Below are 144,179 nucleotides of genomic sequence, written 5' to 3'. Positions count from 1 at the left end.
AACCCTGTGGCACCCCACTAGTCACTACTCCCCAGGGCAAATCTGGGCAAATCTGGTTGGCTCCTGGGTGTTCTGCTGTTACATCATCAGACTGAGGTTACATGATCGCAACTTGGCTGGATCACATAACCAGCAAGAAGAGTTCTCTTTATTTTTCAAAAATTGGCAAAGCAGCTACTGAAAGAGGAAGTGAATAGCGGTGAAATAATGCAAAATAAATAAATAAACTACTTTAGAACGTTTCAGGCAGCCTGGAAATCTTCTTTTGCAATAAAAATGTTCACCCACACCATGATTCAGTTGAGCCATTGTGTCAAAATATACATTTAATTAATTTGTACACTGGATGAAAAGAATATGGTCTGCTCTGTTATAGTATTTGGTTTTCGCAACTAAACAGTCCTATTCAGGTCTGTTCTGGTACTAATCAAATTGAGTCAATAGCAGAAGGAGTAGTCACAATGTGTTATTTTGTTGTTGTTTTTAAATGTCTGATACACACTAATTTATCTGCCCAATATTTTGCCAGCTATCCTTAAATATTGCTTGTTATCGGTTGTGCTGTAAGCATAATGATGCTATTGGCAAGACGCTATTGGCAACACACACCTATATGTGTGCTTAGATTCATGGAACACTCTTGAGCTAAAGGGCTTTTCAAGGTGTAGTAACTTATCAACACAAGATGGTGCTCTATTCTTAGAAAACAGCCCTCTGTCTGGCTCATCTGATAAAAGCAAAGGTCAAATGTTTGTAGAACTCTGACCACTAAAAGAAAAATAAAACACTGCTTTAGGAGACCCCAAACTTCCAAAGTGATAGCTTAAGAAACAAACATCGATGACGTGTTTTTTTCTGGAGAACTTTTTCATCTCTTATTGTATTTGTCAGCTCTTGTTTTGACAGCAGCTGGCTCTGGGTTCCTTATTGATGGCTCCTACCTACTCTCTCAGTATGAGTTGCCTTTTGATATGTTTGTCTCCTCCCTACCAGCTGGATGTCAGCAGGACCCTGGTGTCCAGCTGGAAGAGAACAACAAATGTCTCTCTCTGAGGCTGCCAAAAAATCTATTTTGTGGATGGGTATCAAGGGGTAACTGAAAAACACAGTCAAGAATCCTCCTCCTCCTGCTGCTGCTGCTGCTCCTCCTCCTCCCAGAAGGGATGTGCATTGTATCTTTACAGTGCACCTGGATCCAACCAGCGGAATGCAACAGTGTTCTTCATAAAGTGCAAATCACAGCCTTTTCAAAAAGCGCAGTGCATCTTTTGTGGAACTGCAGCAGCTATGATATTTAAATTCCATAGGTAATCACAATTTCTCCCGGCACGAAAACAGAGGACAATTCAAAAACGTGTCCCTGGAGGGCATGCGTGGTTTTGTACATATTGCATTTGGACATTTTCATCCTTCAGAAACTCATTTGCGCAGGCAGAAAGGGGAATGAGAGGACAGGGAAACCCCTTCTCATGTCCAGGCACTGAATAAATAAATAAATGAGTGAGATAGTAGTATCAAACACAACAACCTTGTTGCTTCAGACCCAAAGTCCATCTAGACCAGGGATAAGGAAGGTGGAGTCCTCCAGATGTTGTTGGACTTCAACATCAGGCTAGCCAGTGTGGCCAAAAGCCTGGGGTGATGGAAGCTGGGGAGCTCTACCTGTATATGTTAGGCGATGCCTTTTTTCAGAATGGACCCCTCTTGATTGGGAGGTCCATTTGTAAGTATTCAAAAATTTGATCTTTTCAGTGGTGGCACCAAAGTTTGGTATGACAAACATACAACTGAGGAGAAAATGTCAGGAAAAGTAGGTGAAAGACTTAACACCCAGACACACCCATTGTCACATCTGCCTAGCAAATACTCCCTCTACATTCAACATTGCCTTTCAGAGAAGAAATGACAGCTGGTGCTTCCAAGCACAAGATGAATCTGGAACTTATCATTTTGGTCGTAAGTCACTGAAAAACTATTGTCTGTCCACCACTTCAAACCTCAAGGAGGCATAAAGGTAAAGGGACCCCTGACCATTAGGTCCAGTCATGACCGACTCTGGGGTTGTGGTGCTCATCTCGCGTTATTGGCTGAGGGAGCCGGCGTACAGCTTCCAGGTCATGTGGCCAGCATGACTAAGTCGCTTCTGGCAAACCAGAGCAGCACACGGAAATGCCGTTTACCTTCCCATTGTAGCAGTACCTATTTATCTATTTGCACTTTGATGTGCTTTTGAACTGCTAGGTTGGCAGGAGCAGGGACCGAGCAACGGGAGCTCACCCTGTCACAGGGATTCGAACCGCCGACCTTCTGATCGGCAAGCTCTAGGCACAGTGGTTTAACCCACAGCGCCACCTGCGTCCACCAAGGAGGCATATCTGTTGTCAAAGGGACTTTAGTATTCAGTTCTTTCAATGGCTTTGCATCATTAAGACTCAGTAATTCAGTATGTGTAATTGAGTCTTCAGGTTGTGGATCCTTGATGGGGTGAATTCTTCAGATAGAAAATCTAGTTACCTTTGTAAAATTCATCTCTGTCTTAACAGAGTAACTGTCCACTGGACAAAACTGTAAATTTAAGCTTTTCATCAATAAATATTATCTGCATGGTTTACAGACAGAATAATGTTGAAAAGACAATATTTGACAATTTAATAATAATTAAAAAGCAATTCAAACATAGCAAAGAAATGCAGATTCCACTAACTTGTCTTAGGGAGCAATTCAAACTATGGAAAATCAGCATAAATTATCTCACTTTATGTTACGCTGGTATAAAGTACTCCAGATCCAATTCAGGACAGAAAGTACGGCTGTATGCCTGGCAGAGAAAATACAAGCTCTCAAAATAGCGTTTGAGTTACATCACTCCTTTTGCTGGCTTCACTTAGGCTTGGTTGACAGATCAAGTGACCAAGTTGCATGGGTTTAGGATCCAGTCAACGTTCCCCTCCCTCTGCCCTGCCCTGCCTCTGCCCCATACCTGGAACACCCATTTAAATAAATAAATAAATATTATTATTATTATTATTATTATTATTATTATTATTATTATTATTATTTCTACCATGCCTATCTGGCTGGGTTTCCCCAGCCACTCTGGGCGGCTCCCAACCAAAGATTAGAAATACAGTAAAACATCAGTCATTAAAAACTTCCCCTAAACAGGGCTGCCTTCAGAAGTCTTCTAAATGTCATATAGTTGTTTATTTATTTAACATCTGATGGGAGGGCATTCCACAGGGCGGGTGCCACTACCGAGAAGGCCCTCTGTCTGGTTCCCTGTAACTTCGCTTCTCGCAGTGAGGGGACCGCCGGAAGGCCCTCAGTATCCGGGTTGAACGATGGGGGTGGAGATGCTCCTTAGTTTAAGATCCACTGGGCTCAGCTGAGCTGGGATGAGGGGAAATACACCAATGTTTCTCCAGCTGAGCCAGGATGAGGGAGTTACACCAATGTAGCCTGGCTCAACCAGGACCCTTCCCAGCTCAGCCAGAGATCTGCTAGATTCTAAAAGCTGCTCATCCCAGAAGATCTAGCTTTAGGATTACAACCGTAGTCATTACACCCCTAATCCTCAGCTAGACTTAGAGTCATGAATGCAATATTTTATCCAGGAACAGTCCTGGAAACTTCCTAATAAAGACAGCATGGATGTGCACAGGTATTCACTAGAAAATCCGGTATGTATGGGAGTAAAAAAATAGGCTTTATTTCCCCCCCATTTCCTTATTTCTCATCTAAATGTATACAAATCAGAGGATTCATTATAATATGTATCATTTATTTATTTATTTATATCATTTCTCAGGACCATATCAATGGTCATGAATTTCCTCCCACAAATTCACATTTTCGTATACTGTATACTCCAGTCAGAAATGGAAAACAAGCCTACATGAAACTAGCTAAAGTTTCTCACACGTATTATAATGCAAAATTTGTTCTTTAGCAAGGTGCCTGATATCAGGCAATTGAGCGTTGCCACGTGTTTCATCTCCTCAAAGGATACGTTGTCCGGTTACTATAGCACTTCTCTCTGGATTAATTAGAAACGGAAATACGGATAAAATTAAATTTGAAAGAGAATGTGCTCAATAGCAGACTGATAATCACTACATTACGATTGCCTGGCTGCTCTGACTGGCAAAAAATATTAAACTACCTTTGTAATTAGATGGAATAGTACTGTGCGTTCTTGAGGCTTGGTAAACACAGGCACCATAATACAACCACTTCTCTGCATCCCAGCCTATTACTTGACCTTTCTTAGATTATTCTAATTAGTCTGACTGCACAACTGTGATGCTGAGTACAGTACTTGTGTTTTTGAGTGAGTTTTGGTCCATTCTATCCATTCGGTTGAATCAGATTGCTTACCAAGTTCAAGTTGGTGACATAAAACGTTGACCTGAAAAATCCTGACTTCAAGTTGTGGGGGCAGGCAGGGCTACTGAGCTGTGTGATGTAGAAAAGAAATTATCTTTGTTTCCATGTATATATGCTCTAGAAAACTCTCCTGTTCTGCATAGAAAAGTTTCACAGAAATTGTAGAGTTGGAAGGGGCCACGATGGTCATCGAGTCCAACCTCCTGCAATGGAGGAATCCTTTTGCCCAATGTGGGGCACAAGCACACGATCCTGAGATTATGAGTCTCATGCTCTACCAATTTAGCTATCCACCGGAAAGTCAGTTAAACAGCATCAAGCCCACAGTTGTTGATTTGGACTTAATCAACTAATTCTTTAATGGACTAACTGGGTTGGTGCCAATTTTAATTCGTAAGGGCAAAATTTCATCACAATGTGATTTTTGTTTATGTTGCTGACCCTTTTTTATCCTGAAATTTTATTAATTTTTTATATTTTATATTTGTATATTTCATTACACTTAATGGACGATTCTTTATTCTTTAAATACAGAGAGAGAGAGAGAGAGAGAGAGAGAGAGAGAGAGAGAGAGAGAGAGAGAGAGAGAGAGAGAGAGAGAGAGGAGTTTGCAGTAGACATTAAATGATATGTGATTATATCAACACACTATTGAAACAACAATGTATGTTAAACTCAAATAATACAATACAATAATCATAATATAGGAGCAAATACAAGACCAATGGCCCTTCACCCTGGTTCCTAAGGCAGGGGTGAATAATTTTCCTTAAAAAAACCCACGGTGGCTTATTTTCAGGGGATGTCTTATTTTTTTATTAAGTATGGTACAGTTTAACCTACAAGGTTAAACTGCCTATCACTATGGCTTATTTTCAGAGTATGGCTTATTTTCGGAGAAACACGGCAAGTCTTAAAGTGATGGTGATGAAAGCTCAAGACTGAACGTGCCTTATGTGCCTCCACAAACAAGGAGTTATACAAAAAGGACAGCACAATGGGAAATGTTCCCTTTCAGATTCCCTACCCCATCAGTGTCTCTTTGTGGGATGATGAGAAGGGACCTTCAACAGGTCTCAGAAGGTTATTGGCAGTGTGATGGCAGGGCTGCAGTCTGCATAATGAGATTGAAGAGAGCCAAGCCAAACCCTCTGTCCTCTTAACTTCACTGTTTCTACCAAGTGGGTCACTTTAATTTTTCCTCTGGCTGCCTCCACTAAAAAGTCCTGGGCCACAACAGGCCTAATTTACTCCCTATCTGGTATGACACTAAGGGATGAAGTCCATAGCAAAAGCTCAGCTATGATAAAACTGCAGGAGCAAACGGAATTTCTGGACATTCATTTTCGGTTATAAGATGGTCCTTACCTTTCAAGGAACCAACTGTGAATGAAAGCATACCTAGCATAAGTGCGATGCAATGGCTGGAGTAGTATATTTAGATCAGGACACCTGGGTTCAAATGGAGAGCTTTGTATCATGCTGCCCTGAGCTTCCATGAAGGAAGAAGGAGACAACAATGAATAAAAATAAACATACTGGCCAGGATTCAAAGTTTAATGTGCCCAAAGGGAGCAGCTCACTGTGAGAACTGGCCCATGTGCCACACAGCAAAGCACTTTAAAAATGGAATGCTTTGAAAAACAGCTTGCCATCTAGAATGAGGAACTGCTGCTCAAAGAAAATAAATCTGAAACTCTCGCTGGATTTGCTGAAGGCCCTGGGCACCTTAAAATGCCTCAATGGATCCTAGCCACTGAGAATTCAAATAGCAATGGAAAATTCAGCATAGCAAACATTCAAGATGTTCCTCTTGCCAAGGTCTAGGTATTAAGATGGTGTGTTTTCTAATTAAAGATTGTGGAAATTTTTGTATTAGATTGTATTTCTCCACTAAAGTTTTGTTTTTAAGAGAAAGCTTTCCAGCATCAAGCAATTAGAAGTGCCTTAATCCACTTACACGCAACCTAGAAGGCTTAGGGTACAGTAAACCTATTTTGGAAACCTTGTTTTTCCCACCTCATTGCCTTTGCCACTATGTTTTTATTCTTAGATACTGATCGCCAGTTTGAGGATTATTACTTTATATACAGTATATAAAAACTTTAAAGGTTGGTTTCATGAGGTTACTGCACTCCAACGGTGACTCATCACAGTTTAATGCAATATATTGTATTTCCATAAGAACCCTGAAATATCCCCTACAATGCACATTAGACATACAAAATCAAGATGGTGTGGGAGAGACTGACTTGCAAACTGAGCCCCATCAAATTAAATTGGACAAGTTCCCAGATAAATTGCATGAGACTGCAACTTTAAGCTCTCTGAGATACTGAAGAATACTTTGCAGAGAATACGCCAGCTAAGAGTTCCACCTTTGAACAAGGACAGCATCAGGCAAACATTTAGTGAGTCAGTTTGGAGATTGTTGTCTGCAAGTTACTAAGGATCCCACAGCAAAATCATGTCTGAAGTGAACATAGAAATATAAGGAGGTGACTTATACTGAGTCAGACAATTGATCTATCTACAGGATTTTAGAAAGAGGACATACTCAGCCATCTCTGGAGTCACTGAAGATTGGATCTCGGACCTTTTGCAATCAAATCTGAGGTTCTACTATTGTAGGAGTCATGGAAGGGAACAGGCTCATTACAACAGCCCAAGCAAAACAAAACAGGAGAACAAATGTGGAGGACGGAAAACTTTGCTGAAAAAGCACCCCAACGTGGACACCAGACCTTTCAGCCACACTAGTTTGGCTTCTACCGCCACCAATAAGTGGGAGGGAGTTTCAAACCTGGGCAACTTTCTACTATCTGCCAAATTCCAAAGGGTCATGCTAGTTCTGAAATGCCCTCAATTTTTAAGTACTCTTTTAAAATTGGTATGCTGGTAATTTTGAGAGTTCACTGAAAACAGGCTATGGAACATTAATCCCTGATTGGCTAGCATGTCCCTTGTTCCAAAAGGCTTCATTTGCACATAGTGAAACCTGATTAACGATATAGCATTGTGGTGTCAGCATATCCATTGCATTATCCCTGATGGACTAGAATGACTCAGGTGGAATGAAACAGGAAAAAAATGGCTTTTGAGATAACCATAAAAGTAGGGAGAATAGTGGGGAAACTGTTGTGAGTCACAGTGACAAAAAAGTAGGATTGAGGGACACTATTAACCAGGAGAACATTCAGTTTAGCACTGATTTTGTATTGTTTTGGGCATGATTCATCTTTCTGTTGTTTCCCTCTGTGTTTCTTTGCTGGTGCAAGCATACACTGCAATCCAGATGCAGCTGAACAGTGGCAGATTGGTGATATGAAAGTTAAACCTCACCTTCAATAGTTAGGAAAATAGGAAGGCTATGTGTTTTCTTCATTATGAGTCTTTGCATCGTTATTGTGTGTGACATTTTTAGTTTAAAAGTTATATCTATAGTGCATAAAATGATACACTCCTATTTTCTAGCTTCCATATACCCTTTAATCGCACTCCCTAATTCCATGGCTTTAGTTAAGCAATTAGTGTAAGTAGATGTAATTACATATTTGAGACATGTGATTATGTAATAATTAAGATGTGCAAAGCAATTCAATAATTAGGGAATGTAAATACACAGGGCCATATTGTGCAAATGATTTTAAACAGAGTTTCAGGCTCACTCATATATGAAGTTATGTTTGAAACTTTGTGGTGCTAGATATATGTAACACACCAGGGGATCTTGTGGGGCAATTTATATTTAACTGGCAATTGTGATTAATTCTGAAGTTCTCCATCTATTCTATCTGTGTTGGACAGTAGGTTAAGTGGGCAGCAGGGATGACCTGTGAAATGGATCTAAATAACCCTGAAACTATATAGTTCTGTGAACACAATTGCTGTACGCCACCCTGATATTTTATGAGAGGGAGGTATATACCTTTACAGTATAAACAAGCAGATAAGCAAATTTTGGTTTGCTTGTTGGGCAGTCTTCTGCCTATACCACATGGCAATCTGAGGACAAGTTAGCTGTTCAAAGAGAAAGATTCAGAACTTCCACTAAGCTAGGGGAAAGCAGTGAAGAGCTATCAAGAGCTTGGCTGTGTGTCATGGCTTCAAACCAAGATCCTGATGACACATGCGATAGAGAAGGTTGGTAGTCCTCACTGGCAAACTGGACAGGGTTGGTACAATGCCTCCCTGCTCTTTTGCCTTATACTAAAGTCTATCTGTCTATCTAGTGCTGGGATAGCCGATGTGATGCCCTCCAGATGTGTTTGGACTTGCACTCCAATTAGCCCAGCCAGCAGGCCAATGGGCAGGGATGATGAGAGCCATAGCTCAGCGACATCTGAAAGATACTGTCAGGGGGACGCCATACAGAGAGCCGCCCCCTGTCATCCTGACAAGCTCCTCACCCAGCGTCAGCACGAGCAGCGAGTCAGGATAAAGGAATGAGGAAGTGAGCGGGGTGGAGAGAGGGGTCTGTCAGGCATTGGAGCCCCAGCCCCACTATGAGAGAGGGTCAGGGGAGGAGGAGTCTGGAGACATGTCGGACACGGGGCCGTCAGAAAGGACACCATTTCCTCTGACGCCTGAATTGAGGCACACTCCCACCCGTAGGGCCAGGAGGCAGTGCTTTGGGGTGCCCAGGCTTTTATGCTGGGCGAGAACCCGGAAGAAGCCATTGTGGGGTTCTGACTCGGACTAGGCAGTTATGTTTGCTGAGATCTTTGCACTGTAAATAATATGCACAATAAAACTCTGAAAGACAAGGCGGAGTGGAGCGTCTTTACTCAAGAGTAGCCGCAGACACCTATGATAGATACCATGCTGGCTATTCCTTCTAGCACATCATTGTCTGCTGTGACTGAGAGTGAGTACCCTCAGAGTTTCTGGCAGATGCATTTCACATCACCTTCCTGGTCCTTTTAAACTGAATATGCCAGAATACACCTGATCAGTCAGCCCCCATCTTTCCGGTAGCTTACCACTGTGCTCAAAGTATCTACAGCTTTTTAATAGAGAGAGGCCAAAGGAATGGGGCTTGGGGTGGAGGATTCCTATTGATTCCTGGGAAATGTCCAATCTGAAAGTTATTAAGTGCTAGGATGATTGACTGAATGACCTCTGTGTTGTGGGAAAGTCCAACTTTGGACAGAAATGAGACAATCTTCAACTTGACTACATTCTTGAAGGAGGATAAGAAAGTCCTACATGTGCTCCTAAAGAGGATATTTGTAAGACTAAAACTGAGAATATGGGTTACCCAAAAACTGGCTTGAAGTAACTAAATGTTAAGTTAGTATGATAGACAGTGGTTTGCGTTTATGGGAGGACAGATGAATACGTCTAATATCCCTAGTCATAGCTAATGCTTAAGCACGATGATCTGCCTTACCACAGATTGTTTAGGCAGACTAGCATGCCATGAAAAATAAATTACAGTGGTGCCTCAACTTACGAATTTAATCTGTTCCGAAGGTCGAAAAATTTGTAAGTCGAAAAGTGCCATTGGAAACGTGATTTCCCATAGGAATGCATTGGAAACGGAAAAAATCGTAAGTCAAAGCAACCCCATCTAAAAATTCATAAGTCGAAAAAAAAACCCTATCTAAAACAGCTGCGGTTTCCGTTCGGATGCCAAGAAATTTGTAAGCGCGCAGCCATTTGCCCCATTCGTAAGTCGAAAAATTCGGGTGTTGAGTCGTTCGTAAGTCGAGGTACCACTGTAATGAGAAATGCAGTTCTTCTGTGGGCCCAAATTACCCACCAGCAAAGGAGGGAACTTGTTGTATCCCTGCATGATTAAATACTCAGATTTTCTCTCCGTTCAAGAACTGGCTCCAAGACTGATGGGCTGCCAGCATAACATCCTCTATGAGTCCTCCAGTTAGAGGCCCAATTTAAAATTTGTCACAATGCTTCAGAGTGATACTACATTGGGGGCACTGGGGGAGATTTTACGTGACAACGTGTGGCTGTCCTGTGAGGGGTCCCAGGGCCTCTGCCAGTCAGCCTTGTCAGAATGTTGGGGCTTTGGCAAATGTCACACTGAAAACAGGTACACGTTGTCTCTACACATGTACAGGCAATTGTGTGAGTGTACAATTGTGGGTTCTTCGTGGTGTCAGAGGGTTTGTTTTGACCTTAGGTAAGAACCCGGAGGCTGAGAGGGAAGGTGTGTCAGAAGGAGTGTGTGTGTGTGTGTGTGTGTGTGTGTGTGTGTGTGTAACTTTGTATTAATGTAACATTTTTATATGAAACTGTGTATTTTTGTAATATTTTGTTAAGCTGTCTGTCATTGCTTCAGCTTTTCGTATACCACTAAGAGATATTTTAAATATATGAAGTGGTATAGAAATTAAATGATCATCATAATCACATCTTCTTGGAAAGAAATATAATTGAAGTGACCTGGAACGAAAGAAGGATTTTGGCCACCTTGCCACAAAAGCTATATTTTCTTTTGTTGTTTTCCGTATAACAGCTGAAATTAGCTCTCTTGCTACAGATATTTTATATCTAAGTCTCTGGGCTGGCCTCAGATACTTTTAGAACGGCTCACCAGAACTCACTGGGAGAAAGGAGGGAAGTACTTTTGTATGTTTTAAATTTGACACTGCCATCAAGATCTGTTCAATTAAGGTGTCATGCCTCATCTCGAGTGGAAAAACAAAGGTAAAAAGCCAACTGGTTCAATAGCATTTAACAGCTGATAATAGTGTTTCTGCCTGATTTAGTCTAATTACACAGATTGCCATGCTCTGAGTTACAGGCAACCATGAATTATCTGTTCCCTAACCCAAGTATATATTTTTCTCAGATTTTTTTGGTGTGTGGTTAAGGTCCAAATGAAATTGCTGCACACAAAAAAAGTTAACCTCCTTGAAAGTGAAGAACTAATTGTTGCTTTATTCCTTTGGATTCTACGCAGGCGTACCTCAGGTTTAAGGTATGCCTGAAACCCCCATAATACATTAAATAAAATCAAATTAAAGAATGAGAGGCAATAACAAAGTTCCCTCCTGAAATATTTCATTTGCTCTGATTATCATAAAATTAAAGGAGTCACTTGAAACCAGAAAGCATATGGACGAAAGTAAGTAGCATTCTTCTTGCAACGTCTGAATATTGCCAAAACATAATTCATATAAATTGATTATTGCATTGATAGATACAAGATAACATCTCATCCAATATATGTTATTTTATTGCATTGATATCAGCAGCAGGAATACACCACCATTAATGTTTGCAAGAGTACAAAAGGGAATGGCCCTACCCTGGTGAATTTACAGTCCCGCATTTGACACTGGGGTGGGGGATGACAGAGGGAGGGGAGGGGAGGGGGTAAACAAAGAGGCAATCTTCATCTGTAGCATTTGCTTAAGCCTAGGTACTTATCCAGTAAGGACATGGGTGGCACTGTGGCTTAAACCACAGAGCCTAGGGCTTGCCGATCAGAAGGTCGGCGGTTCGAATCCCTGCGACGGGGTGAGCTCCTGTTGCTCGGTCCCAGCTCCTGCCAACCTAGCAGTTCAAAGCATGTCAAAGTGCAAGTAGATAAATAGGTACCGCTACAGCAGGAAGGTAAATGGCGTTTCCGTGCGCTGTTCTGATTTGCCAGAAGTGGCTTGGTCATGCTGGCCACATGACCTGGAAGCTGCCTGCGGACAAACGCTGGCTCCCTTGGTCAATAAAGCGAGATGAGTGCCACAACCCCAGAGTCGTCTGCAACTGGACTTAACAGTCAGGGGTCCCATTACCTTTACCTTTAGGTACTTATCTGGCATATCTTCTTGATTTATGTAAGTTCTTTGACACCCAAATTAGTGGCCTGGTTTTCATTATACAGATACCCAATAAAATGGACAACCCCCCACCCCCACCCCCCAAAAAAGTGAAGATGAAAATGAAAATGAAAACAGCAACAGCAATACCTCTTCCATTAATGCTTTGGCACTGTCTATACTGAGTCAAATTAGACGTATTGTTATTTATTAAATGTGTATTCCACCCTTCATCTGAGGATCACAGGGCAGTTTGCAACATAAAAATACGAAGTGAAAACAGACTTATTGTCAGCTCCATATCTTTGCCCTTAAATGTGTCAGGAGGGTTACACAAACTGTCAGTCCTGATTGATTTGGGGGTTGTAACCCACCCTAGGACTATTAGTAGAAGGATGGATTGTAACTGCAGATAATGAATTGATAAATTAATTGCCCAGGTGTGAAGGGGTGTGGGAGCTTTCACTGAAGCAAATCAGGATCCCCCCCCCCTATGCAAATTGCCTGTGCGGATTGCTTGAGCTGGTTGAGGACTGTAGCAGAGGCAAAGCGTTAAAATCATATTTCTCTGGCCCATTCATGGAGGAGAGGGTTATCAATGCCCACTGGCCAAAATGGCTATGCTCTGCCACCACAACCGACGGACATAGAATTATGTAACAGAGGTGGCGTCACTCTGACAACATTGAATACAGTTATTGTTCTGTGTTTATTGTATTTATTGTATTTTATGCCTTGTTGGACACTGTTCTGGGATCACTTTGAGGTGATGAAGTAATTTAAATAAATATTTATGTAGCCCAACAACATCTGGAAGGTACCACGTTGCCCCCCCCTTTGCTGCTTACCTCAAAGTTATCTGACTGCTCCTTTGACTCATCGTGGCCTGAGAGAAATATGTATGGATCACTACTCTGCCAAACCCACACAGTCCAAAAAGAAAGAGAGAGAAATCCATAACCAGATCTAAAACGAATAAGCAAAGAAATCAATTCTCTTCTTCCCAAAAGTTAATATTATGCACTGGTTAATCTTGGCAATGTATCTAATAGCACTATTCTTTTATTGTTGGTTCCTATCTCACCCCATCATAATGTTCTGGGTTCTTTTCTTTTCCCCAAGCAAAAAACCTGTTATTCTTATTTTAATTGTTGTTCTGCGTGTGCCTCTTACGACCACATTTGTTCATCATAAACACTCCAGGTGAATAATAACTCTAGTGCGTAGTCAAGGGAATTTCTGGGCCGCTCTGTGGATACAGATCTTTCTCTTCTGCTGCCTATTCTGTTTCAGCACAGCACAGCAATAAATTCCTATCAATATTCCTAGTCAGGGTATCCTCCAGAGACTGCTTGTGTGAATTTGCTCCAGTTGATTGTATTCCCATATAGATTTAACATGTGAGCTAGGAAGATTTCAAAGTTTCACTTGCAGCAATATTTAAATAGTCCTTTGGGGAGAGCAGTATTGCTGATCTGTTTATTGCTTTGTAATGATCCTCTGCAGGGGAAAAAAGAGTCCTTGGGGAAACATAGCTTCCTGCATAACCCCCCCCCCCCCATCTCACATTCTGAAGATTTCTACCTCCTTCTCTGGAGAATGGCAGTCACTGCCATTCTAGCTACTACCTTTGCATTTATCACATATTCTCTCTGTCTGTCTCTCTCTCTCCCCCCCCCCACATACACACATTCCAAAAAAGTAGGCTAGTCCACACAAATTCACCATAGATTACAATTGAGATGATGTTTGTGGTGATCATCATCACCATAATTTTATTATGCATATGCCGCCCATGTGACTATGTTGCCCCAGCCACTGTGGGCTGCTCCCAACAAAATATTAAAAACACAGTAAAACACCAACCATTAAAAACTACCCTGAACAGGGCTGCCTTCAGTTGTCTTCTAAAAGTCAAATAGTCGTTTGTATGTTTGTTTATCTGTTTGGCATCTGACAGGAGGGCATTCCGCAGGGTGAAAAACACTACCAAGAAGGCCCTCTGCCTGTAGTTTCATGTCTCTCAGTGAGGGAATCATCAAAAGTACCCTCTCGTGTCCAGGCAGGACAATGGAGTTGGAGATACTCCTTCATGTATTTATTATTATTATTATTATTACCCGCCCATCGGCTGGGCTTCCCCAGCCACTCTGGGCGGCTTCCAGCAATTGGAAGGTTGGCAGTTTGAATCCCTGTGACAGAGTGAGCTCCCGTTGCTCTGTCCCAGCTCCTGCCAACCCAGCAGTTCAAAAGCATGCTAGTGCAAGTAGATAAATAGGTACTGCTGCGGTGGGAAGGTAAATGGCATTTCCATGTGCTCTGGCTTCTGTCACGGTGTTCCATTGCACCAGAGGTGGTTTAGCCATGCTGGCCACATGACCTGGAAAGCTGCCTGTGGACAAACGCCGGCTCCTTCAGCCTGAAAGCAAGATGAGTGCCGCAACCCCACAGTCGCCTTTGACTGGACTTAACCATCCAGGGGTCCTTTTACCTTTTATCTTTGTCTTATCCACCACACCTGAATGGAACGGGCTAGTTATGGAGAAGCAGGACAGGAAGCATAGCAAACGCAGAGGGGTAAAGCAAAAAACAAAACAAAATAGCAGAAGGGTACAGCCAGGGAGCTCAAGAGGAATAGGTCTCCTCCAGCACCATAACTGATGCTTTTGAATTATGGTGCTGGAAGAGACTCTTGAGAGTCCCATGGACTGCAAGAAGATCAAACCTGTCCATTCTTAAGGAAATCAGCCCTGAGTGCTCATTGGAAGGACAGATCGTGAAGCTGAGGCTCCAATACTTTGGCCACCTCATGAGAAGAGAAGAATCCTTGGAAAATACCCTGATGTTGGGAAAGATTGAGGGCACTAGGAGAAGGGGACGACAGAGGACGAGATGGTTGGACAGTGTTCTCGAAGCTACGAACATGAGTTTGACCAAACTGCGGGAGGCAGTGCAAGACAGGAGTGCCTGGCGTGCTATGGTCCATGGGGTCACGAAGAGTCGGACACGACTAAACGACTAAACAACAACAAGCATTTACCACCTGAGGCAGTTGCCAAATGGTAGGGCCATTCCTGGAAGAGGGCTTAAGGCAGCTTCAATTCATTTCAATTGATCTTGAAGAGCAGAACTTCAAGCTTCTCTTTAAAATCCCAAAGGGATTACTTCTCAGGACAAAATGCTTGCACCAATCATGCCTCCCACTAAATGCTTTTGAGGAAGTCATTTAAGAATACAGCTGGTCAATAATGATTGTGTTACAGAGGTTTGTAAATTAAAAATAGGTGTTTTCTCACCAGGTATCTGATGGTACATATTTGGGGGGGGGGTGCAGGAGGAATCAGTAATTGGTTATATAAGATGTGGTTGAGCTTTTAAAACCTTAAGCATTATGCATCAAAAAAAGGTTACTTTGTGTAAAACTTTTAATGATTTAGTTGGCTATGTGCGACAACCAGCTCACAGTCTGACTTTATTATATTATCTCATTTTCTCATTGCTTTTCACATAAAATGCCTCACAGTGACTTATGAGATAGTTCCAGAAAATACACAAAGCTTACAAACATTTTTTTAAAAATCAAGAAAATATGAAAAAAGATGGAGAGGTTCTTTCTAAAAAGCGCTCATCCAGAAAGTTTGTATAAAGGATAAATAATGCCCCACCTATATAAAAGGAATACCATTTTATTAAAAAGCATATGGAACTTACCTTTTTAAAGAACAAAATGAAAAACAGGCCTACAAAATGTATGACGTGGCAGCCAGCATAACCTACCAGCCTATTCCACCTGCTTACCTTGTTTTCTTTTCCTTGGATTGCCAAAGATAGAAAAACCGAACTGAGGAGGGTCAGTGGGTTTCTGGTAGGTTCCCATACAACTGGTGTGCTGCATTCTGGGTCTACGTTTACAGTGGAACCTCGGTTTATGAACACCTCACTTTACGAATTTTCGGTTTACGAACACCACAGGCCCATCTGAAATGGATTAATTCACTTTCCATTACTTTCAATGGGAAAGTTCGCTTCAGTTTATGAACACTTCAGTTTATGAACAGACTTCCGGAACCAATTATACCCATGCTTTGGGTTAAGTACGCTTCAGGTTGAGTTCTCCAGGACCCGTCTGAAACGGATTAATCCACTTTCCATTACTTTCAATGGGAAAGTTTGCTTCAGTTTATGAGCACTTCAGTTTAAGTACTCCACAGACCATCTTGAACAGATTAATCCACTTTCCATTACTTTCAATGGGAAAGTTCGCTTCAGTTTATGAAAGCTTCAGTTTATGAACAGACTTCCGGAACCAATTGTGTTCATAAACCGAGGCACCACTGTATATGGGCCTGTCTTAAATTAAACAAAACTAACGACATTGTCTTGATTTTTAATAATAAAAAATAAGAAATAGGACTTTTATTTTGCTAATCCTTCTGATTACCCAGTACGGTGGTACCTCAGGTTAATAACTTAATTCATCCTGGAGGTCCGTTTTTAACCTGAAACTGTTCTTAACCTGAGGTACCACTTTAGCTAATGGGGCCTCCCGTTGCCGCCACGCGATTGTTGTTCTCACCCTGAAGCAAAGTTCTTAACCCGAGGTACTATTTCTGGGCTAGCGGAGTCTGTAACCTGAAGTGTCTGTAACCTGAAGCGTCTGTAACCCGAGGTACCACTGTAATGGAATATGCAGGAGGGGAAGTGTATCAGGTTCCTAGTAACCAATTAGAACCATTACAGAATCTTCTTGCTGTGGAGAAAAGCATCAGAAACCCAGCAAATCACTTACTGGGTGCCAAAGTAAAGCAGGCTTCTTCAAATGCATGATAAACTTCATATGAAATGACAAGCAATATGTCACTGTGTTCAAAATACAAGTTGTGACCAGAAAGTTCGGTGAATGGTCACAGAAATCGGACACTGAGAATTAATCAAACATACATACCTTAGAGGCCTCTGATACAATGCACCATTGACAACATTCGTAGAACTGTTGGAAACTTCTGGAAAAGTCTTCTTTTCGTACTGCTTTCAGTTCCCTTGTCACAGCAGCTTGGACGTGTGAAATGTTGGGAAATCTGTGCCCTTTCAGTGCAGATTTCAGTTTTTTTGGGGGAAAGAAATCTGGTGGGGCCAGATCAGGAGAAAATGAAGGATGGGACAACTGAGTAACCTCAGTAACAATTTCATGTGGAATATGCAATTCTTCCGCCATCGTTCAGACGGACAAACGCAGATCCCGCACCAATAACTCATGAACTCCATTGACATTTGCCGTTGTTCTGTTCGTCGATGGTCTGCCAGACTGAGGGTCATATTCGATGGTTTGCCGCCCTTCACAGAAATGCTTAAACCACTCATACACAGTCTTTCAAGTTACAGCTTCATCTCCATACACAATTGTGAGCATTTTGTGGGTTTTCGATGTGTCACTGTGGGTTCACAACTGGTTCCTTTCCCTGGGGGTCCAGCAAATAAAAAATAAAAAAATGAAGCCAGCCAGCACTGCTTCACAACAATGCTATATTTTTAAAAATATGCAATCCTTCATGATGCCTTGATGCATAATAGGCAGCTGTTTGCATTTTTCTTGGATAAATGACTGCACAAATCCCCATCTAGACTTGCCTCAACCTGTTTTCTTACATCATCATTATTGCCACTTTGGGTGCCAATTCAGTTCTTTTATTCAACATAATCCTTCTAAACTTTCCCTCTCCCCTGGCCTATGCAGAGAATGTTTAAAGCAGCTTTTACTGAAGTTTTGCTACTTGCATTCTAACATGCAATACCTCTTATAGTTTGTATTTATGGCAAAATAATTCAGGACCAGCTCCACTGACCAAGACTGAACCCTTGAGACTAAAATGATGGTACCCTGAACTTTGCTTTCTCAGAAGCCTGCCAAGTGTTTTGCCCCCATGCATCCGTGTAGCTTCTGCAATTTCTCTGGGGTGAACAGAGATAATTGTCAGCCGTGGGGGGGGGAGAGATGCAGGGAACCACAAAATGGGGAGATCACTCCCAGTCCTTCCTTTGCAGCCATAGCCTGACATCCATGACAAAAGGTGGTTTGGTTTGCCCACTTTTACCCTTGACTAGCCCACCCACTATTGAAATGTGGCCTGTCACAGCCAGAAGTGCTTCGACACAACCCTGACTTGGAGGTTTACAACAAAATTCAAAAATTAAGGCTGTCTTCTCTTTAAAAAGAGAGAGATTTGACTGAGCACATGGGTTTCAGTTGAAAGCACCCAGTGCCATTTTTATAGAAAAAGAGGTATTGGAACTCACCATGAACACCTTCCTCGCTCTATACATGTCTACTTAGAAGCAAATCCCACAAGTTCAATGGGAATTATTCTAGGAAAGTGAATATAGGATTGCACTCTTAAAGTTTTAGTCAATTATATAAACTAGTTCTTGTACTCTTATCAAAAAGTATACACAATTTTTATTTAGAATTTTAATGACATGTAGACAAGTAAATTATTTGGATGTAAATATGCCAAGGATTGTGGTGAAATACAGAAAAGTTTCTGATTTAGAAGATTTGATATACAAGAGAGCTCATCAGTTTAAAATCAGCTTTCCTCCCTTCATTACTCTCCCCATAAGTTTTTATTTTTCCTGGTGCCAGGACTGAAATACTGCAAATTGTACTCTGTGCGCTTAAATGATAAGACATAAGAAACCCAGAGGATTGATGTGCTCATTTGTTTAGTTTTCTCAGCTCCAAAACTGTTTTGCTGTTTCTGAATTGATGGACATTTTAATTATTCTGAAACTAGAAGTGTTAATTATGCTAAAGAACAAGGTGATAATTTGCAGGTACTAAAAAGTCCCCACACTGGTTTTACCAAGGTAAACTTGAACACCATTAACTCATTTATAAACACATATACACTTTACAGATGCTTCTGGAAGCAAAGTTATCAATCACAATGTGGATCTAATATGGGCTGTGTTTATATGGCGTGGGCACATTTGATACTTCAGTAGGCATGTCTTCAGAAGAAAATCCTTACCGCTGCACTTCCATCTTTTATGTGAGGCAGTTATCTCTTTAAACATCCCCCCCCCCCCAATGGATGGAATATCACATCCAGTAAATTCATGTGAAGAAATTTCCCAGAATTCTCTCCTGCTTTCTGAAGATGGAATGATTTATTTCTAGCGTGCAACTTCACTCGGGGAAGTTGCCGGGTTACCTCAGAGTGTGCGCCGCTCTCTCATTCTTTCTCCCCCGAGGGGACACCAACAGGTTAAGGCAGGAGCCTGGGAAGGTGGGGCGGGGAGGAATTGGTGGCGATCCACTTGGGGAGCGATTTTGTCACCCTCCCTTAGGCATGCCACCCGGGTCGGACCACCCCTCCGCCCTCCTATCCCTACACCTGTGCTGTCAAGTGATGTTCAAGGCAGTCACCACCAACAGCAGAAATGCAACCATCTGCATGTTCTTGGGCTTATTCAGCTGTTGCCCCACCTGGGCCTCTGCTGCTGTTGCCAATACTGTGTCAAACATGTGGGACATGTTCAAAAGGCATATGTGTAGTTCCCTTGGTTGGCACAAATAATATACAGTATTTAAGAGTACTGCTAGCATTTTATGCTAGCTCTGGGAACTAACTTAAGGCTGCCCTAGGAGGCTTCTTCTATTTTTAGCTGAAGAGTGAGATTTCCCCCCCCCAAAAAAATCAATCAACCTGAATGTGATTCCTATAGATTCCTATACCTTCCAAAATTTCTCTGATGAAAATAGGGGCATCCTATTCCATCATCATCATCATCATCATCATCATCATCATCATCATCATCATTTTCCTATTTATATCCCACTCATTTGACTGGGTTGCCCCAGCCACTCTGGGCAGCTTCCAACATATATAAAAACATAACATAACATTAAACATTTAAAAAGATTCCCTATACAGGGCTGCTTTCATATAGCTCAGGGGTCAGAAAACTCCAATATTTCTCCGGTGAAAATAAGGGAAAGCGGGACATTTCAGGATCAAATCAGAAACTGGGACAGCTTCTGTAAATCCAGGACTGGAAAATAGGGACACTTGGAGGGTCTTGAGCAGCTTGAGGCTTCATTTTCACTTTTAGCTGATTCTTCCAAATATCTCCCCAGTAGAACTTGAAGCCCCACTCCCAAGCATAGCTGCCAAGTTATCCCTTTTTAAAAGGGATTTTCCCTTATGCTGAATAGGCTTCCTCGCGAGAAAAGGGAAAACTTGGCAGCTATGCTCCCAAGGGCCTAGAGGGCAAGATTAGAACTGTTGAGTTGTAGCCAATGTTGGTTCCACTCAGGGAGTGAGACCCACTGAAATGAATAGATATTACTAGCTTGTGTCCTTTAATGTCATTGGGTCTAAACTGAGTCGAACTTAGTTTAATACAACCCACCGGATAGAAATAGCAGGGGAGTAGGTTTTGAATGCATATTAGGAGAAACCTTCTAGTGTCGAACAGTGGAAGAGATTGGAGGTGGAAGATTCCTTTGCTGCAGGTATTTAAGCAGAAGCTGGGGAGCTATCTTTTAGGGATGCTGTAGTTACATCCTATATTGTAATCCTGCACTCAGCAAGGAGTTGGCGTTCATAGAATTGTAGCACTGGAAGGGAACTCAAAGGGTCATCTAATTTTAGCCCTGAGATCTTGTGATGAAGGGCCGTATATACATAAAGTTTTTCCGGTTCATGTGGCCAGCATGTCTAAGCCGCTTCTGGCAAAACCAGAGCAGCACACAGAAACGATGTTTACATTCCCACTGGAGCGGATACATAAAATTAATAATAGTCTAAAACCTTGCAATGAATGAATGAATGACTTCCAAGATTTCTTCTAACTCTAATTCTATAATGCCTTCTTATTCCAAGGCAACCTCGGAATGTTGTTAGCTCCTAGCAATCTTACTGGAATGCATAAATCTGTGAAGGAAAGTGTCTTCGTCTTCTTCCTTTGGCGATCCCTCATAGCCGAGTAAGATTGTCGTCCATAAACACGGTTTTAACAATGGGTCCGTAAGTGACTGTGGAGGCCAATTCTGCATCCACACGTCCTTCCACAGTGGAGACATTGGTTTCCAGGTGGGAATTGATTTGCCAAGCATGCCTTCCTCTTAGCACGTTTCTCCCTTGCATCCTGCAAGATAAAAGCCTATCCATAAAACTTCCATCGTTTAAATAATCTAAATCCTATTAAACCTGCCAGTGGTTTATAGGTGGAACAGCCATCAACACATATGCTTTTCCAGCAGAATAACCCTGATGCACAAGAGGAAGAGTGTAAGAAACTGACCAACAAGAATCACAATTAAAGTTAATATCCCCAAGAGAGTTACTACACTTCACTACATTGATTTCCCTTTTTCTTTTTAGTAATCAGTCTTACCACCCTGATCTGCTCAGTATTGATTGATTCCATCCAACAGATTTAATACAGTTCTTACAGCTTTAAAAATTGTAGACAAAGAGGGGCAAATATCCTATTAAAGTGATGAGGATCCGGCACAATTCAGTTACAAGAAAATCAGGGTTTAAAATAAGTGGTCAGAATCAAAAGAAAAGGGATCATTGTGGAGTATTTCGCAAACACATGAGTGATGATTTCTGATCAATAGCTTTTAACAGCAAGGGGCCAATCTGGAAATTGATTTGGAATTTCATAACGTAATAACATCTGAGGAGTAAATAGAACTTGGATCCACACTCTAGGAACTGGTAGGCTTGAGAATATGATTCACCAGTTACTCTCAAACATGTGGTGTGAAGGAAGCTGGCCGTTATGCCTTCCTTCAGTCTTGCCCCAGCAAATTTTGGAGACATCAGAGGCAAATCTTCAGACCAGTAATAAATTAATTAGACGCCGTCCACAAAAGAACGGGTTGAAAAAGACAATAAATGTCTAGAGGAGTAGAAAAGAGTTTTTCAAGCAGCAGAAATCAAAAAAGGCAAAATGTACAAAAGGAGAAGAAGAAAAGCATTATACAAAGAAAACATGCAGGGCACCATGGAGGGAGGCAGAGCAATAGATTCTTTAAAATAATAACACAAAGGAGACCAGAGAAAGAATTTGGAACTTTAAAGGTTCAGGGGAAAAAAAGAATTAAAACAAAGAGAAAGCTACAGAAGTTTCAGTGGGTAGGAAAGGGAACTTGAAAAGGCACCAAGTTTGACTGTTAGCCAATTACACCAGTAAGCCCCCATCTTTAACTTGCGAAGACTTTGAAGACATAAAGCTCACCAACAGTAATCATCAGTCAACATAGTTACGGTTGCAGAATAACAAGGTATGAGACCAAAGTATGGAATAAATAAATGATGCCTCTGCAATATAGGTCAGAAAGGATGCATCTGAAAAGGATCAATAATTTTAAATGGAGGCAATTAATTCGATTTGTGTACACAGGGTGTGATTTGATGGCATCTGTTCTTTGTGTTGCTACTTTCAAAGCAGTAGGCAGAGCACACAGTATGCGCCACTTCTCACATTAAGCCTTGTGTCCCATGCTAGGTATGTTTACTCTGAAGTAGACACACACACACACACAAAATGACCTGCAAAAAATCAGAGGGAAGTTATCCCCTTCCTGTCATTCTTCTGATTATACCCCCCACCCCCATTTACAAACACAAAAATTGAAAAACACTCCCATTATATATATATATATATATATATATATATATATATATATATATACTTGCTTTTGGAGTGAGTGAAATCTTCTTAAGGCAGTCTACAGCATTGTTAAATCATAACTAGAGAGACACAACACTAAAATCCAAAAGGCACTGCTGTCTTCATGAGAAGAGAAAAAGAATAAAAGGGTAAATAGCTCATACACATAGCTGTCAAGTTCTCCCTTTTTTAAAGGGAAATTCCCTTCTGCTGAATAGGCTTCCTTGTGAGAAAAGGGAAAACTTAACAGCTATGCATACACCACATTTTGCAGAAGCCCAACAAGTCTGGGGAAGTGACACTCCCTCTACTACTAACTCCCCCCACCTCCATAGGATTACTCTGCAAAGTGTAAATAAAATGATACATTTTATATTACTTGAGCAGTAAATAAGTTTATGTTTAATAAGAAAGTAAGCATAGTGTACATTTCTATTTCACACACACCCAAAACAGAGAGTGGGACCAATCCCCAGCCACTGGCGGAGGAACAGGGGTGTGGGGGGAGTGCAGCGCCCCCAGCGGCACAATCTCAGTGGGGTGCCATTGCAGCTGCCCCCCCCCTGCACTGGTCGTCACGCCCCTGCAGGCAGTCCGCCACACTCAGGATGCGACGCCCCCGGGACACACGCCAGCCATGCCCCCGCCTGCTCTCTGCCCCCCACCACCACTGGAGCTTGAAGCTCTGCCACTGTCCCCAGCCTTCTTCAGACACTTTACATCTCTGCTCAGAAGTGAGTCCCACTGAGTTCAATAGGCCTAACACTCAAGTAATTGTACATAGGACAGCAGCATAAGTATTCTAACTGAAACAAGTGATCTACCATAACTGATCCCCAGCCCCCCCAAAAAAATTGCCAAAGGAATTCTATATACATTGTTTTAAAGTTAAAGCAATGTATGAATGTTGCCCCCAAATGTTCAGCTTTATATATAGATATGTTTGTGTGTGTGTGTGTGTGTGTTTTTTTTATTCTTAAAAAAGCATCCACATAACAAGGGGTAGAATAAAAAATAGTGGTTTTGCTACATGGTACTGGAAATGCTGTCACATGGAAGACATAGGGTGGAATCCAGTGTAGCCCTAAGTATCTCATTCCATCAGTACAACAATTTCTCATTGTGCAGCAGAAGATAAGCTATTTTTAGCCATCTCACCCCATGCTTTTTCCTGCAAGACCATTTGCAGTCGTTAACAGTCGTCAACAGGTTTACCACTCCTATCAGCCAATCACCCATTCCCACCACCCTTCTGAGTAATACCACTCCCCATCCTCTCACTATAGATAAGGGTCTGGTGACCTCTGTTTCAGTGTATCTGAAGAAGTGTGCATGCACACGAAAGCTCACACCAATGACAAACTTAGTTGGTCTCTAAAGTGCTACTGGAAGGATTTTTTATTTTATTTTGTGCAGCAGAAGGTTCTCCTTCCTTCTCTTCCCCCTTTTTTGCCTCCTAAAATCTGTTCTAGGGTTCCCAAAAAACCCTGGAGCAGATTGGGGGAGGGGCACATGATGCACACAGGGGAATGAGAGGAGGGAACTCCCATTGCACAAGAGGAAATCCTTGCATTGATTAGATTTGGTAATTTAATACTAGCCATACAAATGTGCATGATTCAGTTACACAACCCATCTCTGTTGCAGTCCCATCAGTGTCAGGGGAACTACCCTATTGTGGGAAAGGCTTCACCATGAAACCCACCAGTCCCAAAACCCTGCAGATATCTGGAAAGGCTTTCAAGGTTTTCGAGTTCCACCATTGTGGAGCTTTTATGATTGGACTTTGCAGGGCTGCTTCTGTTTATCTTGTTTCTGCTTTTCGTCTGATTGTTTTACCTATGTGAATTCTATACTGTATAAGCTTATATATATATCTCACATTAACCTGTTGTGTAGAGTTGCTAATATAGAGCTTACTTTCAGGTTTTATTTAGATGGAGACTTTATATTTTAACCCAAAACAGCAACTCACCAGCATCCCTTATTCTGCCAAACGAAGCAGTAGATGTTCTCATCATCTATGTAACTGCCTAATCCCTTTACAATCCTCTTAAGCTTCAATGATATTGCTTGTTCTGAGAGCCACGGCTTAATTATTTGCTGCACAGTGTCACATTTCATTCAACACATTTTACATTAGATGCATCTTAGCTACATCAAATGGCTGTTGGTCCTTGTAATACACCTTGTGGTGTAAAGATAAGTTCCTCATCACTTGATACACTCCCATTCAAAGAAGGTGTGTATGTGGGGGGGGGGGTATTGCTTCCACCAATCACTCTCCATCAAGACTGTATTTAGCAAACCCTGGGAATCTGTACAGTTTCAAAGGGGCGGGAGAGGGAAGTATAGAGCTTTTTTCTTCTTTAATAGCCTCTCCATTAGGACCAAATGTGTGTTCCATTTGAGAAGTGATATAGGCAAAAATCTGCCTTTATTCCCTTATTGGGTTCTCCATCGGTTGGAGAATATAACAGAGGCCAACCAGAGAAGTTTGAGAAGCAAAGCCTTTATTTTCGCTGTTGCAACAGGGTCCTTCCTCTCACGCAGGAGAACAAGGAAGGAACCCCAAACAAAGGTGTCTTGCCCTTAAAAAGAAATTTGAAATTGGTTTCAGCCCACCCCCCAGAAGCATCATCCATATGTCACAGAAGGGGTGTAGCCCAAGACCCCCCCTCCCTAGATTCATCATAGGTACATCATGAAAGGGGAGGTCTGGTGGCAGTAATCTGAGCATCCTGGACCCTGCCCCCTGCCCCCAAAACCTAATCAACAAAAAAGAGAGATATTTACATTTCCCTGTTTCCCAGCCAAGTTAATCACACCCTTTTGTCTGGCACTCAGGTATCAGGATGCCAGGGTTATCACTTTAATTCCTGAGACAATGAGAAGGTTCCCCCCACCCCCCTTCTTCCTTGCAGAGGAACACCTGGTCAGAGAGAGAGTCAAAATGGTGTCAGAAAGGCCTGTCTTCCTGTGCTGCTTCAGACATGTGCCTGTACTGTACATTCATGTACATGTTTTATGAACAATTATTATATATATATAGATATGACCTCAAAATTCTTATAACAGAAGCTTCAAAGGAAACAGCTGGAGATCAGCCACACCTCCAGGTCAGTGGTGGCACTGGACAGACAGGAGAAGCATCTCACAGTGTCTGCCATGTTTGTTTTTATTTAATACGCTCCTCAAGCTGAAGGTGCCATTGGCAGTCTATAACATTGGAGTAGCCCATGGACATGCAGTGCCAAAGAATCTGGAAGCTGGCACAATAAAGTCATGGCCTGCTTAACCCTGTCAAGTGTTGGCTTTGTCCTTTCTCTTCCCTCCTTTCTCTACCCTCTATTTGCTCTGTTCCCACACTGCCAGCACACTATTAAATGCAGGCCAGGCACTCTGTAGGTCATTGACTGTCCTCATAATTATCTCATCTTTCCATGGCTCTCCACATTCCAAATGATAACAACAGCCAAACTGTCTACTGAAAAGCATTTTCCCCCACTTGTATCTATGATGGATAATAAACAAAACTTTTTTTTTGTCACAAGGGGCAATAGGATAGATCAGATTTGTCCCTCTGACACTGGAAACAGAGCTCGGATTCTGAAGAATGAGATCTGATGTCAGAATCTCTCTCCCCACACCAGGCTTCTTGGTCACCCTGGGCCAACTAATGCCAGAGCTATGGTGTTGGTAGGGCCAAATAGGAGACGTGTCAGGAAGCTGTTGGTGCCTGACCTGTCTTGTTCCCTCATCATACCCACAAAGTGTGGAGATATTGAGTCACATTCTAGAGGCATCCCTGTCAAGAGTGTGCATAAATCACTCTCCTCCTCTAAAACAGTTTTTCCTCTCCCCCCACCCCGCCCCGCCAGCGTGGAAGCATATGGAGGAAACCAGAATGTTTCTCCACTCTTGTTTCTGCTCCACTGATACAGCCCAGTATGGTGTAAGACAATTCAGTTCAACTGCCTTCAGTTCTAACCGACACTGGAAAGCTGGAATATTATGGGACATTGTGTATGGGCCACAGAAAGGTGGTGAATATTGTGGAGAATGTTAAATTCTGCAAAGCAGGCTTCTTTTTCTAGGGGTAATCAGAAATGAAAAATCTCAGAAAGAATGTTTCTGAGAATTTTTTTGCTCAGCCCCCCTCTTAAGCAATGCAAGCCAGAAGAAAACATTCTGCTATACATATTTTGTGAATGGCAGTTATAGCGTGAGCTTGTATAGGAAGAAAACTTGTTTTTCTCCTTGAAGGGAAGAATAAATGCTATCAAAGAGAAGAAATGGACAGCACTGACAATAAATGCCACAACGTTTGCCATCTATCTGTTTTTCCTAGAAAAACTGTGCATATGGTTTTGATTTTCTGTCACCTTCTAAACATTAGTCTCTGGAGATTCTTCTGCCTCTCAAGATATAGCAGTTACTAACTGATCAATCTTTTGGACATATTTATTTTTGAACTTCAGAACTAAGGAAGCTCAAATATTTGATGTAAGTCAAATTGGGCGTCACTTTGTAAAACCCACTGGTCACTTCAAAAGTGAATTGAAGAAGAAGAAGAAGAAGAAGAAGAAGAAGAAGAAGAAGAAGAAGAAGAAGAGTAGTAGTTTGGATTTGATATCCTGCTTTATCACTACCAGAAGGAGCCTCAAAGTGGCTAACATTCTCCTTTCCCTTCCTCCCCCACAACAAACACTCTGTGAGGTGAGTGAGGCTGAGAGACTTCAGAGAAGTGTGACTAAGCCCAAGGTCACCCATCAGCTGCATGTGGAGGAGCGGAGACGCGAACCCGGTTCCCCAGATTACGAGTCTACCGCTCTCAACCACTACACCACACTGGCTCTTAAGGCAATTTATGGCATGAACCACACCTCCTACTGTGCTCAAACCCATGTTGCGGCTGAACTTTGACTACTGAACTCACCGTTCCTATCAATTGAGTTCATATCTCTCTCTCTCTCTCTCTCTCTCTCTCTCCCATTATTATTATTATTATTATTATTATTATTATTATTATTATTATTCCTTTCATTCCTCTCCTTTTTCCAGATAGGAGACACTGCTTCTTTCTACATCTTTCCAATTCCCCCTGCACTGGCTTCAAAATGGACACCCTCGGAGTGAGAGCAAAATTAGGAACCAATGCTTCCAGTCTGATTGGATCTTCAGCAACAACAGGTTATTGCTTATGAATGGGAAACCTCACAACTAATGACATTCCCCTTCCCCGGAATGCCCCACCCACCTTTGTAGCTTGTGAATGGGATGCCACTATGAAGATCCTTCCACCCAGTGTTTCTGTGTCTACCACCAATGCTTGCCCTTAACCAAAGGAGGAACTAGGTTTGGAGTGGGGTGAAGGATACCTTGTCCAGGGCTCCCTCATACCTGTAACCAGTCCTTCTAATTGGTAGTATTTCTCCAGACTCTCATATGGGAATCTTTCCTAGGCCTGCATGGAGATGTCATGACTTGAGCCTGGGATGTATTGTGTGCAACTACCTCTGAGCTAGGGATGCGGGTGGCGCTGTGGGTTAAACCACTGAGCCTAGGGCTTGCCGATCAGAAGGTCGGCGGTTCAAATCCCCATGACGGGGTGAGCTCCCGTTGCTCGGTCCCTGCTCCTGCCAACCTAGCAGTTTGAAAGCACGTCAAAGTGCAAGTAAGTAAATAGGTACCGATACTGCGGGAAGGTAAACGGCATTTCCGTGTGCTGCTCTGGTTCGCCAGAAGAGGCTTTGTCATGCTGGCCACATGACCTGGAAGCTGTACACCGGCTCCCTCGGCCAATAAAGTGAGATGAGAACCGCAACCCCAGAGTCAGTCACAACTGGACCTAATGGTCAGGGGTCCCTTTACCTTTGCCTTTACCTCTGAGCTATAGTCCTTCCCTACCAGTTCCTCTGCAAAAGGTACCAGTGATCCAAACTGAACCATGGGAGGTATGAAGCATCATAAGGGGTTGTGGTTCCCACTAGTAAGTCTTTCCACCAGTCTCAGGAATGGATGAATGCTATAACACAGAAATTGATCAAAGGTATATCAAGAGTTTGCTATCATTTATCAGCCTGTACAAGCATGTCATTACACTGGTGTGTGTGTAGAATGATCCCTTTGCCTGAGAGTGTGCAAGAAGATCCTTTCAGTGGCCTAGCAATCTGCTGAAGGAACACACTAAGAAAGAAAGAAAGAAAGAAAGAAAGAAAGAAAGAAAGAAAGAAAGAAAGAAAGAAAGATTCAGTTGCAAGGTGTTTAGAAGTTCAAGTTCAAAAGAAAATCTGCCAAGCTGAGACATGCAAAGCTGAGCATGTAAGTTTGTAAGTTTTAAAAAATATGCAAATTTATTCAAATTCAACACATACAGCAATCAAATAAAATATGCCTGGATATGATGGTACATACACATGGGATTGACAGTTGCTGTCTCTGCATCAATACTAGACAACGCTAGGCATTTTAAACAAAAAGTAGCATCCAATGTCTGGAAACATAATCATTCATATTTAGCACCCAAAATCTGTGGAATGAGATGTTTCCTATGCCTTCTGACGGCATGTGACAATTTTCTTTTTCTCTCTCTCTGCAATATTTATAAACCGTTTGCTAAGAAAAGACAGCAAATTAGACTCCGTGTTTGGATTCAGCAGCTCAAAATCCATCAAATGAGTTGGACCATACTTATTCACACTCCAGATGATATCTAAGAATTTTTCCTGACTAATCAGCCAAATAACCTTCTGCTTAGAATCCAACATGACAGAAAATTCACATTACAGCTGCAGCCAATGATGATTCACTACATGAATATTTGTGGAAGTAAACAGCTATATGAATGCCATTCTTAACTGGAACTAAAAATGTTATACATTATGGGGAAAATCTGGCATTTTGTAGGCCAATTTAACTGAATTTTACCATCTTCATTTTATGAATTGATTGTATTAGTGCTTCAGAAAATCATGGTGAATGTAAACAATGAAAAACATAGATAATAGATAGCTCAGACAGTATAGCATGAGGCTCTTAATCTCAGAGTTGTGGGTTTGAGCCCCATGATGGGTGAAATATTCTTGCATTGCAGGGGGTTGGACTATATAATCCTTGTGGTCACTTCCAACTCGACAATTCTATTAGACATCATCCAAAATAGAATCTATCTGGTTTGTTGGTTAAGTTAAGTTTAGGCATTGCAGGGGAAAATTACTACTGGTATTTGCACTCTAATACCAAAAAAGATTTGCAAAAATGTCTATGTTAGGAGAAACCAACATATTAGGAAAAAATTGTACTGATGAATTTTCATGCAGACTTTTTAAAAATCAGAAACTGGGAAAATGTGGCAATGACTTTGAGATTTTAAAAATAAGAATCTAAAATTGATGGATTTACCCATCCATTGGCCCTGGAACATCTGAGCTGAGAAAACTATTCTCTCTGACAGGTAGAGGGAAAGCGATCTCCCTTCATTTGCTCCTTCTCAGGTCAATGGCCGAGGTGTGTATATATTGGATTTTGTTTTGGCTATATGTCGTAAACCACCTGGAGGATCTTTAGATTGAAAGGCAGGATATATCCTCAAATATCATCTGTTTATAACGTTCAGATGCAAAGCAGCACAAGACTGCAATCTTAGGCTCATTTACTTGGGAGTGATTCCCACCATAGCTGCCAAGTTTTCACTTTTCTCGCGAGGAAGCCTATTCAGCATAAGGGAAAATCCCTGTAAAAAAGGGATAACTTGGCAGCTATGATTCCCACTGGATGACGTTGTTCTTACTTTTGAGTAAAAATGCATATGACTTTGCTGCATGCAGCCTCAAGCTGTGACTGCATTTTGTTGTGACTATGCAATAGGAAAGCATTGCAAACACACATGGTAAAGCTTAGTCCTGATGACAGAGCATATGAAATCTGGGTTTACAGCAATGCCAAGATGAAGAAATGCAGAAGTGTATCAAGGGTTGTTTGTATGACAAGAAAACGGTAACAAAGTTGAGAAATCAACTGTTCCACTTTAGCCTTTAATAAATTATTGCAGAATGTGGTCTGGGAATACTTTTGTGACACTCAAAATGTGTTTTTAATCTTCTGCAAGAGTGAGATTTGGATGTATGACACTAGTTCTTCTGTAATGCAGATTTTACGCTGATTTAGTCCACGTATACCATAGTAGTAAGGCTACTTCTAGCTTACACCAATGGGTGTTCTAGGATTCGGATAATGTGTTTACTATTAGCATTACCAGTATGGGACAGATTTTTGCTTGTTAACAGATGAGTCCTATCTCCAGCACAGGAAACTAATCTTGGCAGAACCCACGTTCTGTTGTTCTTTCTCCAGATGTTTACAAAAGCTTGCAATGCAGCTAAGAAGATATATTTCTTTAATAACATGGGAGGTGGCTTCCCCATTTTCCACGTCAAAATGTATTGACTGAATGAACATGGTCTATGCAAACAGTTATTGTGAAAACTTGTGTGCTTCTGAGACACAACTCAGGTTCATGTTCAGTTCTGAGGGGCCATCAGCAATGTATCTCAGTAGTACAGCATCTGCTTTCCATACAGAAGGTCCCAGGTTCAGCTTCTGACAGTTCCTCACAGGGCTAGGATGGAAGAACTCTTGCCTCAAATCCTGGAGAGTCACTGCCAGTCAGTGTAGACCAGGCATCCCCAAACTGTGGCCCTCCAGATGTTTTGGACTACAATTCCCATCTTCCCCGACCACTGGTCCTGTTAGCGAGGGATCATGGGAGTTGTAGGCCAAAACATCTGAAGGGCCGCAGTTTTGGGATGCCTGGTACAGACAATAATGAGCTAGATGGACCAATGGTCTGACGCAGTATAAGACTGTTTCCCACAATCCTATGTAGGTGAGTAATGTCAGGATTGCCCAGTGGCAACTAAGAATAGATAAACCTGTTAATTTGGGTTCTCTTGGTTTCTCATATTTTTCTAGTGTTGTTGTTGTTTAGTCATTTAGTCGTGTCCGACTCTTCGTGATCCCATGGACCAGAGCACGCCAGGCACTCCTGTCTTCCATTGCCTCCCGCAGTTTGGTCAAACTCATGTTCATAGCTTCGAGAACACTGTCCAACCATCTCGTCCTCTGTCGTCCCCTTCTCCTAGTGCCCTCAATCTTTCTCAACATCAGGGTCTTTTCCAGGGAGTCTTCTCTTCTCATGAGGTGGCCAAAGTATTGGAGCCTCAGCTTCAGGATCTGTCCTTCCAGTGAGCACTCAGGGCTGATTTCCTTCAGAATGGATAGGTGGATTTTTCTAGTATTCAATTAAATTTTCTACTTTTCTACAACAATCTTCAGTTTTAAAAACTCCTCATGAAAATCCACCTGCATTTTAGTGTTATTTTCTCCTAATAAACACATCTGTGTATGCAATTTTCCCTAATATGCATGTTAGCAAATAGTTTATGGGTTAGAAATGGGCAGGTAGACTGACAAAGATACAGGACATGCTTTATACATTCAGGATGGGTTGATTCCAGGTGAGCATGGGTGTTCATGCATCCCATCAAGGGGCAGGAAAGTGAAAAAGGACAGGTGTTCTACTTGAGCATGGTGTCAAGCCTCACATCTGAAAGTGGTGTCTAGGGATCCAAATCAGAGATCTCTGGCATATCTAGTTTGGCCTGGAATATAAACATAAATGGTGTCTGTGTAAATGTCCCGCTCTGCCTCTCATTACACGGTTCCTCCAGTGGCGAGAGCTTAGTAGGCTGAAGAGTTGAAACTAAAAATTATCCATTTTGGTTTTTCCTCTCTTAGATTTTACAGTCAGATCACTTTTGGAACCCAACTAAACAGCCCCGTTACACTTCTGCCTGAAAAAATAAACATATCCCAAAAGTTACTAAATAAAACCTTACAAGGACATTTGTAATACAATGTTCAGTTGTATGTCCCCTTCCTGCTTAAATGTAATGTGCCACATTTTTAATGTAACTTGCTAGGGGGGTGAGGCAAAATATAACTCTTCCCCATAAAGGATAAATAAATCTTTCTGTGAGAAATTCATCTTGTGACCTTTGTTGTGCTCCAATGTCCCACAATATATCCTCTTACCAGGATGAATCAGGTTTGTGCCAAAGCAAAAAATAAAGTTTTCAGTCCTTTATTTCCCTGAGCAGAATGCTTGTGTGTGCCAGCTTGTTTTTATATATCATTATAGCCAAGGAACACAAGGTTCTCGGGAGGGAGGGAGAATGAGAGACAAGGCGATCTGGATGAGTTCTCGAAGTGGAGGGAAAAACAACCCTCCAGAGAGAACAAACCTAATAAGAGAACATTCAGATACAGCATGCACCTGTAACCATCCTATTACTCACATTTTCATGTTACGTCAGAAGAAATTCACTCAAGCTGGTGGCAAAGTTTATGGCTGCCACTTCTTAGAGTTTGGGCAACTTTAACCATCCTGTTGAAACTCACAAAGGATGCATGGGAGCAAAGAGATTTGGAGATCCAAGTGGTATAAATCCATTGCCCTCAAACAATAGCTATTTAGTTAAGTATCCATGACCACTGGCGGAGGAAGGGGGTGCGGTGGGTGCGGCCCATCCCAGGTGTCATCCCCGAGGGGGGTGACACCACCGCCCCCCATGGACACTCATCCCGCCCCCATGCGCGGCTAGCCCCACCCCTGGGTGCACAGCATGTGCGCTGCTCTGGGTGCTGGAGCAGCTAGCTCCACCTCTGAACATGGCAACTGCTTTAATCAAAATCTCAAAGCAAAGAGATTCTGTGGGTCTTATGAGCTTATTCCAATGTTGACCATGATCCCCCCCTTTTGTTATCTCTTAGTCTTCTCACCTGTATGCAGTATGGCAAAAAGAATACTTAGAATACCTTACAAAATTATTACAATGATTCTAAGCAGATAATATTCACGAAGCACGCTGAATACAAATATTATTATTACTGCCCCTTTACCTCCTGATAAGCAGCAGTGTCATATCCGAGCAGAGGTCAGGTGAGTGGCTTCTTCTTCTTCTTCTTCTTCTTCTTCTTCTTCTTCTTCTTCTTCTTCTTCGATCACTCGTAGCCAAGTAAGATTGTCTTCCACGAACACGGTCTTAACAGTGAGTCCGTAAGTGACTGTGAAGACCAATTCTGGATCCACACGTCCTTCCACATTGGGGACATGGGTTTCTGTGTGGGAGTTGATCACAGTGAGGGTTTGCCAAACGTGCCTTCCTCTTAGCACGTTTCTCCCTTTTGCCCTGAGTTCGAGCGTCTTCAAAGTCCATGACACCTTTGGTAAAAGCTGTTCTCCAATTGGGGTGTTCACAGGACAGTGTTTCCCAGTTGTCGGTGTTTATACTACACATTTTTAGTATAAAAAGGTGGCATCGCACCACCCATTACTGGTAATATGTTACATGGGAAGGGGACCATAGCTCAGTGGTTTTGCATGCAGTTGGTTCCAGTTTCAGTCCCTGGCATCTACAGTGATAAGGATCAGGGGTTGGGAAAGATCTGCATCAGATATACTGGAGAACCACTGTTAGACACAGCAGACAGTACTGGGCTAGATTGCAAAATACTTTGATCTAGGGTTGCCAGACTCAATAGAGGACAGGACTTCTGTGCCTTTAATTGCCCTGCTCTCTTTTGAGTCTGGAAACCTTAAAGAGAAACCAGCAGATTCTTTGTTTAATTTCTCGTTAAGGTTTCCAGACTCAAAAGAGAGCAGGGCAATTAAAGGCACAGAAGTCCTGTCCTCTATTGAGTCTGGCAACCCTACTTTGATCTGGTATAAGGCAGCTGCCTATGCTTCCATGGTATCATGCCTTGAACACCAATTCACAGGTGCTACTTTTAACCATTTCAAACAGCTGGGATTCAATTATATTTCAGAAATACAAGTAGAAGCATATTGTCTGCTAGGCCTTCTGGCAGATGGTACAACCCCACAATTTGAACCGAGTATTAGATGTTCAGATTAGGTCTAGATGTAACAACAGAATATAATTCCACTATGTTGTATTTCCAATATATGCTCCTATAGTACTAAACTAGGACTTTTACCTTCTGCTGCTCTTTTCTTTGTTAATAACAAGTGCCTGCCGATTTCATAACCCATTTTCCAAATAATTAATAGCATGGAAGTCCAGATGACACTTCTCAGTTGCAAACACTCTATTTTAGCCTTTAAAATGAAATCACAGATGAGTCATGCCTAAATTTCTATTTCCCCCACTTAGAGAATTATTCAGGTGTACAGCATTTGGAGGTGATGATTAACACTAGTGCCCAATTAACATCCCTGAAAGTCGACTGAACACCACCTACAGAGACTCCTTTAGTCATCAAGTTAACTCTCATGTCTGCAGAGCATTTATTTACAGGTTTGTGTTGCAATAGCAGTATATCAAAAAGCTGTTAATGGACGAGTTTATTGATGGGCTGCTTTTTCAAAAAAGAGAGAATTATTGAGTCTCTTTTGTAAAGCTGAATGTATGTTCAGATTTTTATTTTAAAAGCATGATTATTATGTTGCCTGCTGGGCTCTCTGGAAAATCTGTAGCTTATAGATATATTCACACATTCAGACTTTTCACACACACACCCTTGTTGGGTTTGAGTGAACCACAAATACCTAGCCACAATATTTCCTTTTGCTAACTGCTCTTCTGGAATTTATCTCATCAAATGGAGAAGCCAATGGGTTGACCAAATATGCTCTTTTATGGTCAATTTACTGAGTTAAGTTTATGAGGGGACTAAACATATTTTCAGTGAACTGAACATATTCCGTTTTGTGGTAGCAGAATATAGCTGGAAATCCAGACATCGTGCAATGGATTCCCTTGGTCCCAAGAGAAATAAGAGTTTGGATATATATATATATATATATATATATATATATATATATATATATATATATAACACACACACACACACACACACACACACACACACACACACACACACTGTTTTCAAATGCTGGAAAATTAGTGAGCTAAAACTCTAATAATAATAATGTGAAATCTGACACTTTTGACCATTTTGCCCACAGGATTTTCTGAAGTTTGGTTATTCCTGAATCACTTGGATACATTTTAAGTTCCCATCTACAGGCGAGAAAGGACATAAAGCTTGCTGTGATAAATACGGGGGTGAAGTAGCAGCTACAGTGCTTTCACCAGCATGGCGAGAGAGATTATTGAGGTTGTAGTGACGTCAGAAGAACTTTGGAGCATTGGTACTAGAGGAGGCATCTCCAACTTTTGGCCTTCCAGATGTTTTGGACTACTATTTCCATCATCCCTGACCACTGGTCCTGTTAGCTAGGGCTCATGGGAGTTGTAGGTCAAAACATCTGGAGGGCCGCAGGTTGGGGATGCCTGCACTAGAGATTCTTGCTGCTACCGTGCCCATCACTCTTCTGGTAAATGCAGAACTGTGCCCCCTCCACTCCACCACATGCCACTGCTGCATATAGATTTGGGGGGCTATAATTGCCCAATAAGTATTCTGGACCAAATGTGTATGAAAACATGGGTGAGGGAGTACTTTTCCAGGCAGTGCTGTTTTTCTTACTCTCATTTTGTCTCAAGAAAATCACCGGGTAAGGAAATGAAGCCACCATCGGAGGTGGTAACAACGAAACTGACCAATCACCATGCTAGATTCCTACTCCTGCTTCACACATTAAACACTTGCTTCCATCCATAGCTGCCAAGTACCCCGTTTTCCCCAGGAAACCCCCGTTTTAACTTACCTTTTCCCGGTGGTCCCCCGTATCACTTCGTCTCCTGTTTTTCTCCGTTATTTTCTCCTGCCGGCGGCCATTTTTTCTGATTTGCCCTTCTATGGGCACGAAAAATGGCCACCGCCGGCTTCAAAAGTCACATCTACGCATGACCGGAAGTGCGTAGACACGACTTCCGGTGTCAGTGTCGGCCATTTTTGGTGCCCATAGAAGGGCAAAGCGACGCCGGAAGTTACGTTGACGCGACCTCCGGTGTCACACGGCTGCTGGTCCCGGATTCTGCAGTCCGGGACTTGGAAGGTAAGCTTCCATCTGAGATTCAGGAAACACTGTGACAGGAAATGAGGCCGCTATTGGGGGTAGCAATAGAACCGATGGTTCACCATGCTAGAGAAGAATTAGATTCACAAAATATTTCGGGGTGTGCTTACGCCTGTGTACCCCCAGAAGAAAGCACCGTTTCCAGGTATCATTGGGCTGCAGCTCCCATCAGCAATTATATCACAGGGTATAACACAATCTTTAAAAGAAAAGAGCCCCTTAGAAATAGCCATTTCCCCATGCAAGGGTAGCATTTGCGTCAAATTGTCAACAACCTAGTCCAAAGAATACTCCTGCCCTTCATTCACTTTGTTCCAGTTCAAAAGCAAAATATAATAATAGTAAATCATTGCCCAGATGAATTTTTATAATCCCTCACATTTTAATCTATCACATATGTGCTTAAACTAATAAAAAATAGTTCCACTTGAAGATGAAAATTTGTTCCTACTTTTTTCAGCTGAGAGATAAAATTCAATCCATTTCCCTCTATGAAGCGGGTCAATGCTAGTAAACCCACAACATAAAATTCTGCTACTGGAATTATGCTGCCCTCTCCCTCCAATAACCACTGGCATGTACCTCCCTTAACCAAATATATCGAGCTTACAAAATATTGCTCCTGCTTATAAACATAAATGCAACATCCACTCCTATGTATCTGCTGCTTTTTCTTCCTCTCTCGTGATCCTAGAACCCAGGGTTCAGTATAGCAGAATGATGGGAGATTCAGAATGGACAAAGGAAGTACCAGTTAAGAATTTGTTGCCTGAATATGACTGCCATTTTAGATGGCTTTTAAATAAAGGTAAAGGGACCCCTGACCATTAGGTCCAGTCGTGACCGACTCTGGGGTTGCGCGCTCATCTCGCATTATTGGCCGAGGGAGCCGGCGTATAGCTTCCAGGTCATGTGGCCAGCATGACAAAGCCGCTTCTGGCAAACCAGAGCAGCACATGGAAACGCTGTTTACCTTCCCGCTGTAGCGGTTCCTATTTATCTACTTGCATTTTGACGTGCTTTCGAACTGCTAGGTTGGCAGGAGCTGGGACCAAGCAACGGGAGCTCACCCCGTCACAGGGATTCGAACCGCCGACCTTCTGATCAGCAAGCCCTAGGCTCAGTGGTTTAACCACAGCGCCACCTGGGTCCCTATGGCTTTTAAATAGGATTTGATAAATTCATGGAGGGTAATGTTATACACTACAGGACTACTAGTCAAGCAATGCCTCTGGATGCCAGTTCCTGGGAATCATGAACAAGCGTATACTGTTGAGCTCATGCCCTGTTTGTGGGCTTCCCATTGGTGAGCCACACTGGGAATCAGATGCTGGGCTAGATGGTTCAAGCAGGGCTTTTCACTTCCCAAATTTGACCCCCCCCCAAAAAAAATATTTTTAACTGCTTTGTTGAGGCAAGATGTGTGTGTCCAATTTCTTAAAAAGCTGTTGTTGTTTAGTTGTGTCCGACTCTTTGTGACCCCATGGACCAGAGCACGCCAGGCACTCCTGTCTTCCACTGCCTCCCACAGTTTAAAATGCTACTTGTCACAGGGCGGTTGTCATGACTACTCTAGAGTAACGACTCTCCACATTCTTGCCTTTTAAGGTTTTATTGAGTGTAGTCTATATACAGTGATCCAGCTATACAGGGTACATCCTTCTAGTCCGAACCAGAACCCGAGAATGGCGCGCCCCGTGTTCCCTTCCAGCATAAGAGTCTGGGCACGCCAAATCGTCTTCCCTGCCTTCTCCTGCGTAATTCTGGAACCGGAGGGAAGAAGGGCCTCCTTTCCCTGTTTTCCTTCTCCCCCCTTTCCTCCTCTCTCTCTTCCTCCCCTATGTGTAACAGGGGCTCTCCTATGCTGCCAGAGCCCTGTCTCCTCCTTTCTCTTTCCTCACTCGACTCTTCCCCCTGCCCGCTGGCTTTGCTGCTGGTGGAGGAGCTGCTCCTCAGGATGGGAGGGGGCTGTCTGTACTCCCTGCTCCTTACACTACTGAATTATAAAATTCATCAGGAACATTGAGTGGATGGCAACACAGAATTAGATAAGCTTGGCCGTTTTCTGGTTTTAATTAGCATTTCTGTCCCACTGAAGTGTGTGAGAGGAGAGGTACATGCATGTTTTATTGCTTTGTAAACAAGGAGATAAAATAAAACCACAAACCCACATTGTAATCCAAACCAAGTTCAGCTAATGGGTTTTTCACATCAAATGAAAAACAAAGCTAAAATTATTATTTCATCTCAAAATGCAAGTGCTTTTAGTTTTGTTTACTCATTGTAAGGCACTATATTTTTTTTAAGTAGTAACGCCACTTCAAAGAATCCTGGGAACAGTAGTTTATTAAGAGTGATCAGAGTTGTTAGGCACCCCTCATTCTCCTCACAAAGCTACAATTCTCAGTAGCGGTGCCAGATGCCCGGGATTCCCAGACATAGCCAGGATTGGTCCATCGAAAATGGCTCAACAACATTTGTGTCCGGATTTCCACTTTTTGAAATATGGCAACCCTAGTTTAACAGTCAATCCCACTTCCCAGAGAACTCTGGGAATTGTAGCTCTGTGAGGGGAATAGGGGTGTCCTGAAAACTCTCAGATCCCTTAATTCCCAAGATGTTTTGTAGGACGTTATACCTTTTTAAAGAGCTATGCTGCTGCTTTAAAAGTAGATGGGGCGTAAGTCAAACACATTAAAAGATCTTGTGGTATTGAGGGCATTTCAAAATGCCCTATTTACCGGAAGACCCACATCCCTTAATATGTTAAATCTACTGCTGTTGACCATAATAACTGTACTGTAAAATGCCTTCATGGAAACTGAGTAAAATACAGGGTCTGGTTTGGTAGTGCTAGAAAAAAAATGAGACATTAACAAGAGGCATTAGTTAATATCTTAGGGCCAAATTAAATGTGGAAGCTGCCAAGAAGCACTATCAGGGTAAGTACATCTTATGGCAAGCATAACATTTAAAAGGCTTTTTCCCCATGTGCCAACTGATAGGAATGCAGTGTTTGAAGCCAGAGCGCTATGGACCAGGCAGGCAGAAGTTGTTCTAGAATTCCTATTGATGTGAAAATATGAAACTCTGCCTAGGAGTTAAAATTCAGGAGATTAATCTTGACACCTTGGACCCGAAACTTAGAAGCACATCTCACCGTATTAGGACATTTCCCAGCATTTACATACCTCCCGGCTTTTCAAAAGGGCATGTCTCTGTTTAATAAAAAAGGCTTCCTCACCTTTCCTCATCCAAAACCCATTTCCCTCACACGTTCCAATGAATCTCAGGCAGACGGATTAACCGCAGGCAAAAAGAATTGCTGCGTGGGGTGTATGGTTTTATTTACTCGTCACTTTAGTGAAACAAAAGCAACAGGTTACATAGTTAAACAGAAACAATAGTTATGGGGGGATGCTACTCCAGAAGCTAAGCTGTCTGGAAGATCTGTCAGGGAGCTTCAATTTCTCCTAGGAAAAAGAGCAGAGATGGAATCATAATAGAATGCTAACATTTCATGATGACAAAAAAGGATTATACAGGAGGTTGAATCATCCAGAAGAACTGCCCAAGACCATCCAGATGTTCCCCACCTTTAGGCTGTCAGGAAACTCAAGTGTATTTCGATTCCTTTTGTAAATATAGAATAGCAAAATAGATTATGTTGACAACATACAGAACACCAACATTCCATAAAGGCAGGAAGGATTCTACTTAACTGACAGGGGATTGAATCAAACAGCCAGGAAGGCCACTCAACCATTGTATTTCCCAACCTTTAAAAATTCTGTGAAATTCAAATGCTTCTCAAACCTTCCTTTGTAAATGAAAGTATCTTCAAGTACTGTCTTTTCTAGACTGGATGATCAGATACGGGTTTTTTTAATAAATCCCAGAAATGTTCTTAAGAGTGTTCCTTTGTAAATAGAGGCAATTACCGTATATTTCCGTGTATAAGACTATATTTTTTCCTAAATTTTTGATGTTTAAAATAAGGGGTCGTCTTATACATGGATAGTGAATAGTGCATTTTCTTAATTTTGGATTAAAAAAAATAGGTGTCATCTTATACATGGGGCCTACGTCTTATACACGGGAAAATACGGTAATTGTTTCAAGATGTTTACATGCATTAAGAGGCAGGGGTGACTCCCTGTCTGTAAAAAGTATTTAAAAGTGTGTGCCTGTCACATGGAGCTGCCTTTCTTTTCCTGTAAGACTGGTCCTACTAGCAGTCAATAAAAGATCTCAATTAAGCGGCTTTTGCTTTTAGCCTGGGAAAGAGCCACAGGCAGTTAATTTTCCCAGGACACTATGGATCCATGCATTGGTGAAGAGTAAGGATAGGGGAGCAATTAAATTCAGTTCCTGTTTAAACCTACCTAATTCACACTTTCCAAAATAATGCACAAATCAAAACACAGCCATCTTTCAAAATTCACATTTCTCCAAGTTTTGTAGCACAGTTCTCTGGCCAAGCAAGGCAAGTAATGCATATAATATGGTAAAGGAAGTGTTAAAATTTCATTCAAATGCATTAGTAAAAATAAGAAAAATGCTTGAAAATATATGGATACTGCATTCGGAATGTGTATATTAGGAAAAATCCACACCAATGAATTTTCATGAGAACTTAAAAAATAATAATCAGAAAGCTGGTATTGAAATGTGGAGAACTGAATTTAAGATTAGATAAATGAGGAACTGAGGAAAACAGAAATGGACAGAGTTGTGCCTCCCCAGTTAAGTGCCAACCATAGGGATTGCTTATAGTAGAGGTGGGCAGCTTGTGCTGTGGCCCTCCAGATGTTGTAGGACATCAAAGTCCTTTAGCTCCAGTCGCTGTGACCAATGGTCAGGCGTAATGAGGGGACGACAGAGGATGAGATGGTTGGACAGTGTTCTCGAAGCTACGAACGTGAGTCTGATCAAACTGCGGGAGGCAGTGGAAGACAGGAGTGCCTGGCGTGCTCTGGTCCATGGGGTCACGAAGAGTTGGACACGACTAAACAACACCAATGAGAGCTATGACCAATGGTCAGGAGTAATGAGAGGTCCAGCAACGTCCGAAGATGTATCCCACCCATGGCTTATATGAATAAGTACTTCTCAATATCTTCCACATGGTGGCTGTCATATTTAAACTCCTTGGCTGACAATGTTGATTGATGGATTTCCTGCAATGAGCTCAAAGTAGCATATATGGTTCTCCTTCTCTCAATTTTTCTCCTCAGCTTATGGCCTGAATTCCATTCTGCTGTACATTGCATGGAATGTGCTTCTAATTCTACAGAACAGCCTTTTGACTCTTGAGACATCGTTGAGGAATTTTTATAAGTTAAATCTGAGTTCCTTCTCTCCAGTTTCAGTCTCATAATGCTGGGACAGATGGTTTTAATTAAGCTATTCAAAGAAATATTAAGAAACAGGGCAATCTAACAACAGAAAATGCACACACAGAGAGAGATTTGCTTTGCCACACTTTTTTATCTTTAACAAACTTCATTATCCCAGTGTCAAAACAGTACCAGCCACACAAAAGTCGGAAGTATCAGCAGACTTGGGGAAACCCCACAGTTGGAAAGAAATGCAATACATCTTTAGGACATAGCTGCCAAGTTTTCCCTTTTCTCGCGAGGAAGCCTATTCAGCATAAGGGAAAATCCCTTTAAAAAAGGGATAATTGGCAGCTATGCTTTAGGAGGAAAAATGGCAGGGCAATGAGAACACTAACTTTCTGCTGGACGGAAGGGAGTGGATAATGGGAGTTGCAGTCCAAAATTTATGCATCCCTATCTTGCAGTCTGTTACATTATCTAAAATCAGAGAGTTTGTGAAGGATTAAAGAAAGGGGTCGTAACTAAGCAATCACTGGCAGCACATAGGCTACATGATAAAAGCAGTATCCTAATAAAAAAACTCCATCATTCTGTTAATGTAAACAGAAAGCTAAAGTATGTTTTCAAGTTTGCATTCCTAAGCCTTTGTTTCCAGTGAATGTGTATTCAAGCTATTTCTATCCCAAACAGAATGTCTGCCTGTCTTCACATTTAGCCAGCTCTACATGGAAGTATTTAATACCACCTACCTTAATCAGGGACGCGGGTGGCGCTGTGGCTTAGGGCTTGCCGATCAGGTGGTAGGTGGTTCGAATCCCTGCGGCGGAGTGAGCTCCCGTTGCTCGGTCCCAGCTCCTGCCAACCTAGTAGTTTGAAAGCACATCAAAGTGCAAGTAGATAAATAGGTACCACTCCGGCGGGAAGGTAAACGGCATTTCCGTGTGCTGCTCTGGTTCGCCAGAAGTGGCTTTGTCATGCTGGCCACATGACCCAGAAGCTGTATGCCAGCTCCCTCGGCCAATAATGCGAGATGAATGCCACAACCCGAGAGTCGGTCACAACTGGACCTAATGGTCAGGGGTCCCTTTACCTTTACATTACCTTAATCAGGCATAAGTTTGGATCTACATGAAATTTCTGCTTTGGATGTAATAGAAGGATTAATAAATGGTCTGGTCTGCGCTGTACTAAGTACTTCATGCATTTGTTTCCCCAAAATATCTTGTATTTTTAAACACTCGAAAGCAATTCCCTCTCATACATGCACACTCCACATAATAAACCTATTGTGGCTATCTGTAAATCTGCTCTTGACAGGCTTCCTTTGAAATTGTTAGCATTTCACTTATTCAGGGGAACCTGTGTGAGTGTTCCCATGGTAGATCACAAGGAAATGATTTTCCTCAGGTGTAGAGAAATTATCCCATTTCAGGGATAGACCTGGAATAAACCAATACACACACACACACACACACACCATAAGTCTGACAATTTGTTCTTGCACAGCTTGGCAAGGGGGTTATTTTTTCCTATGACATAGAATTGGGGGGAAATTCTCTTATTTTTATCAAATCAAATACTGCTCCATTTTTGAAACCGTGCAGAAAGAGGATGGGCACTTTTAAAAGGCAGGAAGCAAATAAGGAGGAAGCTCTCAGATGAGGTAGAAGAATGGGGCAGCTTCAGGAGACATAAAATGAGGTTGGGGGTCATAGATGGTTGGTTGTCTGTATTGGACCGTAGATCTGTGTTTTATGCAAATCTCTGGAGAATAAAGAAAGGGGACAGATTCTGAGTTCAGTGTTTACTAATCCCCAATCCCAAGGGTCTTTGAAGTGTAAACTAAAATTATTTAACCTGACAATTTCCATGAGGCCTAATTTAACTGACAGCTCCTTACTTGCGTGGTGAAGAAGGATGTAGCCGTGGTTGGCAGTTAAGAATTGTTGCTCAAATTAAGAAATCTCTTCATCACAATTACACTCTAACAGGAATTTCTGTCAATCTAGAACACATGTATAAGAGTTGCCAAGAGTAATCAATGTGAGGGGTGAATAGCCCAGTGTAAATGTACTATCTGGATTTTATAAACTATTGTGGAATTTACAAAATGAAGTGTCACTGGAAATTATGGAATTTCTCGGCTTTAGATAATGTGAACCAGCATTCAGTGAGTCACGTTTGTCAAAATGGCCTAGCAAAGAATGAGGCTGTCGAGAATACTGAGTTCTAATCTGTGAAGCAGAGGATTGTTCAAATCTTGTTTACATTTTCATGATTCTGTACTCTGTGGATAGGAAGTCAGCTAATACTGTACTCTGATTTTCACTCATGTAAAAGAGATTGATTCAGTACTACTTATTCATGTTTATTATTAATAATTATTATTACTACTACAACTACTACAGTAAATCTCTGCCAAGAAAATTAGCAAAAAAAGAAATATCACAGCCCAGAGGGATAGAACAAATCAAACCACTGTGAAAGGGTTTCCACAGTCAAAAAAATATTTACTTTGAGCTGTAAGACAGCTAGAGTTCAACCACCCTTGACAGCGCCTTATGAAATGCAATAGAAATTGAAATTATGCTTCCGGATCATGCAATAGATGATATTCAACGTGACCAGACCAGCATCCATTAGAGGGCACAGCTATTGCTATAATAATCATAACAATATGAAATATGATAGATATGTATCTTCATTCTTCATGACTTGGGGATATGTGGCAAAGGCCTCACTAAAGAGCAGAAGAGCATTTTACACACAGACACACACAAACACACACACAGAGAGAGAGAGAGAGAGAGAGAGAGAGAGAGAGAGAGAGAGAGCGCAGGGAGGGGACACACACACCACACTGGAACTTTGCCTGCTCAGACAACAGAAGGGAAGATAAGTCTTACAAGTTTTAAGGCAGCAATTCAGCAAAGTTAATCACAACTAAGGTAAAAGGTAAAGGGACCCCTGACCATTAGGTCCAGTCGTGACCGACTCTGGGGTTGCACGCTCATCTCGCATTATTGGCCGATGGAGCCAGCGTATAGCTTCCAGGTCATGTGGCCAGCATGACAAAGCCGCTTCTGGCAAACCAGAGCAGCACACGAAAACGCCATTTACCTTGCCACTGTAGCAGTTCCTATTTATCTACTTGCATTTTTTGACATGCTTTTGAACTGCTAGGTTGGCAGGAGCTGGGACCGAGCAATGGGAGCTCACCCCATCACAGGGATTCGAACCACTGATCTTCTGATCAGCAAGCCCTAGGCTCAGTGGTTTAACCCACAGCGCCACCAAAAGCAATGGAATAAAACTTTGTCATGACTAACAACAGGCACGATCACCACTTGTTTCTAGTGCCATATATGCCAACTTTGATTGCACTCAGCAGTGCCCCTACAATATTTTATTCAAGTTGTCACCCCTGACAGGCACTGCTAGCCCACATAATCAATCACATGACCTATTGACCTAGTGCACACACTCCATTTGAATGGGAATGCCCACTAACTTTGCGGGGGCCTGGCCACCTCAAATATTTTATTGTGGGGGCCAAAACCCTCACAGCCCCTAGGAGTTGGCTCCTATGGTGCCTGTCATTCTCAGGACTTAGCCTTAGACAGCAATACTATGATAAACTCCTGCCTTCTCTATTTAACTTAAATATTTATGTTGCATTGTTATCCTATATTGAGTAATTAAATCATTTGCCTTGACAGATGGCGAGGTGCATTTGGCAATTCTCCATGGATACCTCACAGGCCAAACTGTTCCACAGTCTTGTGGTGAAGGCAATAGGTAGCAACAGAAATGGACTTGGATGAAACCAACCAGCAAGTGCCAGAGTGTGCGGTGCTATTGGGCAGGATGCTAAAGTGCTGCTTTTAAGGGTTGTAGAAATTATTGTTCACCACTTCCACTTCATAAGACAGTGTTTTGCAGCCTGGGTTACAGCTAGGGGTGCAAAAAGGGGCCAACTTCCATCCATATTCATTGCATGCAGCACTGCTCCCTTTCTGCTGGAGTTTAGCTTCTAGCAAAAACAACATTGTTCACCTCACTGTCCACAAGGCTTTATGCAAAGAATTATGTAGTTAATTAAGCCGTCATTACACTACCCCACACCTTTCATTTTAATGCAAAGGAAACACAATGCAAATTGGAGGAGGAGACCTCAATTATGTAGTATTATATATTGTTTAGGGACCCAGGTGGCGCTGTGGGTTAAGCTCCTGTTGCTCGGTCCCAGCTCCTGCCAACCTAGCAGTTCGAAAGCACATCAAAGTGCAAGTAGATAAATAGGGACCGCTCCGGCGGGAAGGTAAACGGTGTTTCCGTGTGCTGCTCTGGTTCGCCAGAAGCAGCTTTGTCATGCTGGCCACATGACCCGGAAGCTGTCTGCGGACAAACGCTGGCTCCCTCGGCCTATAGAGGGAGATGAGCGCCACAACCCCAGAGTCGGACACGACTGGAGCTGATGGTCAGGGCCCCTTTACCTTTACCTATATATTGTTTACAATCGAAACAAGAGTGAATGCAGATTCTGTTCACGGGATTGATTTCCATTCTGGACCCAGGATTAATATGCAAACTATTGCAAATTTCTGCTCTCATTTGTGTTTTCTTTGGAATTCTCTGACAGGAAGCAAATGAACAAACAGGGAGGCCATCTATATAACTGCCCATTTAAGTGAATGGGCTCGGCGTGAGTGCCACTGCCATAAGTGAATGCCACTACCATATCCCCTCCCCCCCACCCCGGGAAAAAAAAGACTCAACGACTGTGTGCGGATTTTCACTTTTGGATATATGGAAACCCTAATTCAAGTGAACGACCTTAGAGCCAAACAAGAGTATATCTTAAGTGTATGATCATATTTATTTATTTATTTTAAAACCAAGTACCTTTTGAGGTTGAGATGCTTTCTTCTTCTGAACTTCTTCCACTATCAAGCCCTCTCTATGGAGCCATCTTCAACACCTGCTGAAAACTCATTATAACCTGTAATTATCATGGTAATCACAACAAATGTTCTTGCCTTTAAATCACTTGCTTTTTACATAATTTAATACTGAATTTTCCCAAGCATGGACATCCAAACATTGATTGCTATTAAATCTTATATTTATTTTGAACCCACTCCACCTCTGACCATGTGAAATGACTTCGAGGTCTCAAATCAGATTGAGGAGCCTGAGCCAAGCCCTGCTAATTAGGTGTGCTGTCAAGGTTCAGGGAATCCTATCCCTCCCCTGGAGAGACAAAGGAATGTAGTTCTTATTTCAGTGATGGTGTTGCTCTGAGTGAAGCCCAACCCCCTCTGTCTCTCTTATCCTACATCATCCCTGTGCCAGCTGATATGGGCTTTCTGCCTCTGAGCTTTCTGTTCTACTACTCTCACTGCACGCCTGGTTCTGGGAGAGGGGGGGCTCAGAAATGCTGTCCAAAGACACTGAGTCTGTTAGCTATCGCTCCCCCGGTGTTTCTTCTTCCTGCTGTTCCTCTCCCAATATTTCCCAGCTTTTACCCTCTACAATCTCTGAACTATGTCCTTCTGAAACAACTGTTCTACATCTATACTGTCCTCCTGTTCTTGGGAAGGTTCAGGAGAAGGGGCAGTGGCCCCCACCATTCCTCCTCAGTCGAGCCCCTGACATGTGCCAGGGCTCACCCATTTTGCTTTTCTGGTTATTTTGGCCAAGCCATACCCATCTGCCCTACATGTTGTCATCTCTGGTGTCAGGTGTGGTGCAGGGAAAGACCTGACTCAGGCAATGTGGTGTTTGCAGGTATCTGCACAGCTGGCTGTCCAGGTCTTGTGAATTCCCATGCAAAACTCTCCCCAAGATGTGGGGTTGATTTAGAAAATGGCGTGGCACACCCACCGGTCCTCTAAGATTAGGAAGTGTAATACTGGCAAGCCAGTACAATGACTGGTCAGGAGGTAAAGGCATAGGTCAGTTGTACTGGGTGAGGCTTGGTGGATCTGGAAAGATTGGGATAGATCTGGCTGAAGCAGGCTTGACAGGAGAAGACCAGGATGAGTCAAACTTGGGTTAGGGAGAAACAGTGGAAGCAGGTAGAGCCTTGGAAAAGTACTGAGGGTCACAAGATAGAGAGGAGGGGGATGTTTAAAGAGCAGGCATGTGATAGGTACATGATGTGTGGGATATGCAGTTCACCACTTCCTTCATGGCGGAAATTTTGGGGTGTTGGCAGGAAGTGGCATGTATCTGAACATTACAATGCATGAGGCTGCACTCTGTAATTGGTTGGAAGCTGCATTACAAGTTAATCATTAGCTGTCAAAGTTGCTGTCATTAATAAAGGCTCCCAAACTCTGCCCGGGGTTGGCCTTTGGGGAACTCAGCCTTGTCTCCTGTCTCATTATTGGATTATCCATTGATACACCAAGACCCAACTATAGTGATAAAAAGTTAGCACAGTGGCGTATTTTAAATGTTGCACTTAAAAAAAAAAGTAAAACATTTTTCTTCTTAACAGAATGTTAACTAGATCAATCAGAATTTCTCTTCGATGTTGTTTCCCTTTGACTTCCACTTCTTATTTGTCTCCAAGGACACACCACATGGACATCAAATTATCTGCCCGCTGAGCATCTATCAAAGAGCTAAGTTGGGTCCCTCTGGTAGAAAGTAACTTTGTAAGGTTGATTCCAACAGGAAACATATTAGATTTATGTTCAGTAGTAACAAACAGGTGCATCTGCAGCAAGTGCAATTTGGGTTCTTCAGGTTTTGTCTGACACCAGCTAACAAATTTTGATGGAACTTCTGATAAATGTAGCATTTGTAGCTTTAAGAGGCTGATTATCAAAATAGTTTCATCCTGCCTAGTCAAATGTGAAACCTATAGGGAGGAAAGTGAATCAAAATGTGCAGAGCAGGGAAGTTGACAGATTCTTTAAAAAAATACTGCAAGGTTTATTGTTTAAAGAATTATCCTTCCTTTTTATGGTGGTCACCAGACAAGGTTTAGCTCAAAACTGGAAGACAGCTGTTAATATGACATTGAAGGCATGGTACAAGAAAATCTGGAACATTGAGTTCATGGAAAAACTATCCAAGCAACTTAACACTAAAAAAAAAAAACCGCCAAACAAAGACAATTTTGAGGAAACATGGTACATTTCTATTCATCACATCAGAAGCAACAGCAAGACTGCCATCAACTCTTGGCAGTATCTGGAGTATCTGCTGAGACAATGAGCATGATATTACTTAATGCCTACATCTGATCTCAATATTGACACACGATTTGTTAAGTAACTTAACCTCTATGTGAAATGCAGAGGGAGGGAGGGAGGGAGGGAGGGAGGGAACGGAGGAGGAGGAGAAAGGTGGGAATAGGGAGGTTTTTTGAGTTAGACAGTTTTCCTGCATTTAATTACTGTTTTTAATTACAGGGGGTTTGGGGATTGTTTTATTGTTTTATTGCATATTTCAGATATGGATGTTTACATTAAAATGTTTGCATGTTTGGTTGTTTTTCATTCTTATAAGCCGCTAAGAAGCCTCGGTTGGGATTAAGCGGTATATAAATTAATAACTAATAATAGCAACAGCAAGAAACAGAGCAAAGATGAGACAGACGGAAGCAACGAGAGAGGGCTAAAGACAGAGTTGGGGAAATAATTCAATTCAGTTCACATTTAAAGGCAAACCTACCCAATTCACACTTTTTGAAGCAACACAGCCATCCTTCAAAACTTTGCCTGGATTTTGCAGTGCAGTTCTCAGGCCAGGCTACATCTAGAAAAATGCATAAACTAAGACAAAGTGTGCATAGAAGTGCATTTATTAGTGAAAATAACACACACACAAATGCATAATAAAAACTGCTGTGCAATAAAATAAAATAAAATAAATCCTTCCAGCAGCACCAACTAAGTTTGTCATTGGTATGAGCTTTCGTCGGCATGCACACTTCTTCACAAATGCATTATATCAGAGCAAAATGTATTTGCAAATAAGGGTATACTCGGCAAAAATTGCATGGAAAAATGTATGCATTTGGAGGAATTCACGCTAAAATTCTGATGAGTTTTCATGGGGACTTTTTCCAAAAAGCAAACTGAAATGTGGCCAGGTGAAGCCGAGATTGGAAAAATGGGAAACCCAAACTGACAGATTCACCATCCCTAGGGGGGGGGGGGGGGGCTAGCCAGAAACATTGTGAGGATTCACAAGTCTCTGTCTTGTGATGAGGGCTGGCAGCTCTACTGCCTGCTAGGAGGGCTGTGCTCTTTGCTTTCCCCAACGCTCTGCTGGTGTACTTGGAAATAAACCCCATATTTCAAAAACAAGTCTCCAATGATCTCTCCTGCAAAAAGGAAGCAAACCCCCAGAGCTTCTCACCACCTGGGGGGATGGCAGGGAGCATGTAGCAATATTGTGTGGTGTTTTTTGTTTAGATTTTCTTCATCTTAAATGTAGTTCCTCATGTGAAAAGATGTGCTGCAGATGGCTACAGTGCCATAGGCATACAGACACCTTTTGATGCTGAACACGAATGCTTCAAAGAGCCACCATCACAGACCCACACTGTCCTTTAGTTCTAAATTTTAATCCGGTGGCCTTAAGAGAATATATTGGTCTATTTGATGCCAGTTCTGTGCATTTTCAATGCTCTCTGTGCTATATATTCTCCCCTGAGTTTGTTTGTACCCTCTTTGCAAAAACAGTCTGGCATACTTGTTTACATTATGCATTTTACTAGCACTGGCCTCATGAACTGAGACCTCTAGATTCGTCAATCCAAACCATACCACTGACCTCTAATGCTTATGGGAGATGAAGAAGGAAGTTGTCCATCAGCTGTCTGTAGTCTAGAGGCTCTGTTAACGATGAAGAAACAAAATGGACATTTTTTTTTAGTAAATAAAAATAGCATCCAGCAGTAGGAACATATTTCCTGTTCGCTGTGGGAAATGTAATTATAGGTGACGCATTAACCTTGGTTTATTTCCATTTACTTTTTTATCATTAAATGCAGTTGGGCAGTTTGATAGTTTTGTACCTTCCAATATAAAGTTTTCAGCAGAAGCTCTCTCCCTGATAAATAAAATTTAGCTTGCTCTGGGCTGTTAGCATCCCCGTGACGAGGAGGTTTTATTTTCTCCCTGCTTTTAAAGACAATCGGCAGAAGGCAATATAGTTGCTTGTTCTCAAATTTTTGTTGGGGATTTTTCTTTTTCTTCTTCTCAAGAAGAGAAATGTGCCTTGTATTTTACAGTGCATCCGAGCACAACAACCACAGCTCCATCCATTCCATTACGTACATTTTTATTGTGTTAAGTAGAGTTGTAATAATAATAATAATAATTTATTATTTATACCCCGCCCATCTGCCTGGGTTTCCACAGTAATCTATTAAACATTAAAAGCCTCCCTGAACAGGGCTGCCTTCAGATGTCTTCTAAAAGTCTGGTAGTTGTTTTCCTCTTTGACATCTGTTGGGAGGGCGTTCCACAGGGCAGGCGCCACCACTGAGAAGGCCCTCTGCCTGGTTCCCTGCAACTTGGCTTCTCGCAACGAGGGAACCGGCAGAAGGCCCTCGGTGCTGGACCTCAGTGTCCGGGCAGAATGATGGAGGTGAAGACGCTCCTTCAGGTATACTGGACCAAGGCCATTTAGGGCTTTAAAGGTCAGCACCAACACTTTGAATTGTGCTTGGAAAGGTACTGTAAATAGTGCACTCTTCATTTGAGGTCTGATATCACCTGTCTTCAGGGAAATGGACAATCACATGGATTGCTGGTGCCAGAAGCAACCCACAAAGGTATCATAACAACTTATAATAATTTATTATTTATACCCCGCTCATCTGGCTGGATTTCCCAGTTGAAGGAAGGGGCAACGGAAAGTTGAGAAGGCAGGAGATTATTATTTATAATCATTGTATACTTATCCCACCTTTCTGGCAAGGAGCTCAAGGTGGCATGTGTGGTTACTCCTCCCCGCGCCCATTATTTTAAGTCTCACAACGACCCTGTGAGGTAGATTGGACTGAGAGGCTGCAACTGGCCTGGGGGCACTCAGTGAACTTCATGGCCAAGTGGGGATTTCAACAATGATCTCCCCAAATCCTGCGCCCACATCCAAACCATTAAGAGTGTTTTGCAAGCTCTGGGTCAGGGACCAACAATGAATTTTAGTCCACTTCCAGGTGGGCTTCAGCATCTCAGCCTGCCTCTTGGTTGTGCATTAGCCCTTTGATTGGATAGAGGCTGGCACCGGGAAGCTTCCTGTCTACACAGTGCATAAGCATAGGTAGGAACGGGGATTGATTCAAGAACAAGGTGAGAGTGAGAGATTAATTGATGCTGCTCTTGAGCTGTCCAAGCCATCAGCAGGGTCAGTGGCTCCTGAAAATTTAAAAGGCGGGTGGAGAAAGGGATAAACTCTTGTGCCATTGTAACACCCTTCTTTCTGAAACTATTGAGGAACCCCTGAAACAGCACCCAAACAGCAACCAGTGACTGGCATAGCATTCTAGTCTATTCCTATGGCTGGAATGTTAGGCTAAAAGGAAGACGGGCAGCTGTGCATGACAACTCATATTTACGTTCATTGTAGGATCATCCCAAATATGAATGAAACAGTACTGTAAGTCAAACTGCAGATCTAAACTGCAAAGGGAATCAGTGGCCATGCATGAGGGACACATTTTGGGGGAAGCAGGTTCAAGTCCCATGATCAAACAACCCTTCAGTTGCAAGTTGCCCCAAAGCACTATGTACAACTCTACTTAACGCAATAAAAATGTAGGTAATGGAATGGACGGAGCTGCAGTTCTTGTGCTCGGATGCACTGTAAAATACAAGGCACATCTCTCTTCTTGAGAAGAAGAAAAAGAAAAATCCCCCCCAAAAAATTGAGAAGGCAGGCGATTGTCAAAATTGAAGGGTATTGCCAGCTGAAGTTCAAAGGGTGGGTGGCACTCATCATTATTTGTCTGCAGTGTCACATTGCTAAACTACCAATTTAAACAGAGAAGTGTTTCCACAGAGACAGAATCTGCTCTCACATTTTCTGAAGTAATTGACTAGGACATGTGTTTGAAGAAGTACATTAAAGACTTGTTGTGTCTGGAAGGGCTGACATCTAGGAATTAAGCTATTAGCTACTTCCTTCTCCTGCTACCCAAGAAACTCAGTAATGCCAAAGTGTCAGGAACAGTTTACTAGTGTTACCCTCAAGAGGGTACAGTTCAGAAAGAAAAAGGGAAAAGGGGGGGGGACAATAACCACCCAGCTGTTATATATTCGATGTTTTTATATGATTAATGTTGTAAAAATTGTAAGTCCCTTTTGCAATTTTAATGAAGCTCTGTTCGGGAGGAACAGCTTGCAGCAGTTTCGCAGCTGTTTACATACTCATTACCCTGAGGTAGCTGTAGACTTCAGAAATTAAGCTTCCTTTCACCTTCACTTATGCTTTGTAATCCCCATAAAGTCATTAGGCTGCATGCATTTCCCACGCAGCTGTAACTGGGAATTGGAGGATAGGCCCCTGTTTAGTTTCCTCCTGCAAAACTGCCCCTACCGAGTAAGGCATCAACTGAGCGTCATCTTTCATTTCATCTGAATTGTTTGCAGCCTGCCTCCATTCCAAAAAGTCAGGGCATATATAAGTTAAAGCATACATATAAAGTAGACCCGGGGGGGGGGGGGCAGAAGGTAAATTGGGATCGTTCGGGACATCTCTGGATGGTATAACTCCCAAAAGTTTAACAGCCAGTGAAATTGCAAAGGAAAAATATATATGGTATATTTGGCATGACTGGTCTTGTGCTAATCTTAAACAACTCCTCACCAACAATAATACAACCACTAGACTTAACATGGACACTGGTACCAGAGCCTGCAATAAACCCAGATGCCAACTTTGCTGCCACATACACCCGGACAACACCATTACTGGCCCCAACATCCAACATACCATCTCAGGACTATTTAATTGCTCATCGTCTAACATTGTGTATGCCATCAAATGCCAACAGTGCCCTTCAGCTCTCTATATTGGACAAACAGGCCAAACCCTACGCCAAAGGATAAATGGACATAAATCTGACATCAGGAACCAGAAGACAGAGAAACCAGTAAGAGAACACTTCAATCTCCCAGGACATTCTATACAAGATCTCAAAGCAGCTGTTTTATTACAGAAAAATTTCAGAAACAGACAAGAAAGAGAAATTGCTGAATTGGGACTCATTACCAAGCTTAAAACCACGGAGCCACCTGGGATGAACAGAGATATCGGATTCTTATCTCATTATGCATGATCTAGCTTTCTTTTGTGCCTTGCTTCCCCCCCCCCCGCAGGACCAATTGCAGTCATCAGCAGTCATTAACAGCCATCAACAGGTTCACCACTCCTATCAGCCCATCACCCATTCCCACCCCCCACCCCCTCACCCTCTGAATATAAATAAGGGTCTGGTTGATTCTGTTTCAGTGTATCTGATGAAGTGTGCATGCACACGAAAGCTCATACCAAAATAAAAACTTAGTTGGTCTTTAAGGTGCTACTGAAGGATTTTTTTTATTTTGCTTCAACTCAGACCAACACGGCTACCTACCTGTAACTAGTCTTGTGCTATTCACTTATCTCTTAACTCCCTTGTTCCTCACCTGTAAAATATGGACATTAATTAGTTGTCATGGGGGGGGAGGGCTTTTATGGCCAGGTTTAATTTCTTTTTTTAATTTATATTTTTATTAAATTTCACATAAACACTCCAAAACATAATATATTTTTCTTTAGTTTCTTTTAGATTTTGTGATAGAATTGTAGGGAAGGGCTGTAGCATAAACTAGTAGAGCATGAACTTTGCATTCTGAAGTTCCCGGGGTGGGTGCAGTGGGGTGGGGGAGAAATTAGCTGAAACCCTGGAGAGCTGCTGCCCAGATCTTTCCCAGACTCCATCTGTATTGGAATCATTGTTAATCTGTTTTTAATGTTTCATCGCTTGTTGTTTGCCATCCTGGGCTCCTTTGGGTGGAAGGGCAGGATAGAAATTTAGTAAATAAGACCTTAATGTAATAGTCATTCACAAACATCACAGAACCATTTCCTGGAAGAAAAGGTATCCCAATTAAAGGGTATCAGCTATTATAAACTGTATAATGTGTTTTGCTTCCAAATAAATGTATAAACCAGTTCTTGGGGATACAAATTGTGTGCCGAGTGTTATGTAGACAAATAACATGGGCAAAAAATGTCTTTTAGACATACAGATTATCTTTTACAATCCGAATCAGGCGAGGCGGAAAAAGTGCTGAGCCGCTCTTTGGAAGCAGTAATGGACTTGATGAGGACCAATAAATGCAATCCCGAGAAGATCGCTGGTGGTGGATGGTTCAGCTGTGCACACATTGCTCAACCAGTTAAGCAGAGGACCGCTGTCTGCCTAAAGAAGCTGGTATACAGCCTGGGGGTGCTACTTTTAGATTCACTTTGTCACACGAGGCCGAAGTAGACTTAGTGGCATGGAGTGACTTCTATCAGCCTATATTCCAGCTATTGTGCCCTCCTGGATACAGGCAGCAGAGTCGTGGCTTCCCACGATTTAGAAACTTAAAGGTGAGAGTTACAGCAGAGCACTTTACATGGTTCTGCCTTGGGAGAAAGTTCAAAAGCTGTTGCTAGTCCACAATACTGTGGCTCCCATTTCATTTCTGTGGTTTTAACCTCTCAAGCTCTACATGGACGGTCTTCTCTCATTCCGGTCTGTTCATTAACTGAGATAATCATTTGAGGCTCTCCTCCAGGTGTCTCCGCCTTCCGACATGAAAACTGAAGACAGTCTTTTCTGTGATGACCCCTCACCTTTCCAATGCCCTTTCCAGAATGGCTGCGAATATCCCATCTCCAATTTGGGGGGGGGGCGATTCAGCTCTTTGCAGCAGCCCTGAGCTGAGGTGATTTGGGGCCAATCTGACACAGATCGGGGAGTGGGGCCCCAAGTAATTCAGTGGCCTTGCACAGTGTCTAATGATGGTTTTAAACCCCAATTAAATATGTAATCAGGTGGCAGGTAGAAGAAGATGCATGCAGGCTGCCTGAGTGTCTCTCCTTCTCCCCACTCTTCTCGCTGCCAGGCTGCCCCTGTTTTGAAAGCCCAGAATCACTCTGTATGGACCTGATCCGAACTGAGGCAATCTGGCACTGCCTCAGCCTTCTCCAGCTGAATTCTGCATCAACCCATACTGGCCCCATTCGGTCCAGGATCCAGGATTTTGTCAGAGTCAGTACACGAGCATTACCATAAGACAAGTGGTGCAGGGTGACTATTTGAATTGGTAGAGCTGCACTGTTTCTTATAACAGGGTTTGTGCAACACTTAGTGAGAAGAGTGTGTGGGCTGCCATTGTCCGCCCACTAAAAATATCAGTTATTCTCTGCACATCCATAGGCAGGGAAAGAACTTCCACATAAGAGGGTTTCCATACAATATTGGCTCTTTACCTCCCGTTCGGTAATTGTGCAAATCACATGACATACATTTTGTATTCATGTATTGCCTGAAGGAAAATCTGATTTACAGATCCATTGCCAAAAGCTAAACAAGCATACCATTTATTTATTTTTTAACGTGACGGATGCTTTCTTCTAGTCACACAATTTTCTTCCCCTCCCCTCAAAAAATGGTTAAAGTTTTCATTAACCAAAATACTGCTTTCTGTAAACTGAAAGAATGATGTGTTCAAGCCAATAGGCAACAGAAGCCCTTGGACTATCCCATAATGCAGTGTATAACGTCTGCTGCCTGCCTCCCCAATTAAAAAGTCCAACAAGTGAATGGGAATGGGGCAAACATTTGATACCATCGATGGTAACAATAGCATAAACAAACAACCTTTTAAATGCTTTTTATTTCAAGCCACCCCGCTAACTTTGGGGTATTACAAAGCATGAAATATAAATGAAGTAGATAAATGAAGCAATCCAACTTGGGCCATCGCATCTTTTCTAAATTATAACAGGGAGACCTTTGTGCTTACATTGTCAGTATTTATTCATTAAGAGTTTCATCTATTCATAAAAACCAAAGGCACTGTGTTACTATAGCACAGGCTGCATTTCTACCATTAAATGCCTCATCAAAAGTTGCTTTATTCCCAATATTATTCATTCTCTTAGTTCCTTGCAAACTTCCTTTCCTTGCAATTTGCAGGTGGAAATGTGATTACGTAACCTTACTAAACAGTACTTTGGAGGTGAGAGCAAACATCACGAAGTGTAAAATAAATGTGGCAGGGGCTTCTGCATTCCTGGTTGCTTGGAAGTAAAAATGTGTGTATACAACTGTAAATATTGCATTTTATCTTCCAAGTCTCATGAAGAAACCTCTACACCTGGATGCTTGCAATTCTGCATGGATAAATCCTTCTTGCTCATCCAGGATCACATTTAAATCATGGCTAAATACTATTTATTCATGCATTGTTCATGTAAGCTACCTTCCTAAAGAACAGCAATAACAATGAGGCTGCTCCGAATATTTTCAGTCTCAAATTTTCAGTCCCCAAAAAGGAATTATAGAAGACGAGGGGGGAATATTTTCTCCCAAACTCTGATTGTTAGAATGGTCGGCTTATTCTGCACCTGTTCAGTTTCACTGTTTCACTTACCTGCTGATGCTTTAATTCCACCCCTTCCATTAAATGCTTTTTCCTCATCCTAGATTAATCATATTCACCACAGTGACATCAGCACATAACTCATCAGATTTTGCAATGCGATTAAATCACTGTCAGCTGCAAGTGATGAAAGAGAAGGCGCATCCCAGCTAATCAGGGGTTGTAAAAGAAATGAGATGATGTCATTACACTACCTAGCCAATCCTGATGTTGTTGCAGGCAAACAAAATCAAACGAAGGGAGCACATTTCAAGACTACCCAAAATACCTAAAGTAGTGGGTATTTTTTAGCTTAGCCCTAAATTACTACTACGGTAGATCTAGATTCATATTTATTAAATTTATGAATTCTGGCATCTTTCTGTAAACAGCTTTGAGGAGTTCTTCTTTTACAACCAAACGGTATATTAATTATATGGATTTTTATGAAATAAATTACAGTATATGAAGACATCTCAAGGCAATGAACAATGGAAATATCACACAATGGAAACAAAAAACACAGCAAAATAGTCACATCTGGTAAACATGTCAGAAGCATACCCCCACCTTTCACAATCATCACAAAATAATCTACGTACTGAAAATTCCCCAAATAACATCAGCATTCAAATCCCAGATAATACAGAACTGTTTTACCTAGTGCCAGAAGCTGGCACCAGGTGAGCCTACCTGGGAAGAGCATTCAATAAACTACTACCAAGATGACTACTGTTAGCATCATTAGTGGCTAGCTCAGGGGTGTCAAACTCAAATTCATCGGGGGCCGCATCAGCAGTTTGGTCACCCTCAAAGGGCCGGTTGTGTCTGTAGGACTATGTGTCCACTCTTTATTATCATAAATTATTGTCACTGCATTCAATTATTACTGTTTTTTGTAATAATGTAAGCTCATTCCCGCCCCCACGCGGATCACATTCCTGCGTCGTGGCGCGTGTGTGGGAGGGGATGTAAACGAGGGAAATTTGAACAAAAGGTGGGGATCGATGGCTTCTGGAGGGGGGGGCTCAACTAAACCTTCGGCAGGAAGGAGAAAGCCACTGCTGGGATTAAAAACCTGCAGATGGAAAGAGGGCTTCCCTCTCCCGCCCTGCGCACACCCAAACCCCGCTAGGCAGGATGCCACACGCTGCAACCCACCCCATGCTTTGGAGAGGGGCAGGAACATGGTGTGCAGCGCCAACTCCCTGATTTGCTTTTGCATCCTCCCTCCTCAGCGCCAGAGTCCCTTCCCCTCACGCTGAGGGAGGGCAGCGGATTTCCCGAGGAGGAAGGCGGCGGCAGCCCCAGCGGACGTGCATCTTCGCCTCAGAGCTGCTCTTCCCCCCACCCACGCTGTTGTCATCTTCGCCGCTGCCTCTCCCTACCGGGACTGCAGGCAGAGGAGGCTTGAAAACCTCCCCCCCCCAAAAAAAATTCCCCTCCCACCTACTCAAACCACGAGACGACTCCGTCTGGAGCCCTACATCACGAGGGGCTGAGAGGAGGAGGCGGCAGAGCGGGAAGAGCAGGAACCCGTGATGTCGCTGCCTCCTCCCTCCCGGCCGCCCCCCGGGGAGCAGCTCCGCCGGAACTGAGAAGTCAAAGGGCGGCTCGGGGGTGGGGGGCAGAGCAAAAGCCAGGCACCCTCCCGAGTGTCTATGAGGAGAAAACGGGAGAAGAGGGAAGAGAAACCCGGCTCCATCAAGAGAGCGGCTGTTGCGCTTCGCCTACTTCCCCCTCAGGCTCACTCCGCGTCCCTTTCGCCCGCTCGCTCGCCCACCTCCCGGATGCAGCCGAGGAGAGGAAGGGAAGCTGCGGGCGGCGGCTCCCCAGTGCCGCCTCACTCGCTCTCAGAGACAACAGCAAAGCCCGCCAAAAAAAAATCCAGCGCTGCTCCGTCCCGGCACCAACTTTGCCGGCGGCGCCTGTAGGGCTTTCCTACCTCCTCGGCAGGCTTCCTCCTCCTCCTCCTGCATCTCACTTCCCCGTCTGGCCGCTGTGCCACCGCCTCCCTCAGCCTCATTCGAAATTGAAATTCCCTGGCCAAGGCCGTCAGCGCGGCTCCAGCGCCCCGGCCTCTGCCTGCAGCCCCGCCCCCGGTTTTGACCCTCGGCCAATCGCAGGCTCCAGAACTACTGTCAGCGGCTACTGTCGGCGGTGGCTACGCGGGCCACATGACGAGGTCTGGCGGGCCGGATTAGGCCCCCGGGCCTTGTGTTTGACACCCGTGGGCTAGCTGGATATTTTTAGGGGTGGTTCATAGCTACACTGTAACATTGTGTTGCAGAGCCCAATTGTAACTAAAGAATTCCTATTTAGTTGCTTAAAGGAATTCATTAGTGCTATAAGAAAAAGAAACAGCAAATTATCATCTGGGTTAGAAAAAAAATAGAGCAATGCTGCAGTTGGCCAAGAATATACTTTAACCAAGGTCTTCGCAAATAAGTACTAAGACACTTTTGAAGTCCCATATGAATCAGAATAGCTGATAAGGATCACACTTTGAACATCAGGGCACCTTATTCTTTAGCCAGGAATCCTCTCCTTCAGACTGCATTACTGGTTTTTCAAACTATGAGGAAAAACTCCTGCAGCACCTATCATCCTGACTGTCTTTTAAAGAAGTAAATGGTATTAGCAGAAGAACCAGAAATTAGTGTCCTCAATATATTCATACTGGACGGTTCTTATGAATTAATTAATGAATTCAGCGAATTATGAATGTCAGACAGATCTGTTTTGCTTCGTCCTTATTTTTGCTAATGAAATATAATCCAATAACCAGTTCTACCCTTGCAAAAGTCTAATTCACTTAAGAGCCAACTGTCATATTAATTATGTTTATGTGAAATCTGTATTACTGTTTAATTTCACAAACACACACTCTTGTGACCTATGTATAAAGATTCCAGTTGCTTTAAGAGGACCCCCACCCTCACATTTTTCATCCAGTGTGTGGTCTGAGTAAACACTTTTCTCAGTGCTGATTTGCATGCAGCTCCTAGAAAAGTAATCATCATTTCATAAGGAAGTATTTGATCTACACCACAAGTTATAATGTTTCACAGTGCAGTATTTGGGAGGCTCTCAAGAAAATGCAGGTTGAATATAAAATAGTTACAGGGTCTATACTTTGCTGAGACTGTAGGGCACACATGGAAATATCTAGCAGATGCTGAAATTTAACTTTTTGAGGTTTCAGTACTAAGGATCAAGTTTCTAGTCCTCACAGCCACAAAAATAATTGAAAACAGGTTGGGCAAGACTGCTGAAGTCTCCAAAAAAAACCAGCTTTGGGGTAGACTTTTAGGGATATTCCATGCAGAAGGTGAGAGTCCCCTGCTGCATCTGACATTGTTACATTATTCATTTATAAAATGCTTTCTGTCTCACCCAGGAACCCAAGGCAGTTCAGAATCACAAACTGAAATGTATTATAATCAAGATGAGATAATGTTGGCTGATGCAGAAACTTTTGTATAAAATAATTTGGTCCTATTTCCTAACCTTTGACTTAGCTTGGAAGTTCTTGCAGCACAATCTGTTCACTTAGATGTTTGGAACACACTCAGCAGAAAATCTAAAGCAAAAATGAGAAGCTTTCATCCTACCATGATTTTTAAAAAATAATAACAGAGCAACATGGGATCTGAGAGCTCCTACAACAACTTTGTAACCCTTCTTGATTCCCACTAGCATGCCTTACCTTCAGCTTTTGGATGAATTCCTCATCCAAGTGGCCTTGGATTAGTCTTGTGTGTCCCACACCTGGCAATGTTACCTAGTCCACGAGCACATTATTGGCATGACCTAGGGCGCTTACTGATATTGGTGTGCATGATTCCATTTGCTAAAGATCACACCAACCAAAATACTCCATTAGGTCAGATGCATAGAAATGACTTCCCATAGTCTACCCATTCATCCCATGATAAACTGTAAATGTAACCTGGGGTACTGCTGTTTAGTACTGTACATGCATTGAAAAAGTCAAATGTAAACAGTGGGCAATAGTGTCAGGTATCGGTGGACGTGTTGGTAATGTGAGATTTCTAGAATACAGCATCAGTAACGACATTTAACGCACGTGTGGTGGGACTGTGCCAGTTTTTACTGAAAGTGTAGATTCTGTCATGGAAGGCTTAAAGGACACATGAGTCAAGAAGCCAGATAAGAACTTTCTTGTTTGTCTCCAGCAAGAGCGGAACACAAAATTCCTGACTCCACCTGTATCCAGTACCACATAGGTAGCTGTCTTATACTGAATCCATCTAGTTCATCTAGATTTGAGAAGTGCATATTGAGGAGGGAGGCTGCTTCAGGTAAAAGGAACCAGAGCTGTCTCCAGGTTTGTGTAGTTCATTGGGAATAGGACATCTCCCCACTATTCCCATGCCCATGCCACGGGCAACGGGTAGTCCCAGATCCTGTCTCTCATCCTCTCACTCCTGCCTGTCATAGCCTCTTTGCTGAGCCTCAACACACAGAGCTCAGTGGAGTGGGAGACCAACCAGGAGAGTCTCTGAGCTGTACTTGCCTGGAGGAAGAGTCATCTTCCAAAGTCAGGTCCAGTCCTAGGGTCAGGCAAACAGCAATCCACATGATCAGACAGTTCAGGGGTCAGGGAATCTGATGATGAAGGGTCAAGATGAGCAGGCAGCAGCAAGGTAGGGCCAGGAACTAACAAGCGTTGGTACCAGCATCTGACTGCTGCTGGAAGCTCTTCTTAAGAAGGCTGAAGCCAGCTGGTTCTCATCAGCACCTTCTCTGTGCCCCTGAATGTTAAGCAGCTGCAGGTGGAGTCACTCTGCCTTCTCCCCCTTCAGGCTACTGCTCTTCAGGCAAAGCTGACTCCTGGCCCACGACTCTGCCACCCTATAAAAGTCTGGGGCATCTTCCTACAAATAACAGGGAGAGAGAAGGAGAATTCTGCATTGCTGCCAACTGAGAAAGTAGAAGTAGAAGCAGCATAAAGGAGGAGGCTGGGCAGAGGCAAGGACGTGTTGCAGGACCATCAGCAACTCCCTGACTCTGCCACCTGGTACCACCAGGCCTTTAAGGAACCACCCGGGATACAGCCAAGAGAGAAGAAGGAAATAAGGAAGGCCAATGGGAACCAAATCAGAGTGAAGCAAGAAGGATTGTATGGGGTGATGAGAGAGATTTGTGGACTTAGAGATGCAACCCATTGCAAGTAAGGAATACAGAAAGCACAGTGAGTAAAGCACTCTTTGCCAACTTGGTGCCGTCTGAATGTTTTGGACTACAATTTCCCTTAGTTTTGGCCAGCATGGCCATGTTGACTGGGGCTGAAGGGAGCTTTAGTTCTGGATAGCACCAGGTTGGTGAAGGCTGGACTAGCTGGAGAAACCGTTTCATTAACAGTCACTGTAACATAATCATATTGGCACACTGGGAGAAAGGTGGTGTGCACTTTTTTCCCCTTCATTTTTTTGCCTGCCATGCTCCCTTGAGTAAAAAAGTTCATTTTGAAAAATACAGATAAACTGCTTTATTAATATTGCATCATGTTTTCTCTGTCTCACAGCTGTAATGTATTGAGACCCACCACTGTTTGCAAGCTATTATGTAAACATAGCAAAAACATTGCTTACAGTAATTAGGGCAGCTTTTTTGCAGCCTCTTTTTCCACTTTCCTGCTAATTAAATTTTAGAGATTACTGTAAATAATGTACTTTCCGGGAAACCCCAAATGCTTATCAGAAAAATAAAACCAATCTCAAATGAATAAAATGGATCCTTCTTTTTACCTTCATAAAAAGCTAGTATATCTGTGTCTCAGTGGTATAAAAGCAGCCAATGGAAAGATACTGTATTTTCCCTTCAGAGGTGGGTGGTTCATTACACAATGGAATACGAAGATTGGAGAAGGACATGGGGGTGTCAGGTACAGGCTAGACTAGCAGGAAAGAATTCTGGTGAAAAGGATAAAGGTCTTGTTGAGATGTAACCGTAAACCAACCACGGCCAAGTATGAATACACAAGTGTGTGTAAAAATTGTGTACTTCTAGCAGTCCAGCTGCTGCTATGCTTACCCAGAGCTAAGCCTTTACTAGTTTCATGGAGCCTGCAAATTAACTCCTGCCCCCAAGCAGGATGTATGTATCCAAAATCCAAGTGCCACAAAACTAATAAAATTGCTTGCTGGCAGGGCACATTCTGCAACAAAGCATTTTAGCTATTAAAAAAAGACCAAGGTGTACACACACACACACACACACACACACACACACGCCCTAAGAAATTTCTAAGTATTGGACAGACCTCCAGGGCAGAAAAAGCAAATTTACACCAACCATGTATGCTCTTGTTCAAACATGACTCAAGAATGCTGCCACCTAGCTATTAGAGGTGGTGGTTTTGCAGATACAGTGGTACCTCTGTTTATGAACACAATTGGTTCCGGAAGTCTGTTCATAAACTGAAGCGTTCATAAACTGAAGCGAACTTTCCCATTGAAAGTAATGGAAAGTGGATTAATCCGTTCCAGGTGGTCCGCGGAGTACTTAAACTGAAGCGTTCATAAACTGAAGCGAACTTTCCCATTGAAAGTAATGGAAAGTGGATTAATCCGTTCCGGAAGTCTGTTCATAAACTGAAGCGTTCATAAACTGAAGCGAACTTTCCCATTGAAAGTAATGGAAAGTGGATTAATCCGTTCCAGGTGGTCCGCGGAGTACTTAAACTGAAGCGTTCATAAACTGAAGCGAACTTTCCCATTGAAAGTAATGGAAAGTGGATTAATCCGTTCCAGGTGGTCCGCGGAGTACCTAAACTGAAGCGTTCATAAACTGAAGCGAACTTTCCCATTGAAAGTAATGGAAAGTGAATTAATCCGTTCCATACGGGTCCGCGGCGTTCATAAACTGAAAATTCGTAAACTGGGGTGTTCGTAAACCGAGGTTCCACTGTATATAGGGTTTGGCAAGTTAGGATTCCCTTAGGTATTTTCTGCCTCATTCAGTAAAGAAATGCAATGGCTGAAATTTTTAATAAAGCCTCACTCCTTTTTCACTATACACCTGTTGAATGATTGTGTAAAAGTGTCATTATTGTTTCACTGTACCTTTAAGAGTCAGGAAAGATTTAATGACTGGGGCTCTGCAGCTGTGCAGCAGCTCTACAGGTGTTGCTGTGAAGCTGATGATGCAGGGTATATCAGGGGTGTTGTGTGTTGCCTCTGTGCTGGGCGTTTTCCCAGTGTGCTCTTGGTGGGTGGTTTGGTTGTGTGGGTATTTTGTGTAAGCCTAATTTAATTTTTGTAATTTTTCCTTTCTCCATTAAACCAAGCATTTGTTTAAGCCTTGGTCTCTATGTGTAAGTTTCTCAACCAGTTTCTGCTGATTTTGCTTTTAACCCTAACATCTTGGTTATGGGCCCAGTGGTTGAGTGTGGAACTGCACATGTTAGTTTTTGGAGAAAGGTTTAGAAAGGTGTTTTCCTTCTTTTTGCTGCAACGGTTTTGTGGGCTGGTGGTTGAAAAGTTCCAGCATGGCAGACCGTGTTGCTGAGGCTGAAAAGGCTTTAACATTCCCGCAACTAACGGCCGAGAACTACAGTCTATGGTCCTTTCGCATGGAAGCACTTCTAACTTCCCGTGATGTGTGGAAGTACGTGACCGAGGACCCTGCTGCTCCTGTGACCGAAGCCTGGTCGAAAGGTGATGCTAAAGCAAGGGCATTAATTAACTTGTCTGTTAGTGATCAGCAAGTTGTGTATATAAGAAATAAGAAAACTGCCAAAGAAATGTGGGACAGTCTTGCGGCAGTGCACGTTAGAAAGGAGTCAGCGTCTGCCATAGCTAGCCAGATATCTGCTGTACCTCCAGCAAAATTAACTGTGGAAGGGGTAACAGCAAGATTGATGGGCGAGCTGGACAGAAGGGAGGCTTGTGGGATTAGCACTCCTATTTCTAAAAATAATGAGGAACGCCGTATGCAAGTCTGTGGTGATTCATCTGCTTTCAAAACTTCCAAGCATTGCTGGTTTTGTAAAAAGCAGGGGCACCTTGCGAGGGACTGCAAATTTAAAAAGCAAAATGCTTCAGAGTCCGTTCCAGTTCGTAAATCACAGACAGCAACCCAGCAGTCGGCAGCACATCGTAAAGATGGACGTGAGCCGCGAGCATTCCATGTTCGTGAATTAGGTCGTAAAGTAATTAAAGATGACACGTGGAAATCGTTTGTAGTAGATTCCGGGGCGTCAATTCATCTTTGTAACGACCGAAGTCTGTTTGTTTCTTTCGAAGAGGAAATTGGCACCATTCATCTGGCCAACTCCGACGTTCTACAGTCGCTTGGCAGAGGTACTGTGAAACTTGACTCCTTAAACATCACAATAGCAAATTGCACTTACTGCCCATCAGTGGACAATTTATTATCAGTAAGTTGCTTTGCACGCCAAGGAGTAACTGTGTGCTTCACAAAATCACTATGTGAGTTCTACAAAGGGGGAAAGCGTGTATTGTATGCCAGAGAGTCTGAAGGTTTATATAGACTATATTTTAAAAAGCATTCACAGCCACCTGTGAACTGTAGAGTAACCCAGCCAAGTCAAGGGTTGAGAAAAAGTCAGGGGCTGAGAAATGTAAAGCCTCACTCCGGATGTATTCATGAGGCGCATAGACTTTTGGGACATTTAAATTTCACAGATGTGATAAAGACAGAGAAGATTGTTGATGGACTAAACTTAAAGCCATGTAAATACTATATGCAATGTGTATCTTGTTGTAAGAATAAGATAAAAGTTGCAAGAAAGGGTAAATGCTCAGGCAGGAAAGTAACAGAGCCATTTGAACGTGTGCATTGTGATTTAGTAGGGCCACTCCCTCCTTCTTTAGGAAATTCAAAATATTGGCTTACTCTTATTGATCAGTACAGCAGATATTGTTTTGTTTACACCATTGCTGAAAAGTCACAAGCACTTGAGAAGTACAAGATTTTTTGCAACTGGGTAAAAACCCACTTTAACAAACCTATAAAGCATTTGTTTTCTGACAGGGGGGGAGAATTTGTTTCTGAGGAATTTTCACATTTCCTGGAAGCGCAGGGGACTGTTCACGAGTTGTCCTGCCCTAGAAGTCCTTGGCAGAATGGGATTGTAGAAGTAGTGCAACGTGATTTGCAGGCAGGTGTTAAAACTTACTTGCATGATGCTAATTTGGGGAAAGAATATTGGGCGGAATCTCTTCATGCCTATCTTTTTGTTAAAAACAGATCCTATCATTCTAGTTTAAATGTTACACCCTATGAAATGTTGTTTAAAAAACGCCCTAATTTAAAATACCTGCGAATTTGGGGTTCAGACGTTATTATTCACTACCCTGCTAGACACAAGTTGGATGAGCGTAGTGTTCAAGGAAAGTTTATGGGCTACCAGCAGGGGGCATACAGAGTTTATGTACCAGCAACTGGCAAATTTCATATTACCAGAAGCATGATTGAAACTGTAAATTGGAATAGAGTTGCTATTTTTCAAGATAGTGATGGTTTAAATAATGCTGATGAGGAGGAAGTAGAAGTAGAAGAGGAAGAAGCTGGAGCAGGGGATACTAGTGAATCTGAAGACGAAAAGCCTGTTGTGTCTGGTGATTTGTTTGAAAATTTAAAGACACAGACACCTAAAGAAAGGTTAAGTTCTTCTGAGTTTTCTGAAAGTAAGAAAAGCCCACAAGAGTCTCATCAGTCTGATGATAGCAATTTACAGTCTGAAGCTAGAAGTCCAAATAGTTCTACTGATTCTGAAGGGCCTAACTCTTCTTCAGGACTAAGACGTTCAGACAGAAAGAGACAGGAACCAAGACGGTTTTCAAAAGAGCAGTTATATACTGTGTATGCCAATAAAGCAGTTTTTGAGCCAAAATGCTACAACGATGTTCAAAAATTACCTTTGCATGAAGCTGTAAATTGGTACAAAGCTATGGATGCTGAAATAGCTTCTTTAAAAGAGCATAACACTTGGTCTCTTGTACCACAAACCCCAGACATGAGAGTTATTGATTCAAAATGGGTTTATAAAGTGAAAATGAATGATAAAAACGAAGTTGTAAGGTACAAGGCTAGGTTAGTAGCCAGAGGTTTCCAGCAAATCCCAGGTGAAGACTATGATTTGTGTTACTCACCGAGCGTAAAATATGAATCTGTTAAGCTTTTGTTAAAAGATGCATCCCAGCGTGGACATTCTGTCTATCATGTAGATATAAAAACTGCCTATTTGTTTGCAGATTTAGAAGAACAAATTTTTATGCGTGTCCCTGATGGCGTAATCGCCACTAAAGGAGTAGTGTGCAAACTAAATAAATCTCTTTATGGTTTGCATCAGAGTGGTAAAAACTGGCATCAGACTTTAGTGAAGGAATTGCTGAATTTTGGTTTTACACAAGGCAAGGCAGATAACTGTGTATTTACAAAAGAAAATGGAAATTCTGTGACCAAATTATGTGTGTTTGTAGATGATATATTAATTTCTACAAAAACTAAACATGAATATACACAGATAGTGGCACTGTTACAAGAAAAATTTGATGTGGTAGAATTAGGCAAAGCTAAAAACTATATATCCATGCAAATTGAAGAAGGCAAAAATGGTTCTTATCTGATTCATCAAACTGCAAAAATAGATGATCTTGTTGAAATGTTATGTTTAAAGAATGCAAATGGGAAAGAAACGCCTATGGTATGTGGTTTCACTTTTACAGATGGCAATAACACGTTCTCTGACAAAACTTTGTATCGCTCTGCCATAGGCAAGCTCAATTTTATTCAAAGAGTTTCAAGGCCAGATGTGACTTATGCTTTTCATTTTCTGGCAAAATTTGTAGAAAAACCCACTACCCAATGCTTCAAAGCTCTTAAGAGAGTGGTGATGTACCTCAAACACACAAAACGTTATAGGTTAGAATTTACACCATCTATTGACAAAGGTTTTGAAATATATTGTGATGCATCTCATGCTGTAGAGCAAAATAATTACAAAGGTACATCTGGTATGGTTTATTTTTATAATGGGTGTCCTTTTGAATGGAAAGCACAGAATCAAAGGATTAATTGTCTTTCTTCAACTGAAAGTGAGTTATATGCCTGTACTCAGGCCATTTGTGATATAGAGTGGTATTTACAAATATTTGAAGACTTAAAGCTGCCAGCATCACTCCCAGTAAAAGTTTATCTCGATTCCCAGAGTGGACTTGCTATCCTGTGCTCAGAAACCAACACACAGCGCACTAGAGTGTTGAGATTACGTTTACAATTTGTAAAGAATTTGATTGCTGACAAAACAATTGTTTTTGAATATGTCCCCGGTGACAGACAAGTTGCAGACATCTTTACTAAAGCACTTCCAAAAGTTGCGCATGAAAGACATGTACAAAGTTTGTCTCTGTTTCACAATAATGAACTGCAGGGGATATGTTGAATGATTGTGTAAAAGTGTCATTATTGTTTCACTGTACCTTTAAGAGTCAGGAAAGATTTAATGACTGGGGCTCTGCAGCTGTGCAGCAGCTCTACAGGTGTTGCTGTGAAGCTGATGATGCAGGGTATATCAGGGGTGTTGTGTGTTGCCTCTGTGCTGGGCGTTTTCCCAGTGTGCTCTTGGTGGGTGGTTTGGTTGTGTGGGTATTTTGTGTAAGCCTAATTTAATTTTTGTAATTTTTCCTTTCTCCATTAAACCAAGCATTTGTTTAAGCCTTGGTCTCTATGTGTAAGTTTCTCAACCAGTTTCTGCTGATTTTGCTTTTAACCCTAACAGTATGTATCCAAAATCCAAGTGCCACAAAACTAATAAAATTGCTTGCTGGCAGGGCACATTCTGCAACAAAGCATTTTAGCTATTAAAAAAAGACCAAGGTGTACACACACACACACACACACACACACACACACACACACACCCTAAGAAATTTCTAAGTATTGGACAGACCTCCAGGGCAGAAAAAGCAAATTTACACCAACCATGTATGCTCTTGTTCAAACATGACTCAAGAATGCTGCCACCTAGCTATTAGAGGTGGTGGTTTTGCAGATACAGTGGTACCTCTGTTTATGAACACAATTGGTTCCGGAAGTCTGTTCATAAACTGAAGCGTTCATAAACTGAAGCGAACTTTCCCATTGAAAGTAATGGAAAGTGGATTAATCCGTTCCAGGTGGTCCGCGGAGTACTTAAACTGAAGCGTTCATAAACTGAAGCGAACTTTCCCATTGAAAGTAATGGAAAGTGGATTAATCCGTTCCAGGTGGTCTGCGGAGTACCTAAACTGAAGCGTTCATAAACTGAAGCGAACTTTCCCATTGAAAGTAATGGAAAGTGAATTAATCCGTTCCATACGGGTCCGCGGCGTTCATAAACTGAAAATTCGTAAACTGGGGTGTTCGTAAACCGAGGTTCCACTGTATATAGGGTTTGGCAAGTTAGGATTCCCTTAGGTATTTTCTGCCTCATTCAGTAAAGAAATGCAATGGCTGAAATTTTTAATAAAGCCTCACTCCTTTTTCACTATACACCAAAGATCTGTAAAGAAAACCAGGGATGTAGACTGGGAAGAGCTGCACTTGCCATGTTTTGCAAAGGCAAAGGGCTGTGGCCTGGAGGTGGCAAATGCACTCAAATACACCTGACCTTTGCATCTGGGCAATTCATGCTGATCTCCTGCTTATGGGCGAGCAGAGGATATAGTGACATCACTGAGACCAGTGTGGACTACATGTTGGCAAAAACAGCTCAGCATTAGGTTTCCCTGTGCCGTATCACTGCTCCTGCTCCCATTTCCTACAACAACGTCCCAGCTGAAAAGACGTGGGACGGGGGAAGTGGGTCTGTGGCCAGTTGGGATCCTTACGAATAAGGTCACACACTTGGGGAGAGGGGCTGTTGCTCAGAGACAAAGCACCCACCTTGCATGCAAAGGGTTCCAGGTTCAATCCACGGCAGCTCCAGGTAGGTCTATAATTATTTTTATTTTTTTATATGCTGCCCCAGCCACTCTGGGTGGCTCCCAACAAATAAAATAGCAAAAAACACTACACAACGTCAAACACTCATCCAATCCAAATAACTTTATTGCACTAACCATTGGGCATGACAAATCTGAACCAAAAATAAACACAAGCAAAAGGGATGCCGCACCACAAATAATAGGTCTCTATTTGGCGCTGTGGTTAAACCACTGAGCCTAGGGCTTGCTGATCAGAAGGTCGGCGGTTCGAATCCCTGTGACGGGGTGAGCTCCCTTTGCTTGGTCCCAGCTCCTGCCAACCTAGCAGTTCGAAAGCATGTCAAAGTGCAAGTAGATAAATAGGGACCGCTACAGTGGGAAGGTAAACGGCGTTTCCATGTGCTGCTCTGGTTTGCCAAAAAGCGGCTTTGTCATGCTGGCCACATGACCTGGAAGCTATACGCCGGCTCCCTCGGCCAATAATGCGAGATGAGCGCGCAACCCCAGAGTCGGTCACGACTGGACCTAATGGTCAGGGGTCCCTTTACCTTTATTTAGAATCAAACACACAAAAAAACTTCCCTGGGAATGTTATCTGCCTGACATCCTGGAGAGTCAACCTAGAGAGTACAGAGCTAAATACACCAATGGTCTCACTCCATATAAAGCCAGCGTATGTTCCTGAGATGCAGAAATGCAACACCGAAAAGCATGTGTTGTACTTTGGGTCAGTAGGTTTATCAATTTTCCTTCTCGGATGTTGCCAAGAACACTTGGCATGCCCCACAAATGATTAGAGCTCTGTTAGCAGAGCACTGTCTGCACAGAACCTATCTCAAAAGTTAAAAATATCACAGACTTTTGCAAACAAAGTGCTCTGGATACATGAGTTATGTTTCTCTCTCTTTTTTTTAATCAAAAGAAGTGATGAATGAAGGAAGCACTGATGATCAGCAAGATGCTGCAACTCTTGTTAAAGTTGCCAAAATCTGAACCATCCCTTTCTGGCTGGTATTTTGATTAGGAGAGGGACAAGATTTTCTGCACATCCACAGGACGCTTAATCTCAGTTCAGAGCCTTCAATAAAGGTCAGTGTGAAATATCACATCCACACAAATAAGATATACCGTAGATTGGTGGGGGGGGGGGTGGATAATTGGAGATTTATATACTATTTTAAAGTGCAAGGAAGACCAAAATAATTGCTTTCACCCTCATGGGCTCTGCATTAAGGGATTGAACTAAAGGCATCTTTAGCTGAAAATATCTAAATCAATTATTTTCTGGTCTAGCCTGCCTCAAAGGGATCGTTTTAATTAGGGTACCAGCATTAGTAGAGATTGCAGATTGTATTTCATTTGAACTTTTTAACTTTATAAATCCCTTTTGGATATTATGCTTATTTTGTGTTCTTATTGTTTCTCTCTCCAGTTTGTGATGTTGTTGTTGTTTTTTATCAGACTGATTAAAATGTACAGTATTCAGCACTGATTACAGCGTGTATAATACTCCCACAATGTCAAACTTAATGACGAACATCTGCTTAACATCTTTAAGTACATTAATTGTGCTTGCCACTCTGGCCATACATATTCATTCACAACCATTTCTGAGCTATTCCACAGAGCTTGCAACACGAATTAGGGGTTGCTTGAATCGGAAGTTAATTGGCAAATGAATATATATAATAGTTTTAACAAAGAGCCATAAACATACATGAAGTGCACATTGGAAAACTATGTGATGGGGCGAGAGGCGTACATAGACGGCTGGGTGACCAGTGTTTCAAATTTAAATGCGTATCTAGCTAATCTGCACTCAAACCTAAACACAGCCATCCTTCAAATTTCCTGCCTTTCTGAAGTTTGCAATGCAGTTTTCCACCAAGTAATGTGTCCAAAAATGCACCTGCTGGTGAAAAAACAACACACAAAAATGCATTATGTTGGAGAAAACGGTTTTGCAAAAACGTGTCTAGTAGGCAAAATTGCAAAGCAAAAAAAACACACGTGTATAGTAGGAGAAATGGGCATGAAAATGTGGAGGATTTCTTTAAAAATCACTATTACACATATTTGGAGAACTGAACTTAAGACCGAGAAATGAGAAATGGAAAGACAGTGAAACTGACAGATTTCCCCATCTCTAGCTGTTACAGAAATATACTTAGGTCTGCATTACTACTACACAGGAGCCACTTGGTGGAAGAACATCTGCTTTGCATGCAGAAGGTCCCAGGTTAATTCCCAGCATCTCCAAGTATGCCTGGTGGGGTTAGTCAGTATAGATAATACTGCACTAGACCATGGTTACCATTTCCCGGGGACAGTCCCCGGATTTACAAATCTGTCCTTGGACAAAATCCATCCCTGGAATGTCGCCGGATATCATTTAATCTCACCGGATTTATATTTTAAGTGTTGTAGATTTATTAGTAGGGAATGAATGTTGCGTGGTTGGTTCAATGGCACAAGACACATCTTATGGGGACTTCCGACAAGGCAAAATGGCAGGCGCCACAGCAGCGAGCAGCTCCTGAAGCCAGCCAGAGCTAACTGTGCTACCAGGCTGGCTCAGGGCTGCTGAGACTGCCGCCGCTGCTGCCACTGCCAAGGGAGAACCGGGGACGCCTGGTGCGTCAACTGGGGGAACCGCTGCCCCCCCCAGCGACCCAGATTGAGCAGGGAGCGAGAGCGCCCGGCCACCTGGCCGACTGCTTAATGGTGCTCCGGGACCAGGAAAACCCCGAAGCCGACACAAGGAGAAGGAGGAGAGGAGAAGGAGAAGGAAGAGAGAGAAAGAGGAAGGAGAAAAAAGAGAGGAGCCCCAACCTTGCCCCACCACCACTGAGGGGGAGAGCACTGGGAGGGCAAGGACATGTGGCCGAGCCCAGGCCCGACCCGAGCCTACTCCACGGCGGCTAGCGCTCCAAGAGAGCAGGCCGGGGCCCAGAGGAAGGCTACGTGACAGAGGAGACCACAGAAGAGAAGATATTACTTCTTTAAAACAAAACACAAAACCTTATTTCCTCTCTTTTTTTAAAAAAAAGTTTCCCCGGATTCTTTGAAAAAAATCTGGTAACCTTGCACTAGATCAGGCACCCCCAAACTTCGGCCCTCCAGATGTTTTGGACTACAATTCCCATCTTCCCCGACCACTGGTCCTGTTAGCTAGGGATCATGGGAGTTGTAGGCCAAAACATCTGGAGGGCCGCAGTTTGGGGATGCCTGCACTAGATGGACCAGCCTAGTAGGTAAACTGGGGCTTTTGAGTGTTTATACTGAGCTCTCGGAAGCCCGAGGCTTTGCAGTTTATAAATATGAACACTCAAAGATCCCCGTTTGTCTTGGGGCAAGCAACATCCCTAGCCTGAAAGCACAAGTTGAATGCCCAGCAGTCAAATGAGTGCATTGTAATATAATTGTATGGCTTCCACGTGCTATCTGTTCAGTTCTCCTACCACTAGTCAATAATATAGATGTGGTGGCCATGCTAATCTTCTCTGTATCATTCCAACTTTAGTATATGTGCTGCCGAAGCGAGCACCGTGTCTTAGCCTTTTGGCTAAGATCAAGTGTAATAATATAGACGTGGCAGGCTGCAGAGACAGAAAAGTTCAAAGGGCAACTAGCAAGGGGAGTTAATTGCATGTGACCTGCTTCAAGCAAAGTATCTTTGTAGGTATCATTATTACCCTTCAACACTTCCAAAGCACTGGTGCTGGTTGCCTCTGAACTTCGAAAACCTTGATATCTGACTAGTGGAAAGCTGGATAAAATCTAAGGAGGGAGGCAGAGAATATATTCTCACTTCTGACCAGACAAAATCGCCATAGCATTGACATTAACAGCCTCATCTCTGCTTCACCTTCAACAATGACATAACACAGTGTTTGCTAAGCAGTTTTTTTTTCCTTTACTTGTTTTGCCTTAAGCAGACAGTATGGTTTTTATAATCAGTTAATTTTATGACAGGGCAGTTTAATCTCGTTACAGCTTTCATGATCCAGTGGCTATGTTTGTTGCCACTAGGTAATCTGGCATTTGAAAGCTGCAGTTATAATTAGACCTCAGGATCAATTAGTGGAGCAATTTGTTAACATCCAGAAACTAAAAGCACTTAACTCTTCTGTTTCCTACTTCTTTAAAAGGGTGGACATTCTTTCTCCAAATCGGGTCCTCCCTCAAAGAGGGCACGTGTTGCGGTGAGACCTAGTGACCAACCACCTGTGTTGTGGGTGGGTAAGATTGGTCAACCACAACACCCGATTGGTAGGGCCCTCGATGTTGGGGTTCAATCTGGCCAATGGGCGCAGTCCAAACGGATCGAAGGACCTATATATTCGCATGCACGTGACCCAGAGCTTCTTCTTTCGGTGGGTGCATTCAGAACACCCACCCACCTCTCCCTCCTTTTAGGGCTTGTTGCACTTCACCTTGCTATGCCGTCGTGTGTCGTCTGTCATTGGGACAGGGGCACAGCAGGAATTTTCCCCACTTGGCCGATTGGCTGGTGCCATTTGGGTTTCACCTGCCGCATAGCAAATCGTCACAACTTGTAAGGTTGCGGATAGGCACTGGTTCAGGTGATAGGGATGGCGAGAGCGTTCCCCCATCCCTATGTGAAGGGTATTCCGTTAAAGGAATCCAGGGACTCAATGGTTTGGTCAACCCTGTAAGGGGGTTGTGCCCGTGCCAGAGTCCAGGGGGACATCTGGGTGATAGACATAGCCTGCTCCCAGCTTTCTGCCTATCCAGGTGTTCACCCTTGGCTGACCTATGCTGGTGTCCTGGGTCAGCACTACCTGCACGGTGCAGGGAGCTAGTTGGACCAGAGCCTATGCAACCACTCACTTGCTGTAATCAATAAAGTTGTGGCCTAAATTCTGCCAAAAACCAAACCAAAATTTGAGTCAAGTGTGAATTTATTTAGGGAGGAGGTCTCTGGGTCTGAACACGCAACTAGGGGTGTGTGTATATAGAAGCAGGTTCATAGATAGACTAGGCTCAGGGAGTCACAGGTTCAAATCCCCATGTGGCTGCAAAGTTAATGACATCACCTTGAGCTAATTGCTACCTCTCCGCAGGGCCTACCTCCTCACAGGGTTATTGGGTGAATAAAATTTGTGGTGAAGCATGTATACAACCCCGAGCTCCTTGGAGTAATAGTAGAATAAAAATGAATTGATTAAAAATCATTTTTCTTTTTTTAAATAGAGCATTTGTTTTATTGTGGAGCCACTATGGCAAGCATATTGCTGGACTGTCTGTCGTTTGTTCTGATTCCTCAGATCTTGATTTGCTGTTCTTTTGCATATATATTTTGTATACTTACCTATAAAGGCCTATACTTTAGCTGTAATGGGTGGGAAGGAGATATTTTGACATTTTGGTGCTGTGTAATGTATTACAAGTGGAAAGGTGTATGATCATATCATAATACAAATATTTTCTTTTTTTCAAAAAAAAAAAACCAAGCAAGCAAATAGTATATGCCACGGGTGTCAAACACAAGGCCCGGGGGCCAAATCCGGCCCGCCAGACCTCGTTATGTGGCCCGCTGAGCGCCCCAGCCAGCGGGACCCAGCAGCGGGACCTTGCTGCTGAAGCGTCGCGCCGACAAAGCGCCGACAAACAGCTGGGGCCGCGGGGGGGGGGGTAGAAAGACGGCCGGAGCAGCGCTGCATGGAGAGTCCCGAGCCTCTGCGACGCAGCAGTGCTCTGTAGGACTTTGAATCCTCCTCCTCCTGCCACGGCTCGGCGCCTGGAAACGGCTGCTGCTGAAGCACAGACAAAGCACCCAGCAGCGCCGCGTGGAGGAGGAGGATTCAAAGTGCTACAGAGCACTGCTGCGTCCCAGAGGCTCGGGACTCTCCGCACGGTGCTGCCGGGCACCAACCCGGCAAGCCGCCTCCTCCTCCTCCTCCTCTTGCCTCACCTCCTCCTCCTCCTGCCGCGGCTCAGCCTCATGAACGTGAGCTCAGCAGCGGCTCAGCCTCACGAACGTGCAACTCTGAGGCTTTATGCACTTCTCCTAAAATGGACACCCGCTGCCTCACGCTGCACGGGAATTGCTTTTTGCCCCTGGGTCCCTTCGCACTCTTTTCTGGCGCTGAATCAAGGCGACGACCCCCCCTTCCCTTTCTTTCTTCCTCTCTCTCGTTCTTATTCTTTCTTTCCCTCTCCTTCCTTCCTTCTTTATCTCTGTCTTCTCTCCCTCTTTCTTTTTCTTTCCTTCTTTATTCCTTCTTTCCTACTCTTCTTTCTCTCACCTCTTTCCTTCCTCTCTCCCTCCTGCTCCCTCTTTTCTTCCTTCCTTCCTTCCTTCCTTCTGTCCTTCCCATCTTTCTTCCTCTCCCTCATTCTTATTCTTTCTTTCCCTCTACTTCCTTCCTTCTTTCTCCCTTTTCGTCTTCTCTCCCTCTTTCTTTTTCTTTCCTTCTTTATTCCCTTCCTTATTTCCTACTCTTCTTTCTCTCCCCTCTTTCTTTCCTTCCTTCCTCTCTCCCTCCCACTCCCTCTTTTCTTCCTCCTTCCCTCCCTCCCCTCCCCTCCTCTCCCCTCCCTCTCCCTCTCCTCAGAAACACAGGATGCTGCTTCATACTTCTGGCCCTTAAACCCTGGAACCAGGAGAGCAGCTCCAGTGAGTCAACCTCAGCCAGTCCCTTTGGTGAAGGGTGGTGGCTCACTGGCAGAACATCTGTCCTGCATGCAGAAGGACCCCAGCATCTCCAGGTACTAGTAGCTCTGCAAAGGTCCTGCATGAAACCCTAGCGAGCCTCCACCACCCAGTGCAGTTACCAAAAATCATTTTTCAATAAATTGTACAATAATTGTACATTTGAATATCTATTTGCCATTATTCTGACTATGTTTCTGCTTTCAGAGCTAGTTATTACTTACATTATTACAAAAAACAGTAATAATTGAATGCAGTGACAATAATTTATGATAATAAAGAGTGGACACATAGTCCTACAGATACAACCGGCCCTTTGAGGGTGACCAAACTGCTGATGCGGCCCCCAATGAATTTGAGTTTGACACCCCTGGTATATGCTATAGCTACAGTGTCAAGCCAACCACATGCTTCTTGTTGTGTTTTTAAGCAGTGATTTCTATGGGAATGATTGTTACACTAACATTATAGAAGCAGGCGACAGAAACTTACTGAATTATCATAAAGCTTACAGAGAAGCACTCTGGCCAAAGTAACCTACTGACAAACCAGCAACGTTTGTTTGCTTTGTGCTGCCTTCCTTCTGTCATCCCATTTCACATGCCCAGAATAGAAGTAGGCAGCAGGAACATTTGGCACCATGCCCCCATATGAAGGATAACTGCTGTGCAATAAAATAAAATAAAATAAATCCTTCCAGTAGCACCTTAGAGACCAACTAAGTTTGTCATTGGCATGAGCTTTCGTGTGCATGCATACTTCTTCAGATACACTGAAACAGAAGTCACCAGACCCTTATGTATAGTCAGAGGGTGGGGAGGGGTATTACTCAGAAGGGTGGTGGGAATGGGTGATTGGCTGATAGGTGTGGTAAACCTGTTGACGACTGTTAACGACTGCAATTGGTCTTACAGGAAAAAGCAAGGGGTGAGATGGCTAAAAATAGCTTTATCATGTATAATGAGATAAGAATCCAATGTCTCTATTCAGACCAGGTCTCTCCATGGTTTTAAGTTTGGTAATAAGTTGCAATTCAGCAACTTCTCTTTCCATTCTATTTCTGAAATTCTTTTGTAATAAGACAGCTACTTTGAGATTAGAATGCCCTGGGAGATTGAAGTGTTCTCCTACTGGTTTCTCTGTCTTGTTATTCCTGATGTCAGATTTATGTCCATTTATCCTTTGGGACGCAGGTGGTGCTGCGGGTTAAACCACAGAGCCTAGGGCTTGCTGATCAGAAGGTCGGCGGTTCAAATCCCTGCAATGGGGTGAGCTCCCGTTGCTCAGTCCCAGCTCCTGCCAACTAGCAGTTCGAAAGCACATCAACGTGCAAGTAGATAAATAGGGACCGCTACAGCGGGAAGGTAAACGGCGTTTCCGTGTGCTGCTCTGGTTCGCCAGAAGCGGCTTTGTCATGCTGGCCACATGACCTGGAAGCTGTACGCCGGCTCCCTCGGCCAATAATGCGAGATGAGCGCGCAACCCCAGAGTTGGTCACGACTGGACCTAATGGTCAGGGGTCCCTTTACCTTTATCCTTTGGTATAGGGTTTGGCCTGTTTGTCCAATATAGAGAGCTGAAGGGCACTGTTGGCATTTGATGGCATACGCAATGTTAGAAGATGAACAATTAAATAGTCCTGAGATGGTATGTTTGATGTTGCTGGGGCCAGTAATGGTGTTGTCCGGGTGTATGTGGCAGCAAAGTTGGCATCTGGGTTTATTGCAGGTTCTGGTACCAGTGTCCATGTTAAGTCTGGTGGTTGTATTATTGTGGGTGAGGAGTTGTTAAAGATTGGGTGGCTGTCTGTAGGCAATGAAAGGTTTTCCTCCCAGAGCTTGAGAAAGAGAACTGTCATTGTCTACCATAGGAGAGGTTGTAGATCTCTGATGATGCCTTGTACTGTTTTAACTTGGGAGCTGTTTGTGATTACTAGTGGTGTTCTGTTATTTTCTTTTTTGGGTCTGTCTTGCAGCAAGCTCTCTCTGGGTATCAGTCTGGCTCTGTTGATCTGTTGTTTAACTTCATCAGGTGGATATTTTAGTTCAAAAAAGGTTTGCTGTAGATCTCTTAGGTGAGATTCTCTGTCTGTAGAGTTGGAACAGATGCGGTTGTAACGTAGGGCCTGGCTGTATATGATGGATTGTTTGGTATGTTTGGGATGGTAGCTAGAAGCATGTAGATATGTTTGTCGGTCAGTTGGTTTACGGTATAGGTGGTGCCTATACGCCCATCCTGTATTTTTATAGTAGTGTCCAAAAAAATGCATTTCTTGCATAGATTGGTTCATTGTTAGGTTGATGGTGGGGTGAAAGTCATTGAATGTCTGGTGGAAGGTGTCCAGGGTCTGTTGACCATGTGTCCAGATAATAAAAACATTGTCAATGTATCGCAGGTACAAGAGAGGTTTGAGTGGGTAGAAGTTTAGGAAACGTTCTAAATCTGCCATGAAGATGTTGGCATACTGTGGGGCCATGCAGGTGCCCATTGCTGTGCCGCTGATCTGGAGGAACAGGTCATCACCAAATTTGAAGTGGTTGTGGGTAAGGACAATAATAAGATAGCTGTGCCTCTGTCCACATTGACTGGGCAAGGAATTACCATGGCATCAAAGTGAGCTTGAAGAGCAAACTGAGATGTGCCAACCAAACCGCCTGGGAGCAAGCAACCTCCAGTTCGTTTCAGACTCCCCACTTCTGTTTTGTTGCTGTTGTTTCAGTTTATGGCAAATAAGAGCAGCTGTAGCTGAGCATCCCAAGGACTGGACCCTTCCAGCAGATCCAAAGGCAACAGCAGCCCACTCCAGCTGCACCCTAAAGTGCCCCACTTTGGGTCTTTGTCACAGGCAATTGCCATTGGGGGAACTGCCGCCATTAGCAGTTGTGCCACGGTCATTTTCTCACAGGTTCACATTCTTAAATTCAGTTCTCCACATTTCCACATCAGGTTGGTTATTTATTTATTTATTTATTTATTTTTACAAGAAATTCCTCGTGAAAATTTATCAGCATTTTTAATGCACATTTTCCCTAATATACACATTTTTGTATGCAGCTTTGACTAATGCAAACTTTTTTTTGAAAAGCATTTCCTCTAATATAACACATTTTTTAAAAAATGTCATTTTCACTAATATATGCATTTCAATGCACACTTTACCCCAATATATCAATTGTGGTATACATTACTTGGCTGGAAAACTGAGCTGCAAAATTCAGAGAAGTGCAAATTTTGAAGAACGGTTCTCTTTTGGTTTCAGAAAGTGTGAGTTATGTAGGTTTGCCTTTAACTATAAACTGAATTGAATTCATCCCCCAATGAACACAGCATTAGCCTCAACAGTGACAGAGCCTCCTACCACTACTAGAGCTTGGCAGATAGCACCTTGGTTTATCCAAACCCCCTTGAGTGATACAGATTAGGGATTAGGACTAAGTGATTTCATGCCATCTTCATGAATATCCAGCAATTTCTAGGTGCCTACATCTCACATTTGAAGCACTGTTTACTTTCCCCACTCCATATGAAATTTGATTATTGGATTTGTTGAAAGCATGCCCACCAGCGTCCTCAAACGGAGTATATCACTGTACTCCTCTTAAAGCGTAGCATAAGTCAGTGGTCTGTGTTTGCCTGAGCTTGAGTCTGAACTAAGGATTCTGAGCCCCTGTGTTCTGATTCGATACCTGATATCCAATCAATGGGCCTCTGCCATTGTCCCTTAAACTCTGAGTCATGATTAGCAGCTTGGAAACTTAGATTAGCATCTTGGAATCATGGTGAGAGTGGCCCAGAACTTCAGAAATGTATATAAGCAGTTGCTTTGCCCCTGTTATCCAGTTCTGTTAGTTCAGTAAAGGTTCTTGTTGTTATTACTGTGTCTTGCCTCACGGGAATCCAACTACACTTCAGTAACAATACAGGGTACATTAATTTTACTCTTACTGGTAACCATAAATTACTGCATCAACAGATTGCAAATATTGCCTGCCTTCTCTGTACTGGGTCCTTTACACTGGTAAGCAAATTAGTGGAAGAGGATTAAAAATGAAGACTTTTTGTCTCCTTGTTTAGTATGTCTTATACCAAGACTTCCACACACACCAACACATAAGGAATTATTTTTGAGATGTGCTCTGTAGCTGCTTTAATGAGAAGCTTATCACTTTCCTGGAATGGATTTATCTGAGGACAAAAAGTCCTAAGCCCCAACCACTTCGTGGCATTTCAAATGCAGCAGACACCATAGAAACATTTCATAAAAGCAAAAGCCTAACTAGCCTCGCATACTTTTTCTTGTTAGCCTGGGCTGTATATTAGAGCAAATTTCAGCATGGAACAAGATGTTAATGACACAGTTGGCTGTGTGTAATGAAACAAATGTGATCGGAGATGGACTAAGAGCATTTCAATTGAGCCACTCGCTATTTCTGATGATTGCCCAGTCTCCGGCAATATGTTTTGCAAAGTCACAGGTCATGTCACACCGTGCTCCTCTGCTTCCCTAGAATGAAGCTTAATTATGGAGAGAGAAAGGCACAAATTTAAACTCTGGCTCTGCTGCAATGGCCAAGGCCTTGAGGCTTGCAAGAACTTGGAAACTTTTGTAAAAAGAGCATAACTACTGCACCCATGCAGATGACACAACCTTGCAGATGACACAACCTTGATGGCAGAAAGCGAGAAGGAATTAAAGAACCTTTTAATGAGGGGGAAAGAGGAGAGCGCAAAATATGGTCTGAAGCTCAACATCAAAAAAACCAAGACCATGGCCACTGGTCCCATCACCTCCTGGCAAATAGAAGGGGAAGAAATGGAGGCAGTGAGAGATTTTACTTTCTTGGGCTCCTTGATCACTGCAGATGGTGACAGCAGTCACGAAATTAAAAGACGCCTGCTTCTTGGGAGAAAAGCAATGACAAACCTAGACAGCATCTTAAAAAGCAGAGACATCACCTTGCCGACAAAGGTCCGTATAGTTAAAGCTATGGTTTCCCCAGTAGTGATGTATGGAAGTGAGAGCTGGACCATAAAGAAGGCTGATCGCCGAAGAATTGATGCTTTTGAATTATGGTGCTGGAGGAGACTCTTGAGAGTCCCATGGACTGCAAGAAGATCAAACCTATGCATTCTTAAGGAAATCAGCTCTGAGTGCTCCCTGGAAGGACAGATCGTGAAGCTGAGGCTCCAATACTTTGGCCACCTCATGAGAAGAGAAGAATCCTTGGAAAAGACCCTGATGTTGGGAAAGATTGAGGGCACTAGGAGAAGGGGACGACAGAGGACAAGATGGTTGGACAGTGTTCTCGAAGCTACGAACATGAGTTTGACCAAACTGCGGGAGGCAGTGCAAGACAGGAGTGCCTGGCGTGCTAAGGTCCATGGGGTCACGAAGAGTCGGACACGACTAAACGACTAAACAACAACAACTGCACCCATGCTCTTGCCTGCCTGAAAAGGGAATGGACTGTGGTTCTTGCATGCCACTAGCACCGCATTTTCTATATTGCACACCTCTTGGAGATGAAGCAGTTGCTCAACCTTATAAACAGATAAATAAATGCACATAAGCAGATCTTTAAAATGAGGCTAAACATAGAAAAATAGGCTGGTTCCTCTAGAACAGGGATAGCCAATATGGCACCCACCAGAAGTTGTTAGACTCCAACTCCCATCATTGCAGACCTGACCATTGATCAGGTTGGTGGTCACGACTCTAGGAGGTAGCAAGGGAAAAGAAACTGTAGCAAAGGGGAATGATGGGGGATGCACATGCAGCACATGCATGTGGGGCCAAGACACATGGTAATCACAGACAGGCAAGAGTCCCAAGGACAGGGTGCATGGGCCAATAACCCACGAAGGAAAAATGCTACCAACTCTATGAACCAGCACTGGGGATCAATACACCCTTCAGCCAGATGGAATCATGCATCATTTTATCTGGACTGAACATTCCCAGGCCCTGCTTTTTTTGTTTTGTTTTCATCATCCACAGCCTCCAATTTTGCTATCACCAGAGCCAATCTTCTGGCATCACAAGGCCCCTCTTAGAGACCTGGCAACTCAAAACACCAGCTGTTTAACAGCAATCAGTCAATATATTGGCGTGCAAGAGGAGCTGGTGTTTCCATCCTATGCTGCTGCACTCAAAAAAAGGAGAGAGAGAGAGAGAGAGAGAGAGAGAGAGAGAGAGAGAGAGAGAGAGAGAGAGAGAGAGATCCTAAATTCGCCCACCCACCCCCACTGGAATGAGAAGTTGCGCAACATAATATTAATAAATCTAATGCGGTTCCCTTTTTTACATTTGTTTTTAAATATGTTCTAGCGCTTCTTCCCCATATTTCATTCTAATGTAACTTTCCAGGAATTTTATGTGACTCTCTGAACTATGAAATGTGAGCCCAAATTGTTCAACATTTTTCTCTGACTTTGTTCCAACATGTAACATGCGGTCTCAGGTTGAATGGCGAAATAGATAATGCATGGTGTCCTTTCTAAGCCATTATGTTTTATTATTGTTTATCAGAGAAATAATAAATAAAGCTCCACTTCCTCCTTCATGTGACTTGGTTATGGGTAGCAAGCAGTGCCTCAAGTCTTACATTGGCAATAGTTGTTAAAGGTAAAGGTACCCCTGACCATTAGGTCCAGTCGCGGACAACTCTGGGGTTGTGGCTCTCATCTCGCTCTATAGGCCAAGGGAGCCGGTGTTTGTCCGCAGACAGCTTCTGGGTCATATGGCCAGCATGACTAAGCCGCTTCTGGTGAACCAGAGCAGTGCACAGAAATGCTGTTTACCTTCCTGCCGGAGTGGTACCTATTTATCTACTTGCACTTTGATGTGCTTTCGAACTGCTAGGTTGGCAGGAGCTGGGACTGAGCAACGGGAGCTCACTCCGTTGCGGGGATTCGAATTGCCGACCTTCTGATCGGCTCTAGGCTCTGTGGTTTAGACAACAACTCAAAGCGGATTACCAAGAAGGTTGTATCCAACGCTGCAGAGACTATTAACAAAGTCTCTTAAATAATGCAGAGTGAGTCCCAAAGAGAAAAGTATTCACTTTACTAAGGAAACTGAACAAAACAGTGTATAATCTGAGGAGAAATAGGAGATTTTTTGTTATTCTAAGGCCTTGTACATAGCAGGAATACATTCAACTCAACATACAGAGGAAAAACCCACTCAGAACTATGCAATCAGGGCATGTGCTACCTCAGTGAAGATCATGCCACTCTTCCTGGTTGCTAACAACACCTCCTCCCTCTTGGCTAGTTGACTTTAACACTAATGGCACTAATCCTTAGATTATAAATAGACTGATCTCACACAAACAGTGTTTGACTCTTGCAATGGTTCCTCTTCTCTCCTCATGTCCCCTCCCTCAAATAAATCTTCTCTAAGGCATCTTCCAACCCTCTGGAGCAGATTTTGAGGTACAGCGACATTGTGCAAGTGGAAGTCTGTTGCGCAAGCAGAACAGCAACATTTGACACAATGCTGATAGTGTCTCCAAAGAGTCTAAGAGATAAAGGATCGAATGGTGGTTCAGGGCAAACTAAACTCGGGCAGCCACTTGTTAGGGAAAAGTCACTCCAAGATATATTGCAGTGACCAGAATAAAGAAGTGCAAGAAATGGAATGTTTAAACCATTCTCCACCATGGGGAAAAACTGAAACTCAATTAATCTTGTAACTTTTTTCTTTCTTTCTTTTTTACATTTATATCCCAACTTAACAAAGTCAAGGAACCCAAGGTATGTGGTTTTGAGGAGGTAATTCCTCCCATCAATGACCTGCCCCAGACCTGCTAAGCAGCAGCAAGATAGTGGCCTCATACCCTGAGACCATAATTTAGCATCAGTAAAGTCTAATTATGTATCATGTTTCTGGGAGGTGAAAGAATGGCATAAAATAAATTATGCTTTATGGATGTTTTCATGCTTTCCCCTATGCAATACTAATCTTCTACTGGAAGAGACAGACAATACACAAACCATAAAAGTTAATTCCACTCAGGCTAACATTTATTATTATTATTATTATTCTGTTGAGTGTTTCTCTTTTATAAAATGATATTTAGAATATTAACAACACATTAGTCCAACATCAATTGCAGAAGAAGTCAATTATTAAGAAGTCAAACATCACTGTGAGTTACTGATAAATAATAGCTGCTGATGAATATTCCAGACCTTCTTCTCATTTTATGATAAAATTTGCAAGGACGTGTTTCGCGCATCAGTTATAAAGATTTAACAAGTCTGCTCTAAATTCTCTTTTTAAAACAAACTGCTTTATACACAGCGATAGATGGATGAGAATCGGAGAATTCATTCCTAACAGTCTAGACATTAACTTTCATTATACCAACATAATACTTTTGCTTTGCTTTTGTTGTTTTTTTAAATTGTGTGTCTGTTTGTTGCCCTGGGCTCCTTGGGGAGAAAGCGCAAGGTATAAATTCAATAAACAACAACAACAACATCATCATCAACGCCTATGCATGTCTTGGGGAATACAAGCCGTATGTTCATATCCTTTCTACAACCAATTGTACTACTGGATGTTACTCAACAGTTCAAGATACAGTGACAGACCCCCTCACTTAAGATGGGTGCTGGGTAATGTGGCCACATTATTAGGGTGAGTTATTGGTTAAATCCCTCCCTGTATTACTGCAGCAGAGGTTTTGCTATTAACGGCTTGTAGCACCATTTTTATTTACCAGCAGCAAGATGTTACTACTACTACTACTACTATTTATTTATTTATTAAATTTGTATGCCCCCCCCCTACATTCCTTCTTGAAGGAAGCGTGGAGTAAGACCCACTGTAATCTAAATGAACTTTGGGTCTCACCTCCGGTTTTTAGAATGCTAGATTTGCAAGGAAAATACAAAGTGATAAAGGACCTCTGGATGGTTAAGTCCAGTCAAAGGCGACTATGGGGTTGTGGTGCTCATCTCGCTTTCAGGCCGAGGGAGCCAGCGTTTGTCCACATACAGCTTTCCGGGTCATGTGGCCAGCATGACCAAACCGCTTCTGGCGAAACAATGAAACACCGTGACAGAAGCCAGAGCACACGGAAACGACGTTTACCTTCCCGCCGGAGCGATAGCTATTTATCTACTTGCAATTTTGGTGTGCTTTCAAACTGCTAAGTTGGCAGGAGCTGGGACAGAGCAACGGGAGCTCACTCCATCATGTGGATTCAAACCACCAACCTTTTGGCAAGTCCAAGAGGCTTGGTGGTTTAGACCACAGCACCACCCGCATCCATACACACAAACACATGGACAGACATACACAATGCCACACTATATCACATTGTCTCGCCAAAAACTTCCATGAATGACAGCAGTTGGTAAACTTGTTAAGCAATGGATTGTTTGAAATCTGTGTTTATGATTAGCACTATTCATGCTTTTTTTCTGGGGGGGGGGACGCAGGGGTACACATACCCCTAAACATTTTGTGAATCTTTGTACTTTTGTCGATTGACTGTATTTATTTTTCCTGATTTGAACTATAAAACGGTGATTTTCTTGAGTCAAAATGAGAGTACCCCTAAACAGTTTTTTTAGAGGGGAAAAAGCACTGGCACTATTTCAACAAGCTGTTTGATTGGCAAAGCAGAGCAGAGCAAAGGTAGAATGGCAGCAACTGCATTTGCTCCAGTAGAGTTTCATCCGGGATTAATTTAGCCCACTATTGTTTGCAAATGATGGATGTCCTATTTAATTCACATTCAATAGGAAAACAACAGAGCGAACCAGACCAACCACAGTGAGGTACAAGGAAACAATTACGGCAATCATTCCCATCCTCAAGATGTGCTAAAATAAAGGCTGGAGAAATTAACCGCAAGTTGGGTTAATAGCAATACTGGGGGAAATACTCCCAAGTAATAAGTAGAAAATTGGTGTGGAAGAAGATGCAAGAGAACATATTAATTAATTGAAAACAACAAAGTTGAACTTGAACAAGACCAGGTAATATATAAATATAGAACATGTTCCAGTGACGATGACCAGCTGCTCTCTAGGGCTCCTTCATCCTGAATAGTTTTATAGAGGAGAGAATTAGAGCAGGAGTAACATGCTTGCGGAAATACCCTCTTCTATACACCTATTCAAGGTGCAGTAGTTCTATTCCATTTTGCATCTAGTCCCCCAAAACCAATCACTTAAAAAAAAAGGTCTAATTGATTTCAGTGGGAGAATTAAGTACAGTCATACCTCGGTTTAAGTACGCTTCGGTTTGAGTACTTTCAATTTAAGTACTCCGCGGATCCGACTGGAACAGATTAATCCACTTTCCATTACTTTCAATGGGAACGTTTGCTTCAGGTTAAGTACGCTTCAGGTTAAGTACGGACTTCCAGAACCAATTACACTCATACTTTGGGTTAAGTACGCTTCAGGTTGAGTACTCCGCAGACCCGTCTGGAACGGGATTAATCCACTTTCCATTACTTTCAATGGGAACGTTTGCTTCAGGTTAAGTACAGACTTCTGGAACTAATTGTGTACTTAAACCGAGGTACCACTGTACATGTGTAGTCTTCTCCTATTCAGATCAGTAGGACTTACAAGTGCTTAGCACGCAAAATATTAAAATATGCCAAATTCACATTAGGTCGTGTAAGCCAAAGCCAGAACTAAAAAACCATCCTCTTGCTTCCAAAGAGAAGAGGGCTACCACCCATCTCCCCAAGCCTATTGAAGGGTAAAATTTCATTTTAAATCCAGTTCTCCATATTTCCACAACAGTTTTCATTTTGTTAAGTTCTCAGCATTTTAGGGTGGAATTCTCTTAATATACACATTTATGTATGCAATTTTGCCCAATATAGTCATTTTTGGGAAGCAGTTTTCCTAAATACTTTTGTATGTCATTTTCACTGTACACATTTTAATGTACGCTTTACCCATGTATTAGCATTTTGGACACATTACTTGGCTGGAGATTGTTGGCATCCATTTGTCAATGGAGTGTGCTTCCAGGGGTGAAGTCAAATTGCTGCATTAGCAGCACTGAACGCTTTGGTTTTGGAACGGACTTCCGGAATGGAATAAGTTTGAGAACCAAGGTACCACTTGCCAATGGTCAAGAAAATGGTTTCTGCATGTGCTGTAGAGGGAAGTGAGGGGCAGATAGAGCTCATCCATCTTGGAGGGAAGCCCATCAAAGAGAAGGAAAACTCTGATCCTAACCCTCCTAAACCCTGGGGGACAAGCCTGAGCTTTGTGTATGGAGGTCCTGGGCTACGCAGATGACAAGATTCCCCTTCTTGGCATTGCCGATGTAGTCCAAAGGAAAACAGAGCAATACCATATGTTTGGCACCAGCTTGGCTTCAGGAGTTGCTTTAAGGAGGCGTACAAGGCACTAGCCAAATGTCTTAGGGACCCCAGTCCACATTTCTGTAGGGTTTACTCCTTTGCCTTTTCTTCTCCTAAAGATAAACCACAAGGCAACAGAGGTTTAGGATCAGAGTACTCAGGGCTGATTTCCTTCAGAATGGATAGGTTTGATCTTCTTGCAGTCCATGGGACTCTCAAGAATCTCCTCCAGCACCATAATTCAAAAGCATCAATTCTTCGGCGATCAGCCTTCTTTATGGTCCAGCTCTCACTTCCATACATCACTACTGGGAAAACCATAGCTTTAACTATACGGACCTTAGTAGGCAAGGTGATGCCTCTGCTTTTTAAGATAAATTTTACTATCTAACGAAACCATTGATCCATAAAATGAAAGCAATGTACTGCAGTCACACAATCAATCAATTAGTTGCTGAACTCGGTTCCACACAGTCACAAAAACAAAACAAAAAGAGCCTCAGAAACAAAACGCAAAATAAATAGCAAAAACAGACAGACCTCAGTGTAATACTTAAAACGGAAGTGTGGCACTCAAATTAGAAGCATGACAATCAAATCGGAAGCGTAACACTCAAAACGGAGCACGTTCAGCTTCCAAAAAAAAAGTTTGCAAACCAGAACACTTACTTTGCAGTGTTTGGGTTCCAAGTTGTTTGAGTACCAAGGCGTTTGAGAACCAAGGTACCACTGTATTGGTCCCTTCAGTCTCGTCTTATTGGCTGGAGAATTGCATGGCAAAATTCAGAGAAGTGTGACTCTATCAGAAGTGAGGGAGAAGTCACCATAACAGGGCATCAATGTGATATGGCACTAAAGGCACTAGAGGGGCCAAGAGTTCTGACTGATGGGGTGAAGGGTGGTCCAAGCTCTGTATCAGTCTGAAAACTTGTATAGGTTGATGACAGAAAGACTTTGCAGACGTGAGATTTTTGACTCTGCATTTCCTTTCCTTTCCTTTCCTTTCCTTTCCTTTCCTTTCCTTTCCTTTCCTTTCCTTTCCTTTCCTTTCCTTTCCTTTCCTTTCCTTTCCCTTCCCCTCCCTTCCCCTCCCTTCCCCTCCCCTCCCCTCCTACATGCAGCAAGCATGCCTTTCCTAAGAAAGTGCTGAGCACGCAAAGAAGCTGTAAAGAAAAAGAATCTTGGCATTCATTTCTCATTCCAGTGATATCTCTAATAAGAAGTTCAACCAAATCTGACTGCAGCTCTGGATAAACAGTTCTGCATTAATAAATACAAATTTGTTCTATGCCCAGCTCGTTAATCATGGAAGAACAGAGCTTACAGCATTGACACATTTAAACAGAAGGGTCTTTTCTTTGCAGATTTCACAACATAACTGGTGGATTTAGGATTCCCACCCCCTGTATTACATCAGCATCGTGCTACACAGAAGTGTTGGGTGTGTGCACATCAGTCGCTGTTGACTCCGCATCGCTGCTTTGAGAAAATTCATCCTAGGCAAAGATTTATTCCAGATTTCCAGAACAACAAGGTATCCAAGGCTTTACTGCTAGACACAGAAGCTCAGGATCTGTAGCTTAATAAGAACATTCAAAGACTTATATAGTACCTATATTTGTGTCTCCAAGTTGGCTTTCTTACTGATGGGGAGGAAGACCTATGATTCTCCTTGGAAGAAGTTCTAAAGTGCATTTGAATTTCTGACATAGCAAACAGATGTGCGAACACGTGCTGCCAGACTACTCCCCATTGAATATACATGAACAGCTGCTGAAAAACATATGTCACCCTAGTTTCAGCATCAACAGCAAACTGAAGAAGTGTACTTGCATTGGCTTAATAGCATATATCCATTACTATCACCGCCAGCATAATTTTATAATTGATGTAGGTGTCGATTAAAGATCCCTTATCTGTATTTTGTTTTAATGCTTAACCTGATGCAGACATTCAGCACCGCGTAGATTCCCGCCTGCCGCCCACGCCGCGTCCTCTACAGATGAAGGCTACGTCGATGCGTCGTGATTCCCCCGCCCAAACCCATTGTTGGGACTGGGCTTCAGAGGTGGGGGGGGGGGTGGTTCGCGAAATACTAGGACAGATCACAACCCACATGAAGTGCCCAGACCCTACTACGTCAGGGAGGTTTGGTTGAGCTTCAGAAACTACGGGACTCTCGTGGGATGCTCAGCATAGCGTGTGTTGGACTCAGCTTAAGGTGTGAGCAACTTTCTCTTTCTGCTCACTTCCCCTGGAGTTTCTACAAATCTGTGCGTTTCATTCTTGTAGGGTGGTAGAAACACAAAAACTTCGCAAACTGCACTTTCCGGATCTTTCTTTCTTTCTTTCTTTCTTTCTTTCTTTCTTTCTTTCTTTCTTTCTTTCTTTCTTTCTTTCTTTCTTTCTTTCTTTCTTTCTTTCTTTCTTTCTCTGATCGCTCTCCCCCTCCCCTCTAATAAGTTATGGAGAACAAGATGTCCCCCGATCTAAACGCCGTGGGGGATCCAAAGCGCACCTGAAACGGATCGACTCCTTCCCTGGAGAGGTAGGGACAGGAAGCGGGAGCCTCGGGCGGCGTTAACGAGCGGAACGGGCGGAGGCGCGTCCATCGGCAGAGATTTCATTAGCGGCGCTGCGCTGGACGGGGAGGGGGCGGCGAGGAAGCGGGCCTGAGCCGAGGCTGATTCATTCACGTGTTGGGAGGGGAAGTGGGGCGGGGGGAGAAGCGAGGCCCAGAACTAGGGGCTCTCCCGGGAGGGAGCGGGGCGGGTGGAGTGTGAGCTGGAGGGGAACGCAGTCGCGCAACGAGCAGCCGCCCTGGCTATAAATCCTGGGGGGCGAAGCCAAACGGATCCAAGCCTTAGGACAGTCCTGCGCGCAGCCACCCAAGGGACTGAAGCTGCTGCTGCCGCCGCCGCGTTCTAGCAGCAGCAGCAGCAGCACACCCAGGAAGGTGAGGCGCGCGTGGCTTCCCCAGGGCGGAGATTCGTGGATGCCGAGCTGCCCAGCCCGGCCGAGAGACAGAAGAGACGGAGAGAAGAGAGGGAGAAATCCGCAGTTGCACAGCCGCTTCCAGCGCATACTGCCAAACCTGGCAAGTTTCTCCACTCGCCTTGTAAGTTTCCTCCTCCTTCCACTCGTCTCTGTGCTGTTCCCTTTCCCCTCCTGCTCTACCAACTCCTGAAATTCGGTTTTTCTTCCTCCTTGCCCACATGCAAACTGCTGCCTTGGTTGTATTTATTATTATTACTGTATTTGTTATCACCCTCCCTGGAGGGAAAGTTTCCACCACCACCCCTTTCCTTCTGAGAAAGGCTTTTCCCTCTTGTTTCCATTTTACATGAGAGAGCTGGCTGGAAGTTTTCTGGCATAGACTCCAACGACGTGGTTTCTAAATCTCACAAGCCCTAAGGAAATACGTGGGACTCAAGGAAGGGTGGGTGGGTGGGTGTGCAGATCTATAGAACAGGACTTTTTCTTTTCCTGAATCCTTTTTGGAGGATAACTGGCAATCCTGTGATTTTTGTATGCATGTGAAAGCATATTTGAGTACAGGCACAAAACTTAGCCCTCTTTTATATATGATTAAGTGGTACATACTCAACCCTACTCCCTTCCACTCAGTCATCCAAGTCAATCCAAGGCATTATTCTTTGGAAAACTTATTGCTATTGCATGAAATTTTATTATGCTTTGCCTCAGATACTCAGTTTGTTCCATGCTTCACCAAAAGAGTGATGAAAGTGTATCTCTGGTTTTCCAAACTCTTATAACAGAGTGTGCATGTGGAAGGAATGCCTTGTTTACACTATGCTGAAAGTGCAACTCCCTTAATTACTGCTAAAAGCGATAGTTTTAACAACCAGAGTCCACAAGGAAGACCGATTGCTTGTTCCAAGGACACCTCCTTGAAACGATGCCACAGATTTATCTGCTTGCAGAAGATAGAGGGCTTGTGCACTCACAGTCCTGTCATGTGAATCCTCTCATATTTCTTGTCAACATGTCTAAGGCACCATTTAACAGAATCAGTGACAGACCTACCGCAAGCCGACAACTTTCCAGCTTATTTCTAGCAACTTTCCAATGTATTGCTAGCGACTAATCAAGCCATAACTTTGACTTGACAAAGCAGTTAAGGGGAACAAATGGGCAAGACCTGTCCTATTTTTCCACAACTTTCAAAATAATTTCCCTACTAGGATTATATATTGACTCTAAATTGCCCCTCTGTTTCTGTTAGATTCCTGCTTCCTTACAGAATTTTGCTGGCATCCGTGCAAGGATCGGGATTTAATCATACTTATGGTGCAATCCTAGGCATGTTGGCTTGGAAGTTGAATGCCCCATTGTATTCAATGGGGCTTTGATCCCTGGTACGTGTGCATAGGATCGTAGCCATAACCCTGTGCACCAGCAATTTGATACAAAGTCTGTATCCTCAGTAAACAAGCATACAAAATCTCAGAGCACATTAAGTCAAAGTTGGTTCTTATGTTAATCTGGTAGCAATGGCTACTGTTGCAGCAAGGTCAGGTTTCTACTATGTTGCACAGGGAACATCTGGGACCAGAGACAGTTTGCATGACAACTCCACATTTCAGACATTACCCAGCGCAGTGTGGGACCTGACCGTGCAAACAGTGAACTGCAAAAGCAAGGACCAGCTGTCAGTCGTTGTGGTGTTGCTGTGAAGCCTGAGTAATACAACAGGATGGTCTCTGGTATGTGTCAATTAGCTTCAATATAAACACTGTGTGCTGTGTGCAGATAAATATGCACCAAAGATCAAATGGCATTCCTTTTTACCTCTGCCCCTAATCCGAAATTAATAGTGTTGCACCACCAGTACAGTTGGCAGCAGAATATGTCCCATGACATTTCGGGTGGAGCTGTGACTCTCCAACAAGAAGCTGACATTTTATTTTTAAGGCAAGGTTTGCCTGAAAATAACAATACTCACGTAGACATCATTTTAGGATTCTGAAAATGTCACAGGCAAGATGTCCATCCCCTTTTAAGTGTGTAAAATGGAATGTGTGTGGACATCAAAAGAGCTGAAATGGAGAAGGGGTGGTGTATCAGGTGAGGGGAATGGCGGAGGCTTCATACACTTGCAGACCCACCAAAACTTCAAATCTGGTCCCGGGGGAGAGAATACCAAAGCTGGTCACATGCAATTCTCAGACCTGGTCCAAAGGGGATGGGAGAAGTGTCGTGCTTGAATGGGACGTGAGCACAGCCTACACCAGAAGCAACTTGTTCCCTTATCCCACCACAGTTGGCATAGAACAGGGGTCCCCAAACTAAGGCCCGGGGGCCAGATGCGGCCCAATCACCTTCTCAATCTGGCCCGCAGATGGTCCGGGAATCAGCATGTTTTTACATGAGTAGAATGTGTCCTTTTATTTAAAATGCATCTCTGGATTATTTGTGGGGTCTGCCTGGTGTTTTTACATGAGTAGAATGTGTCCTTATATTTAAAATGAATCTCTGGGCTATTTGTGGGGCATAGGAATTCATTTCGGCCCCCCACAAGGTCTGAGGTACAGTGGACCGGCCCCCTGCTGAAAAAGTTTGCTGACCCCTGGCATAGAAGCAAAGGAAGGCTGAGTCCTTTCTTCACCTCCCAAGCTACCATGAGGTGGGGACAGGAAGGAGGTTGGGCTCGGGGACAATAGGCCCTTTAGCATTAGTCCAGTGACTCTGAGCCCTGTTCCCTCCATCTCACCTGCAGTTGCTTAGTGGATGATGCCTTTTGACAAGTTATCTTTGTGCCCAGATGCCCTTTCTCCACCAATGCAGCTGTTCTAAGGGACACTATCTCTTTATGGCAGGGGGGGTCCCTTTTCAGCCCAAGGGTTGCGATCCCTTGTGGAAAACCTTCTGGGACCCATAATAGGAGGACATACAGGAACGGCTCCTTCCAAGCAGGCAAGAGGAATCCTGAAAATTCATGGACACATTCCAGCCAGATAAACTTACTTGGAAGAGAGCACAGAGCAGGACTGGTGAGGAAGGGTGCGGCCTGGGGGTCAGAGAGGGGGGGCTGGACCCCCACCCCCTGCTTTATGTGGAAGGACCATAACTTAGTGGTCGAGAAGCTACTTTGTGTGCCAAAGGTCCCAGATTCATTCCCTGGCTGATGGTCAGAATGATATCTGTCTATGTGCTGCTGCCAGTCCTAGTAGGCAATACTAGGTTAAATGGACGATACTATACCATTCAGCTCTGTTTATTACTTAGAGAGGCAGGAGAAAGACTAAAATTCAGTATCGGAGCACACAGAAGGTCCCAGGTTAATCTCTGGCATCTCCACTTAGAAGGACCAGGTAGCAAGAGGTGGGGAAAGGCCTCTTACCTGACCCCTTGGAGAGCTGCTGCTATTTGTACAACGTTCTGTAACTTCCACAGATAATACTGGACTCAGGCCACATTCACCCCGTGGATAGGGACTGATTGTGGAACCACTCTGAAAATTGTAGCTCTAGGGCTCTCCTAACAACTCTCAGCACCCTTAACAAACCACAGCTCCCAGAATTCTTAGAGGGAAGCCATGACTGTTTAAAGTGGTGTCAGAGTGCTCTAAATGTACTGTGTGAATGTGGCATGAGATGGACAAAGAGTCTGACCTAGTATGTTCCTTTATTGTTTGTATTTTATTTGTATAGTATTTCATTTTGTACAAAACCAGCTGTTTAGCTGACATAAGGTCTTCAGGCAGGAATTCTTTCTGGAAGAAGAGGGGTTCTGTGCAACTTGGAAACTTGCTAGTGTCCTGGTGCTCAGCCTAATCCTTCAGCAGGTTTCCTGAAAAGTAAAGCCCATGCAGGTTTTTTTTTTTTTGCTTGCTCCCTAATTAACATGTGCAGGATTTCAGCCTTAGTCTTTGGATCCTGAAATCCACAAATTGTGTGGAGGGGAGACGTTCCCAAGATACATTTGATTGTACACATATTTCATATTTTCTGTTATCCATTTTATATCCTGCCCTTGAACCAGAATTTATGCAAGATTATTGTTCCTAAGCACAAAACTAAGATCATTTAATGAATTGTTCTGGGGTGGTTTCTAACAAAAGACAGGAATTAGCATTGTAATAGCACATCTTCACAAAGTTTGGATGATGTCCGATTTCCACCCATAGCACTAAGGCCATTATGTACCTCCTGAGCTCCTATACTGAAAGGGGGAGAGTCTTTTCAGGAGGTTGGGGATTTGAATAAGCAGCTGACCCATTTTTCTTTCCACTTTAAGAAATCCGACTGGCTGAAATGAAGGTGATCCCTGATAATACACGCTGGTGCATAAAAGTCAAGCAATAATCAGTGTGGCTTGTCTTGGAAGAGTGTCCGACATTCTGTGTTCGATCTTGCCAAAAATCCTGTTGGCATTGATGGAATTTATGACAGCCCAATGGATCCAGTGGTGTCCAAACTTTTTTCAAAGAGGGCCAGATTTGATGAAGTGAAGAGCTGTGGGGGCAGTTGTTGACCTTTTTTTAGGATTGAAGTTGTTGAGGTTTTTTTTAGGGTTTTACCCCAGGAAATGAAGTGCCACAGGGGCTGGATTAAATCGACCGCCGGGCCAGATTAGGCCCCCCAAATGGATTTTGGACATGCCTGGATTAGGCCATAGCATTGGGGGCATGTGGCAAGTGCATTTGCTGTATTGCAGGGTGGAGAAGTGGATCTGGCCCCCAAGTCAGATCCAAACCTCTGCAAAGCACTTCGACAGGTGAATGGGGCCATCCTATCATATCTGGTGATTGTAACTTCCTTCCATCCACAGCTGGAAAGGAATAACTGGGAACCAGTGTTCGAAATTAGCCAGTTGCCAGGCACATTTTGCACCTGGCCATTGACTACTTGAGACCAAGTGAAGATGCCTGGGTACGAGAATGTTACCTGACATCTCCACCATCTGTAGATCATTAGTTTCACACACGAATACCCGATCCTGTAGAATTCTAACAGTTATATTTTATCTGCACAATTGGGATGAATTTCAGGAACCAAAATGCTTTTTCTGGGCTGCCCATCCAGGAGCAGTGAACAAAGTTACAGTTAATTGTTGTAGCTTTCCTTCACTTAATCCACCCCACTGCCCTGCTCACAGTTGTGAAGAATATCCAGTGTATGTGTGGATTGTCCCTGGATCAAGTAGCTTTTCCTCTTTAAGTTCTCAAAGCTCTTAACCCAGCTCAAAGTTGTCATCTGAACTAGCCGGATGTTTAACTGAGAATCAATTGCAGTCACTCCATTGCTTGAAAAATAATACATTAGAGCCGTCTTGCCCAAAAATGGCAACTAGACATTCCATTTTGGTGACTGTAACCTTGGTTTAAGGTGCCAGTTGGCACCTAGCTCAGGCATCGCCAAACTTCGGCCCTCCAGATGTTTTGGACTACAATTCCCATCTTCCCCGACCACTGGTCCTGTTAGCTAGGGATCATGGGAGTTGTAGGCCAAAACATCTGGAGGGCCGCAGTTTGGGCATGCCTGACCTTGCTTATACATTTGAGTTTCTAACACTGATGCAGATGGTTTTTTGTGTGAGTTGAAGGTCTTTTGGATATCCATGTCCCAATCCGTATAGGGCTTTAAATGGAGGAGGAAGAGGAAAGAGAAAGCCAGAAAGCGCCAGTATAGGAAATAGAGAGAAAATATCTGAGTAGGCAGAAGTGTGCTATATTAGACTCCATAGCTGCCAAGTTATCCCTTTTTTAAAGGGATTTTCCCTTATGCTGAATAGGCTTCCTCGCGAGAAAAGGGAAAACTTGGCAGCTATGTTAGACTCCAGGCATCTCCAATTAGCATCTTCTTCAGGGCCACTCTTAAACACAGCAAATCTTATTCTTTGGTTTCCGGTGGCTCTTAGAGATACAGCTAGGGCAGTCTTTTTATATCATCAAGCAATTGTCTCTGTGGCTTTGGAGTTACTGGATTTATAGCACTGGAAAGTGTCACGAGAACGTAGATTTTCAGTGAGCAATTATTTTGAAAGCATGTTAAGGGATTGTTTACTCAGTCAAGATTCAGGTTGTGATTTAACAATTCCAGGGTGATGTGTACAGAAGCGAATCATGCCAGAGTTTGTCAGCTGCAATGACTCCTTGCTCTTTACCGCACAGGAGCCTAGTCCCTGCATCTGATCACCCTTTACACCTCCCAGGTTTGCAAATTAAAAGGGCAAGCAGGATTACCTTTCAACTTAATTCTATGGAAACACAAAGCAGGAGAAAATCAATCACCATTCACGGGTTGCATTAAATTGGTTGTGACGATCATTCTGATGTAAAAAGGGTGGGCAAATGTTAATTTCATTGGTGACTTATTCACAGTACAGATTTATTTATTTAGATTTTGGTTTTTTGCTATATTTTCACCTCACTCATTAATTGAATTCGGCACAGGTAAATAGTATGTCCAAAGAAGTCTGGATTAACTATTTGGGTAAAGGTCTGATTTCCATGGAGAAAGTCTTAAGGAAAGTTGTATTTCCCCAGATTTTTCATGAAAATTGGATAGCACACCCAAGTTCTGCAATACATTATATTAATTACTTTTTATTCCATGCACTTTACAGCCCCGTCCTCACTTCAGTTTATCATTACAACTACAGTGTGTGGCAAGTCTCTGCATTATTATTTTTCCAATGCGCAATTAAAGCCAAGTAATTTGAGTATTTCTGTGGTCAAAAAATGGGATAGAAAGCTGTAAAACAAAGACATATTTTTGGGGGGCCAATTTATGCTTTCATTGGTGAGCTGGGATGTATGTTCATCCAATCATCAGTGTGCTGTAACATACTGGCAAAACTTTTCAGAGTTCTCTGTTTTAAATTCCACATGCCCGGAACAGAAAGAGCCATATAAATGGATTCCACGAGGCCAGAGTGCCTTTCTAAATCATCACACAAACAGCAACACTGGCACATGTAACACTTTGTCCATGCCGATAGTCAGGCTACTGAAGGGATGAATTTAGGAGGGAGCTGTTGCCATTTTCTACAGCAGGGATCATTTGTTGTTTTGAAAATTGCAGACACTGTGTTAGATGCATCCCCCACCTATGCCCATGCTGTAGAGGTGAGGTCCTCTACCACACTGATCCTACCCCTTGTTAATATATGGGCAGCAACAACATCCCAAGGGAGGACAGATACTAGTCTGGGGTACTCTAGTGCAGGTGCAAAGGCAGAGGCAGTAATTAATTGCCTGCCTGGACCACAGATGTTCCAGGTGGACAACCTCCACATCCTGTCAAAGGAAACAAGAAGAGGCTGCTGACCTTTCTGAACCTGCATGTGGTTTGGGGTTGACCAACTGTTGCTGGCCATGAGTTTCCCATGAGTGTTGGGATCATAGCTGCCAAGTTTTCGCTTTTCTCGCGAGGAAGCCTATTCAGCATAAGGGAAAATCCCTGTAAAAAAGGGATAACTTGGCAGCTATGGTTGGGATTAGCTAATGTTGGTCTAGTGAAATCATGGGAGTGTGGTTAGACCAATCCTGGTCTTTCACAATTTAGCTGCTCCAGAGAAGTGGACACGGAGCAATGGATTCAAACTACAAGAAAGAAGATTCCACCTAAACATTAGGAAGAACTTCCTGACAGTAAGAGCTGTTCGGCAGTGGAATTTGCTACCAAGGAGTGTGGTGGAGTCTCCTTCTTTGGAGGTCTTTAAGCAGAGGCTTGACAGCCACATGTCAAGAATGCTTTGATGGTGTTTCCTGCTTGGCAGGGGGTTGGACTGGATGGCCCTTGTGATCTCTTCCAACTCTATGATTCTATGATTCTAGGCGAAACAGTTGCTGAATAGGAAAAGGTTCCTCAAGCTCAGTGTTGTAAGTGTGATCTCTTACCATGTGTTGACATTTTGTCCAAACTTCACCTTCCGGAAGTAAGCAAAAGTTCTGGATTTATTCAGCCACATGTCAAGAATGCTTTGATGGTGTTTCCTGCTTGGCAGGGGGTTGGACTGGATGGCCCTTGTGGTCTCTTCCAACTCTATGGTTCTATGATTCTATGGTTCTAGTCACTTCACATGTGAAATATAAATTTTAGAGAGAAACTTGGGAAAAGTTGGGAAGGGTCTTACCTGCGTTTTAGATTTAAAGTTTTTTATGCTACCTTAACAGTCATAGATTGCCCATAAAGAATTCTGGAGACTGTAATTTGTAAAAGGTGCTGAAAGTTTCCCTTCAAGGAGCTACAACTTCCAGAGCCCCCTGGGAAGAGGAATTGATCGTTCAGCTGCTCTGAGAATTGCCATGACTGTTCAAAATGGTATGATACTGCTTTAAATGTATGGTGCAGATGGGGCCAAGGATGATCTGGTGCAAGAGCCTAGGCAGAACTGGCTGCAGGTATGAGTGAGTCTCCAACAAAATTTCCTCAGGGGACCCCCCTCATTTACAAGTGATCCATGCTGGGCTGTTCTGTTCACAGCCACAGTGCTCTGATCCATGTTGGATGTCAGGAAGCCAACTTTTTAAATTTCCCACAATGTTCCTGATGTTGAACCTTTGGGGCATTGTGAGAAATTTAAAAGCCCAAACCCAGCCACTTGGCTGAAGCACGAGAAAAACACATTTAAAGGGGGACGTAGCCAAGCATCAGTGGGCCCTGCTAGGCTCCTAGTAGCTGCCCAGGGTTGTTGTGTGCTAAACAGGGTCAGCAAAAGGATCACAATATATGTTGTTTGGAAAGCATGGTTCCATCCTGTAGCCCTGGTTGGCTGGGTAAAGGAGAGAGCAGGACACAGTTAGACCAGGCACGTCCAACAGGTAGATCGTGATCTACCGATAGATCACTGGACATCTGTGGTAGATCACTGGTAGATCACTGGCTCCCCCCAAAGAAGCTCAACAACTTTGTCTCCCCTAAGAAAAGCTCCACATTTTTGCCCTGCACTCCCCAAAAACGGTCCTCCCTCCTCCCTAAAAAAGTTCAACAACTTTGACCTGAACCCCCCAAAAGGGGGTAGATCACTGCCAGTTTTTAACTCTGTGAGTAGATCGCAGTCTCTTGGGAGTTGGCCACCCCTGAGTTAGACAATGCTAAATGAGCCATGCTGCAATTGTAGAGAGAATGCCTCCCCATGGCTCTGGAAGGTATTGAAGAAAACAAGTCAGGAAAATATACCTCCAGATTTTGTGCAAGCCCCCATGCATTAAGTGCAAGAAACATAATTAGCCATGAAGGCATAGAGTTGTGAGGATAGGAAAGGTCCATATCCTGTTGTATATAAATCATCATATTTGCTTGAGAGGAGAAAAGGGAATTGGACTGAATCATTGGTCAAATCATTCACTGGTTGCCCAGTCAGGTGGAATAAAAGATTATGACAATGAGCTTTTAGCCATGGAGCAGGAAAAGGGAAAAACATTAACACCCCTTCGGTTTTCAAACTTCCAGTTCTCCAGGAAGTCCTTTAGCACTTGTTCACCTGCTTCTAAAATTCCTAGGATTCTACATGGGTAGGCAAACTAAGGCCCGGGGGCCAGATCCGGCCCAGTTGCCTTCTAAATCCGGCCCGTGGATGGACTCCGGGAATCAGCATGTTTTTACATCAGTAGAATGTGTGCTTTATTTAAAATGCATCTCTGGGTTATTTGTGGGGCATAGGAATTCATTCATATTTTTTCCCAAAATATAGTCCGCCCCCCCCACAAGGTCTGAGGGACAGTGGAAACTGGAAAAGTTTGCTGCCCCCTGCTCACATAGGACAGGAACTGGTTCTTTATATAGAACTGTAATGCCCTTTTCATGTGTTACTTGTGCACAAGACAGTTCCTTGTGGGGTCATACTGCTGTCTCTGCCTCCAACACTGTGTGCCCAGGGCTAGTTTTGCTTCTGATGCCCACATGTTGACTACAGATGCCTGAAAATGAACTCCCTGCTGCTTTGCAGGATGGAGAGGGGTGAGGTGCTGGGAGGTTAGTATCCTACAAACACACTAGCAGGAGCACCACACTGGTCCACTGACCTCCATCCCACATCACTCCACTTCTTCCTCTCCTCTTTGGTGAGCAGCAGTGACTCAGCCGTCTGGAGGTCAGGTGAGCCCACCAGACCATGTGGCACCTGCTACTAGTTGATATATCCACTTTTAGATATTTCTGTTAAAATGTAAAGCGGTATACAGTAAGTAAATGTGAGGATCCCTCTAGCAACAACAGAAAAAGCAAGAATGAATTTCAAATGTACAACCCAACCTGAAAACCTGAGAAAACAAGGGAATTCCAGCTACCTCACCTTAAAACTGCCGTATGCAAATAATTCCCCACAATTTCTGCACTTTCACAGTTTATTCATTTCTAAGAATGGGGATTAATTGAATAAACACTGCTTCCATTCAATAAATCTCACAGGAAAGTGATCACAAACCTACACATCTTCACTATTCACCAACACAAATTAATGTGTAATCTGTGGTTGATCGTTTGTTAAAACTCATTATTTGTTAAAACTCATTATTGCCATTTGTAATTTGCCTTTAGTCATTCACAATCGCAATATTTAAATAACTATACTTTCATAGTCCATGTCACTGTGATTACAAAGTGACAAATTGCAAAGGACTTAATTGTCAGTGGCAAAATGTGAATGGGAGTAAATTAATCCATATAAACTGAAGTTGTACGGGCTGCAATCCTATACCCGCTTCCTTGAACTTTATGGAAACTTACTTCTTAGGAGACTTACATATAATTGCATTGCTAGGATTTTTCATGGAAGGGCTCTAAACATCAAGAGCTCCAATCATTAGCCTCCTGCATCATGCTAGTAGGTAGCCCATTCGGTAGAGCACAAGACTCTTAATCAGGGTCTGGAGTTTAGCCCCACATTGGGCAACAGCAACAGCATTGCAAGGGGTTGGACTAGATGAGTCTTGTGGTGTCTTCCAACTACAATTCTGTGGTTCAAATAAACTTACCTGAAAGATGCCCCCAACCTCTTGAATGTTTTGGGCTGATCTACTTCATTACTCTATCTAGAAAATAATTCCAACTGAGACATATTCCTAGCGATAAAGCAAATTTGGTACAGTATTCTATTTGCTTATCTTCACTGGAGAATTTCATGCTAACAATGTAGCCCACAAACAAGCTATACTGGAGGTATGGGAAAGTGTTTGATCAAAGCTCCATTCTACACACATAACACTTGATAACTAAAATGCTTCAAACTTAATCCAGAGAAATTAAGTCATGCTTTAATCCCATTGAAATAATGGGACAGGATTTAAGTCAGTTGTGACTAGCAATGGGTGAAACTGGCTATTTCTGTGTTGGATCACAGTCTTAGATTGATATCCCAAACTTTCCTCAAAAGCAGAGCAGAGTTCCTTTTTGCTGAAACTGGGTTTTTAAATTCAAGATGTGGGTTTCAGTAATGGGGGCAGCTATAAAAGCGTTTATCAGCTGCAGTGTGTGGAGTAATTGATATTTTGCTGTAACACAAATGTTCCATAAAGCAGGTACAGATACAGCACTAAAAGCTGTTTTTCAAATAACTGTATCTTCTTCTGTAAACACCGGTTGACTAGTGAGTAAAGTGAGTTGATACAGTCATTTCATTATAATGAATCTTCTATTCCCTCCCCCTTTTCTTTTAATGCTTTGTAATAAACTTCCAAATTGCACAACCACATATATATGTGTGTGTATGTGTTGTTCAAATCATTTTGAACAAATTAGTGTGTTTTCCAACTAGCAATGAGAGCTATGCATTTGTAGTGATCATTGCTCTGTCCACTGGAAATCCTTCTCCACAGCCTTCTGGGTTATGAGATTTCATCAGGCATTGTCTCCTTATGTGTCTCTGAGTGGACTCTGGGATTGTTTCAGGAGGGCCCCAATGCCACAGCCTGCCTAGTGTCTTCTCTTTTACCTGCCCCACCCGCTAGCTATTGCATAGCCATTTCATTGGACCAGTCCCTATTTGCTAAGTAAAGTAGAGCGGGAAGTCAGAGAAGTTATGAGGATGGGACAAGGAAAGGAGGTCTCCCTCGTCAGAAGTGTGGATGAACCCCAAGTCTTAAGTCTCTGCTGTGCCACAAAGCTCACTGGGTGCCATTTCCCACCCTCACCTACCTCACATGGCTGTTGTGAGGGTGAAAGAGGGGAACATTTATGCTGCTCTGAACTGGATATGGATGGATGAAATAAGAAATTAATGCTGCTGCTATTATTATTATTATTGTTATTATTATTATTATTAATTTATTATTTGTACCCCGGCCATCTGGCTGAGTCTCCCCAGCCACTCTGGGCAGCTCCCAATCGAATATTAAAACAATACAGCATTAAATATTAAAAGCTGCCCTAAACAGGGCTGCCTTCAGATGTCTTTTAAAATTAGGATAGCTGCTTATTTCCTTGACATCTGATGACAGGGTGGGTGCCGCTACCGAGAAGGCCCTCTGTCTGGTTCCCTGTGACCTCACTTCTCGCAATGAGGGAACCGCCAGGAGGCCCTCGGCGCCGGATCTCAGTGTCCAGGCTGAACGGTGGGGTGGAGATGCTCCTTCAGGTATACAGGACCGAGGCCGTTTATAGCTCCCTTTCAAATGTTGTGTATAGCATTCTAGAGTATGCCATCTTTTGCCATAGAGCCTTTATTGCCTGATGGCACTAACTTTTAAAAATCGCATTGAAAGCAGTGGGACTTGCTTCCAAGTTAAACATCATGGAATTCTGTGGAACATACTTCTCAGTAAACACGCACAAAATTGTGAGCTGTAAGTACATTATATTTATTCATGCAAATAGTGTTCGCACATTGCACTTCTAGAAGGATGCCAGCTCCCCCCCCCCCCCGGCAATCTGAGATATAACAGGCATGTTTACAAAGCCAAGGAACCTTCAAATTGCAACATTACATTCTCAACAGTTTAGTTAAAGATCTGTCAGGCTTTCCATTGTACAATTTACTGTAAATTGTGCTTGCTTAAGAGGGCAAAAATTATGTAATTTGTAATCTGATTTTAAGACCGATGGTGTCTGAGGAAATAGAACAGGCTTTATATGCTGATAGATTCTGAAGTGACAAAACGAGGGTTTTCTCACATACAGAACTGGCCATTAGATTGACTTTTTTATTTTTAAAAAGGCCTCTTCTTTCCAGGTCTCCATCTAAGCTTTAAGGATTTAAGTGCAGCAGTTCGACTTCTTGTTAACTACGACCTTAGAATAATTACATTGGACAGCCTCACCGTTGGGGGGACCTTGCTAAAATATAACACTTCAAAAAAGGAGATATTCAAAAGTAAAAATGTTAGGAATTACCTGAAGCAAATGAAAGAGAGAGAGAGAGAGGAAAATATTATGAGCCAAAGAATCAGCATGGGAGGCTTGTTAATGAATCCCTTATTATGGTCAAAGAAGTAAGCAGAAGTGGAGAGAGAGAGAGAGAGAGAGAGAGAGAGAGAGAGAGAGAGAGAGAGAGAGAATAGTGATCTGTTGCTATGGAATGGGCCTCTCTGCTTCAAATGCCTTCTGGGTGCCTGCCTGTGCCAGCGGAGGTCAGGCATGCAGCAACCAGGGATACAGGGCCTTCCCAGTGGTGGTGCCACCAAATTTATGAAGTGTCCTCAACAGACATCAACGCTTTCTGATGGCAGTTTAAGATATTTTTATTCTATGACTCTCTTCCTATTTTGATGAAAAAAACTATGCTCTGGTTTTAGTTTTAAGGCTCTCCAACATTTTTTACTTATCTTTAGCTAACGTTTTACTGCTGTCTGCCTGCCACCATTTTTTTTGCACAATATGCCTTTTTGTTTACTTATTGTAAGCCATTTTCATTTTTTATTGGAACAGCAGCGTAATTTAAAATAAAATATAATAATAATAAATGTGCATGCCCCCCAAGTAGAAAAATCTATTTCAATTTTTTAAAAAAATTGAAAATAGGAGAAGGGCCATAATTCAGTGCACATTTCTCAAATATATACATTTTGGCAAGCAGTTTTATCAAATATCATGCATTTTTAATATATTATTTCCGCTTATGCATTTTTGCCAAACTTTCCCTAGCACATGTAGTTGTGTACACATCTTTTGTTTGGAGACCTGCATTAGAAAATTTGGAGAAGTGTGAATGATGGATAGCTGCTTTTCTGTTCATCTTTTGAGAAATGCAAATTAAAATGTGAACAAAATTGAATTCCACCCCCCACCCCCAGCCCCAAATTCCTGGCAAAGACACCATTGCCTACAACCCTTTGGGCTGGGAATATATTAATCAACTGTATTGAGGAATATGGTACGTATATTGAAAATGTTACATATATCAAAGTCCCCATGTGCTGCATTGTGTCAGTGAATTACCAATATTTGCAATTGTGTCCATTAGTGCAATATAGTAACGAACTCCAGATTCCCTCTATTCCCTAGAGCAGGGATCAGCAAACTTTCAGCCATGGGCCGGTCCACTCAGACCTTGGGGGGGGGCAGACTATATTTGGGGGGGCGGGGAAAATGAATGAATTCCTATGCCCCACAAATAACCCAGAGATGCATTTTAAATAAAAGGACACATTCTACTCATGTAAAAACATGCTGATTCCCGGACCGTCTGTGGGCCGGATTTAGAAGCCGATTGGGTTGGATCCGGAACCTGGGCCTTAGGTTGCCTAGCCATGGCCTAGAGGTCTTCTGCAGACCTGCATTAAATGCCCTCCAAGTAAGCTGTATCTATATAACCAAGTTCCATAAATGTTACTGGCCGTACTTGTCTGGAACCTGCATGGGTAATCAAAGACCAACAGGACAGAATCACACTTCAGAATGACCTTAACAGATTAGACAACTGGGCCAAAGCAAACAAGATGAATTTTAACAGGGAGAAATGTAAGGTACTACACTTGGACAAAAAAAATGAAAGGCACAAATACAGGATGGGAGACACCTGGCTTGAGAGCAGTACATGTGAAAAGGATCTAGGAGTCTTGGTAGACCACAAACTTGACATGAGTCAACAGTGTGATGCAGCAGCTAAGAAAGCCAATGCAATTCTGGGCTGCATCAATAGGAGTATAGCATCTAGATCTAGGGAAGTAATAGTACCACTGTATTCTGCTCTGGTCAGACCTCACCTGGAGTACTGTGTCCAGTTCTGGGCACCACAGTTCAAGAAGGATACCGACAAGCTGGAACGTGTCCAGAGGAGGGCAACCAAATGGTCAAAGGCCTGGAAACAATGCCTTATGAGGAACGACTTAGGGAGCTGGGTATGTTTAGCCTGGCGAAGAGAAGGTTAAGGGGTGATATGATAGCCATGTTCAAATATATGAAAGGATGTCATATAGAGGAGGGAGAAAGGTTGTTTTCTGCTGCTCCAGAGACGCGGACACGGAGCAATGGATTCAAACGACAAGAAAGAAGATTCCACCTAAACATTAGGAAGAACTTCCTGAAAATAAGAGCTGTTTGACAGTGGAATTTGCTGCCAAGGAGTGTGGTGGAGTCTCCTTCTTTGGAGGTCTTTAAGCAGAGGCTTGACAGGCATATGCCAAGAATGCTTTGATGGTGTTTCCTGCTTAGCAGGGGGTTGGACTGGATGGCCCTTGTGGTCTCTTCCAACTCTATGATTCTATGATTCTAGGCGAAACAGTTGCTGAATAGGAAACGGTTCCTCGTGGGGGGGGGGCTCAGTGTTGTAAATGTGATCTCTTACCATGTGTTGACATTTTGTCCAAACTTCACCTTCTGGAAAAAGCAAAAAGTTCTGGATTTATTCAGTGGGTTTTCCTAATGTGTCTGGCGGATTAAAGAATCCAGAAGTCACAAAGCTTCCCATAGGTTTCATGCAGGTTTAGCTCAAGTCTTTTCACTAGAATTACACACTATTTGCATTAATGTACAAGAATCAGAAAATAAGTCGGTGGGCTTTTTTGTTTTTCTGTTTGGAATTTTCTCTCCCACTAGCTTTTGTGAAGGAGTGTCAGTTCAGGGAAGTATGTTACATCTTTGCCAATAAACAGACACGAAGCACATTAGGATGATATATCTTAATTGCAAAAGACAAAGAAATTTTTGGGCTACCTATAACACTTTGGCCAGCAATGATTAATAGGAAGGGAATTGTATGAGATAGAGGAGTTAAATTGCATTTAAAACCACTTAGGGGGTGAGAAAGATAAAGCCAGGAGACATGAGGCTTATCTAAAGGACTGAGAGATCCAGAGTGTTATTAAATAGCAGACTTTCCCAACTTTGAGTCTCCAGCCAAGATGGTCAATGGTCAGGAATGATGGAAGTTGCAGTCCAACAACATCTGAGGACCTAAGGCTGAGAAAGCCTGCTATGTAATAAGAGCAAATTCATTGTCTGAGAATAGTTCCTTACATCCCTCTTGAGAATGGATAGCACAGTTTTGGTCCGTGGGAAAACCTCAAAGTTTTCAGAAGTGTAAAGGGTTTTTGTTATGTTTTTGCAGGAGAACCACAAATGGAGAAACTCCCAAACCACCCAATAATGTGGGCACGGAATGCTTCCTGAAAAGTTCGACATTGTTTTATTAGAAAGCCAGGTTTCTAGACCTTATTGTTTCAAATGTATATACTTGAAAGTGCATGGGTTTAACTGAAATACCTGAAGCCAAATGGCTGACTTATTCCATGGCCAGCAAAACAAGAACAACTTACTGGTATACGAAATAAGAGGAAACTATGAACATTTGTATCATTCACATAGATGGTAGAAGTCACGCAGTTTACAGAATCCAGCTTCTCTTGGTACAGAATTTGGATTATCTGGATGCAGACTTTTAATTGTTTTTAATTGTGGGCATAGCACTGGAGATAGGCCACTTGACAGCTTTTTGAAGCAGTTCCCTACTTAGAAATGCTAATGATTAAATAAGTAAATAAATTCCAATTCTTCTGGAGCATTTCAAAGGTAACAATGCAACTCTGTTTATAACGTATCAATGATAGTTGAAGCCTTTTTTTAAAAAAAAAAAAAAGGAAGATGAGTTCAAGGACTATGTGGACTGCTCCAAATTCCCCATTTCTTTGTTCCTCCTCTCAGACTTTCTTTTCCACTGAGATCCTTCGGTCTCTTGTTCCTCAGTCCATTTTGCTCATCTTTGCCTTTGGACACCATGCCGGACCTCTTTCCAATCTCAGGCTGCCTCACGAAGCTACCCTATCTCTAGGACCTATGCATTGTTATAATCCCAGCTAAACTGATGATTTCCCCTTCCCTCAGAGAAGCAATACTACGTACAGTACATATACTGTGTTCCATAAGCAGCTGGTGTATTTGCGAACACACAGGCACTCAGTTTATTGGTATAGCAGAGGCTTCAGTGCCACAGGCATAATATGATGCAGATATATTAGTCCTCATTTGAAGTTCAGAAATCAAATTGTGATGTGATGTGCACAACTGAAAAGCTCTGTGCTCTCTGTCAAGTCTTCCTGTGGTCATTTATAGACAGTTATTCTGTGTGTGTGTGTGAGGCTTTATTGGCAGAAACTCCAAAGAAACCTTTTTTCCTTTGCCACGTTCTTTATCTTTCATCCCGCTATGATTCAGCACAACCCTCACATGGAGTGCATAAGACTGCAGTTCAAATTTAATAGCCTTGATACACTTTTATGATTCAGCGTGAGATATGACATTTTCCTTAATCGTTGACTCATCTGCAGATAACAAATGCGGAGGGTGATAAAGTTGCCCAGCATGCAAAATGGGAGGAAAATGGAGCCTATAACAGCAACCTATTAAAATAACACATTTCTCTTGTTTATGGGGGCAGATATTTGTATATGCACTGGATTGATAGACATAAGAATTTTTCACTTAAATCAGATAAACGTATAGGAGGAAATGCTTGGGGTTTTTATTGTCCCACTGTGTAAAGTATAGTTGAACTGTTGAGAGTGTGTCTTTTGAAATTCCACTGCACATTTCATTTATAACTAGAGCCCAGCTTTCTCTAAGTCAGGATGGTCACATATGGTTTTCTGAGTGCCCCCCCCAAAAAAAAATCTCATTGGCCACAATACTGCCTTTGACAACAACTTGTCCGGAATTTGGAAGCTTTTTGATTTTTTACTTTCTTCATTTATCTTCATTGGGCTTCCCCAACTGCCCTCAGGCAGTTCTTACTTAGCAGCTGCAAATCAATTGGGGTGTGGAGGAGGAGGAGGAGGAGGAGGAGGAGGAGGAGGAGGAGGAGGAAGAAGAAGAAGAAGAAGAAGAAGAAGAAGAAGAAGAAGAAGAAGAAGAAGAAGAAGAAGAAGAAGAAGAAGAACCACCTTCCAAAACGTGTAATGTTTTTTCCTGCTTCTGGGTGCACTATTATGACATCACCACAGCTTGTGATGTTGCCAGAAGCCAATGATTACTTATTGTTCCTGTAATGCTACTGAAGGAATCACAGTGGACAAACAGTGTCAGCGTAATTGGAGCCAATGAATCTTAACTGACATTAGTTCTAATACCAGAGAAGGAAGCTTGCCCCATGACATGTTGCAGAGTCATGCTGCATAGCCTCCCGATGATGTGTCCAGCCTTTCCCAGTCCCTGCCACTACCTGCGTGTTCAGCAGCATGTGAAAGTGTCCTACACCTCAAGGGACATGGGTGGCGCTGTACTCTAAACCACTGAGCCTCTTGGGCTTGCCGGTCAGAAGGTTGGTGGTTGAAATCCCCATGACAGGGTGAGCTCCTGTTGTTCTGTCCCAGTTCCTGCCAACCTAGCAGTTCGAAAGCACGTCAGTGCAAGTAGATAAGTAGGTGGGAAGGTGGGAAGGTAAATGGCATTTCCCAGAGCTCTGGCTCTGGCTTCCGTCATGGTGTTCCATTACGCCAGAAGCGGTTTAGTCATGCTGGCCACATGACCTGGAAAGTTGTGTGTGGACAAATGCCGGCTCCCTCAGCCTGAAAGTGAGATGAGCGCCATACTCCATAGTCGTCTTTGACTGGACTTAACCATCCAGGGGTTCTTTACCTTTTACACCTCAAGTGAAAAGTTGCAGATCAAAATTGGGAAGTGAGATTTGAAGTGAGGTGTGTGTGTGTGTGTGTGTGTGTGGGATTCTCCATGACTGTTAATGTGGCATAAGAGTGTTTTAGAAGTAGGGGGAGCAATATTGTGGGAAGAAAGTCTTTGACTATATAGCAACGGTATTTCCCCCCCCCCCCTGCAGTGACAAAATAAGCAATCTTAGACGTTTCACAAGGCTCAATCAACATTCTTGTACATTCAGTCCTACAAGAGAAGGAATTTGCTTTCTCACTCAAGCAACTTACACATCAACTCAACAACTCAAATTGTTTCTTTTCTTTGCTGGAAAGAAAATGAGCTCCCAGTTTGCATATCTATTTTTATATCAACCGAGAGACAGTTAACGCCGGAGCCATTATGACAATTTTATGGATTTAAGTAGAAAGAGCAGAGAGCAGATCTGCCTGCCTTATACGTCGCCCATCAAGCTAGACTGCTATTCCAAATATAGTGAAAAAATGAATCTTTTGGTGACCTTAGGGCTCAATTCAGTGTCGGCAAAAGAATTCGCAAGAGCTTACACCTAAGCTATCGTGGTAGGGTCAATGCCTAGCTGATAGAAGGAAGCAATATGTCTATGAATGGCAGTTCCTGGGAATGATGAGCATCTGTTGCACTCGTTTCCTGCTTGTGGATTTCCCATAGGCATCTGGTTGGTGACTGTGGGAACAGAACGCTGGATTAGAGGGGTCTTTGGCCCGATATAGCAGAGTTTATGACTTCGCTCTCCTCTGACCAAGCAAAACCATCCTAGTTGCTGATACTGACCTAGCACACTCAGCTGTCTTTTACTTGGATCGTTGTGGGAAATCTGTTCAGTCCAAAATCCAACCCCCCCTCCATGTGCCAAGCTCAGGAAAGGAAGAGGGGCTGTGCAGCACTGGGCTTCGGGAAGTCAGGGTTCCCAAGGAGCATTGGCGCCAGCCCAACATGATCTCTGTCATCCACAACTTCCTACACATGTGAGCACGCACGCACATGTGTGTGTATGTGCAAGCGCGCACGCGCACACACACCCACAGCACCCTACAATGTTACAGAAATATATCTGGTATCAATGTGAATCAAACCACTTCCCAATCAAGCAGACTACAGTCTTGTGGATGGTTAGAGGTACTGGAGATGAGGATATCACAAGTGCATCATACGAAGCCACAGCAGGACAGGAAAAAGAAAGGATTCCTGCATTGCAGGGGGTTGGACTAGATGACCCTTGTGGTCTCTTCCAACTCTATGATTCTGTGATTAGTGAGGAGGCTACCTTCACCCTCTCCCCAAAGTGCCTCTGCCCACCATAAGGGATAAAGGTAAAGAGACCCCTGACCATTAGGCCCAGTCGTGACCGACTCTGGGGTTGCGGCACTCATCTCGTGTTATTGGCTGAGGGAGCCGGCGTACAGCTTCCAGGTCATGTGGCCATCATGACAAAGCCGCTTCTGGCGAACCAGAGCAGCACACAGAAACACTGTTTACCTTCTGGCTGTAGCGGTACCTATTTATCTACTTGCACTTTGGCGTGCTTTCGAACTGCTAGGTTGGCAGAATCAGGGTCCGAGCAACGGGAGCTCACCCCGCCGCGGGGATTCGAACTGCCGACCTTCTGGTGCCGTTTGCTTAAATGAAGGTAAACTGGAAAATAAAGGAGGAGAGAAAGGGAATGAGTAAAGTGGGACATTGTTTTTGTTATTTTACATTCACAAATTTATTGCAACAACTTAAAATTCAGCATTAAACAAAGCTAAATTGCAGTCACAGGAGTAGGTCGGGTCCAGAAAAAACATCTCAGGTGTTAATGGACAGGTGTCTTCAGCATTTGCTTAGTACTATAGCATTTGCTTAGTACTATATAGCAAAGGTGCCAGGCACACCTCTGTGGAGAGGGAATTCCACAACATAGGTGCTGCCACAGAGGATGCCCTCTACTGGGCCATGTGAACCACCTCAAACTTCTGAGGGTGGCAGAGCTACCAAGAGTGGCCTGTCTGCTGTCTGTAGGGAAGGAGGCTGTCTCTCAGATATTTGGGGGGCCAAGGTGTTTATAGCTTTAAACACTACCTATGACTGGGCCTTGATATGAACTGCAAGCCACTGCAGCTGTTTAGAAAAGGGGGGTTTATATATATACACAACTAACTTTATTGAAGGAACCAGCATTTAGGAGTAAGACCTGGTGAACACAACTTAACACACAGTGGGACTTGCACCTTGCACACAGTTGCCTTTTATATCAGTTGGATTTGCTTTCAAATGTATCTGTTTAGGACCACATTTGAAAGTAGTTTTGCTTCTGCATATCTTGCTCTGCATAACCTTGAATAGGTAAAGGTAAAGGGACCCCTGACCATTAGGTCCAGTCACGGACGTCTCTGGGGTTGTGGCGCTCATCTTGCTTTATTGGCCGAGGGAGGCGGCGTACAGCTTCCAGGTCATGTGGCTAGCATGACTAAGCCACTTCTGGCGAACCAGAGGAGCGCACAGAAACGCCGTTTACCTTCCCGCCGGAGCGGTACCTATTTATCTACTTGCACTTTGATGTGCTTTCAAACTGCTAGGTTGGCAGGAGCAGGGACCGAGCAATGGGAGCTCACCCCGTCACAGGATTCGAACCGCCAACCTTCTGATCGGCAAGCCCTGGGCTCTGTGGTTTAACCCACAGTGCCACCCGCGTCCCTTGAATAGGTAAAGCTAAAGGGACCCCTGACCATTAGGTCCAGTCGCAGACGACTCTGGGGTTTGAAAGTAGTTTTGCTTCTGCTAATCTTGCTCTGCATAACCTTGAATAGTGCCACATAATTGGGGAGGGTAGTCATTCCATTAGCATGTGTGCACATGCCCCATGTGCATTTGCTAACATGTCTTGAATCCAAGAGCTATTGCATAAGCTTGTGGTGCAGTGCTATTGACATGTACAACTTTTTCATGAAATTGTGTTCATCAGGAGCCACAAGTACTGGCAGCAGTAAGCTAAAGAGCCCTGGGAAATTCCCATTCATGGCTTTACGTGTTTACTACATTGCTCAACATAAAGAAAAAACAGAGAGGAGGCAGCAGCTGGGGTGGCTGTAGGACATTATTTCACACACACCCTCTAATCCTTCCCTTCATCCTTACTGGGGACATAATTTCTACACATGGAATCACCCTACTGCAGATTTGTTTTAAGTGGTGTCGGAAACTTGGCATATCAATGTTCTTAATGACCCACTGAGGCATCATTAAATGCTATTGTTGATTGTAATCACAACAAGATGCTAACTCTCCCAGGCCAAAGCATTTTGGTATGGAAGTAGAAAGCTCATTCTTGAATCGTCCTGCATTAAAAGTCCTTGGAAGGGATGGGACTATAATGAATCATAGAGCAGGGGAGGAAGGAGTGAAAGGATGCAAAAGTGCTTTGTCTTCCCTGAATCACTAGGCTGCTGGCCGCTTTTGCTTGTTTTGTTTCAATTATTATTATTATTATTATTATTATTATTATTATTATTATTATTTATACCCTGCCCATCTGGCTAGGCTTCCCCAGCCACTCTGGACTGGACAGCTCCCAATATAATAATAATAATAATAATAATAATAATAATAATAATAATAATAATAATAATAATGCAATAAAACATCAAACACTAAAATCTTCCCGAGACAGGGCTGCCTTCAGATGCCTTCCAAAAGTCAGATGTTTATTTCCTTGACATCTGATGGGAGGGCATTCCACAGGGTGGGTGCCACTACCAAGAAGGCCCTCTGCCTGGTTCCCTGTGGCCTCACTTCTCGCAGAAGGCCCTCAGAGCTAGACCTCAGTGTCCGGGTTGAATGATGGGAGTGGAGACACACTTTCAGGTGCACCCATGTTGTATTTTAAATATTGCTGGATATCCCTGCCAACTAGCTGTGCTAGAACTGCTGGAAGTTAGAGACCAGCAACATCTGGAGGGTCTTGGGTTCCCTGTGCCTGTTCTAATGTACGTAACTCTTCAGGGCCATGGTGTCTGGTGTTCCTTGGGACTGGTAGGGTGGCAGGCAGGGAGCTCAACAGTAGGTGGCGCCAGAGCCAATAAATTCTACTTTCATCCCTATCCTCCTCCCCACTGTCCTAACACTGAAACTAAGGAAAAGGAAGCTGGCTCACAGTGCCACCCCTGGATTGGTTGTAAGTTAAAAGGCAGCCAGGTGGGGATTGGTTGAGGGCAGACTGAGCTGGAATGGAATATTCTCACATATGCCAATCCAGAATTTCGATTCCCCCCACATTAAGTACTTTTGAACTTAGGAAATCTCTCTAGCCACCCTCAAGCTGAATGACCCAGTTCTGTTCTACGCGCTCTCTTTTTCTGTGATTGGAATCTTTAAATAGGAATATTTTCTAGTGTGGAAAAGTTAGTGGATGAGTAAAAGGAAATTCCTCAACAGACTTCCATTTCTAAAGATGGACAAAAACATCTCCCGCCATCACAGGAACAGCGAGTGCTTCTGAGCTGCCTTGCATCAAATAATGATATCACTTTGCAGCACCAGGAAAGCCATGTTTTCCTTCTTTCGCCATCATTTTCTCATTAGAAACTGGGGAAGCATCCATATTTGAGATCCATATCCTTCCTTGTGCTTCTTTTTTTCCCATGGACTGGTTACACCCATTCAGTTCTTACACCACAGCTGTGCAGTTTACTCCATTTTCTATTGCTTTTTTCCAAGATTTTCATCGTTTTGCTGGCTCTGGAAGGAGAAACCACTTGGTTGCTCACTCTGTCATTTTTCTTCTGAATACAAATCCCCTAAGTGCACAAGTGTTCACTGGCAGACACAACAGCGGTCCCGTAATTAATACAAATATGGGATGTGGTGCTGAAAAGTAAGAACAACCCATTTATGTCTGTCTGGTTCTCTGGCTTGAAGTGATAAAATTCATTTTTGGTGCTTTTTGTTCCTCTGCACGGAGGTCAGGCGCTCTTCCAGTTCCTTTAAGAATAATAAAGGCACTCATAATACTGATCTTTGCAACACTTGGATTCCCCCACCCTTCTAAACCAAAGGAACAAAGTTCAAATTTCCCTAAAACAGTGTTTCTTTGCCCTGCAATCCAAAGACAAGACCTGCCAGGACAAGAGAGTTCGGATTTGGCTTTTCTGTCTGAGCATGGCTACACCAATGTGAGTCCCTCACCCCAGCTCAGCTGTGACACAACCTGCATAATTTAAAACAGCATAATTTCTGCCAGCATAAGACCCCAAAACAGGGCACTTTGGGGAAAAGCAGGATGGGGTAAGGAGGTTCTTATTCTTATTCCAAGCCAAGGTTGGAGGTTCAATCCCCGTACAGGACAGCTGCCTATTCCTGTATTGCAGAGGGTTCCACTAGATCAGGGAATCCCCAAACTAAGGCCCGGGGTCCAGATGTGGCCCAATCGCCTTCTAAATCCGGCCCACGGACGGTCCATGAATCAGCATGTTTTTACATGAGTAGAATGTGTTCTTTTATTTAAAATACATCTCTGGGTTATTTGTGGGGGCTGCCTAGTGTTTTTACATGAATAGAACGTGTCCTTTTATTTAAAATGCATCTCTGAGTTATTTGTGGGGCATAGGAATTCATTCATATATTTTTTTCAAAATATAGTCTGGCCTCCCACAAGGGCTGAGGGACAGTGGACCGGCCCCCTGCTGAAAAAGTTTGCTGACCCCTGCACTAGATGCTTTTCAGGGTCCCTTCCAACTCTACAATTCTATGATTCAAACCGCATTCAGCTCGGTCACATTGCCTAGGGCCGTCTTTGAAACACAGGTCTACACTCACCTACAAGCTCAGTCAGTAGCTCCTGCTAGAGGCTCCTGAACAGTGTTTGGAATAAGGGAACTTAGGCTGGCATAATTTATGACGGCATCCTGTAGCCAGGATTGTTCTGCCCTTCTTACTGAAGAACTGCCGAACTTAAGTGAGGGACAAAGAACTGAGCTAGGGCCTAGGGAAGTACGGTGCTAAAGTGTTGGGGTGCAACATGGAAAGATGATGTTGGCATAAAGGAGAGTGGCGGGTTGAGCAGATGACTTGAAGCTGGTGTAATTTCCTTGGATTGCTCTCCAAGGCTGCAATGCTATGAACACTTGCCCATTGAATTCAGTGGAACTTCCCTCTGGGTAAGCATGCATAGTGTTGTGGTCTTAAGAGTACAACCACACACACACACACACACACACACACACACACACACACACACATACTGGGAAGCAAGTCCCATTGAACTCAGCGTGGCTGTCTTCTAATTTAGAGATATTACTTTAAAATAGACACGTACTGTGTAGGATTTCACTGAAAGTGATATAAATGAGTCCTTTATAGTTTAAAATCAATAGAAGACCCAGCAGACTTTTACTTCGGAAAAAGCATGAGGTGGAGAATTGAGCTATACATTTAGGAAAGAAATATATGTTTAAAGAGATGAGTCTCTCATAAAATAAAATTCAAATCCTTACTATAACAACTTATTTTTATTTATTAACAATAAATGCAGAAGGCTGTAGTCCTAATCCTCACTGAATTCAAAAGGACTTGCTTCTGAGTACACCTAGGTATGGTTGCACTGTAAGGCATTGCATGAGAAAAAATATGTATGGCAAATAGGCTTGCAGTTATCTTTAAAAAATGCTCTGTATGGGTGGGTGGGGGAACTCCACTGTTTAATAAAAGGTGCTGAGTGTTAGAAAGCATGCAGAATATAATAGCTTTGTGACAGTACCGTTCATTTGCAGCTCTAGTGAAATCTATCCCTTTTTTCACATATGCCTTTTACAATGGCACAGGTCCACATTTCTTTCATAATTGGGTTCAGGATGTTTATGGGCTACATGCTCTTAGTGGCCTGATAGCAACAGATGTCAAAATCTCAGGCCATAATTTACTAGGACAGGATATTCGGTTAAATGTCAGCAAATGAAGAATATACTAAAATAGCAGTAATTAGAGATGGAAATGGTCTGTTAAGCCCTCTAATCTACACTGGGTTCAAGTTTCTCCTCCCAGCTATTATTAATTTTGAATTATGAAGAAATTTCGGAAATACTAGTATTGAGCAATGATTATTCACTTTTCAAAGCAAAACAATTCCCTCCCACCCACTCCCTGCCTCTCTAAAGTATGAAATACAGACCTCTAGTGGTCAAAGTCATGTATTTGGGGGGAACTAGATTTTGAAGCAGTTGAAAGCCAGTTGGCTCTGAATAATAGAATCTTTATCCTCATGTTGCACCCAACTCAGTGGTCAAAAGAAAAGGAGTGTGACTCTTAACTGAGAAGACCGTCATTATTTCAACTCTCTGTATTCATGCTTTCAGCAGGCATTTTCCCACAGAGGACACAAAGTACTGTATATTCCTGCGTATAAGACTTAAAAAGTCTCCCCCCCCCCGGCCAGGACCAATTGCAGTCATCAGCAGTCGTTAACAGCCATCTACAGGTTTACCACTCCCATCAGCCCATCACCCATTCCCATCACCCCCACCCCCCCACCCTCTGAATATACATAAGGGTCTGGTGGATTCTGTTTCAGTGTATCTGACGGAGTGTGCATGCACATGAAAGCTCATACCAAAATAAAAACTTAGTTGGTCTTTAAGGTGCTACTGAAGGAATTTTTTTATTTTGCTTCAACTCAGACCAACACGGCTACCTACCTGTAACTAGTGCTATTTTTCTAGAAAAAGAGGTGTTGGAACTCACCATAAACGCCTCCCTTGTTCCCTTATAATGGCAATGGTGCCCACCTGAGAGGTGCCAGAACTGAGTTCCGATGAGTTCCAGCTGAAAAAAGCCCAGCTTAGTTTGTGCTGCCTCATTCAGATCCTGTTTCACCTCAGACAAAGCCCAGAATCCCTCCAAAGCACCATGCTTTGGCTTGTGGTTCATCCAAAATAAATCCTCAGCAAAAGAAACCTACTCCATACCTCCAAGCAAGGCTGTGGCATATGGAAGAACACATTCTTTGCATGCAAAAGTTCCCAGGTTCAATTTCTGGCATTTCCAGGTGGGGATAGGGGAGAAATTCTATTCAGGTCACATTTAAAGGCAAACCTACTGAATTTGCACTTTTTGAAACAATTTGCATACTGAAGTACAAGCATCCTTCACAATTCTACCCTCTCCAGTGGTGGAGTTCTCCAGCCCAATTAAAGTAAATAAGAATGCATATATTAGGGGGAAGTGTGCAAAAATGCATTTTTTTAAAAAAATACAAAAATGTATATATATATTAGGGGAATTGCTTTGCAAATGTCATATGCATATCAGTCAAAACTGCATACGAAATAAGTTGATTAGGAGAAATGTGCAGTGAAATGTTTGTGGACTTCCATGAGGTTTTTTTTTATTGCAAATTGTTGTGGGATGTGGAGAACTGGATGAAAGATTGGAAAGATGATAAAACTGGCAGATTTGTCCATGGCTACTCTCCAGGTAGAGCTGGAAATGTCTTGTGCATGGAATCCTGGGAAGTTGCTGCCAGTCTGTGTAAACAATACTGAGATAAACAGAGAAATGATCTGAATTTGTAGAAGGCCTCTCTCTCTCCCTCTCCCTCTCTCTCTTTCTCTCTCTCTCTTATATATTACCCCTTTCCCACCATTCAAAAAATCTAGCAAGCATTTCAAGCATTTCAACAACACCAGAAAACCTCTCTCAAACCACAGAAGTTGTCTCGGGATGGTAATGAGCCTGAACATCTGAAGTGGGAACTCCATTATGGCATTAATGTTGAGCATGCTATGTTGGATACAGAGTTAAGTGCTTGTGATGGGATAGGTATGGTAGAAGCTAATTTCCCACCCCCAAATGCCCCCTGAAGATTTTGGGGCCCCGGCTGAATAGAATGGATGAGGACTGAGGAGAAAATCAAATGGAAGCCCCTTTGATGAACAGAACTGCCACTCACAAAAGACGCCTCTGTTCAGTTTTTAAGGATCCATTCTTCCCACTCCGACCGCTGCATCACAGCCTATGCCATTCAGCATAACACACTTGCAACCTTCAGTGGCAGGCTGGCATCTCTATCCTCCCATCCATCCATTTTAAAAATAATAATAATAAATTTATAAAATTTTCTCATGACAAGCACACACAGCAACCCTGATTATGCTGAGTATTATTGACTGGCCTGAGGACACCCAGTCAGCTTCTTGCTGCATGGGAATATGAAGCCATGGGAACATGAAGCCATATCTCCCTAGACCTGGTCCATCAACTCTAACCACTCTTTGCCATTGCCAGGGTGAGTAGCCAAGTGAGAAGGAATTGAGAATCTGGAGGACTGGAGGGTAAGAGCTAGGAAGATCAAGGGCTGTATGAGCAGTGTGGATGAAGGAGTTAAATTCTTCTCCCACTATTAAAATCCAAGCCAGAGATTCATTATAGGGCTGCAGCGCTCATCTCATATTTGAGATGAGCATTATGAACCCCCAAGGCTCATATTTCTGAAACAGGAAACATAAGTTTTGGTGCTATTGCTAATTGTCAGGTCCATGAGAACACTCTTCCCCACTAGCTGGCCCTGGTGTGTTTATATACAGGAAATGAGGATAACCTTAGGATCATGGGATTAATAATTGTGGGAGTAAATATTTTTATTTTGGTGCATTATTGCTTCTAGCCATATGAGATAACTGCAGCAAGGAACTCAGAACATTATTTTTCTCACTGCCACAGTTAAAGGGACAGCTAGGGGAAAAGGAAACCAGAAATGGATGAATGGGAACAAAATCCCTAGTTCATTGGGGGAGGGAAATACTCAAAGCCAGGGCTTTTTTCCAGCCAGAACTCAGTTCCGGCACTTCTCAGGTGGGCGCCATTGCCATTATAATAGAACAAGGGAGGCATTTGTGGTGAGTTCTGGCACCTCTTTCCCCGTAAAAATAGCACTGCTTAAAGCTATTCTTAATAAACATATTCCAAATGTTCTTCAGCATCACTTCTCAGTTTGAAAATAATGATTACTGGCAACATTGTCCAAAATCTTGATTCTAACTTTTTTCGTGGCTGTTCACAGCCTGTGCTTTCCCATTGTTTTCCTATTCTGCTTGTTGGACACTTGGAAGCTCTCCCCTACCCCATTCTTCCTCAAGTGATCCTGGCCAATCAGTGATCACAAACTGGACATAATGATGTCATCATGTTATGTAGCCAATCAGGATTTGTTGTGTGCTGATATCTACTGAAGCCCATAAGACTGAGGACAATTTTCTGTGTCGTGGCCAAACCTAAACAGTTAAGGATAACTGCTAGGTCTGGAGAGTTTATCAGCCTTTCCACAATAAACCCTGGGGAAGTGTTGAAAGGGTGGTTCTTTTCCATTGTAATGAATGTTATGCTCACACTGACACCCAACCACCCGCATATGTTGGCTCAGAAATATTGTCGAATGCTTTCCCTTCTTCATTGAGGAAATTGTAGAATGAAGTTGGTATGTACTGTTAGCCACTTTTGTGGAAAAAAGGGAACATACTCCAACCATATATGAACCCACAAAGAGTGACGCTGTCGTTCCATCTAACCTTGATGTCGTTACACTCTGCCGACCTTTCGACAGGCTCCGTGCCCGCTTGCTATCTCAAAAGTCCTTGTCAGAAAGCAAAGTTTATGTGAGCTTGAGATCTGGCTTGTGGCATTCAGTTACGTGATTACGGTTAATGAAGTTCTCACAGGAAGCTGCAGCCACCGGCATCTCGTTTTTCATTCAGCAAAGAGCTGTTTACCTTGCAGAGGCCCAGCATCCTCCTCTGTTATCTCAGGCAGTTTAATTAGAAGGCATGATCGTCCAACATAGGAAATGAGTGGAGTGCTAAATAATGGTTGGTGGAATAGTCTGAAGCAGCGCATTCTCATCAGTGACTTATCATAATCATTGTAATTAAAAATATAAAAAAATAAAAGGTCAAACAGGACAGTCATGTACAACAGGGATTAGCAGCTCCCCAGATAATTTGTTGAAAAACGGAGCCTCAAGCAGCCCCCACCACCGCCATTTATACTTGCTTGAATGTCTGCTCTGTTAACAAAAGCTTTCTGTGCCTTGCCAGTCCTAAAAAGAGGTCAATCTACTACTATTATATTGTTGCCAGGGATCCAATTGGAATTGCATATCTATGGAATTAATTTGCACCCATCACATGCATTAGTCAAAAGATAACAACAGCATATAAGAAGCCGTTTGGCATCTATAATTGTAATGATTGTCATAGTCCTGCCAGCTAGAAGTTTCGACCTTTTATCAGAATACTTACTCAGGAAGTTAAAAAACAAAAACTAATCTACTGCTCCATTTTTATTTTTTACTTTGGGGGCTTTCTGCATTTGTCATTTATACTAGTATGACTTCTGGGTTTCCCCCCCGTCTTTATTCAGCTAGTCTTCTGAAATGATTCCCTGGGATTGATGGTTAAACCACTCTGAGAACTGTAGCTCTGCGAAGGGAATAGGGAGGTCTCCTAATAATTCTCAGCACTCTTAACAAATTACAGTTCCCAGGATTCTCGAGAATGGGGGAATCTATGGCTGTATATAGTGATATGATACTGCTTTGAATGTGTAGTGCAGATGGGCCGCCACTCTACAATAACAATGACATACAGTGGTACCTCGGTTTATGAACACAATTGGTTCCGGAAGTCTGTTCATAAATTGAAGCATTCATAAACTGAAGCGAACTTTCCCTTTGAAAGTAATGGAAAGTGGATTAATCTGTTCCAGACAGTCCGCGGAGTACTTAAACTGAAGCGTTCATAAACTGAAGCGAACTTTCCCATTGAAAGTAATGGAAAGTGGATTAATCCGTTCCAGACGGGTCCATGGAGTACTTAAACTGAAGCGTTCATAAACTGAAGCATGGGTGTAATTGGTTCCGGAAGTCTGTTCATAAACTGAAGCGTTCATAAACTGAAGCGAACTTTCCCATTGAAAGTAATGGAAAATGAATTAATCCGTTCCAGATGGGTCCGCGGCGTTCATAAACCGAAAATTCATAAACCGAGGTGTTCATAAACCGAGGTTCCACTGTATGGCCTTTTAGGCAGACAATCAGCTACAAAGTCCCTCTTTAAAATGTTGGATCAAACAGCACTGTAACATTATATATGGCAAGTGCAGAAAAGTGTGAGACTGGAACCAGCATTGTTGCCACAAACTTTCAACACTTTCCCCTTGTCCTTAAATGAAACAGGTTGGTGTTTTTTTCCCCCAACAACACTGTGGTGTCTCTATTATATATATGCAGCTGTAACTCACCAGAATTCAGTTCTGACACCTATAAGAAAACAAGGGAGACATTCTAGGGAGGAGTTCTAGCACCTCTTTTTCTAGAAAAATAGCACTGTATATGATATATGGTTTATTTACACATATATGCTAGGTAAGAGGGGTTCACAGCAAAAACACCCCAGAAGGTCTTTCTTCTCCCATAGCCACAGCCTTGGATTCAAGCAGGAATCAAGCATGTTTCTCACTCTCTGGCTACTGCCTGCTTCCTGCTTCTAGTCCAGCTCTCTCTCACACCCAATTCTGGTCTTTGTCTTTCTCATGACCCACCAGGTGAGGTAGGGGGGCCACCCATTTGCCCTCTGGCACAGAGCAAACTTCTTTTCTAATACCAAAACATTCCTTCCAGTAGCACCTTAGAGACCAACTAAGTTTGTCATTGGTATGAACTTTCGTGTACATGCACACTTCTTCAGATACACTGAAACAGAAGTCACCACAACAGAAGAAGTGTGCATGCACATGAAAGCTCATACCAATGACAAACTTAGTTGGTCTCTAAGGTGCTACTGGAAGGAATTTTTTTATTTTGTTTCAACTACGTCAGACCAACACGGCTACCTACCTGTAACTAGTTCTAATACCAACTTATACTTAGGACCATTGTGGCCCTTGCCTGGCTAATTCAACAGTGGGATCTTCCATTCGATTCCAACCCTTGCTGGATCCAGGAATTAGAAGAAACTCACGTCTACAGCCTAACTCTCACCCCCTACCACGACCAAGAAAAACCCACTCTCACAACAATAATTTTAATTGGATTCTCTGGTAGAAGGCTTCTAGTGTATCTTTAGAGAACCGTGAGTTGGATCCAGAAGCAGTTCCCCCAAAGAGGAAATCCTCCTCCACTGGCAGATGCACATCTGCATCCACCCCAGTATATTCAGGCTGTGCTGTGGCATTTGGAAGAACTTCATTTCCAAGTGGCAACCAACCATGGGATGCAAGTAACATCTTGGTAATCCAGCTAGCTGTAATGGCCACTCTTCTGCTTGACTTTGAAAGGTTACAGTGACTATATTTTAGGCAGCACATTTATATAGATCAGATTGGGGTATTGTTTCCACGTTAAAACAAGAACAATATCCAGTAAACATTCTCTCTCTCTCTCTCTCTCTCTCTCTCTCTCTCTCTCTCTCTCTCTCTCTCTCTCTCTTTTCTCTCTTTTTTCTCTCTTTCTCTCTTTCATGTAGTTCACAAATTCCAAAGCCAAAAGAAGCCCTGCAGTTATTACTTCTGTCAGGAATGCATTTTGCCACTATTCTTCTCTGGAACAATATTTTTAATGCTTTGTTTCTACAAACAAGTTTAGATTTAAGGCCTCCCCGTGTTGAATCTTAAGTATATGTAGGAAACCTAAATGGCACTAAGCCTATATTTTCATGTGAACTTTTAAAGCACAAACACACAGAATTAAAAACTGATATGGAAATGTGGAGAACTGAATTTAAGATTAAAAAATTGAGAAAACAAAACTGACACTTTTTCCTATCTCTGTTCTTTAGTAATATATTTGCAAAAGTTTGGACTGTCATTTCTAAAAGCATTTCTAAACATTCATGAAGGCAGGAATAGTTCAAATAAAGAAAAGAAGATTGGGTTGTATCCTGCAAATTTCCCTTTATGACCCCTTGTTAAGGGTATTTGTTATAGTTAATCAACAAAATGGGAGCATGATGGGAAATAGACACAAATATGAAGCCTGATAAAAGAAAACACAAATTAAATTATGTTCTTGCTTAATTGCCATAGACTCTACACAGCTCTGCAAAGCTCATTAAATTATTTTCATTATAATAACTAACTACAGGGTGATCTATCAAAAAACAAAGCTGTGTTATATATATAACTATTTCCCCTTTTCTATAGTTAGCTAACATTTAAAGGGGGGGAGTTCATTATTGTTGCAGAATGCAAATTTCTGCAATTTACCTCTCAATGAAATACAGGACAACTATTGATGGTTTGAACAGGTCCAGAGTGCATCACATAGGTATTTTGATCAGCACAGAATTATGCAGCTGGATAATCTGCCACTGTCACTGATACCCAGAATGCAGCCATGAAACGTTTGTGATCGTTTGATCGGCTCTTAAGAATGAATGCTCCTCCTGATTTAAGTGTCTTTCATGCATTGTCTAGAGAAATTTTGCACTTTCCCTAGATTAGTGATAATGTAAATGAAATGCATTGCAGTAAAGGGAGAAATCTCCATGCTACAGTTTTTATAACTAAATCTTCATGTTTCCTGGCAAAGAAAGGGGGATAATTTAGTGAAAGGCATAGGTAATGTTCCAAGCTGTTATGCTGCATCACATCGGTGGAAGCTGCCATCTTGATTTTCCACTTCAGAAAGGATGTGTTTCTGCCTCAGTTCTAAAGCTTTTCACTTGCTTTCCGATTTTCATAGCAGTCCACCAGCTGTGGATTTCCCGAGGAACATCTTTTATCGGTGCTACCTTTGGAAGCGTTAGAAGTTCCCTTGACTATAAAAATCCAATTTGGATCTTAGCAGTAGTTCCTCAGTGCAGCTTAGACACTGGGCCCCTTGGCCGTTATTTCTCAACGTAATATAACCTCAAACAAATAGCTCGGCAAGGTCATACAGGTGATAAGGTTACAAGAATATCTCACTTAAACTTTATCGTGAGAAAGTTACACAGCTGTCCTGTTCCAGGAATCTGCAATACCAAATAATATTTCTTAATGAGCAAACAAGAAAGGCCGTCACTATATCTTGCATACCCTGCAAATGTCCTGGGAAAACCAGGACACTCCATTCCCCCCCCCACAAGAGCATGGTAGCAATATTGGGTGCTGTGATCTCGTATGATTTCGTGCTGAGATCTCACCCCAGAAAAAGCACCTTTTTCAGGGCTGCGATCTCACACAGCACCCCAAAACACACCTTTTGGGGCACCATGAGAGCACCCCCTCAAGAAATGTGTCTTTTGTGCTCTCAAGCGGGTCAAATGACAGGAGCATGGATGGGAAGACACACTTCCTGGTTTCAGGACTTAACATATTGAAGGATATTATCTTGTGCAATTAAAACAGGCAACATCTGAATGGGGACACACAAAGATTCCTTGAGCAGACCAAACAATAACCTGTTTCCCATAATGGCCAACCAGGGGTCTCCAGGAAAGTGACCAGGGCAAGAAAGTTATAGCATTCCCCCCAACAACTGGAACGCAGTGGCAGACTGTCTCTGAATGTTCATGGCCCTCTTATTTCATGCCCTCAAAATTCCAAACTAAGGCAGTTTTATTCAGCAGATTAGAATACCATATTGGCCCAAATATAAAACACACTTCCCCCCCCCAAAAAAAATTCTGACCGTGAAAAGTTAAAGTGTGGCTTAAATTCGCAACCTTACAAAAATTGGCTTTTACAATATCACTGCTGCGACATATGGTATGGTATTGACAGTGCTGTATTGATTTGCATTTATGGTGCCACAAACAGATGTTTAACCCACTTGCAGGTCCTCTCTAGTACCCGTAGGATTTTCTTCTACATTTGTCATTTATGGGTGTGAGTGCCTGCAGAATTTTAAGGGAGTGGCTTAATGTATTTTAAAATTTTGTTGGAAGCCGCCCAGAGTGGCTGGGGAAACCCAGCCAGATGGGCAGGGTACAAATAAATTATTATTATTATTATTATTATTATTATTATTATTATTATTATTAGGGTATTGTCATTCTTTCCTCTCCGCCCCCCCCCCCCTGACTTTTAAAGGTGCATCTTATTTACGGGTGCGGCTTATATTCAGGCCAATACGATAATTAATTCACTGCATCGTCTGGAACAGGGCTGGGGAACCTGTGACTCCGATGTTGCTGGAGTGCAGCCACAACCATCAGACATTCTGGGAAGGGGCTGATGGGAGTTAGAGTCCAGAATCACCCGTGATTTAGATTGTGTTCTACGATGCACCCAAAATTCCATTTGTGCCTGCTGGCTGAAAGAGGCTGGTGACTCAACGGAACCTTAATTCCCAAGTAGTGCCACTGAAAGTAAGCCTATATCCCCCCCCCCCCCGCTTATGGCTACAGTTTCCAGAGTACCCCTTGAAGAGGGATTGATTTTTAAATTACTCTGAAAAGTATAGCTCTGGGTGTGGAACAGGGGTCTCATAACAACTCTCTGCAGCCTTAGCAAACCACAGCACACAGAATTCTTTGGAGAGGGCAAGCCATGGCTCCTTAAAGTGGCATCATTGAGCTTGAAAAGCATGATGTGATGGCAGCCTTATGATTCACCGAAAGGCAATTCTTTTTATTCTTTTTTGTGGCAAACTGAAAGGCAATACTGATTAATAATGAGGCTAGTAATTTTGGCACTGGGATGTGTAAAATGTTGCACATGTTTAAAAACCCTAAAATGGGACCTTCAGTGGTCAGTATATTGCTTTCTTTCTTCAAAGCAGGAAATATTATCTTGAGAAACCTCTGTTTAAAATATCTGCCTTAACTTTTAAAACTTCAAAGAAATAACAAAGATTCTTTCTGAGAGGTGCCTAAACTATAATTTACAGTCAAATTTCCCATGAATATGGGAAATTAAATTGTAGTCCTTGACAAAAGTTTGATATTCAGTTACACATAATTAGGTATTCAGTGTTAGTGCAATTCCTAAGAAACTGAATGATATTTAGCTAATATGAGTGCATTCTGTGGCACTCGCCCTCTGTGAAACAACACTTTTGCTATAATGGAATTATATCCAGGAGTCATTGCAGATATTCAGAGTAAACATGCTCTTTTGCAAGACTGCACCCCCACAATTTGTCAATTAAACAACAAGTAGCCATGGCCGAAGAATAAATATACCGTAGCTTCAACCAGTGCTCCAGTTAGGCAATTCTAAGGGTGGTGTTCAACTAACTTATCAACTAACTAAATCCATAAAAATTAATGGCCCAAGTGTAGTACTTTACATTTCTCCTTGTTAAAATTCATCTTGTTTGCTTTGGCCCAGTTGTCTAATCTGTTAAGGTCATTCTGAAGTGTGATCCTGTCCTCTGGGGTGTTAGCCACCCCTCCCAATTTGGTGTCATCTGCAAACTTGCTCAGGATGCCCTCAAGCCCATCATCCAAGTCATTGATAAAGATGTTGAACAAGACTGGGCCCAAGACAGAAGTTGTAGTCCCAAAACAGCTGGAGGGCCAAGTTGGCCATCACTGGTCTAGAGGATCGGTCCACACATTCTGGGATCCTGTAAAACTCAGTTTGTACCTATTAACTATTCAAAAGACCCTTCTGAACCTGCACCAACCAGGAATGTGATTATAGGGTGTATGATGTCATGTGAACAGATCTTATGTGAGTTCACAATACATGGCTGCTGCTTCTGCCAAAGGAACAACTAACTACTTTTCTGTTGCAGGCTACACACTCCAAATATACAATTTCTTCATACTGTTATTCCATTACAATCAGCAAGAAAACATGTTTGGTTCATTGATTTTGGCTCATATTTATTTTAATCATAGTGGCTTAGCATACCCAAAGTGAGTTTAAGAATAAAGCCAATATGCTTGCTAATCAGACACAAATTAACTTTTGGCAAGAGATCTATGTAAGTTCAGATAGACAAGTTTCTGAATGCCAAGAGGTTTTGTTTTCATTAACAGCTATTAAACTTCCATGATCCAAGACGACCTCTTAAGTGATTCACTAAAAACATATTTAATTGTGTTGTTTGTCTTGGTCTCCAATGAGCAGCCAAAACATAGCCTATGAATGTTACTCAGATCCTGACTTTTGATCCATAATATGAGCTAAACAGAACACCAAGATGTCTGGGATCTAGCAGTTGTGCTATATTGGGCATTTACATTGATAAGATAATGCAGTGGAAAGAACAACATTTCATTCATCTTTCATGATGTAATGTTCAGGTTGCTTACGTCTGCCCAGTCCTCTTTTTTTTCTTCTTCATTTTCCTACTCATATTGAAATACTGCCCCTCAATGAGGCCAAACTTAGATTCACAAAATGTTTAGAAGTATGCGTATCCCTACGTACCCCCAGGGGGAAAAAAGCATTGGGTCAGTCCCTTGTTCTTGTAGAATGCAAGAAAACATTAATATACCTAAATTCAAGAAGTCATTACAATTGATATAAAATTGTTCTAAACAAGGATTGGGAACCTGTGGCCCTACAGATGTTGGTGGACTCCAACTTCCACCAGCCCCAGCCAGCATGGCTACTGATCAAGGATGATGAGAATGATAGCTCAACAACACATGGAAGGTCACAGTTCTCCCATCCTCGATCTAAAGCATAGCTCTTAATGCCTGGATTCCAGTTTGATGTACCAACCTAAGGGCAGGAGGCAGACATGCAGTGCAATACTGAGAAGTGCTTCACGAATGTAACAAGTAGCAAACACCCTTTCCCACTATTGTTGTGGTGTGGATCTGTGACAGAGTGGAATACAATAACATTGTTGGGTAACCCACCATTACTATTTAGTCTCTCTATGTGTGTGCTTTATGGAAATGAAGACTGGGTGGGGGACCAATGGAGGAGAAGAATAAACTTGCCCCCTAAATGTCATTTTAGTGATTCCAACTTACAGGAGTTCTCTTCTTCCACAAGTTGCAAAGCTATGGAGCCATTTGCTGAGAGTTGTTAGGGGACCCCTATCTCCCATCTGCAGAGCTACCATTCTCAGTTTAACAATCAATCTCTTTTCCCAGGAAACTCTGAGAATTGTAACTCCGCAGATGGGAGATAAGAGTCCCCTAACAACTCTCAGCACACTTAACAAACTACAGCTCCCAGAATTCTTTGGGAGAAGCCTTTAAACAGTCATAGCCAATGGTGTGATAGTGCTTTAAATGTATAGTGTGAATCTGCTCTTATTCTTTTTTTAAAAAAGACAACTGTTGTCAGGGATTGAACCTAGAACCATGTGCTATTCCAGTGAGCATTGGGCCCTACCCAAGTGACATAACTTATGCTAATTGAAATCAAAGTACTAGGTTAAATATTTGGACCATAATGCAGGCTTCTCCGGAATATGGAATTCATGAAAATGTAGTTAGAGTATTAAACATCTACCATAATTGCAGTTAAGAAACTGTTGAGCAAGTCCTTCCCCCAAAACAATATTTAAATATAAAGGCAAAACAGTAGTGATAATATTCTCATTTTTCTTCCCCAGATGAGCCTGGAATTAGTTTTCCAAAGAGCCTCTACCTGAACTTATAAAGATGCTCCTAAATATGTCTACAGAAGAGACTGTGAAAAGAATTCACGTGGAATGCCCCTCACTGGGAAGGCACAACTACATGCTAATTGTTGTTCCAACTGTTTACACCATCATCTTCATCATAGGTATATTCGGAAACAGTTTGGTGGTGATTGTTATTTACTTCTTCATGAAGCTGAAAACTGTGGCAAGTGTCTTTCTGTTCAACTTAGCGCTGGCTGATTTGTGTTTCCTCGTGACTTTGCCATTGTGGGCGGCCAACGCCGCCATGCAATACCGCTGGCCTTTTGGCAGTGGCTTGTGCAAGTTAGCTTCGGCTGCAGCAACCTTCAACCTGTATGCCAGCGTGTTTCTCCTGACGTGCCTCAGCATTGACCGTTACTTGGCAATTGTGCACCCAATGAAGTCCCGTCTTCAGCGCACGATGCTCGTTGCCCGGGTAACTTGCATTGTCATCTGGCTGATGGCGGCACTTGCCAGCTTGCCTGTGATTATCCACCGTACCGTATACTTAATTGAAAATGAAAATATAACAGTATGTGCTTTTCGGTATCAGACCCCCTCCAACACAACCAACGGCACAACACTCAAAGTTGGATTGGGCTTATCGAAGAACATGCTAGGGTTCTTGATCCCCTTCGTGATCATTTTAACAAGCTATATATTAATCTGGAAAGCCCTGAAGAAAGCATACCAGATTCAGAAAAACAAGACCAGAAACGATGATATTTTCAAGATGATTGTTGCAATTGTCCTTTTCTTCTTTTTTTCTTGGGTTCCTCATCAAATATTCACTTTTCTGGATGTGCTGATTCAACTCAGTGTGATCACCGATTGTAATATCATCGACATTGTGGATACAGCAATGCCTTTCACGATCTGCTTAGCGTATTTTAACAACTGCCTGAATCCCCTCTTTTATGGCTTTTTTGGAAAGAACTTCAGGAAATATTTCCTCCAGCTTCTGAAATACAGCCCCCACAATGTCAGACACGCTAGTTTCACGACAAAGATGTCCTCTCTTTCCTATCGACCTTCGGAGAACTTAATCCTAACAGCCCCCAAAAATGGGTTCTTGGACACTGAGTGACGACTTGGCGGCGCACGTTTTCCACAACCTAGTTTGCCAGCACAGTGATGTTCACCCAGAGTCCCAACCACCACAGCTTTAAGTGTTTAACCATCTGAGACACATTGTCCTATTAAAACTGAGCAGTGGCCTCTCGTTTCGTCTTGTGAAGAGGATTGTTGGTTGTTTACAGCAAATGTTAATGAAAGTAAGTAAGCTGAGGTGTTCACCATCAGCCTGCCTTTCTAAAGCTTGGGGGACAATAGTATGTGGAAGAGCTCTTGAAATGTGCTAGGAAGTGTGGTCCAATTCGTTCTGTCAAGGCTCTGAGATTTGCTTTGAACATGCATAAGCAACTCTGACATTGCCTTTTGGGGCCTATTACACAGGAGACATCAGAAAGGCCTGTTTTCAGACTGATGAAAGCAAAGTAAAAGTCACGAGGTTTTTCAAGAATGTGAATTTTTATGTCATATGTACTACTTGATTGTAATCAAAATCTACCTATGCTACATTAACATATATATATACACCATAAAGTCCATTTTAGTGTCAGTAGGAAACTTGGGTGAGCATACATTTGGAGGTAATTTTCAAATAAGGCAGGAGTGTACATCTGAAGTAGAATGAAACCACGTGTGTGTAAAATGTTTCAGTTTTCAGTTTACGCTTGTTACCCATTCGACTAAATGCAACGCATTTCATTGAAAAGTGCTTCATTCTGTAGATATATGTTCAACACTTGACTTCTGTGGAACTATGTCTATTTCGTTGTTTATATAAGACAAATGTTCCTTCCGGTAATATGTGCCCTAAAGAGTTTTGAGAGTAGAGGCATATGTGTAGAAGAACTGGGTGGGGAAGTGATTTGTGATTGGTGTCAAAGTTCCCCAAATTTACCCAATCCAATGTGGACCATCTTGCACATCATCCTGAGTGGTGACGTTTTACACCATGTAGCATCCTTTTGTATCTGTGGGACTGATCCATTAAGGAAATTTATATTTTCCATTGTTTCAGGAACAGGATCTCCTCCCTGGGCAATTCCTGGTTGATTTTTTATTTTATTTTTTGTTAAATTGTCAAGTGTGTCAACCAGGATGTGCTGCTGATTTAAACTGACGACAAATCAGTGAATATGCATAAACAGTTTATTCACATGTGAATTTGGGTCCTCATAAACTCAGGCAATAGGAACAGTTTGGGCATGCCTGCACTGTCTAGATTTCAGTTGATTGGTCAGAATATATCCTATAAGTAGCATGCACATTCCCCTGTAGTGGATCCTACGCTTAATTTGTACTTATGTGCATTCTTAATTTATTTTTTTATTTTTGCAATTGTTGGTCCACCTCCAAACTGGTATTATCCTCGCTGCAATTAAACCAAAGTTTTGCTGGTGTCATTGGCACGCCCCTTCTCCATTGCTGCAGATATACATAATTTTTTAAACTCTGATTTGGCCTTGATCTACAGCTTTGGGCTGATTGAGATTTCACCATCACTATTTCCTTTCTCTGGTTTTCGCACATGCTGATCTATTTTAACAACACCAAAGAACAACAACAACAACAACAACAACAACAACAACAACAACAACAACAACGAAGGTGGGGGGAGCTCCCCCCCTGAATCTTCCGTAGACTTTTTAGACTCGTATAAATTTGTTGTGTTATGGCACAGCCAACTGCCTAAAATGTGTCATTATGCTCATGAAACATACAACATGGGCACTGCAAGGAAGTTAGGAGATATGCCTGGGCTTGATGCATCCTTAAACAGCAGCATAGCAGATTGCACTATGACTTCAGGATTTTTTTCCCCATGCAACTGATTTGGTATTCATGGAAAGAAAGAAATGTGGTTTGCTCGGTTCAATGTCTACTGAAATCAGATGGATTTATTTTACTGATTGCAAACTATACACATCTACTTTGCATCCTATCAGCAGCTGTTACAAGTCTTCAATGCTCTTTACTGCTGTATATGTGTGCATGTAATTTGCATTGTTTTAAATATGTAAAACAGAGATATTGTGTGCAATCCAAAGAAAATAATGCATATGTCCCATTATCAGTCTTACTTTTTTTAAAAAAGGGTAAATATGCTCTGGATCACAGACAACTTTGCTGTCTGTCTATGTCACAACAGATTAGGATTCTTCCAGCTGGACCACCTGTCTCCATCATTGGGCAACCAAACAGCTGTTGGGAAGATCACAGATAGATCGAGATAGCCTTACTTTGCTGCTGAGCCTTCAGAACAGCTTTCCCTATCCCTCCAGTTCTAACCTAGAACTTCCATCAGCCCTGACCAGCAAAACCTATAGTCAGGGATGGTGGAACTTGTGGTCTACAACATCTGTAGGACACCAGGTTGGGAAAGCTTACGGTACTTTAGTCTTTGGTAGAATATGGAGGTTGAATTTAGCAGTCAGGATGGGCAGCAACTGATTGCAGTGGAACACAACGCCAGTTCACACTTCATTGGCAATGAACTGGCCGTCCCCAGCTCACCAGCACAATCTGCATGTAGGGTCCCGGGGAGAACAATTCCCTCCTTGCTAAATAGTGGAGGCTGAGCCATTTACCATTACCACTGGCAGCAGCGCTCTTTTTTTAAGAGCCAAGTGTGATTATGGCAACAGTGGTGGGATTCCATTGCCGTCCTCTCCTCAAAACCATGCACACCCTATTGCTTTTAAGTAGCAGTGGATGGAGCTCTTGCTGTGGCTACCACAATACTTCCCTGCCACTGTTGCTGCTGTAATTTAAGGACTAGAGGGAATATGGAGGGGGGGAGAAGAGAGAAAGCCCACCATGGTTACCTCCAACACAGGCAGCAGTATTGCAGAGTTTTATGGCTTTAAAAGAGAGAGAGAGAGAGCCATCCCACGGCTAATGAAAATGCTCTTGCCCCCACCTAAACTAGCAAACCAGTTCAACCCAAAATGGTCCCCTGCCCACTCAATTTCAGAGGGAGTGCAGTACTTCCAAGCTTCAGGGGGAAACACAGAAACCTGGGGGGGGGGTGTTGCCAGCCCTTGTTCGCACTACTGATGCAGTTGGTACACAGGACTAGAAGGCAGAGGAGGTTGGTGCAAACTGGGCAGTAGATGTCATGAAGTGGTAACCATCTCTGTGATCACAGTTCTTAAGGAAAGTGTGACCGACCACAGGAATGGCTGCTATATAAGACAGTGAATGCATGAGAGGGGTAGTCCTATGTGGCACAGATCATTAGCTACCACTACCAATGGCAAATGCTCATGAGCACTTTTCTTCTCAATTTCATGTTCTCGTCACGTCAGAGTTATTGGGTGGCTCATTTGTCAAGAATGCAGGAAAGGTTTTTCCCCAGTCAATGGTACCTACATACTCTGGGCTGGATCCAGACTCTCCCACTGGAGAAAGGCAGGAGGTGGCTTTTGCTGATACTGTGCCACCTGAAAAGCTATTCTAGAAGGCCAATGACCCCCCCCCCCCGGAACAACATGGAAGATGGTGCTGGGGAGAAGGGATTGGCAAAAAATCTCCTCATTCCTTTCCTCTGCTGGATTTCTGTCCCTTCCAAAATGCAATGAGTCCAGGTCTGGATCCAACCCAAATAAAACTTTTCTTTTCTGCTGGCAGAATTCTTTTTAAATGATGGCTTGCTGAAGTTGTAAATAAAGGTATTTATTTCTATTTATTGTATAATAAAGCTTCATCTGACTCGGAACATCATTTTCTCCAATCTTGGATTTAATGTTCTTTATCATAAATATATCTTCATAGAATAGACTAAATTACAAAAGGATAGCACTTGGTGGTACAGGAAACACTATGCCTAAAGGAATATATATATATATATTAACATTGTGCTAGTGATTCCACAACATTGCTTGGAGACACTGAAATTAGTAATCGCCTAAAGGTGTATATGAGTTTCTAGTGGGCTTTACATTTACTTTAATATCTTCCTCTACACATTTTGTATATAGGAACTGTCATCATTCAATGAACCCAAAGTTAAATTTCATGTTTGATAATGTGACACCAAGATGGTAACATCTGTAGTTTCTTTTATCTTGTGGTGTTATTTTGTTGTATCTAGTGTAAAAACTGTTACTACAAAACTGTCTATCATATACATTTTATGGGTAGAAGCCAACTAAATCATATTCAGAGTACACCCATTAAAAACAATGATCTTAGGTGACTTCAACTCCCATTTATTTAAATGGGTCTACTGTAAGTGTGACTAACATGGAATATCACTCTATAGTGATACAAGCTGTGAAAGATATTGTTCATGTAATGTATTGAAATTTCAAAGCATAATCATGACTGCTTTTCTAGCTGTATTATGGAACATATAGAAGTAAGCTACTCAAAAATTCCATGATACTTGTGGAAAATTGCAAATGTTTAGTCTACGCTGATCTATCCTTCTTCGGAAACCCAACAAAAAAGAGCAATCCCGATTTCAGGAACCACATTCACTACAATGGATGTCCTCTGTTTGGTGGCTTACTCGTTGACTTCAATGGAGGCATGGAGTTCTACTAAAGTGAAAGGGTCAGCTCATCTATGCAGCTGCCAGAGTCACTGTGCACATAAGGGATCACTTGATCACTTTGTTTTCTTGTCTCTAGAGTGTCCCTTGTTTACTTGAGTTTGTTGCCTTTCATCATTGAATTAATAAGTGCAGTGAAAAAGATTCATTTGAATCAGCAAATTCACACAGAGAAAGTAGTTAAAAACTTCTGAAGTATACTCCTTGCTAACTCAAATCTTGTGATAAAGGCCGCGAGCCATGAAAATCGCAGGTTTGAAAATTGAAACGTTTTTAATTCCACATTTGTGTCTTTGTTTGACACTAAAGCACTGTATTGACCCTGATGGTTTAAAATACATTTCTTTACATTTATTCAAACAACAGTGAACAATCACACTTTGAATTTCAGCATTAAGCAAAATGAACCAAATGCAAAATATCTTCAGTGGTGTATTTTCTACAAATGCAACTCATAAGTTACATCATGTGTTAACTGTTGGCTAGTTGTATGAGAATAGCTACTGAACCATGTATGTTTCATGATGATATGTTCTATGTGTGGTATCAGTTGTCATGTGTTGAGTGGTTCTGTTGGTATTATCCGTAGAAGGTAAATAGTGCACATAGAAACAATGTGTAGGAATACATTTAAAATATTTATTTCCTACTACATATAGTGAACAGCACTGGTGTTTTCATTTAAAGTTAAGAAAAGTGAAAATAAACTTGGGGAGGCTTCAAATGAAAAGTTCCTCCCTGCACTTCTGTTATCAACTAAGGATATTAATTATTTTACATATTGTAAGACTCAAATATATGTCACTTTGAACATCCAGGATATCTGACTTAGTCAGTCAGGGTACACCCATTCAAAATGATGGACTGACACAGACACTTAAGAATGAGTCTGTCATGTACATCTTTTTATAAATACAGTGGTACCTCTACTTACAAATAACTCTACTCACAAATGTTTCTACTTACGAACGGAGCTCCATCCGCTATCTTGGATGCGATTTAGATAGGATTTTTTCTACTTACGAATTTTTAGATAGGGTTGCTTGACTTACGAATTTTTTCTTCCAATGCATTCCTATGGGATTCGACTTACAATTTTTTTCGACTTACAAATGTGTGTTTGGAACACATTAAATTCGTAAGTAGAGGTACCACTGTACTTCTTTTTTAAGGAATTAACCATTAAAATGCAGTTTATTGGGGGCAGCTTTTTAATCAAGCCAAAAAGTTTAAATATAGCTACTGATTGAGTAAATCAGGGATTTGGAACCTTTGGCCCTCCAAATGGGCAGGGATGATGGGAGTTATAGTTCAGAAACATCTGGAAGGCCAAAGGTTTGCCATACCAGGATTAAATGTTGCAGCTCTATTGAAAGAAATTAAAAACTTATTTCAATTAAAGTTCCCATCCATATTTTGGTTCATGGGCATCTTCTGCTAAGACAAATGGAATTCCCAAATTCTGTTCTAGAGGTCCCCAAACTGCTGGGGATTGGGAGGAAATTTGATGCAGTTCACATTTATAGGCAAACTTATCTAATTTGCACTTCTGAAACAATACATGGACCAAAACACAGCTATCCAAAATGCACACTTCTCTGAATTTTGCAATGCATTTCTCCAGCCAGGTAATGTGCATAAAATTCATATACTAGGGTAAAGTGTGTATAAAATGCATATTTTAGTGAAACTGGGATCTAAAAATGCATTATCTGTGGGGAAATTACATCCAAAAATGTACCTATTGGGAAAAATTTGCACTAAAATGCTGCCGATTTTTTAAGGGAGACTTGTATCTTTTAAAAAACAAATTTGCAAAATTGTGTGTATATGAAGAGAACTGAAATGGCCAAACACTGTGAGAAATGAATGCTGGGATGCTGTACTGGGTGAGCCATTGGCCTGATCCAGCAGGCTCATTTTATGTTTTTATGATTGGAAAAATGAGAAACTGGTTTTTTTAAAAAACAAACCAAAAACCTGCAATTTGCAAATTTGCCCATCCTTACCCGCAAGCCCATAGAGCTGATTTTGGGGGTGCACCAAGACTGGAAGGGACAGAAGAGGGAGAGTAGGTTCTGTTTCGTGCACTGCAACATTGGATGCGACCCTATATTATGGCACACTCTTTTAGCTCTGTCCTCTTTCTTTCTGACCATGACAAAGCGCAAATGTTTTCTGTTATAGTGAATTTCCCCAAAATGAAGAGGATGGGGGAAGTTCATTTTTACACAGAGCTTTAGGTATCCAAATGTACTCCTTAAATATTCAGTTTACAGCCACAGGGTTTCTTCCCATAGCTGCCAAGTCTCCCGTTTTTCACGGGAAGCCCCCGTATTTTAAAGCCATTTCCCGCTGGCAGCCCGGATTGAAAAAAATCCCGTAAATCCCCCGAATTTCCTACCTGCCAGGGAGACTCCATTTTGGGTGCCAGTGCGACCCGATTTCTGGTGCTCAGACATGGGTAGCACAGCACCGGAAGTCGCTTCTACGCATGTCTGGCCATGCATAGAAGCGACTGCCGGTGCCGCTTCGCCCATGCCTGGGCACCGAAAATCGGGCAGAGCGGCATCGGAAGTTGCTTCTACGCATGTCCGGACATGCGTAGAAGCAACTTCCTTTTTTTTTTAAAGAGATTTTTATTAATTTTTCAAACAAGAAATACACAAACAAGACATATAATATAACACTGTCCCTTCATTTTCCCTCCACCCACCGGTCCACTTCTGCCACCAGTAGGGCCCGTGTGCTTTAGGAAACAAAGGGGTCCAATTGTGAGTTGAGTTCTGCTTCCCCCCTCCCTCCTCCCTCCATGTCCCCCCCCCTGCCACTGAGAGAACAGGGAGGAAGGAGTTATGGGGATCTGCATCCCCCAACTCTTTCATAATCATATTAATAAACCTAAAAAAAAAAAGAGAAAGAAAGAAAGGAAAGAAGAAAAAAAAACAAAAAGAAAATTGGGAAGAGTTCAAACTTCCCAGTTCTTATTATTTTGACATCTTAATTGTGACTCCCTCGGTTGTCTTCCTCATGGTTTTCCTTACAAATTCTGATTACTTGTGGCGAATTTTCCAACTCAGCTTCAAATCTTAATCTTATAATATTAACTCAATCCTCCTCCTTTTTCATGCTGCCCTCCCACAGGTCCCCTCCTGCCACAAGAGGTGCCTGCAGGGTACAGCACTTCCAAGGTTCCATTTCCTCCTCACCCCTCTGGGCACCCCCTGCCACTGAGTGCCTCAGAGTAAGGAGAGGGGGGCAGGCAGCTTTCTGCCTAAACACCTCACTTAACCTGCAATAATTTACAGTAACTTAAAAATTCTTTCCAAGCCATTCTTATACTCCCTTAAGGAAACATAACACTTTTTTCCCTTTCTTTTTTACATTCCATCTCCTCTCCCTAAGTCTTTTTCCCCCAATTGGTTCAGCATTTCCATTGTCATGCCAAGATTTCGAAGACCGTCTTTCAGAAACCAAAACAATACCTTTTAACTAAAGTTTTTACCCCACACCCATTCTTTCCCAAGTCCATCTCCAGGCCTTTGCCCCCCCCCTGCCCCTGTCCTTCCCATCCCTCAAACACCCCACTCCACATTTTAACCCCTCCAGGATCTTCAAATCCATTAAACTTTAAGTCCCTTAGTCTCTCATCTTCTTGTTCTGGTTGTTTTTCTTCCTTTTGGAAGTTATATTTTGCTTCATCCCAAACAAATTTGTCACAGTCCAAGTCCTCTTCCAATTGTTTCTCCTCAAACACAGTCTCAGAATCAGCAGTCTCCAAATTTAAATTTAAATTGTCCTCTAAGTCCTGGACTTGGACTTCAATCTCAACTGGTGGTAGGTTGGGATGTTGCCATTCCTTGTAGAAATCTTCCCATGACAGCAAGTAGTTCAGTACAGTCTCCTGGAAGGCTCGAGACAGCTTTGTTTTCATACCTCTCGTAACCGCAGATAAACAGGGGGTAGGGAACAATGGGTACTGGAGAATTCCTCTCTCAGACGATCGACTCCATTTTGGCTGTTCTTTTTCTTGATTCTTAACTCAGTCCCAAATCCATTCTTACTTCCAATTTAAATAGTTCTTTCACCTTTACAAACAATTTTTCCTGTTCACAGCAATGCAATCAATCCACCCGGTCTTTTAACAGTTTGACAGCTTTTGACAGCTGTCAAAACACTCTTCCCCTTAATGCCGCTGTACCTCAAGGGGTGCCGGACTCGGGGGCTGAGATGGTTCCAAAAAGTCTTTTTTCCCTCTCGGGACCACAGTTTCAAATTCTTTCGTTATTCAGCTTTGGATTTTTTTTCCAAACGCCTCCCAGTTTCCCATTAGGAAGAGACCTGCTTCCGTTTCTTTAAGTCTCTCCTATTTTCCAATCAGCAAATTTAGGATCCCGATCAAAGTTCCACTTACTTCTTTGGGAATCTTTAGTATCAAATCGGAAGAATCCGCCGCTTGCCGGGTCAGGACTCGGAGCTTCGCTTCCCGGAGGTAAGATGTGGCCCAAAATGGCTCCCGCGGTTCAACCCCACCGGCTCACGATCGCTCTATTGAGCTCTCGGGCGGCGGGGGATCCGCCAAACGGAGCAGCCGCTGGACGCCTGAGTCATCGGAACTCTCGATCCGATGCTTTTACGGGGAGTCCGCTCGCTCTGCGGACTTCCCCCCCCTCCGAGAAGCCAGGGACCTCGGCACGCGAAGTCCCTGCGTCCTTCTCACCGCCGCGACGAACCGGAAGTGCCCGTAGAAGCAACTTCCAGTGCCACGCTACCCATGTCTGGACACCAGAAATCGGGCGACGCCTGCACCGGAAGTTGCTTCTACGCATGTCCAGATATGCGTAGAAGCAACTTCTGGTGCTGCGCCGCTGCTGATCCCGCATTTTTCAGTGGGAGACTTGGCAGCTATGTTTCTTCCAGCTGCATCTTGCAGCTGACAACATGCCTCCGAGGAGGTAAGAAATTTCCAGCTATTCCTCCTTGCCCTGCAGCCCCCTGGGCCCCCTCCCCAAACTACTATGGAGGGTCTCTGGAGTAGAGGAGTATGCAAGAGGACTGCAGTGAGGAAGTGGAAACTGATGGAAATTGCTTCTCTCCCCATCCTGCTCGTGGAGACTTGATCTTCAGTTGAGCGACAACATAATGAACAAGTAGAGAAATATTAACCAAGATTGAAAAGGCCCAAATATTTCCCTAAAGTGAATATGTTTGCTGCACTAGTTGATTATTTTCCTTATACAACAAAAGCTATAAGAGAGTTAAATCGAACACTCTGCTTTTCCATTATTTTTACAGTAGAGGGTATATTGCCGCTTTATTTTTCGAATTCCTAGAATGTAGCTCTTTCACTGTGAAAATATAAACCACCAATGAAAGCCAGCTGTTCCCACTACAGATCTGTAAGCAGACCGGGAGAGAATGGACATTGCTTGCATACTACTCTTCAGTGATATGGTGTGAGCATCATTTCATACTTTTTATATGAATTGTGAATTTTGTCAAAATAAATGCTGCTTATTTTGAAACTGAGCAAGTCTCGTCAAAGGAACTGTTACTATTTCTGTTAACCGTAAGGGACCCAATAGTGTGGCATCGTGCATAGCATTTACAAAACGATAGGCCATTTTGCTGCACCTTCTCTGCTCTATCCATTGGTGGTCTTAGAAGTGTTCATGTCAGAGGCAAAAAGTCAAAATAGCATCATTTTGTCTGGATTCATGCACATTTATTTGTTACACACACACACACACACACACACACACACACACACACACACACAAACATACATCAGTGGGAGGGCTATATGTGTGAATACTATGATTTGCAGAGAATCTGCATACAGAGAATCTGCATATATATTTATATCTCTATGTATCCTTCCTATTGCCTCCCTGAGAATGGTACTTAGACACAACCAGCTGCTTACCATTCCAATGACACATCTTGAACATAGTGTATTGGTGTTGTGCAGAAGACATTCCCAGCTCTGCTTCAGGAAATGTCTCGTTTGGAGAATGTTGGGATCAATGTTGGCAGGGGGTTGGACTGGATGGCCCTTGTGGTCTCTTCCAACTCTATGATTCTATGATTCTATGATTCTATGACTCCTACATACAGGTATATGGCTAGGTGTGAAACCTGTGGTCCCCCAAATCTTGTTGAACTACAGATCCCCTGACTGCTAGCCAAACTGATGGGTGTTGAAATTCAGTAATAGGTTCTCCACCTCCTATTTCAACTGCTAAGGATTTCTTAGGGCAGGGACTGCCAACCATTTTGGGCCCAGAGAAACTGGGCAATAAACAAACTGCAACTACCACTTACCCTGTGGGCTACAAGGAAATGCTTCTTCCAACCCTCATTTCCATGAGGTGGAAGGGGAGAGAACCTGCAGGTGGCAGGTAAGGCCTTTATGGGCACATGTAACCTGTGGGCACTACCGTGGCTTCCCCTACATTCTGGACATTCCTTGAGAACACAGAGTTTGGGGGGAATGGGGGGAATCAGAAAATTCAGGGTTCAAGTGGTGATTTGTTCTGGTTCCTTTGTGTGGGCAATTTCTAAAATGAAACATGGCAAAAGGGAGCTTATTTCTGTAACCCTTTGGCAGCTCTTCATGCTGCTGCTGTTGTTTTTTAATTCATTATTTCTTTTGCTGTGTGTTCTCCTTAGAATGCACCACACAATTCCTTACTGCAGGCCTCAAGGGAGTTCATCCTCAAAGTTATGAAGCTGGGAGTGCTGGGGGCTGCGGGAATCTTTGTTTTTCAGACAGGAAAGTGACCATCCACCAGGAGCAATGCCATGTCAAGGGCCTGCTCCTCCCATAACAGGCAGGAGCATAGCTGCCAAGTCTCCCGTATTCTCCGGGAAACCCCCGTTTTTCTAGCTGTTCTCAGCTGAAAAAATGGATTTTTTTGTTTTTCCCCGGTTTATTCTGGCGCGACGGCCATTTTGGAACTGGGCGGAGCATGCTCAGAAGCGACTTTTGATGCAGCTCTGCCCAGTTCCAAAATGGCTGCAGTGCGACTTCTGGCGCGGCGGCAATTTTGGAACTGGGCAAAGCAGCATCAAAAGTCGCTTCTGAGCATGCTCCGCCCAGTTCCAAAATGGCGGCAGCGCTACTTCCGGTCTGCTACTTCCGGTCCGGTCCCTTATTTCTCCCACAGGAACTTGGTAGGTATCTGCAGGAGTCTAACAAATCCTCAAGCCCTTTTTGCAGAAGGACCTCCCTCGGGCCTTTCTAGCCTGAGAATACATTCCTCCCAGAGGCACACTTTTCGGAGTTGCTCCCATTGGTCACAGGCACAGACAGAGACTGCCTGGAAACTTTTTTTTAAAGTAGAGAAAGAGAGAGGTTGATCATAATAGCTTAAAAACTTTTTTTTTATTGGCACTTAAGCATATTTTTCCCTGATTGAAGCAGAATTCATGAAACAATTACAAGTCCATGACAAAGCCTGCTAATGATTAGCCTTCAAGAGCCGCTGTTGTTTTCTGACAGTTCAGAAGCTGTTTTTGTTTATTTCAGGGAAAGGAAGCATCAAATCTTTTATGGACTATCCAAACTGAAGAGACAGAATAGTGGCTGCTAATTATCCATTGCCATCATTTCACTAAAGCTCCCACTGCAGAACAGAAGACTTACGTAACAATTTAGAATTCTAATTAATTCTTGTCAGCAAGGAAGGCTTCTTTGAAGTAATAACATGCACTTTACGACTCGGCGCTGGTATTATGTCACACAAAGGTGGCAAACATATAACCCAATTATAGGGAAACGATTATAAGGGGCAGCAGATGTGAAACCATTTTTTATTAAATAAAGCCAAAGGAAATTATGACAAAGGGAAAAATATGAAGAAGGCAAAGGGCAGTAGAATCACAGAGTCTGTTTCACATTAGTTTTTTGTGGTTATCTGCAGATTCCATTGCTCCTGATCTACAATCATTTTTCATTATAGAAATGAATTGCACATAGAGGTTGAAGCCCATATTATTTGCCGGGTTGAAATCAATGCAAATTTTAGAGAACTCTGGGAGATTACAAGCTTTGCACAAGGGAGTTCATGCAACCACTCCAAAAACCTTCAGAGAACATGTGTGG

At 42.7% G+C, this 144,179-nt stretch overlaps 1 protein-coding gene and 1 pseudogene across 2 annotated transcripts; one reads left to right on the top strand and one right to left on the bottom strand.

The window, feature by feature from the left end:
• Positions 1–74,361: 74,361 nt before the first annotated feature.
• Positions 74,362–74,422, bottom strand: LOC118078028 (U6 spliceosomal RNA; annotated as a pseudogene).
• Positions 74,423–91,659: 17,237 nt separating this feature from the next.
• On the top strand, positions 91,660–138,501 carry AGTR1 (angiotensin II receptor type 1). 2 transcript variants are annotated; one of them, XM_035133090.2, is made up of 3 exons: positions 91,660–92,020; positions 93,462–93,629; positions 130,399–138,501. In XM_035133090.2, the coding sequence occupies exon 3, from the start codon at positions 130,448–130,450 to the stop codon at positions 131,534–131,536; it is 1,089 nt and encodes a 362-aa protein (XP_034988981.1). In that variant the 5' UTR covers positions 91,660–92,020; positions 93,462–93,629; positions 130,399–130,447; the 3' UTR covers positions 131,537–138,501. The 2 variants fall into 2 exon arrangements, with proteins under 2 accessions (XP_034988981.1, XP_034988980.1); XM_035133089.2 differs by lacking the exon at positions 93,462–93,629.
• The last annotated feature ends 5,678 nt before the right edge of the window (positions 138,502–144,179 follow it).

This window comes from Zootoca vivipara, chromosome 5 (assembly GCF_963506605.1).
Source record: "Zootoca vivipara chromosome 5, rZooViv1.1, whole genome shotgun sequence".
Lineage (NCBI taxonomy): Eukaryota > Metazoa > Chordata > Lepidosauria > Squamata > Lacertidae > Zootoca > Zootoca vivipara.
Note: the sequence above shows the minus strand (reverse complement) of the source record. Positions and strands in the feature narration are given on the sequence as shown.

What these genes read in the sequence shown, in the direction of transcription:
- AGTR1 (XM_035133089.2), top strand. Translation starts at nt 130,448, where the DNA reads ATGCTCCTAAATATGTCTACAGAAGAGACTGTGAAAAGAATTCACGTG.